Below are 144,179 nucleotides of genomic sequence, written 5' to 3'. Positions count from 1 at the left end.
TAAAATGCTGGAAGGGAAAAAAATGTTGCTAATAAAGTGACTTCTCTCTAACTGTTTGAGACGATGATAACACATACGGTAAATCATGTCTTTTTGTTTTGCTTCAATGCATTTTCCTGACAGGAAATTACAAGTCAAACAGTTTGAAAGCTGCTGTACAGCTGTTTGGAACAAAAAAGGCTCACAGATAATGATTATCCTGACACATTGCCCCCTTCTTACAGCTCAATAGAGTACTCACAAACAAAAACTCCAGCCATGGCTGTCATCCTGAACAGCCAATAACCAATTGCTAACACCTACTCTGTTCAAGCCACTCATTTAGTTGTCCTAATCATTTAATCCCTTTAAAAACACAGTTTTGTATAAATGTAATGTGATCATTATTCCAACCAGGAGTTGGCTAGTTTGGTGCATGTCTTAACTTGAAATGATTTATAATCTGAACACCATCTTGGCAGTTTGGTTTGTGCTGACACCGATTTGAAAGGCAACTACTTTTTAACGTAGAAAATGACTTCAGAATGTAAGGTTGCCAAATAGCTAAGATTAAACCGGGGGAAACTACAACTCATTCTTATTAAAATGTAACTTTTTAATGCACTTTGAATGCATAACAGTTGTTTCTCACTGCTGCTAAGTTTTCAATACAGAAACAGCACCTTGTACTTCAACTCTCTTTCAAGTTGCATGAGGATGTGTTGTGCTGAACTCTATTATTCAAGTACAGTAAAACTTTGTTTGGCTTGAGACATGTGCAAGCTCATTATTGATTAGCAAATGAAGATTAAAACCGCAAGCTGGCAACATAATCATAAGCTTTAGTTGGTCTCAAAGGGCTAATTTGCAGGAAAAAANGACAATGGGATTGTCTACTCTAGTAAAATGTGTAATTTGATGAGAAATATACAGGCGTATTTTCATAAGATAACTTAATGCTCTGGGTATTAATTGCATTTTTAAGGCAACTGCAGGAAACATTTTGTAGAAGCCACAATTATGCCAAAGGATATTGCTCAAGTTTGAGCTTCGATAATTATCACTGAATTACTTATTGGCTGGCCAGTTGGGAAAAAAATACCAATTGGACTATTCTGAATTGATGAAAATGACAAGCGGATGGTTCTTGAAACACTACAGCTTTAAACAAAGCAGCAATCTTAAGTATATTACATTAAGATTTTAATTTATAACCAAGCATTTTGGTTGATCATTACTACCTGATACAATGGGATACCAGAGGCCTGAAATTCTACTTGGTATTAGTCTATAAGAGCATTTTACCTACAACTGAAGATTGTTAAGAAATGTGGAAAACTTTGTAAGTTGAGTCATAACTTGGAATCTGTTTTCACACAGTTTTGGAAAAGAACCAAGTTGATTTGTTCAGTTTTCATCACTTTGGACTGTAGATCTTGTAGAGGACTGACAACCTGGACAACACTACCGAATGTTTGTAGTTAAAGAACTTTGTAATAGATTAATAGCTAACTGCATGTAGGCCACTGTAATTTTGGACTGTTTGGATTCAGATTGGAGGCATCTCATGTACCTATCGTGTCCATCAAGCCTACTGCACCATTGCGATAATTTCTAATCTAATTTTCCTCCCCTCCCCCGCCCCAACTGCCCGCCCCCCCAAGAAAAAATCCTTTGCTTCTCAAATACCATCTCCCTCCTAAACCCCCCCAATTGAATCTGCGTTTATACCCTGCTAGAGCAGTACATTTTATACATTCACAACACTCACAACTTTCTGTCCAATGATTCTGCCTGAGCTGAGCTGGATCTGGGCACAAAGTCTAGAGCTGAGATGATCATGTTAGATTTCCATCACTAGAGGAATCATACATATTGGAATCGACACTTGTTGGGAATTTGCAACTGATACGGTGTGGAGGTGGGAGCGTGTAATTGAGTTGGCGAGCTTTACTTTTGAGTTATGCATAACCTGGGAGTGCATGACCTGGGAGTGTCACTTGGTACTCAAAATGGAAACGTGTTACATTCCCCAATGCTGACATGCCTCGCCTTGGCGAGCAAACATCTCTGTATTAAAAAGAGAGAGAGATGCAGAGCTGCTTTCCCCAGTTTGGAGCTAAACCAGGACCTCCTGAAGTTGGTGTAAAAGTTACTGTATGATGGGGTACAACAAAATCGGGATATGAAACCCCTGTTATTTCTATGCGAAAACACAGAGCCTGTGTCAGGCTGATAATTTATACTGTATGAGGGCAGAGGTGAATGCATCTGTTCTAAGAATCCATTCAGCCTGGATCATTCTGACCTCGGTTTAGGAATGATCTCATGGTGCATGAATGAATTCATGTTAAACATTAGTTTTCTAATTTCCATTGCATTTAACTGCAAATCATAGAATTACAAAATTGACACTGTTTGCTTGCTGTCTCCTCCAGGCAGTGTTAGGAGTGGGGGCTCCAGCCCTGTCTGCATTGCGTCAAACCCTGTTCATGATGAACGCCCCGGCTAGAGTTGTCGCTAAAATCATAGCGATGTGTGGCATCTGAACACATCTGGGTCCGATTCATTGGGCAATTGGTGCAGAGCTATAAACCTTGCCCTAGAGATAGTCATAATGATTTAATTCCCAATTCTTCAAGAGAGTATCCAAATTGCAAATTAAAGATGAATAAAAAATGGTCAGAACAACTTGAAAGTGTACAAAACAGCCAAGCCTTCAGTAAATGTCGCCCACCCTTTTTATGCAGTCAAACTGTTCAGATCATTAATATTACAAAACTTATACAGATTCAGTTTTACTCTGAGGTTTCATTGGGTCAGATAATACAGGTAGTTAAGCATATGGGGAGGGCAAAGAGTAGAGAGAGAGAAAAACAAATTTGAACACTACAAACCTCTTCATCTGTGAGGGAATGGAGTTTTTCATGAGATTTACTAAAGGTGAAGACTTCCTTCTGTAAATCAAGAAGAAATTAAAAATGACATACCATATTACAAAATGTTTTCATTATTGAACTTACTCAGAGAGACGCAATAACGTTTGATATATAATAATCCTTGCATTTGAATATAGAGCCTTATCACGTTGTTGAGACATCTCAAAGCGCTTCACGGAATATACTGTAAAGTGAATTGACGGTATATTTGTTTAATTGATTTACATGTACCTTCTTGGACAATATTCCTTAGTATCTAGCCACAATCCAGGCAGGGCGAAACCTTGGGCAAGTTTCCTTACTCCACACGCCTAATAATAATCCCTCCAAAAAAACAAAACAATAATAAATTGATCATTTTCAATCTACAACTTTGTGGGACATTGCTGTGCGCAATTGGCTGCTGCGTTCGCCCACAAATATACAGTCAATTCACTTTACAGTGTGTTCTGTGAAGCGCTTTGGGACGTCCTCCCGACGTTTATTACATAAACTGCTGAAAGCAAATATTTAATGAATTAATAACCATTAATTATGCTCCTGTACTGTATAATAGCACTTAGATTTTAACAGAATAGTCTTTGCTCTCGCTTGCTTAGGAAAATAAAAATCAATTTCAGAACTGATAAGCAATAAAGTCAGGAAATTAAAATCTTGGGCTGGAGAACAAGAGTGATGACATTAAAAACCAAAGGCACCAGGGGGCTTTCTGAGAATGTGCAGCAATTATTTTGTTTGATTTAACAGTTGGATTTCAATGAATTCGATGAGGAGTTAGCGCAGTGTTACATGTTGGCAGGGATAGGGTGCTTAATGATCCACATCTTAATTCAGTTATTGGCAGGTTGACTATGCAAAGATTTTCAAGCAGGATCTAGATTGGTGATGCTCTTTTTAACCCAAACCTTCCATGTTTGTGACAAACGCAAGCAATTGCATCAAATGACCAGAAATGCTGTACTTCCTAGATATTGGGCATTATTTTACAGTAATTGTTGAATTCAAGAGTTTACATGTTCCCCAACTGGATTGAGGAAGGATAATTTGAACTGTATAATGCAGGAGAGAATCTGCTCGCATCCTAAATATTTTATCAAGCTAAATTTAGCACATGGTAGTGGCTTCCTGCTGCACTTCTCTTTAATGCTATTACTTCTTAAAAATCAGAATAAGTTTTCTTCGCTTGTTTTTTTGGTGCCTTACCACAGGTCCCTTTCAATGCAGGGGATTTGGAAAAGACAACACAAATCACAGGGCATTAGAAGAAAATGCAGAAGGGATGAAATCTTTAGCAAAGTATTCTAAAATGCTTCCCCTCTTCCTCCCCATAAACTAATGGGCAAAGTCACTTCCCAGTACAGTACAAAGCTGTGCAGAACACAAGGTTACAGGATCGATTCCTAGCCCGTGCTGAATTAGCTGATCTCAACTTTATTCCCCACTAAACTGAGGGTAATATCAATGAGCATTTTCCTTTCTGACAGCTATTCAGTGACTCCTGCTGGAGAGCCTAGGTTTATTGATGCTGTGCGAGAATAATTTCAGGCCTGGCTGCAATGTCCTCTATGGCCTATATTACTCTGTTGCTAATTAATGTCAGTCACAATGCTGAATTTATGACAGTGGAGAGGAACGGCAAAAATCACAGCAAACTGATGCAACCTGTGATACTATCATTAAGCTACTAAAAGAACAAATAAAGCCCCACAATTTAAAATAAACAAGTTATAAAACAATGCCACATCTGGGCAATCTGGTAAATGTGCTCTAGACTTAGCAAATGGAACAGCATACCCCCTCCCTTTCGCTTCAGATGGAGGGAGTTCAATGTACTTTAGAAGAAATTAGGACAGCAGGCCTGTTAGGTTGACATCTATAGTAGGAAAAATGCCAGAGGCTCTTGTAGAAAAGGCAGTTCAAGTAGATTTTGCAAGAGTAATAGCAATAAACTAATCCCATGCTATTATAAGTTTGTAAAAGGCAGGTAGAGCTGATACAGTTATCGAAAATTATTGACAAAACGGTTGCTTAATGCAGTTAATATAATGTGTTTCTCGACATTCAGAAGCACTTGTTAACATCCACACGTGAAAGCTCTATGCATGAAAAGGAAAGCTGTAACGTGGATAATAAATCACCCAGACAACAGCCGCCCGAGAGTAAGGAACCCAGGAGTGATCGTTCCAGTTAGAAGATTAATGGGTGAAAATTCCATTCAGTATTACATGCATTGCCAATGCCATACGTGGCTATAATGGGAAATCCCATTAAAGACCAACATCACCCAAAGGCAATGTGTTTAACACTGAACAGAATTTTTATACATCCACTCGTAAGGACGAGAACATAATGTGTTCAGTTCTAGTCACTGAGCCACACAAAGGACACACAGGACCAGATATATATATTAAAAAAGTGACAAGATTGCTGCCTCGTGTGAAGTGATGATGAGACAAACTCCTCTTTTATGGTTCTCAAAGTTCAAATTCATATTTGCACCAATAGAGACATAGGTTGTTTCAATCAAGAAAGGAAGACCAAGGATTTGGACAAACATGAATGGTTACACTCAAGAGCTGATAAATTATGGAATAGATTTCAACATGGGATAGTCAACGTTGACTCATTTTAAGTGTTCAAAATAAGGATTCTCACAGAGAATCGAGAGACATGGAGGTCAGTGGAAGTCCCAGAAATTGCTCTCATTGAGCTGAATGGGTATTTATAGTATTTACTCTTTTCTGAAATGCTGCAGTGTTTTAAGCGCCTATACAATCTATAGACAGAGCTGTTCTTACTGCTGTTGGCATGATTTGATTGACTACAGTTCATGCCCATTCAGTTGTCTGAATGTTCAATTTATTGGTAGCTATTGTCAATTACGGTAGCATGAATCATAAGTTGCAAGATGGAAAATGGGGGGACTAGGCAGATACTGACTCAATCAAGTAGTTTCATTGTCCTGCCCAACCTATGATTCACATTGAACTGTGTACCATTAAATCCACTGGACTTCCTCTAAAACAGGACAACGCAATCTGGGGATGATAACATCTCCCTGAACCTTCTCAACAACTGTAAAGTAGCATTTAATGTTTACAGGGGAAACACAAAGTAGGCTAAAGAAAATTAGAACATTTATACCTGCTCTAAAGTGAAGATGAATGCAAACCTAACAGTATGACAAATTATTTGCCTGCACTGAACTGCAATATTGTAGTCTACATGGCACCTACAGTGCTGGATTACTAGCGACAAAGCCTGAGTTTGAATCCTATTTTTGAATGAGTGTCATACTCTGTCTTAGGTGGTTTGTTTCATCAACATCAGTTGGGCTAAATGAGGGAGGGGGGAGGAGGAGGAAAGTGACATTCTTTTATAATAAGAAGAATAATCTTTGCATTTGATATAGAGCTTTGTCATGTCTTCCAGATGTCTCAAAGCGCTTCACAGAACATGCTGTAAAGTGAATTGACTGTGTATTTGCGGGAGAAACGTAGAAGCCAATTGCACACAGCAGCGTCCCCACAAACAGTCGTGGATTGAGCGACCAAATTATTATTGTTTTCCCAAACCGATCCACTGGACCTAAGGAGATCTCAACGCACTGAGACGTAAAGAGCAAAGATAAATAGGGAGCAACAGAGCAAAAATTAATAAACAGCAAGAGTTCATCTTAGCACCTTTAAATAGGCCTCATCCCTGATTAGAATACTGCAGTTGTTGTGAATGAGATCTGTAGTGGAGTACATCTGGAACTTGACCTTTGGCAGAAGTAATTTTAGTGCGGCCAACATTTTTTTTATTTTGTCTTGGTATGATTAATTGGTCTGTTTTTCCATTAGTTATTTTCTTACTCTTTATGAAGTTACTCCAGCTAAGCTTTGCACTTTGGTTTTGAAATTATTTGTTCAAGTACCAAACTCCAACACACCTCCTGCAGGGACAGTTTGTGAAAAGATAAATTCCTCTATTTTCTGCTTCAGTGTTCAGTGCACCAACAAGGACAAACCAAGGAAAATGTGAGTTTACATGAAGATTGCGGGAAGATTAAGAGTTAGCAACTAGGCTATAGGGAGAATGATTGGTACGCTGCAGAATGGCACAGCGCTTTGACGTTCAATGCACGTCATGGAATGTTTAGGTCCACCTGATCCGCAAAGGAGCCTGTGACTGGAGGCCATCTTCTCTGCGTGGCCATTGAGTCACTTTGTGTTGTTTCTGCACGTTTGATTTATACTCGAGATGTAGGTTATTCAAGGGCACTTTCTGTCATTCTGAGCTACACTGCTACCTTGTCGGAGACCGTTCAGTTGAGTGTGGTTGTAGTGCGTGGATAATGTGTGTGTAGAGTATTACCTTGTGGTTGACATTGGTAATAGGAATTGGCTCCATTCTTTCAGAAGTGGCTCAATCTCATCTGTGATATTGCCCCATGAGTGTCCAAAAACCCTGACTGTCCAGCGCCCTGGGACATCTTTCCAACGTGAAGTGTAATTTGTTGTGTTGTGAAAAGTGCTTGTGTGGCAGCGAGTTGATAACTCGGTGTTGAGTTTGTTCCCTGGCTCGACAACTGAATGCTAACCATGTAGGTTAAAATCTACTATACATTAACTGTAGTGTTGGCTCCAAATAACATACGCACTGCTAATAAACTGGGCGCAATACAACCTTTGCATCCACTGAATGTCCACTAATATCAAAATCTTCCACACATCATTTCTGAATGCTTAAAAATAGTCGTTCTGACCTAATTTTTGTCCTGTTTCTAAGTGAACAGTTTAGAAACTAACATAACACACATTTAAACATTTGTTTACAATCAGAAAGATTACAATAAATTTGGAACCTACCATCAATTTCAAAAGTTTGTTTTGGCAGATTTACAGAACTCACTTAAGTATTATTGGACAGGATTATTTTTCAGAGAATCTATTAACATTTTGATTGCCAGTGAAGACAGGGCGCATTCTTTTAAGTTGCCTCTTCACGGCCCTGGGGTAAAGAAAACTCACTGCAAAAATTATTGGGTGATTTTCCACCAATTTTTGTCAGTACAATGCCAACGTATGAGCGACAAGATACTTTAAAAGATTCCCAATGCGAAATGACAACTTTTGCACAGTGTTTTACTGTTGACATTCATAGAAAAAAAAGTTAGCAATACGAAGGATACGTTTATGACTTTGTTTTTTAGCAAGTGTATTCTCTTACTAAAGGTCTCTTTTCGGTTTCCCTCAACCCACAAGTTAATAACATGTTTCTGGTGTTTAGTACATTATCCAGTCAGAGGAATGTTTCCCTGAGGTAAGTAACTCTGCTGTAATAGCCCTGTTCTCTTGCGTAGACATTTACCAGGAGACAAGCTTAGAACAGCTGGAACTCATCCCTCATATGGTTCATGCCTTAGGGTCTTGACCTCTGTCAGAAGCCAAACCTACAGCCACGATAATGTGGAGGAGTGAGAATGGGGCGCCAAACCCAGTTTCTTAATCTGATACGAAACAATCCGGATAAAGTTCTGTCTAAAGGATTTTATGGGGCAGCAATTCATAAAATCTAAGGGTAGCGTTCTGTTTAAGGATCACAAATCTCGGAACCGAGACACTAAGGAGAGCAAAATTGTAAGTCTGACTGTTTGATAGAGACTCTTCCTTTACTTTGCTGTCGTCCTTGACAGTTTACTGCTTTTTCCATCAGAAACAACTTGTCAGCCCTATGACTTATCAAACTGTTCAACCACCAGACGCATTTCCTCTGTGGTTACAGCTTAGCCTCTTTTTTTCCAAAAGAAACTATTCATTAATGTAATGCTCCGTTTATCACTTCTTCCCCCACATTTCCGGATTTATCCCTACCAATTTGAGCTTTGTAAGTTTATCTTTAGTATAGTGTTATTGTTTTTGTTGTTGTTGTAGTTCTCTCTCATCTGTAGATTTCCCTTTTCACCTTGACTGTTCATACAGATAAGAATTCTCCAATATATAGACCTAAACTCACATACTCAGGATCACACTTGTATCAGTGCTGTACGATACAATACAAAATTACAATTTAAAGCGCCTTTCACGTCAGGAGGACGTCCCAAGGCGCTGAACAGTCAGGGATTAGGACATTGCATGAGGTTTAGAAACATAACATCATACAATAGAACCTATTTTAATTTGCATTGTCCTTGACTCACCCAACGGGGGGTTGAGGGAGGCCTCATGGAAGGAGATAACTGCAAATAAAATGTCCAAGAACACAAAACTCAATGAAACTTGTTCATGATCCCTCAAGGCAATCAAGCAGGAACTCTGTTACAGTGCACACTGCGTACCTACGTTGTGTGATCTGACCAGTTGCATTCCACAGAGTGCATTCCCATGGTCTCGAGAGGATTAGAGCCGCTGTGTTAGCAGAGCATTCAATCATCTGCATCTAAACCTACTTCCTGCAACTTTTAGTCCTTTTCTGAACTGGTTACGGAGCTAATTCCTTTTGAAATGAATCAATCAACTTGGCAATGCCTCGCTGTTTTTATTCAGTGTGGACACTTGTTTCTCCAGTCTCTAATCTCCTTTGAGACCTGATAATCTTGTACTCAAATTCTAAAACCACTCCAACAATTGCTTGGATCCAGCGGGTCACATTCCTCGTTCCCCACTCAAAACCTTTTTTCACTAATGATTTATATTGTACTCGTGTTTTGAATATCATTAACTATTCATTAGTCCTCCAGTTATTCATTCTCAGGTGGCTGTTGCTTGTCCTGCATTTATTCCTTCAGGATTCTAGGGTGTATTGCAGCTTGTTCATGTGCCTTGTAGACTTAAGGTGAGAACTTTCTTTTGGTGGAAAGTGCAACAAACTTTTGAGAATATGTATTTATAAACAACATTGCAAAACGTATAGCGTTATTTTATAGAGGTATGATGCACCTATCAGAATAGGGCTAGTCTTATACCGATACGATTTGTTTAGTAGATTTAATAGTTGATTTTGACCCATCTGTGGTACCACATGAAGCCATTGGAATTTATAAATAAAATAAATAATCCTTGCATTTGATATAGACGTCTCAAAGTGCTTCACAGAATATACTCTAAAGTGAATTAACTGTATATTTGTGGGCAAAACGCGGCAGCCAATTGCGCACAGCAGCGTCCCACAAACGGTCGTGGATTGAGTGACCAAATTCTTTTTTCTTGTTTTTTTCCTTGAGGGATTATTATCAGGGGTGTGGAGGTAAGGAAACTTGCCCAAGGTTTCGCCCTGCCGGGAATTGAACCCAGGTCTCTCGCTTGCGAAGCGAGTGCTCTCATCACTGAGCTACAGGACTCCACGACACCAAGGTATTTTTCTTAGTCTTTGACGCCAAGGTATTTTTTCTATGAGTGGATCTTCACTTCATAGCAGCGACTCAAACAGGAGTATGATTGATATCGGACGCTATGTAATTGGCTGTTCACAATGGGTAGAACAATGCTCCCCTTTCCTTTGTTCCTGTTTGTTTCACTCGAAATAAAGGCAAAGGGTCTCAGAGATCAGCACCTGCTCACTGTGTGGCTGCGACTTTAAAGTGAACTGGAGCTTGGCTTAGAGGTTATAATGTACTGTATTGATTTAGAGCCAGTTCAGCATTGCTGCCATCGGTTCTCGGGGCAAATGAAAATTTGAGAATTAAAACTGGCTGCATCCCTCACTCTGTTCACCTCAACTGGGGAGGTGGCAACCTATTCATCTGCGAGCCAGCTAGCTGCTGCTCAGCGAAGAGTAAAGGCAAAATGGAAAAAGATTGGAAAGCAAACGAAACGAGCTGTAATGTTGGCAGACCATAGTGTGGTCTGAATTGGACTTGCTTTCTCTTTCTGTGCATGTCACTCACAAAAATTCTGTTTGCGGGACGCTGCTGTGCGCAATTTGCCACCGCATTTTTGCCCACAAAATATACAGTCAATTCACTTTACAGTATATTCTGTGAAGCGCTGTGGGATGTCAAGAAGACGGGAAAAGGCGCTGTATTCAAATGCGAGAATTATTATTATTATTAAAGAAATTAGATACGATTCACCCCCAATTTGTTGCTACATTCTCGCTTTCCCGTACCCATCATTTTGCCAAGGGATGAATTTCGAGTAGCAAGGAAATCAAACTGAGAAGAAGCTGCAAAAAGCCTGTCCAGAATCGGAAAATAAAACAAAAGGATTGAATAATAAACAGAAAGGCCTTTGCTTTGTTTCTGTTCGTTCAAGAAAAAAAGGAAGTATATTTTAATAATAATTCATTTTACTTGGGTACGTACCTTAACCCAGGCAGTGCCGGAGTTTGTCTGACTGTCATTTAGACTAGCACATGTGATTCTCTCTGCCTCATGACGGTCTTTCAGTGGTTTTGTTGCTTTATTCTCTGCAATACTCTTCATGTCTTCTTTCCCAGGACTGTATTTCTGGAATGTAAAACAGAGATTAAAGAATGCGCCCCGAATTACCAACATCTGATTACTATTTTGGTAATTACATCAAATGGTCTTTTTTTTTAAGCAAAAAAAAGTGAAATGATTAAACGTAAGAGGGTAAAACACAGGAACTAAAACTATTAGAAATGTACTGTTCAATTGACATTTTTTTAAAAGGAGATTTTGATTGCCTTGTGTTTACTCAGGCAGTCTTGAAACCGATTTAGAACCAAGCTATAATTATAAAATGTTAAATGGAAGAACAAATGTGCACTTTTATGTTCCTAATTCTGTGTGGGAGCAAAGTAAATATTCCTGTTGGAGCAGATCTCTAGGCTTTAGTTCAAAGTAATGCATATTTGTGCCCAGAGCAAGAAATGTGTGGATTATCCAGAATTTGCAATAATTTGTCTTTGGGCATTTTGATTTTTTACAGAATTGTCCCAAAGTTTAAGTTGCCCTCTAAATAATATATGTTCGGTTTTGTAAAATCTACATAGAATTGCCAGCAGACGCCTCTATTGTTATAGAACCTAAGGGAAGAAAAGCTTTTCTATTCAATGAACTTTGGTGAACAGGATATCAACCAAACTGGAACAGGCTAATGGCAATAAGGACAAATAATAAAGATGTGACAGGAATTATTCTACTCGAGGGAGACTAAGTCTAATGCAAAGGGGAAGCTGTGGGTGATGTGAATTCCTGTGACAGGTCTTGTCACTTTCTGAATTAAGCAGCGACACTGAAAATGACAAGACAGCCTCTGGTGAGTTTCGTATCATTTTGGATGATGAGATCAAGTTTGGGTTTCACAGGCCCTTAATATTCTTTATCAGTCAAGATAAGTCTACATCAAGAGTATTACACATTAAAATCATGGCTAAGGATAGGGACGTAAAGGTTTCGTTGATAAGTCAATAACATTTCACCTTTTATTTGTTAAATGTCATGCACCTTTCACAAATCCCCAAGGAATAATTCCCAAGAATATGTTATTTTATGACATTTATTTTGTTCAAGCTGTGCGTGTATGCATTATAGTTTCCTAAGAATTCTGTTACCTGCCCAACAATCTCAATCACTCAGACACTGACACCGTAGTTTGGTATAATCACCCACAGGATAATTATAATAATCCCTACAATTGATAAATCATCGTTCGACTTTAAGCTTTCATTATTCTTTTTCCCTTGCACGAAGGAATTAAAACACAAACAAATTATGCACCGCACACTCACACCAACGTTAGGAGTTTCGGCAACTTTCCCAGTAAATATAGGAAACGGAGATACCTCGGGCTTGGAAAACACAGCAGGCTTTTCTCCCACTTTTCGTTCCTCGTTATGGATGGGCGCCCTTAAGCCCGCACGGTCCATATTTCCGTTTCTCCATGGTGACGCTCCCAACTCATCCTCCAAACTCGGGTCTTCCCTTTCTTTTTGACCTTCCGAATTGAGGCATATTCAGCTGTGCTTCCAGTATCAGCTGATTCCTTTATACCCCTTGAGACCTCCTCTTGAGGCATTGATGTCCTGTCACGTTCACTGGCAGGCTTTGATTGCTGATTAGGTCTCATTTTAACAGGTTCAGGTTCACATTTGGTTCCAACGCTCTCATACAGTGAGTCCTCAACACAGTTTTCCCGTTGAGGGTATTTGTTGGCTTGGGTATAAAAGCATTCTGTGTCATTCGTTTTTCTGGCAGCGGGCTTCTTTCCATCAACATAATTATTCCCAGGAATTCCAGGCAGCTCTCTGTTATGTAAGCATCTCGAATTCCTTGACTCATCTCCATCGTCCTCCAAGTCATCTGCGCCAGAAAGGTATTGAAAATCGGTGCTCTCTGGCCGGCTTCTGAACCCATCTACATACAAAAGATACAAAACAGTGTCTGGGAACCAAATTCATCAACATGACAATACATGCTGTAAATCTCTTCTACACCTTTCATTCCATCTTTTTGTTTGTTTTAACAAATTACTTGTTCTATACACAGCGCAGATTTAACCGTGGTGTTCTTTGAGGACCTTCGGTTATTAATGCCATCTTGCTTGCACTTTTATTGGTAAAATAGTTGTATTGCAATTAACTGTTTCACCAACATAATGTACAATCAATTCACTTTACAGTATATTCTGATGAAGCACTTTGAGACGTCGCGAAGACATGATAAGGCGCTGTATCAAATGCAAGGATTATTATTTCCAATGCTGCACCTCAAGCTCAAGATTTAGAATTGTGTCAGCAAATGCTAAATATTCCCTAAAATTAAAATAAAACTCTCTAAAACTGAAAATCTATAGTAAAACTATGTCTGAACATGAGCTGATCCAAATGGCAATAATTCAGTTTTCAGTTTAGCTTCCAAATTAGATTAATCACATCCCACAGCCAAACAGCCTGTCAGATTTTGAAGCCATTCATTCCAATAGAGTAGGTCTGCGCTGTGAGATACAACCTGGAACTGTCCTATGAAGCCAATATGTTGACTCTTTTGGTTACTGACTTTCCAAAGGTGACATTGGCATCCCAGTAGCTTTAACTCCTTTCCAGAGATCCAAGTTAAAAATATACAATCTCAAACCAGCACACATCTAACTTGTTTTGTTATTAGAAGAACCCTTAAGATGAATAGTAACCCAAACTCTGTGAAGCAGTATGCTTTCTAGCTCACGACTATATTGTGTTTGTACATTGTTGGCAAAAGCACAGCTGGTAAAGTACATTTCTGTGTGTGTGTGTGTGTGTGTGGTTTACTTACTCTCACCATCGCAAAGCACCCTGCTTGGTTCATGCGTTGTCGGTTCAGGTGTGTTAGTGGGGCGAAGTTGAGGCGGGTTAAGTGTACCCTGAAACAACATTAGAGTGAACTATAATAACAGACGCCACCACATCAAAGCATTTTTAAAAGAATTCAAGTAACACCCTGTCATTTTACTAACCAGGCTTGAGAAATAAGAAAGGACAGTAAGCATGGATGTTGCTCACTTTGCAAGTTTCTTGTAAAAAAGGCAAGTACCATTCTGACCATATTTGTTCCCAGTCTGTGTGGAATTCTCTCAGTCAGGGACATTATATGGGCAATACAATTGGTCTCAGTGTATCTAGGGAAGGTGGGGAGGGGAGAAATCAGGCAATGTTCTGATCATGATTTCTGCCAAATGACCCTAACTGGAAAGCTCACAAATTTATATATTCAGGATGAGGATCGGGTATGAGTACCTTCCCACAGTCAATCAAACCGTCCAGTGGACAAGCTGAGACTAACTTTCCAGTTGGGCCTCTAGGTTGAAGGAGACTTAACCAGGACCTAAATTTAAACTTGGATAAATAAACACAAATTGCAATTTAATGTATTACTTTTAGCCAGAGGTAGCAATTTAAATACTCACCATGCCAGGCAACCTCACACCATCCACCTTGATCTTCTTATCTTTACTTTTTCTGGTGAGAAAATATAAAACACATAAGTACAATAACAAACATACGCGTATAACGAATGAAGGCTGTTGAGTTGTAAGTTCAAGGTTGAAGTCATCTGGCTTAATGATGAAGACTTACAAAGTTTGTATCCCTCCTGTGTCCTCAATAATAAGAGTGGAATATTCCTAGTGAAAGAAGAGTGGGCACTTAAACTGCGGTGCTAACGCCACTCTCTCGCGGAGGAGTGCAAGAGTACAAAAAAGTGAAATAAGTTCTTTCGTGAAGTTGTCTTCGTTCGTTACCTCTGTTTGCCATCTCCCCCGATGGAGGTTGAGACTCACTCTGTGGTCAGTTTTTGGGGAACTATGTCATGTATTACCACTAGGTGGTGCCCCACATCAGCACTCCAGCACCAGGGTTGAGGAAATTGCTGATAATAATAATAATAATAATAATAATAATAATAATAATAATAATAATAATAACAATAATCCTTGCATTTGATACAGCACCTTATCAGGTCTTCCAGACGTCTCAAAGCGCTTCACAGAATATACTGTAAATTGAATTGACTGTATATTTTGTGGGCCTAAATATTTTGATGGAACACTCGTTTGGCTTGTGGATCTCTTCCCATAGTTGTTGTTTCTCTAAAGCCAATTAATGCTTTGTTCAGTTTTGCCCAGTAGGAAACATCCAGCTTGAGCCAATCAACCAGAAACTACAGCTGTTAGGATCCGTGTTTGTTGTTTCATGTGCACTGTAAGTACTGGCAATGCTCCCCATCCCGAGGCACTAATTTGTATCTAAAATCTTTATTTTCTTTCAATTGGTTTGACTGGCACATCACTGACATACACCTGGCTGTCAACCATTGTCTAACCATCTGTTATTGCAACAAATAGAATCCTGCTGGAAGTCTAAATTGGTATAACATAGCTTCTGTTAATACTTAAATGGAGCTTGGCATCGTTCGAAAACTGTGCCTCTGTAAATTGTGGAGCTTGCTCTCCTGCAGGCAACACTGCCTCAACTATATCACAGGCGAGATTCTCCAACAATATTCCCCAAAACATGGCAGCCATCACTTTAAGCGCTCCTCTGCCGTCCCAGCACTCTCATATTCCAAATGTTGCTTCAACAACGGCAATACAAATATTATCTTCTTTGGCTTTGAGAACATAAAGATCTTATCTTTTTCAGAATTTGCAGGAAATAATCTTCCTTGTTTTATTTTCAGACTGAATTAAATAACTGTTGTACAGGACTTATTAGCTGAAGGATCATTAACTTTGATACCATAATTATTTTAGCATAGTCCCTGAAGGATTCTAGATCAATCCAACATGTCAGAGAAGTAACAAGAATTATTGCTGAACATCCAAATTAATTATAAAATGAAACTTTGGAGATCTGTGTCTGGTATTCAATCCCAGTTAAAAAACAAAACTAGAAATCATTCTTCAGATCATTAATGGGCTTCAAGGATGTACCTCTTCAAAGTACTTATCTTATTTCTTATTTTTTAAATATTGGAACATATTTAACCATATAGATATTGAACAGCAGAACGTTGAACCCTTGTTCTAAAAACTTTGACCTATTAGTTATAGAGATGTGTTTCAAAGGTCTTAGCAGAATGGGTGAATTTAGGGGGTAAAAGAAAGGTAGACTGGTTTGTGATTCTCATCTCACCTCATGCTTGTGTTGCAGCCCAACTATCATTCTGTATTATATACGACAATGACTATTATTGTAATTCCTTGGAGTTCCCCATGATAGTTTTCTGAAGTTGGTTATGAAAGCCCACCAGCCATTATGGTGAATGTCATTTGGATCGTATCATGCAATATGAAGGGACACATGTTTGATTACCATTGACATTGCTGTTGTAATATTATTCAATGAAATGGCAGTGTAATCATGCATTGGTTAGAGCACCCCTCAAAGCAGTAATATGTTGAGGTTTCAAATATCAGTGTAGTTTGTCATCTTCTTCTGAACTGCTGTTGAAAAACACTGTGCAGAACCTATAGATTATTTAAGATCAAACCTTCTTTTGAACTGTGCTCCGTGTTTGAACTGTGCTTCTCCTAAAATAGCAGACGTGTCCAATGTGATCACATTTGTAATTTATAATCTCCCATCTTTAATTTTACCTCCTTCCCCAAAGAGGATAAGGCTATTACCTGTTCCCCGGTCTAAGACTATTCAATTATTCATTCAGTAGTTAGATGGTGTGTGTTTGAGTGAACCATTTTGACTCGCTCAGATTTCCATCTAACCCTGTGGGATGCCGCTCTCCTCAGGTGTCCTGTCGAAGATCGGAAAGTCATCATATGAGTAGATGCAAGAGACAACCCAGACACTGCTGTTTTATGAAGCAGGAAAACACACTTAATGACTTTAAAAGCTTTCATTCGTCCTTGAGTGATGAGGTAAGTCAAACCTTTATGCTTTCTGTGCAGTCTTCACCAAGCAGAATAAAATTTACCAAATGGGAATTTTGGATACGCATCAAATAAATATGATTTAATATTACAACCAAGATTTTTGCTTACATTAAGGTTTTATCTTAAATAGTCTATGGGTTCTGCACAGTGTTCTTCAACAGCAGTTAGTAGTAGCAGTTAATTCTAATGGCTAATGTTCAAAAATCAGTTACTGGGGGTTGAAGATCTAGTACTCCAATATTTGCAACAAAACACACTCTGAGGACTTTGTTATTATGATTTCAGGGAATGGAATCTGCATGAGATCAAATAGTAAGAATCTGTTGTTGCCTAAAATCTCTTAAGAGGGTGAATTTTGTAAAATATTAAGCTTTCTTAATTGTTGGTTGATATTTCTTATTGACCCGATAGGTGTCGTTTGATAGAATTGTAGGCGTTTAACCTACAAAATACAGTCACTACACTTACAGTATGTCCTGTGAAACACTTCAAGACGTCCCTCCTGACGTGAAAGATGCCATGTCAAATGTAAGTAATATTATTATTATTAATTGAAGATTAGGCATGTCTTGAGCGACTTTTATTCAGTACTTGATCAGAAATCAAAACTTTTACACGCATTTTCTGGCTGTAGACCTTGCCCAAGGTTGTGTGTAGTTCTCACTGACCAGAAACCATAGTGGTCAGCGTATCTGATGGTCTCCTTTTAGCTGTGCTGGATGCCGTTCCTAGGATCAAAATAGACTTTGTGAGGTAGCGGACACTACCTCTGGAAAGCAACACCACTACATCGGAGAGTTACAGTGCTGAGCTGAGCCTAAAGTTAGGGCATCCCCTGGTGGTGGTGTTGCCAGCGACATTGGGTTTAATATTCATGGCAACACATGAATGACAAAAAAAATTGTTTTGTGGAATAAAACTATGCTCGGAATCATTTTGAGAAGTTAAATTGTAGGGTTCACCTTCGCCTACAAAACACACAGTGAATTCACTTCACAGTAATTCCTGTGAAGCGCATTGAGACGTCTCAAAGACGTGATAAGGCGCTATATCAAATGCAAGGATTATTTTTATTACGATGGTCTTTGGGTTTCACCTGAAAACACTGACATAGAGGCATCTGCGAGTCCTTTACTTGTTGGTACTGACAACCAGGCCTCTCTGCCTGGCATCTGGTAATTACTTTAAGCACAATATTTTTCTTTTTAAAGTTAATTAAGGAGACATCGGAGATGCATAATTCAATTATTTCCCCTGGGTCCTGAAAGCCATGATAATGTTGGAAGAAATATAACTTAATCGGTTGCTGCTGGACAAAATACTAATGATGTCTCCTTATCCCATTATAAATTATGTTTCAAGTGTTCTGTTTTGAAAGAAAGTAGGTATTTTGGGTCATCCGTCCGACACGAAAGGCGCTCTATAGATGTAATTTGTTGTTGTTGTTGTTGGTAGAATTTGACAAGCTGTAGGTGAAAGTGGGGAATGCATGAAATGAGTTATGGAGATGCCACAATGTCAGTTAGTGGAATGCAACAGGTAACTAGTTTAGACAAAATTCTCAGTTATCTGAATAACCTGTTTAGCTGGATATTGGAAGATCCAGGAGCTGGAGCAGGTGACCAGACAGAGTGAGAGAGAGAGAGAGAGAGACTTGAGGCCATTGAAATGAATTGGATCTTTCAGCCTCACAAGAGATTAAGGAACAAGAAGCCAGGTAGAGAGAGCTGAGAGGCATCTTGTGTCTCTCAGTTGAACGGGAAATCAAAGGAGGAGAGTTCGAGTCAAGCAATGTCTAGAGAATGCCCATTTATCTCAAATTGTTGTCAATTGGAAATGCCTTCACTCCCAAGTGTTTGCCATTGGCTTCAGCACTTTAGTCGGTAATGTAGTCACTCCCTTAGCTCCAATAATCAGCAAATTGTTTCTTTGTAAAACATAAAAGTGGCCTTCGTGTTAGTTGTTCTCCCCTCCTTTACCCAGCAAGAGTAAACGGAGAAGAGAATAAACACATAACGAAACTCACTCTTTTCACCCAGCTTACCTCTGGCAGCTGCTACACAGGAATGTGAGAAGGAATAATAGCAGGAACGTCCCACCTGCCACCAGCAAACCACAGAGCAGGAGCTGAGGCTGGCTCTCGGTGTTGAGTCTGTGTAGAGGGTGTGGAGCCATAATCTTCTTTGAGTCGGTCAATCTTACACACTCTGTGAAATAATAGTGGAAGGAAAGCAATGGATTAAGTAGGAGTTGCCGGTTAAGCATTGCCCAGTAACAGTTGCATTTCTCCCACAAAATACACAGTCAATTAAGTTTACAGCATATTCTGCGAAGCGCTTTGAGACGTCTCAACGACATGATAAGACGCTACATCAAATGCAAGGATTGTTATTATTTATTATTATTAATGGGGTTTCAGGGCAAGTCCGTGCAATCAGTACAGTGTTTGAGTACGGTCCTGTAGTTAGATCCAGTGAAGGAGCAAGCAATTAATGGATCCATTATCTTTCTGTGCTGTAATTTCTATGGTTCTATTTTCTATGGCCCCTAGTTCTGTCGTTAATTTATTAATTCTTGATCGACGTGGTTCTTGCTCCATGTTTGTACGGTCCTTTTCCTCTCCTCTCTTTCTTTTGACGTGCTGTTATCACCGCTGCTGCTCCTCTGATATTTTTTTTCATATACAAGTGTTCTGAGCGTACGTATTTCGCTTGGGCCTCCCGGGACTGTGCAGCATCTGCAGCTGAAAGGGTGGGTGACCTGCTCTCAACGGCTGCTCAGAATATGTGCAAGTGACCTGGGAAAACTCTACTCTCTAATTCTCTTCGCCCCAGGGGTGCCTGACCTCTGCTCAGCCAGGATTGGGAACAACCCCCCCCCCCCTTCCCCTTCCCCCAACTTACCTCCCCCCAACCCCCCCCAATTTACCACCCCCTCCCCTGCTGGAAGGCTTGGTACTCAACTGTGCTTCTGGATCACAGGTTTATCTCCATGATTCTTTATTGCCTCACTTCTTTTTCATGATTTTGCCAGCTCTGATTTTTTCTGTCTGTTCTGATCTTTTCTTTCTGCTTCTATCAAGCCTGTTTGGTTGCCTGTCTGCTCAGGTGGACGCTGTAACAATAATTATTGTTAATAATAATAAATGGTATACATCAATAATTATAGCTCACATGGCACACTCGAAAAGGGAAGGGAGTTTCTCTCTCCTGGTGTCCTGGCCAACAATCCTTTAAATAAAATTGGTCATTCACTCCATGCCTGGTTGTGGGACATTGTTGTGCCCAATTTGGCTTCTGGGTTCATCTACACAACACAGTCACTACAGTTTTTTTTTACAAAGTGCATTTTCATTAACTGATGCAAAAGCTATTTGAGGATATGGTGGACACAATGACACACAGACAGGCTCAGCACTAAATCATTTCCGACCTGCTTGGAAATCAAACATCATTACTCGATTGACAATCCTTTTAATGTAATACAATGCAGCTTCTGGATCAAGGCCCATCACCAGCAAAGATTTCTTCATCTCACAGAGGGCTATGCAAGTCGCAGATTATAAAATCGTCTGTCTGCAGTTTCAGTGTGATTTATTTATCATTTATTTATTTGCAGACACGTGCATTCTATGTAGCTTTTTAATTTTTAAAATTGAATGTACGCCAGCTAGATTAGATTGTGAAGCTGCTGTCACTGTGCACGTCTGTGCTCATCTGTGCTCGTGGGCGAAAATAAACAAGGGTGGCTGTGCTCCCTGCTATCGTCTGCGTGGAATGGGGCGGTGGGGTTGGGTAATGGAAGAGGGGAAAATGGGAGAGTTCCGTGCTGTGCACTCAAGCATCTGTTGATACGATGCTCACCAGCCTTGACCTCAGCTTCTTCCGGCTGAGAAGAGTTGATGGGGACAAGATTGGTGTTGTGTGGTTTAACCAGGAAAAGGCAGCTTAAAACTACTGGGCTTCAGAAAATATTTTTAAGGAATGTTCAACTAAACATTCGGTTTCAAGCTGGTGGTATTTATACATCCTCCGCTGTACTGGTCTGTTAGCAGCAGCTTCATACTGAACCAGTAGTAATAATAACAATAATCCATACACTTGATGTAGCGCCTTTCATGTCGGGAGGATGTCTCAAAGCGCTTCACGGATTATACTGTAAAGTGAATTGGCTGTATATTTTGTGGACGATTTATTTACTTACAGCTCGACCTAAATATGAAATATTTTGACTAGTGTGGTCTGCATTTAGCAAATTTGATACCACTCTTTGAACACTCTTCTCCTTATCTAAGAACTTAGCTACAATAGCTGCCACTGAAATAAAACAACTCCATACTGTAAGTAGGAGCTTCCCACATCCTGTCACACGCTAATTACTTGCCATCACTAATGAAAGGCACAAATAGCTGGAGAATTTCTCAAGAGTTAAAAAAAAATCAATTGAATAAAATAGTTATGCCTAACCTTGTTACATCATGACGTCTGAAAGCAGCCTTTATTAAAAGTTTATCTAAGAGGGTAGTATTTTGGTCACAGCCGAAATGTACTATATTTTGAGTGTGGAAATGCTGACATCTTCAGTCTGAGAGAAGAAATGCAACTTTAATTTTTCAAGCCTTATAAATTCCCACTGCTTCACATTACGCTTGCTTCAAGGAGCAATAAGGCACTAATCTTTATGCGGGCAGTGACATGACCTGACAAGAAATGAGAGCAAATTAGATAATGCAACTTCCTGCTTTATCACAACTCCTGCAAATAAGTGCAGATGTACCACTGAGTTTAATCAGCTCACATAGTGTTCACTGACTGAAAGCAATTTCGAGAAGGAATGGGCAAGGACTCTTTTCTGATCAGGTAATAATAATAATAATCCTTGCATTTGATATAGCGCTTTTCACGTCGGGAGGACGTCCCAAAGCGCTTCACAGAACACTGTAAAGTGAATTGACTGTATATCTGTGGGCGAACCCGGCAGCCAATTGCGCACAGCAATGTCCCATATAGAGTCGTAGATTGAAAATGACCAATTTTTTTTTATTATTGTTTTTGGTTGTGGAGGGATTATTATTAGGCTCTGTGTGGAGTAAGGAAACTTGCCCAAGGTTTCGCCCTCTGCCTGGAATTGAACTCAGGTCTCTCACTTGCAAAGCGAGTGCTCTAACCACTGAGCTACAGGACTCCACAGGTACCGTTGCACATCAGGATTTAACATGTCGATGTTAGAAAGAGGCACGATTTAAAACACGCCATGAATTATTTGAAGCTTCCCCACTGAAATAACTGCAGTTTGACGCTTACCGAACATGACTTGGAATAAAAAAAGCCTCTTCATCTGTAAGATTTAGTAACTTTAAGAAAATGTATTCTCGACCCTTCGGGAGCCAAGACGTAAAAGAACAATGAATTGATTCATTGATTCTTTAATTCGCCTCACGATCGTGGTGCTGCATACAAGGGAGGTCATAAGCAACATATATTCTGTTGTTTTAATGAAAATGTCCAGTTTGACTTAAAAGATTTAAGTTTTCCAACGATCATTTTTTGCCACCTTATCATCAGGGCTATGGTTTCCAATGAGATCTGACACTAATTGGGTTAACTGAACCACACGTGGGTCAGGGTGAATTATTTATGACTGCGAGTGAGTGCTGTGCAGGGCTTGCAGTTCCAACACCACTAGTCCCCCTGGATCGCGAGATGGCATCTGTGGTTGGAAATGGACAGGTTACTTTCGAGACGAGTCAGCTGCTAAAAATAAGGCTGTCACGTCAACTCCCACGGGGGCGGGGGGGGGGGGGGGGAAGTGTGGACCAACCACACTTCACAACAGGCATTCACAATGAAGAGAGGAGTGAAAGCTGATGGCTTGCCTTACTTGTGACACAGATGTTATTCAGAATCAGTACAAAAACGAGAACACACTCTCATTTAGTTTTGTACCTGAGTTAGAGATTCAACACACAGCCGTGTTGGAGAGAAAAGGAGTTTATTGAAAATTCAGATTGGATTAGAGCTTTATTTCTTCCAGTAATGGTTCTAGATTGTTTTTAACTTGCCTTTACAGGAAGCTACACAAGTTCAGAGTAATTATTTTCAAGTTATATTCAAAATACAATCAAATGTTCGAATAGTCCAGCACTGGAAGCTATATTAAACTTTTATTGAACTTTTATTTACAAAATGGGCCTAACTGACACATTTGACTCATAGATTTGGAAGATAATATTTACTCACCACAATGTTTGTGCTCCACTAAAGAGTTAGTAATATGGTTAGATGTTACCAACATACATTCACATAGCCAACACCCTTTATGAGCTTTTTTTATGTATATTTTTTGTAGTCTCCTGTGGTCATCTCCCCTCCTTGCTTGGTATCTGAAGGCTTCTTATGTGAAGGATACTATATAAATGACATATAAAAGTTATCACCTCTTCATTCATTAGTAAGGATAAAGAAGCTAAGGTTTGGAGCATAATTTAAGGTCATATTCCTCTTGTAAGAAAGTCACAAATGGTGTCTGCCATAAGACCCTGTTTCTTTTGTTCCTGATTTTGTTCCTGTGCAGTCCTGTAGCTCAGTGGTGAGAGCACTCGCTTTGCAAGTGAGACGCCTGGGTTCATTTCCAGGCAGGGCGAAACCTTGGGCAAGTTTCCTTACTCCACACCCTAATAATAATCTCTCCAAAAAACCAAAACAATAATAAATTGGTCATTTTCAATCCATGACTGTTTGTGGGACACTGCTGTGCGCAATTGGCTGCTGCGTTCGCCCACAAATATACAGTCAATTCACTTTACAGTATATTCTGTGAAGCGCTTTGGGACGTCGAGAAGACGTGAAAAACGCTATATCAAAATGCAAGGATTATTATTATTACTATATTAATGTCCAACGCAGTGTGGTTGGTACAGGGCGGTCACTTCAATATTCTAAATACCATCACTGATGCAAACATGTTTATAGAGCACATCTGTGCATATTTAAAATATACTTTCAAGAATAGTGTGGTTTTTGCTTTGTGCGATTTAGTAAAAAAAGCAATAGAAGTCTGGGACACAACAAGATATTCATATTGATAAAGATGGTACAAGAGCTTCTGCAAAAAAAATAGAAAAAAAATGGTATGCATCAATGTGGTCTAATTTCTGTGCAGGTTGTGCAATCTCATAAAATGTTGGAGCTTTATATGTTCATTTCAGAGTAATCAGACTATAACCACTTCCTCTGTCACGCAGAAACCTTTGCTAGATACATTGATCAGAATGGAACTACCATTCGTGTTCAGTTTCCTTTTTGCAACAAACCTATTCCTTGTTCTTGAACTATTTTCTTGCAACACAAATAATGGTTAATTTCAGCACATTGCAAATATTAATAACGAGGTTTAAAATATACCCTTAATAAGATTAATACAGCGGTCGATGTGACAAATCGTCATATCATCAGAAAACCAAATGTTTAAGCATCTGCAGATTTTGCATTTTGTTTTAAATGTTTAAGGAGTTGTATTATACCGTTATGGTTAACACTTTGATCAACACATTCTTGCACTCCAAAGGTTATAAAAAACTGAGCGCTGCCATCGTTGTGTGAAGAAAAGTCACTTGCAAGTGTATTTGTTGTTATTAAAAAGGCTTGAAGGTGGATTGGTTTTAATGGTAAACCTCTGAAAGAGAAAACACCCAGTACAAAATTTGTTCCTGATCAGTTCAGGCCCAATATTGGGTCTCATTATTTGTACCTTATAGCAGAGTGTGAAATAAATGTTATCTTATGTTTCAGTAGATATTGTGTCCTGAATGTTAAGGAGAGGGGAGGGGGGAATGTCTACATTGAGCTCCAATTTCAGCGACCCTCACCAAGCCATTTGACATTTAATTTATAGTAAATGCCATTGTATCTGGGCAGAGGCATAAACTGTACCTTTGCAAACACATGAGCACTTTCCTTAAACCGCTGTACACTTCCATACTGTTTTAACTCAGGTAAAAGGTAAATGGCTGTAGTCAGGCTGTGCCATTGTTAAGCGCTCGGAGACACTGCCCCGTGTGAAGGGTGCTATACAAACGCAAGTTGTCGTTGTTGCAGCAAGTTAAGCTTTTTTAAAATTTTCTGATCCGTGGCAGGCTGGTGTGTATCCATTCTCCTTGGTAACAGGACGTGTTCACTATTTCTGGCACACTTGTACTCTGGATAATTGTGCTGCAAGTGTTGAGCTGAGCCCCAGAGATGCACTGGAGATCGCTATTGGGGCAACATTTTTTTTTGCCCTTGTTCTCTGAACTCTCTAAATTCTGCATTTCCACTTTGAATATTTTAAAAGAAACTTGAATTCACAGTCTTAGTAAATACCTCACCATGCCTGAATTAACAGTTAAATAACAGTCGTTAAAAGAAAAAGTTACATTTCTCAAAGACTCACATTGTTGTGAAAATGAATGAATAGAGAAAATAAAGCCTGCTTTGTGTGACCTGTGCAATTTTTGTTATGCATTCAGATCAAATGTATGGCCTAGATTTTACTCTGAACAGGAGTTGGCTTCTGATCTGTAATTCCATCAGTTTGCGGGGCATGTGATAATCTGCTATTTTCAGCTTTCATGAAATAGAAATGTCACAGTCAGGAAGTGAGCCATTAGGCAAACTTACGTGTTTGCAATGATATAAAACAGTTACTTTAATCACCAGAAAATTAGCTACTTTTAATAATAATAATAATGCAAGTATTATTAGTATTACTTGGCCTTGATAAATCAGTTAGGTCATACTGTACATCATGACAATGTCAGGACTGTAAACCCACACTTCAAAGAAATGAGGTGGAGGATGCTTTAAGGAGAAGGGGGTGAAACCAAATCTGGAGCCAAGCTAAATCACCAAGAGAGAGAGCGAGCGAGAGAGATTTAATGATACGAAGACAAACTAAGAAGAACCAAGTTATTAACTAAAAATGAAGAGGAAGCAGGTCAGAGTCTTAACAGCCCCTTGTTGGTAAAACATTAATAATAATAATAATAATCCTTGCATTTGATATAGCGCTTTCCACGTCTTCGCGACATCTCAAAGCGCTTCACTGAATATGCTGTAAAGTGAATTGACTGTATATTTGTGGGTGAAACACGGCAACCAATTGCACACAGCAGTGTCCCACAAAAAGTCGTTGATTGAAAATGACCAATTTATTATTGTTTTTTGTTTTGGAGGGATTATTATTAGGCTCTGTGTGGAGTAAGGAAACTTGCCCAAGGTTTCGCCCTCTGCCTGGAATCGAACCCAGGTGCTCGCTTGCAAGGCGAGTGCTCTAACCACTGAGTTACAGGACTCCAACGTTGGGTTTAATGCGTCTCACAGAGAGCAAGATAAGTATCTCCTAGCTGGTAAGCTCTACTGTGGGGATAAAGCTTTTCCTGCTGTGTTCTGCTACATCTACAGAACTTCAGCAGGAATTGCCAGGAACAAGAATTGCCAACCTGTTCTGATGTCTGGCACTGCTGGCACAATAGAATCATAGAATATTACAGCACAGAAGGAGGCCATTCGGCCCAATGTACTTGCCGGCTCTTTGGAAGAGCAACCCAATCAACAATCGCAGAGTCAATAGCAACTTCCACTTATCTATCACCCTCTCAAGTAGGCTAACCTCTCGAAATGCTTCACTGAGATGGTGTGGACAAGGCATAGCTCAAGCCATGTAACAGTCACAAAAAAAAACGCCAAAGCGTAGAAATAGTTCACAGTGCAAAGGAAACAAGACGTTGTGGAATTTGATGAAGAGCAAGGCCGAAACGTTAACCTATTTATTTTCTCTTAAAATGGCCATTGACCTTTTCTGGATTTCCAGCATTCGCTCTTTTTTGTGTTGCTTTTCTAGTTAGCAAACGTGTGTGTTCACCTGCCTCTGTGAATGTAGGGCATGTGAGCTGTACATTTTCCAATGCAGATTAGCATTGTTTGTTCGACTGACATACAGCAGGTTTGGGGTGGTGGGCTGCCAAGCATTTGTTCTGGTTTTTGGTGTGCCTGTGGTAAATGTAACAAAGCACCTGCTCAACTGTCTTTCCTGTTATTTTATGCAAATAAATTGTTGCTCTCGGCACTGACCCATTGTTTAAGTCTTTGTTTTATCCTTTCGGGTTCATGTAGTGTCTTCGTTAATGATTAGCTTTTTTTTGTTTGCGTACCAAATTTCTGCTGCTTACTGTTTGGAATATTTAAATGATGGAAGCTGGGAGTATCTGGGCCATTTTCACATTCAACTGAAACAAATGGGGTGGTGCAGGTTCATTCAAACAATGAACTGTAGCTGAAGAGAATGACAGAAACGATTAGCAGTATCGGAAGGCATTGAATTTACAATTGTATACACAAGTCAAACACATAATAATTTGGTCACTTCAATCCACGACTGTTTGTGGGACGCTGCTGTGCGCAATTGGCTGCCATGTTTCGCCCACAAAACATACAGTCAATTCACTTTACAGTATATTTCTGTGAAGCGCTTTGAGATGACTAGAAGACGTGAAAAGCTCTAGACCAAATGCAAGGATTATTATTATTATCATTATATTTCTGAAAACGAAACTCAGGAGAAACCATCACATGGAAGGTACCTCTATAAAAAAGAATTGCTGAAGAGGTAAAAGATGAGACCTCTTCACTCACAGGCAAGAGTGACTACAATATATTGTTTAACATTGAAGAGCACAAGTTGCTGGGGATGAATAATGAATCAGACTTCACTTTGCTGTTAAGGCATATAAAAAATGCACTCAATGTGGATACCTAAATTACACTTGATGCTAAACCATATTCTGGGTACATAATTTACTCAATTACTTACCGATTATCTTTCTTCACAAAAATAAGTTGCAGTAATCGCTTTGCAGCTTTTCATCCTTTTGTGTGAAGTTATTAACTACTTAAGGCAATGCCCCATTTAATGACTGGTGTCTGTGCTACTAGCTGGTTAGCAGTATACATGTCGCAGAAAGGGCCCTTCCCCCAATAAGGAATATATTTTAAATAGAAGTGCTAATGTGACTTCAGGTCTATTTTGCCATTCAGTTTATGATTATAAAGCACGCTTCTTTCATTCTTGTCCAATAAATTATTTCCAAGATGCTGTTATTTTATGCATTCACTCATAAGAATTGTCAAATGCATTTAATGTAATTTATCTTTTTTTATCGGTGAAACTCTGTTTTTCACACTGTACCATATTAAATTAATTTATAGACAATTGCGTATTCCCACATCCATTTGAGAAAACTGTATGAATGTTTTTATCCTCAAACCCAGCTCTAAATAAAACCTTAATTAAATGTATGTACAAATTGAATTTCTGCAGCATATATTTAAATGCTAACTGTTATATTTGACCCTTCCCAACATTTAAAATGTTAATTTGTATTTCAAATTCCATTAGGATCATTCTGTTCCTGACACAAAATGACTTTGGATTTATTGATTTGGTTAAATTTCTGAGGATTTCTTAACTAAAATTAGCATGACGTTACCTCAAGGTAAGTCATATAATCTTTTCTGCTTTTGTGCAGGTAGCATGCATACCTATTACGCAATATAGAATTCTTTACACTTAAATATGATTTCAAAATAATAATAATCCTTGCATTTGATATAGCGCTTTTCACGTCGGGAGGACGTCCCAAAGCGCTTCACAGAACACACTGTAAGTGAATTGACTGTATATTTGTGGACGAACGCGGCAGCCAATTGCGCACAGCAATGTCCCACAAACAGTCGTAGATTGAAAATGACCAATTTATTATTGTTTTTTGTTTTGGAGGGATTATTATTAGGCTCTGTGTGGAGTAAGGAAACTTGCCCAAGGTTTCGCCCTCTGCCTGGAATTGAACTCAGGTCTCTCGCTTGCAAAGCGAGTGCTCTAACCACTGAGCTACAGGACTCCACTATACTAATGTTGGATAAATTCATTGGCTTTTTGGACTATAAATAATTTGTTTGTTTTCTTTCTATGCTCTATTATCCAGCTTTTGAATCCCCAAGGCTGACTGCAGCTCATAGGAATATATTTAATTTTACTAAAGCGTCTGAAGTGATTAAACTCTCATGATCAGCTAAAGCCACATTCACTTTTTGTAGTATATATTCATGAGTTATTATTAATACAGCGCATTAATTGCTATCTTAAACATTTTCATGGCTGGAATTGGAATTGCTAAAATTGTTATTTTTTCAACATAATACAGTACATCTTTATAATGAGTGACTCAATTATAGAAACATAAAGATCACTAATTTTAGAGATAGGCACTTGATAGAGCCATCTCTAAAATTAATGATCCATATATTTCTATATATCTATTTGAACCATTCATAAAGTTTCATCACAGAATTTGAAAAACAATCATTTCAACCTTGGTCTCTTCTGTGAGACTTGTTCCTTTTATAATATAACAATAATAAAATGGATTGATTGTGTATTTTGTGGGGGAAACGCGGCACGGCAGGCAATTGCGCAGAGCAGTGTCCAAATTTTTGTAATTCCCTCTTTTCCTTCCTATAATGTTGTCAACCTCCCAGTGTACAGCTATGTTTGCATTTTGTCTTTGTAGTTCTTCATTGACAATCCTGAGGGGTGCAGTTGAGCATTGCATGAAATTATTTCCCTTTCCAGTTATGTTTCATTCAAACTAACTCTAACTAGGACTGAACAACCATTCTCCTCATTAAAAGAACAACATTCTGCCACTGTTCTTTCTGTCCCAGTGCAGTTGGATTGTCAGTATTGTGCTGCTACAGTCATCTTCATTTAAAGAAATAGAGGCTTCGTTGCTGGTTTCACTGGTAGAGATGATAGACTGACATAATGTATGAAGGTATAGTTGTTGAAGGTTTATATGGAATGACAACGAGCCATTCATTTTCAATAACAATCACGCCATCCATGTGTGTCTATAGGAGGGAAGGAAAGCTTATATACTGTTGGCAACATACAAGCCGTAAACGGTGGAAGAAAGTCAGCATTGACCTTTTTGCCCCAGGATACATTTTGTGGTCTTTGTGCTCACCAAGGTGACAGACATCATTGATGGGAAAGTATACTTTCCATAGTCACTCATTATCACAAACTCTTAGAGACCCCGATATTTCTCCTCTTGACCCCAAATAAAGAGCTCCCCATACTACAAAATTGTACGTACTATCAAAGACATGAAGTCAGGTATTTTGTTAAATTATGGAGCCTGCAAAATCTTGACTAAAACAATATTTTGTAGGTTTATCTGAATTAATTACACCAGCATCACGCTGGCCTTGTGTACACATCTTTTGGTTATTTGTGCCTTGTGTGCTAATGGGAAGGAATTGAAATTGACACCTTCTCACGTACTTTAAGTTCTTCTGTTAACTGGGGACTGTTGAGGAAGGACTGCTTCAAACTGTCATTATCTCATCAGCCACTGTTGTGTTCAACATGCCACACACTCTGTCACCTTAACATAACAGCTTCTATTCCTATTTAGGATCACTCTCCCCTTTAGGATTTGGCTTGCAGGATTAACAGGAGCCAAATGGGAAAAGATTCCTCTCCTTTGTATGCTGCTGACAAGCGAGGTTGGCTCGCCTGTCAATAACAGTGCTTTGGATGAGAATAGGGTTGACTATTTTGAGGTTGAATATTTTGGAGCCAGCCCAACCCCCAAAAGACTTTGCTTACCAAACATCTGATTGCTTTACCCTCACCCCAAAACCAATGGCTGGCATGAAGTATGATAGATCATATCTCTGAGGAGTGAGCAGTGGATAGTTTCAGCCAGTTTAGGTGCAGAATGGTTAACTTAGGTCTCATCATAATCCAGCTCAGTGAATATTTTAACACTCACTCTGCCACTGTCCCTGGAGTTTATTCTTCTGATGGAGATGAGCACTGAAAAAAAAAACCATCCTCTCTCTTGCCATCTTAAAATATCAACACTCTGCAGTTTCTTTGTTTGGCAAAGGGGTTAAAACAGACAGTTTCACTTATGAGAAAGGATCTGAAAAACTTGTAATACTTTCGCCCTGGTCCAGTGCTCACACAACACTAGCCACACTACAAAAAGTCGTGAAAACTACCCAATTCTCCAAAACAAACACAAAAATACCACCATTTCCTTTAAGACTGATTGAGACATTGTAATGGGAACTCGTATCACGATTTTGTTTTTTGGTCACCCTTACAACCAGAGTGAGAGAGAGAGAGAGAGAGATGGCAAGAATAGGAAGGGACCAAAGCAACTGAAACCATGTGGTGCGCTGTGTGTTTGGATGTCTCTGTTACTGATGGAATTTGTACAAACAGTTGGTGGTTGTCACCAGCCAACAAATAAAAAACACACACACAACACACAATTTTTGAGTGAAAGATCTAAAAACTTCTTGCACTGTCTCTCTAACCCTAACCCAAACTCCTGATCCACATTATCTGCATTCAAAAGAGAGGGTTTTGCACTTTTTAACCCCCCCCCCCCCCCCCCCCCACACACACACAGGGAGTCCCAGACAGTGAGATACTTACTCAGAAAATGAAGCCTTGATTCACTGTCATGTGGCCACTCGGATCTTGTCGCTCAAAGCGAATAATCTCCTTTTTTTGCTGTTGCAACACAACGGCATAACCCTCTCTGTTTGCCACACGTTCGATCACATTGCAATTCTGTTGATTTCAGGCAGCAATGATGCTTTTTTTTGGGGGGGGGACGAAGAGGGAGGCAAAGGGAAAGGGATGGAGGGAGGGGAAAGAAAATTAAAAGGAAGGCAGCTTGGAAAGGGGCTAATCGTATTCCATCCCTGGTGGAGATGCTCAGCTCAAGAGTGTGACAATTCACTGAGCTTCACTGGAGGCTTTGACACAGTGGCTGGTAACCACAAGGGTGGCTTCCCCTTTAGCTGTGAGATGTGATGGGAGCCCTTACACAGAGGCACACAGTAGGGCAGCGCCATCTGTAGACCCTGCACTTGCTCTACAGCCCAGGATGGTGATGTCCTCTCACACCCCCAAGACAGACAGAGACAAGAGCAGACACCTGGCTCCGGTCACAACGTCAACGACTTGCATTTGGATAGCGCCCTTCACCTTGGGGCAGCGTCTCGGAGCGCTTAACGGCGGAGGAACCTGACACCAAGGCGGAGGGTGGGGCGGGGGGGGGAAATGTGTGGGGAGATATGGGGAGGAGGTGACCGTAGAGGAACGTCTTCAGCTGAGGAAGAGGGGATGGAGGAAGTGGGGGGCAAGGCGGAGGGACTGGGGGAGAGAGTTCCAAAGCTCTGAGGTGCAGTGGCTGAAAGCGTGGCCGCCGATGGGGGAGCGGAGGGGATAAGGGACAAGCAGGAGCCAGTCGAGCGAATCACAGGTACTGCACTAATTTTTATTTCCACCCAGCGGCCTACCTCAACTGGTGTGAAGATATTTTCAGTGAGATAGTTGGTTAAACTAGCGAAGTATGGTGTTATTTTTGTATCTTAAAAAAAAAGCGAAACTGTTGCAACTCACACCACTTGTTAACACTCACGCACTGCTTTGGCCTCTCACCTTGTCCTCTCCAACCAAGCTCCCGCTATCACACATCCTGACCCCAAAACCCAGAGCCCCACCACAGTACAAATGGGCCACTGTTCACACTGCCCAATGGCTTCGATATCAGTGAGACACTGTGGTAAATCTAAACGTTGGGATGCGGTTGGTAGCCAATTTGTGCTCAGGTGATCACACAAACAGCCCTGAAGTGAATGAATGACCCATATATATGGAGGAAATATATATATATTATATACAGAGGAATTAATTAATTGGGGGGTGGGGGGAGGGGGGGAGGGGGGTGATGACCATACGCACGATCAATAGATCTTTAACTCTGTAGAAAATATGAATCTCGACGGTCTGGAACACATTCTGACCTCACGTGTAGATACACACCACTGAGAGACTCAACGGTGGTTGAAGAAACCTAATTTCACTTCGGTAATTACAGTCATTCAATCAACAAGTTATTCAATTCAATTACTTACAGACTAGGTATGGTGGATCACGATTCAGGTCACACGATAAGATTGACATTCTAACGACAGAAAGAGCTGCTTGCTGAACCACAGACACTGTTATGTTAGTTGATGCAGTGAATAACATGTCTTGTGTTGAACTGAAGTAGCGGAGTGAGCTCTCTGACAACGGATTGGGCCACATAATAATTTGGTCACTCAATCCACGACTGTTTGTGGGACACCGCTGTGTGTAATTGGCTGCCACGAAAGCCCACAAAAATATACAGTCAATTCACTTTACAGTATATTCTGTGAAATGCTTTGAGACATCTCGAATATGTGATAAGGCACGAGATGAAATAGAAGGATTATTGTTATATACTATCTCTCATCTTCAGTGCAGTATTGTTCCCCTCAATGCCAGAGACCCGTTTCATAGGAAATTGCGAAAAATTCTGGCATTGCTTCTATTAAAAAAAAGGATATCCATTGAAAGAAATGAAAGAAACATCACCACAATTGCAAACTTGGACTGTGATTACAAAGCCAGGGAGACATGAGCTTCAAATTAAGAAAGGCTGCCGATGCTATGGTGATATATCACTTGATAAATGAACTATATAAATATCTGAATAGGAAATGAGATGAGATGAACACAGATAATGTACAGTATGGGACATTATCTACTGCTGGGACCATGGATAATTATACAATAATAATAATCCTTGCATTGTGGCTCACCTATGAAAAACAACTGGTCAATGATGTAAATGTAGGTTTTATGGTTGGATTAATACATTGCTTGCTCACCAGTAGAGGTTGGAAAAAGGTTTCCCATAATTCTTCTTCATGAAGGTTGTCTATAGCTGGCTACTTCAGGAGATAGAGTTAATCAGGCAGGGTCTATAGAATTGGTGAGACAAGCTTTCCTTCAGTGTTCTTATTTCCCTATTGTGCCTTTACTACTGTGAACCTAACTATGTAGGTGGTTTAACAGCAGTGGTTTTATAATTAAGTCTCTCACCGAAACAGAAGCCTTTTGTTTTCTCACAGGGACTGATGATGAACTGGATGAGATGGTTTCAAGTTTTATCCTTGCATTCAGTCAGTCACAAAGCTAAACATTCACACCAGTTTCTTGGCTTGCTCATGAAATAAAGCAGCCCTGAGTCGAGATGGCCCAGGAATAGTACTTTTTGTCCGTAACAAAGGGAGCTTTCAGTATGGAGACCAATCACATTTGGGAAAGAGGCAAAAGGCATTGACACATGACCTAAAGGAATTATTATTGTGTCTTGAGCTAAAATGGAATGAAATGTAGGTTTCTTGTTTTGTTTAAAACAGAATTATCTCTGCAGCTGTTACATAAAAAGGATTCACTTCGAAGGACAGTGGAATGTTATTTGTTCCAATTTTGTACGTTTAAAATAGTATGAAAAACCTTGAGGACTTTTGCTCTTGACATTATCACTTGTGTATTAATTCATCCACGCTTGAGAATAAATGATGTGTGTTATATTCTGTTTAATCACCAAAGTATGTTTTAATGGCATTGTCGTGTCACCAGGTGGCTACCATTTTGACTTTTTTTCAATTTTATAATGTTAGTTATTTTGCTGTTAGGTGAAGGAAAGGTTAAAGAAACAATTTAACACAGAAAGTTATTAGACGATGTAATGGTTTGCCACAAGTGGCTATTGAGGTGAAGACCAAAACAGAATTTAAAGGGAACTGGATAAACAATTTAAAGTGGAACAAATAAAATGGCACAGAAAAAAACAGGGAATCAGGATTAGCTCCAGTGAAGGAGTTAGCACTGGCATAGACAAGATAATAATAATAATCCGTGTATTTTATATAGCGCCTTATCACGTCTTCGAGACGTCTCAAAGAATTTTACAGAATATACTGTAAAGTGAATTGACTGTATATTTGTGGGCAACACTTTATCCTAATGGGCCTATCCGGGCCCTCTTACACAGCTATTTCTATAGTTCTAAAAAAGGTTTATAGGTTAATGCCACATTAGGGTTAGTATCCCAAATAGTACCATCTGTTTTTTTGTGTGTGTGTGAGGTGTTCTACTGAGGAGGGGTTCTAGTGTAGCATGAACCCAAATGAATAGCAATGGAGAGGCAGGATTTGGGGTATGGGATGGTGGGGCTGAGAGGTGAATAGGCCAGACGAAAGACAGTGAGCAACAAGGAAGGATGTGAGCAACTGCCAACCCATAGGTGAGTGGGAGGGGATTGGAAATGTGTAGCAATGCTGCTAAATACATTCACCAGTAGCATGCAACATTGTAAACCACGCATCAAGAGCCACTGCTATAAACCTCATGGGTGTGGGACTATTGCCAGTCTACCACAAACATACTCAGATTCCGCTATTTTAAACGTACAATGAGACAAAACTCTCAGTTGACTCTTTCTACCCCAATTCCAGGACCATCGTACAATCTGCTGGAATGTTGATTATAATGTCAATAATTCATACAAACCTATTATGCTTCTTTTTCTCAGATACTGGATTTGCAGTTACCTTTTCAGACTCAAATTCCTGAATAACGATTTGAGTGAAATGTATTATTTTTAGAGCAACTGTGAGTACAGAGGTTGTGACCTGCCCGTTATTTGATAGAATTGTTTAAATGCTAACCCTTCACTTCGGTAAATATTTTCAAAATTTGCTTTTAAACGTTTATTCTTTTTCTACTCGCTCCAGACATTTGTAGGTTATTTCTTCTGCCTCTTGTTGCAGTCAGCCACCTAGATCTTTGCGTATCGCGTGTTTAATTATGAATGAATTGCACATTCACTTTGGGTTCTTGGTAACAAGCAAATAGCCAAAGGCAGTGGTGCTGAAATAACACAATGTTATCTATGTAATGGCATCGTCGCGTCACCAGGTGGCTACCATTCCTCAATCCATTGGAAATGGGTGTGAGTTGCTCAAAATAACTGACGGAGTAGGTTGAGCACCTATCATGCCTAATCGTGGGTTTGAGAGAAACGTGATTTTTTTAAAAATTGTAGCCGCAATGAAGAGGCACTCACAACAATCTGATTTACTTGCTCGTAATGATCCAACTGTTTATTGATCACTGTATACTGTTGCTTCAATATGTTGTCACAGATAAAACGTTCCCATATTCCAAATAATATCAGAACGCTCCTTAATATTCAATAGCTTTCATGCCACACTATTAGCAAAAGTGCAATGAATGTTATCATATCATATGATACTTCCAGTAAACAACACAAAAGGACTATTTGGTCTTATTCATTCGTCACTGACTTGCTGAGATGCAAAGCTTCTTTCTAGGAATTAACAAATCCTATTTCTCCCTACCCTGCTGTCACTGTTTGTGGAACAGAAGGTTGTTGCTTGAATTCTTTTCCATGCACGTACTCAACATACTGGATGTGGAAGAACAGCTGCCAACCTAAAGAGCCAGCATTCTTAAAGAGCCAAAAAAACTGTTATTTTGTCACTTCGCTCATAAGTTAAAGTATGGTTCACACTTTACACTGACAGGATGACCATAACACACCTGGCATATATGCAGGGAACAAAGATAGTTGTTTCAGCTGGATATCATACCATCTGTTCTGTTCCTTAATTGTTTAACATCAAGGTCAAAAAGATTGCGGAACAGGTATAAGATAATAATAAAAATAATAATCCTTGCATTTGACATAGCGCCTTATCACATCTTCAAGACATATCAAAGCACTTCACAGAATATACTGCAAAGTGAGTTGACTGTAGATTTTGTGGGTGAAACGTGGCAGCCAATTGTACACAGTGGTGACCCACAAAGATGCATGTTAATTGGGCAAAGCCAGCCAAACCATTGCACCTATATTCCATTTTGCAATCAGGTCATATACACTGTATTTAACAGTAGACGCACGTTCAATGTTTAATTTTATCAACTATAGTTTCCAGAAGTTATTCGTTTCGAGCATTTGTGCACAGGTTGTGAACAGGAGTTCAGTTTTTGTCGTTGGAGGAAGTCAATTCATCAAATGAACGACAGCAGTAGTTTTCCTAAGTATAACAGCTCGCTGGTATGCAGGAAATGGTTATGGCAGATAACAAAATGTTGTTATTCTACTGCAGAAATAGCAACACCCATAAATCTATTTTAGTGTTTGGGAAAACAAAATTCATACAGTATTTTATCTGAAAAAAAATCTGACGTTGATTGAAAGTAGACGCGATATGATTACCATCTGCCATAGTTCCACTTGCTCGTTGCAACAATCAAGTCGTACTACAGGAACCTTGCCTTCTCGCAGCTGGTAAATAAATCTTTTGCCTCTAACAATCTCGTCAGAAGTCAAAAGCCAGAATAGATAACAAAAGAGTGATTATGTTTGCTTATTATGAAAGGAAACGTTTACGGTGATATTACTGTAGATGAAAGCGATGAAAAAGATGAAAGTTTAACAATCTCATTATGTTTACAATCATTGTATGCAAAAGGAATTTGAATGAAGTTGGTGTTTAACTGCTATATTGGCATGTTTCAGTGGCAAAAATAGAGTTGGATATAAATAGATAAACTCTTGGTGCATTGCTGCCAATTAATGCCACAGAAATGTAAAGAATATACCTCCAGTGACATAAATAAGAGAGTAGAGGTCAAAGTTGAGCATCAATAGACTATTTATAAACACAACATAAGAGCGTAAGAATTTGCTGGCGAAACAAGATCAAGGTCCATCCAGTTCACCTTCCACTATCCTGGCAGCCACTTGAAATGTTGTGTCCCAAACTATATACAGTATCCCGAGGTATTATTTTCTAAAACTGACTGAAAAAAAACCAATGGTTCATCAAGTCACAAGTGGTCTAAGGACAAAACATAACTGGAGTATGTATGCTGTCTGTGCTGCTTATATTCCTGCTCCACTATTTTATTTTTAGAACTCCCTAACTTTTGCTGATTCATTTCGTGATCTACATGTTTTAGTCTAGTCGCTAGTGTGTGTTGTCTGGCAAATGTGAACTCTCCAGCAAGGGGTGGGGAGGGGGTCAAAAGATAATTTCTCCCTCTCTGTAACCCAATTATAGTTTTTCTGTTCCAGCCCCGGTTAGATCAGCCATAATCTTATGTTACATCAAGTTGCTGAACCTCCTCTATGATACAATCTACATGTTGGGTTCTGGTCCACTGGAACCTCCAGGGAGAGAGCATCCAGGGAGTGTGTGGGTGTATAAAGGGTAGGATTCATTGACCAAATGACTTTTCTTGATTTCCTTGTTTTTGGCATCCTGTGAGTAAAATAAAACTCTCTGAAATATATCATGCAATGATGATTGAATGAATGAAAAACCATACTTATCTTACATTTTCTCTGAAAAGCATTGCGTTATTTTAAGTGTAAAGATGTCGTTAGTTTCCTTGTTTTAAGATGGAGCTGTGTGGGGTTGCTGCTATTTGTCTTCAAGGGAGAAGATCCAAGGGTATCTGTAGAAATCTCTGTAAACCACTATTATTGTTACTCCGACTGTCCAACAAACTGTGAACTGGAAAGGTCATACTTGGTCCTGAGACAGTATGCTCAGTGCTGATCATGTACTGATTAAATACCAGTTTATTAGATTAGACAACATTTAAATGTCAGCGGAGTTTGGGATTTGAGCATGTTTCTCCTTGCCGGTCTGTCATGTGTTAATTAACTTTAATATATATATAACTATGAAAAGTGCATGTATGTCTGCACACATGTGAAAGAAACATCCAAACATTTCTAAGCAATTACCCACAAAGAAACAAAACTTTAGTCTGTACAAAGTATGCAACTGTTGGAAAATTAGAATTGCCCACAGCCCTTAAAGCAATTTCATTGAATTACATTGAACAGAACTGTCTCGATGAGTTTATTCATAAAATAGCTGAGCCATGTAGATAGGAAAGGTTCCAGTTTCCATTTGCTGGTATGTGATAAATCAGCTGATTTTAGCCTTGTGACCCAGCACAGAGTGAGAAGGGAGATTTATTTCAAGTTCAATTCAGGTCTAAATTGTACCAATATCCAACCTAAAACTGTCTGATTTTTTTTTAAAAAAGGCAAAAGTGTTTTTGTTCACTTGGAAAGCAGAAGATGTCAACAGTTTAAGAAAAAAAAAGAAACATTCACATAACTTACAGTCTCTGTGTATATCAATACATTTGCATATGGTAAAATAATGTCTCGATGCACTTATCCAGTCTTTACCCATTACCCAAGCCGTGGCACATTATTAGTTGAAGGAACATGAGAACATGACACAGTCATTGACATAGAATAGATTATCCGCCAAGTTAAGTGAAGCACCAAAATAGATGAAGCAGAACTATATATTGTCCTCACACCAACTCAGAGACGCGTAGAGCTCGGTAACTTCATCCTGTGCTGGCTGCAAAGATATATTTTTAAAAGGGTTTACAAACAGAGAGCTATGTGAGCAAACTAAAGGGCATTTCTTCAGTGCGCTCACACACGCACACGTTTTACTTTTCATTTCCTCTGGATCACTTAATGACGAATGCCACTAGAGGGCCTCGTTGGTGCATAAGTTTAGACGCAACAAAAAGCATTTATTGTTAAGGTCAATTAGCAAACGTTTTCTTGAAGGGGGAGGGAATGGGCGGACGTTTAATTCAGGACGTCTCCAAAGTTAGTTTGTACCATGGCAGCCAAAAACTGTTAGCGGTAGTTGTGCTGTAATTATTGGTAATCTTATATATAGTTCAGATTCCCTGACCTTCCAAGCTGTGGTTACTGTGGTGACCATTGTCACAATTGAACGAATTTACGCACAATACTTGGAACTTGAGAGCGTTTCCATTTGCTGCTTCCTGAGATTATTAAAGTGGTGCAAAATATGGGCAGATCTTTAAAGGGGTTATGAATATTTAGAGCCCAGGCGTAATTTGCATTCAATCACTGGATCTTGATAACACAGCGAAATTAATGGGACTCTGTTTAGTTTGATGTCAATTGTCAATTTCAGACAGACTGCTTTGCACCAAATGATTACTGCCTCTCTCCAGAGGAATCTCAACTGCGGCTTTTACAATCATAATAATAATAATAATAACAACAATAATAATAATCCTTCCATTTGATATGACGCCTTGGGACGTCTTCCAGATGTGAATGCGCTATGCAAATATTATTTTGTTGTTGCTGTTGTTGATGTAGCGCCTTATCACGTCTTTGAGACGTCTCAAAGCGCTTCACAGCATATACTGTAAAGTGAATTGACTGTATATTTTGTGGGCAAAACGCAGCAGCCAATTGCGCACAGCAGCGTCCCACAAACAGCCGTGGATTGAGTGCCCCCCAATTATTATTATTATTATTTGGGTTATGGTCAAGTAAACTTCTCTGGAGTAAATAACTGTTGAGTTGTTTCGAGTTAGTTAGTTAGTTAGTTAGTTGGTTGTTGGGAAACATTATTTGTTCCCCGACGTGGGAAGGTTTGAGACTGATTTGAGAGGAAAAACACACACATTCCTAATAAGGTTAAACCTAAAGGCGTTTTAGCAGGAAAAAAAAATCTGCCAACTGAGTGATGTGCTAATACAAGTTAGGTCTCTTTTTTCCCCTACCCACCCCTAAGGTGTGTAACATTAGTCAATGAGTGATGAGTGAGTGAGTCAGTGAATGAATGAATTAATAAGACCCTCTCCTCTCTCCCCTCCCATCAACGCGTCAGCAACACACACACACAACAACACAGACACACACAACATCATGACACAGACGCACTGAAGGACAACTTTCTGCCAGGATCCAAAGCTGCTGCTCTTATCGCCACCGCCTCATCCAACCCAACTCCCAGCCCATCATCTCATGTCATAAGGAAACACCTTGCAACCTCCCTGCTGGTCTTTGCTCTGGCTGCTTCCTCTGCTCCTGTACTACCAGACACAGCAGCCTCCACTCATGGCACAAGGAAAGCCCCAGTGAAGCCGACTGCAGCAACATTACATTGTAAACTGTAGTGCTGGGGTGGGTGGGTTTGGGTTGTTAATTGCCCTGCAATTGCTTCCCAGTTGCTGTGAGGATGGGCTGTTGCACTGGGAGGTGCACCTTCATCTTTCTCTGTACTCTTCAGCTGGTGAGTGAGTTTTCCCTCTTCGAAAGCATTTCTGTTTAAACACAAGGCATCAAAGTTGCCTTTGCGATAGATCCGTTTGCATGTGGAATACTGTGGTTTGGGGGATTGTCCTGTATATGACTGCGTTCACCAACTTGGGGTTAATATGTCGAGGCGTGTCGACTTCATACTCTTTTTATATGTATATATATATATATTAAAAAATAACTTTAAACAGCGATAAACTTATGTGCAATTCCGTGCAAAGAGCCACAGAGGCAATGCATTGACGACTGTAAATGAGTGGTTAAAGTCTTGGTTTCAAAGGCAGTGCAGTAATGTGTTGGGAGACAATGCACGAACCAGACCCACTGTGTGCAGTGCAATGGAAAGCTCGTGTTTTTATTGCATTGTATTGTCCCTCTCAGTCCTTCCCAGGTCAGTCCTGGGAACCTCTCCCCCTCCCACACACACACACACACATTGGGAGCTCCTGCTGGCGATATAGTCTCTTTTGTTCAAGCCAAGGGGGAGGCAAGGGATCTCTTTCTTTCACATGAGAAAACCCTCGGGAGGGCACAGCATCCGACTTTTGTCGTACAGAATTTCACATGGACACAGTCTGCTCGATTCATACCACAGCGAGGGAAGGGCACTGTGTGGTACTTCTTTTTTTTAAGACTGAGAAGCCAAAGCCTTTTATTTCGACTGTAACCACTCTTCTTGTTGTTGTGCACTGAAATGATCCTACTGAGATTGGGACAGCTGGGCATAGAGCAGACCAGGTATTTGTACCATCAACAGTGGTGAATAACTTTCTGAGGCACCCAATGCTCAAAACAGATCTATGGAAATACCACTCCAGTGAGTGAGCAGTCAATGGATGGGAACTGGGTTCCCCCCACCCCCAGGGAGATACACGGTGGAAGCAGAAAGTGGTGATTTTTTTTTGTTTCAAGAACGAATTAGATAGATTTCTGTTAGGAAATAATATCTCAGGGTACAGTCTGTAGTTTGGAGCATGATGTGTGCTGGGGTGGCGGAAGGCAAACAGGATGGATCTGGGTCTTCTTTTGTGTAGCAACACTTGTGTTCTCATGTTCCAACCAATGTGAGACCTTATGCAAAAAGTTCACTGTTTGCAACTGAGTGAAATTTCTTCAAGCACCGAACCTTATTACACAGTTGCACCTGTACTTTTTTTTAAATCAAAAGAACATAACTATAGTAAAATAATGTAAATCTTTGCCATTTAATATAGCACCTAGAATATCAAAACATCTCAAAGTACTTTATGGGTCAAGTGTATTGATTGTATTTGTAGGCAGAGAATTTGCCCACAGCTTGTTCCTGCAAACAGCCATGAAATGAACGACCAATTAATCTGGAGGACTGTTGATCAGGACACTGGAGAAAGCTGCCATTGCAATCTTTAACATCCACCTGAGCAGGCAAACAGGACCTTAGTTTTAATATTCTCCAACAATACAGTGTTCCTCTAGTACTGCAGTGGAGTGTTACCTGGACTGTGAGCTCAAAGTCCTGACGTGGGGTTTTAACCCAAAATCTTCTGACCCAGGTAAATGGTAAAAGTGAGCCAGGCACAGTGTCTTTTTTTTAGGGAAAAAGGAACTAACTGGCCATTTCAGACCAATATCACAAATTCAAGAATTTCTCTGCCTCTGGCAGATTGAGAGGAGAAATGCAGTACGTAAGATTCAATTCAAATAGATTTTAGAATAAAAATAATGGGAAAGTAATTGTCTTAATTGTGTAAGGACTGACAGCAAATTGACACTGCAGATTTGATGACAGTATCTGTTTAGGAGGAGGTAGAGAAAGCTGAATGAGATCTTATCTGATAACTGTTGTCCATTCGCTAATTGTGTATGGTTCACGAGATACAGTTCAAAGGAGTCTGACTTAGTAAAAGAGATAAAAAGATTTAATCAAAGTCACTTTCTTGAAACGTGTTGGACTATCTTAAAGCACTAACCCTTCAGATGTCTTTAATCTAATCCACAATGACAGGATCAAAGTCTCTTTATTTCTTGAAATAGCTGTCCGGTCTTAAGTGATATTCGTTTGAAATGTTGCAATGCAGTTTCCAGTGTTTGTAAAATAATAGGTTGATGTTATAATTCAGCATTAAGTTTATAATCTCAGCCAGAAGGACCCATTATTACAGTGTGACTTTGCTGAAGGTGCTCATGAGAGCTTGGGGTTAAAGCCATACAGAATGATATTCGCTCCCACTTTTAGAAAAAATCTTTGTTCATCATCTTAGCAAGGTGACTGATATTCAGACATTAACAGCATTTAATACCCTCCTTGTGAAAGGGAGGGGGACTAAACTAGGTCTTCCTGCAGCTGATGTGCTCTGAGGAGACATCCCGGCTAAAACCAGGTAGCAATGCAGTAATAATTAGCATTGTTGATGATTAATGAGCTTCTCTGGCTTATCAATGAGATGCAGGTGTAGACATCATCTCAACCCTGCAAATAAAAGCCTTTATGGTGAAGTCTGTCCTATGGGAGATGATTTTGATGGAGATGAATATAATGCTGGCCAGTTTACATTTGGAATACAATTTTGACCACTCCACAATAAAATAATGCATTGAAGAGCAATGAGGATGTTTGCAAGACTTAACATACTTATCAATAAAAAAAGTCTGCAGAGCTTTCACCAAATTCAGAGACTCGCCTATCCTGGTTTATCAATGAGATGTGAAGCTCGGCAGGATTGAAAACTCCACAAGGCATAGATGATGCAGATGTGAGTGCTGGGTGACATGCAGTGAGAGTCAGGAACTGGAGGTGATGGGTTCAAAACGAACAAAAGTCAAGCAAGACTAGAGATCAGAAGACAGTAGTATTCCCTGTAAAGTAGCGAACTCCCAGCATAAGCAATTGATGCCACTTCGATTGAACTTCAAGTTAAGTGTTTGCTTGGAAGCAGTATGAGAGGTTTATAAGGTTAGATATGGTCTGAGACAGCTAATAATAATCCTTATCACGTCATCAAGATGTCTCAAAGCGCTGCACAGGATATACTGTAAAGTGGTTTTGACTTTGTATTTTGTGGGCGAAACGCAGCAGCCATTTTGCGCACAGCAATGGCTCACAAACAACCATGGAGTGAGGGACCAATTTTATTTGACTACAGACAGTGGTTTCTGTGGTGGTGGAGGGGAGAACAATGTTGTCTGTAGCAGAAAGGAGATCATTGGTGAACATGTGTGGTGGGGGATGGATGAATATACTTGGTTGTCTCTAATGTTAGCTGTGCAGGATCCCAATTGTGTTGGCCATAATAGAATAGGTTCTGTGTTCTGTGGGGTAAATGAGCTTGATGGGCCGAATGGCCTACTTAATTCAGTATACTTTTACGTTTCTTAACAACTTGATTCAGGAATTGAGACGTTCCAGCACATTAAACACTTGGTTCGAGGGAAGAGAAAGGAAACGGCAAGTGCTCATCAATCACAACTCCCCAGATGATGGATGTGGGTATTTGCTCCAAATATGAGGGGAATGAATAACTCATGAACGGGTTGTGTAGGTGACCTTCACCAACTGGGAGACGCATCACATTCAGTACCTAAATAGCGAGAATTCTATTCATATTACTGTTGTGGTATTACATGCATCTTTTAACTTTCAGAGTGCCGGCAGATTTTTTGCCTTTGTTCATTGATATCTATCAAGTAGCTTGTCGTTGAAGCTCCTAGTTTTAAAACTCGGCTTTTTATTTGCAATGTACGTTTGGAACCGCTTGCAATGAGAAATGATTTGATTGAAATTTCAGGAGATGAGACGTAACTTGCGACAGAATGTCAATACCTGGAGAAGCAACTTTACTTTAAAGCTGACGTATTCTTAATGTGGAGCTGTCAAGATGAGACCACTTGATGCAGCCATACAACCCCTGACAGTCTTCACAATTGTCTGAAGGAACTCTGCAAATGCTATAAAAGTATAACTTACCTGCATTTCTGCCATCCAGGCAGAGTTAAATGTTATTAGGGTGCATTCATATAAATATTCATTCATAGATATTTGGATTAAGCCACTGTAGACCATTTAATCAAGAAACAATGTGTTTCAATGTGTGTCACTCCACGTCCACTGAAACCAAATATTCTGTGAAAATTTGCATTAACGTGTATTTTCTTTGTATGCATTTTACTGGCATTGTTTTATTTTAATGCCAGTAAATAGGTTGAACAACATGAAGGCCATTGAACAAATATTTGGATTAAGCCACTTTTGGAATAGGGCTTCAGTTGTGATTGAAATAAAATACTGTGGGTTTTGATTAAATGGCTTACTTTGTCTCGTGTGAGATTAGACTAAGAATGTTTTCTTTCTCTAATGTATTAGTGGTGGCATGTGAACAGTACAGACAGGGGACTGTGATTTTTAAACACTAAGGGAATAGAATCAATCCACGACGCTGCTATGCGCAATTGGCTGCCGACTTTCGCCCACAAAATATACAGTCAATTCACTTTACAGTATATTCTGTGAAGCGCTTTGAGACGTCTTGAAGACCTGATAAGGAATATTATTATTAATATTATTATAATTGTGATTATTTAGTAACAGTACAATATGTGAAGTTACTACCAATGTATCTCAATAGAAATTCTGTAAATCAATGTGGGTGTAATGTTTTCACGAGGTTCTTAATAGTATGTAATATTTACATAATGCAAACAGAAATAACAAATTAGCATATAGTTGGATTTACTTGATTTAGGGTGACACATACACTGTATATTGTGTTCCTTCTATAAGAAATGCTTTATTACAAGTGAGCTAGCCCTTTAATTATTGTTCTCTCGGGGCTATGTTCCATTACATTTATAACAAAAATAAAATCTATTTAACCAAGATGTTATCAGATCCTGTTTCAATGATGGCCTTATTTGAAACATTCCCTTGAATAATCTTCAAGGAGTCCTGTAGCTCAGTGGTTAGAGCACCCGCTTTGCAAGTGAGAGACCTGAGTTCAATTCCAGGCAGGGCGAAACCTTGGGCAAGTTTCCTTACTCCACACGCCTAATAATAATCCCTCAAAAAAAAAACAATAATTAAATTGGTCATTTTCAATCTACGACTGTTTGTGGGACATTGCTGTGCGCAATTGGCTGCCGCGTTCGCCCACAAATATACAGTCAATTCACTTTACAGTATGTTCTGTGAAGCGCTTTGGGACGTCCTCCCGACGTGAAAAGCGCTATATCAAATGCAAGGATTATTATTATTATTATTATTATTATTATTCTGCGAAGAAGAGTCTTTTCCAGAAAGACTCAAATCCCTTTTGTTGCTTTTTTTTGTTCTGTTTGACTCATGTGGTCATGCTGGGAAATCAACTCGAGCTAAGATTAGATGTTTGGAAGTGGGCCCCTCTCATGCCTCGCCTAATAATAATAATAATAGTAATCCTTGCATTTGATATAATACATTTCACATCTGGAGGATGTGTCAAAGTGCTTCAGGGCTTTAACGTAAAGTGAGGTGACTGTATATCTTTTAGGTGTAGCCTGGCAGCCAGTTTGCACACAGCAAGGCTTTCTTTGACTAGTACCATGGAATCTTTAAGCTCAACAACAAGTTGCATTTACATAGCGTCCTTCACGTGGGGTAGGGTGCCAGAGCATTCATCTGAACAGGCAGACTGGGCTTTGGTTTAATGTTTCAACTGAAGATCAGCACCTCCGACAATGCAGTGTAACCCCAGATATTGGCCGACACTCCACTACGTTAGACATTCCACCACTTTGATCCATCAGTTGTTCCTCCAGCCAGGGTTCAGTTCTCAACATTGTTTTTTTTTTTAAATTAGACAGGCAAGCGGTCAAACTTTTTTGTTCCATATTGCCAATCGGGAATAATCAAAAATCCGTTACGTATCTTTGTCGCTGAACTTAGAAAGGAACAATTTGTGATGGAAAGATGTCATGGGAATCCGCAAAAAGGGAGTCACTTGAAAAATCTCCATGAAATAATTTACACTATTCACAACCACAATTTCAGTTTATGCACAGACTGGGATTAATGAGCAGTCTAAGTCATTTTGTTCAGTTTAGTTTAGAATCTGAAATGATCTTTTGTATTCCCCTTCAGTATTGGTACACCAACATGAGGAACCTCTAATTCCATTATATTTCATCAAAATATAATTATTTTGGTTTCGCCCACCAAATATACAGTCAATTCACTTTACAATGCATTCTGTGACGCACTTTGAGACGTCTGAAAGCAATGATAAGGCACTATATCAAATGCAAGGATTATTATTATTATAAAATAAGCAGTAGTGAACTGTCTATTCACAGTGTAAAAAGGGTCTTAAATTTATTCTTTAATGCTTTTATGAAATTATGATGGCGATATTAAAGAGATTTGATCTAGAATAATTCTGCGGCTGCGATTAAGAGCATGTAGTACAGTAGCTTGTGGATATTTGTATTCAATGCATTTAGTTTGCGGAAAAATAATACATTGTTGTATAGTTTTTGTTTATCCGAGTAGCTATGAATGGGAGGAAACCTGGCTACTTTGTGAGTGAAGCAGGATTAAATCAAAATCGCATTGTTGTTAACAATATATTGGAAAGCTCCAGAGAAAAGTTTTGGAAAGAATAAAGGTTGTGTTTGTTTGAAAGTGTCCTGTTTTGCTCTTGTTATTGGAAGATGTTGCCAGTTTAGCTTGTTTTGATTTTTGTTTTCAGGAAAGGGTGAAATTCAAGTACAATATTTTTAAATGCTTTGTTTAGAGGGGAAAATATTATCAAGCTGTAAATTATTCATGATAATTTAATATCACAGCTGCATTATTACAACGTTTCGTTGATAGCTTAATAGAACATGAAACAGATTTTGCAAAGACATGTTTAAACTTCAGTTTAATTGATTTGTACGGCATTACTGATAGCTATTTTATCGCTGTTAAGTGGTTTAGTACCGTTCTTGGATTAAGATGATGTGAACTGTATTTTAAAGTTAAACCCTTTGACTGGTAATAATGTAAACAAATGGATTAAATTTAAAAATGTGTAATAAGAATGCAGAGTACACAATACAATTCAATTTCAAACACATTTTGTGTTAAAGTGTGGTATAAGGTGTATGTCACAAACATTTAAAGGGTAGCAGGTTAAACGTTTAAAGGGTAGCAGGTTAACGTTGCATTAATTTGTGCTCTTTCCTTGGCATTCACCATCAATAAATTGTATTACATATCTGCAGAAATCCAGTAATCATGACTTACCTATTTATTGTGAGGCAGGCTTTGGTGCCTTGTAAATGTCTTCTATTATTAGAGTTTCTCATTTACAGTGCACAAAAACAAGCAGATTTAAGAGTTCCCACTGTCATGTACAATGAGAATTCCTGGTGTAAATGGTGGCACATATTGCTCGCATTTTATTGAGTTTCACACTGTAGACTAGAGAAATGTATTAAGAGTAGTTACTTTTTCAGTAGCGAAAGTAGACAGTAAAATATTTTTACCTTTTTAATGAAACTCTTGATATTATCAGAGACCTGCACTGACATTTTGTTGAAACTGCATAAAAATTAGCTGTGTGCCTCTGACAACACCTTAGGGGGATGATTACTTTGTTCATTAAACTTCTCTGTTGATGAGAAAATTGTCACTCTGATACTGCAGGACAGAATCAAGCAGATAGAAAATCATGCTCTCATATTAATCACAAAACATTCAGACGGACATTAAAGAGTTTACCACAGTGCTACTTTATAGGCAACTCTGAATGTTTGGGAAGGTTAGCCTATAAAATAGTAGGATTTGCTCTTTAGTTTGAAGTCGATATATGGGGGAAAAAGCTAAGAAAGAATATAGGGTTAGGTAACAGAATTGGATGCTGCAAAATCCACGACAGTCCTGGAGTTTATTCAGAAAAGTTGCATTTGACAGTAACAACAACTTGCATTTATGTAGCGCCTTTCATATAGGGACAACATCTTCACAAAGAGAGGGGTAGTTTGCTCAGCAAGGGAGAGACTGGGTGGGGGGGGAGTGGGGGCCATAGTGTGAGGAAGTGAACAGAAGGGTAGGAGAATATCATCAAGATAGAGAGGTACTAGGGCATGAAGGGACAGCAACATCCAATACAGATTTTACCAGCTTCTTGTACAGTAATTCATGTTTAGTTAAATATGAAGCTGATAATCCGGTATGTTCTGTGAAGCGCTTTGAGACGTCTCGAAGACGTGATAAGGCGCTATATCAAATGCAAGGATTAAAAGAAAGACAGCAAATAGATTCATAGTCACTTTCAATTTGTGGTGTGGCATTTTGAGTGCATGTTCTTCATGATGAATCATTAAACCTAGTGGGATGCCTAGATTGGGTAGAATCAACTGTCCAAAGATACTTCTCGATCGATGAATGTATTGTCAAATCATGTTAGTATCTTTTCCCAGCTTGGAATAGACAGTGAAAAGATGTTAATCGGATATTGCTTAACTTTATTTGTGGCTTCATGATTTGGCTGTGAAATGGCCTCTCCAACTGGAAGCCTGACATCTAGGGCTCCCAGTTCAATAAAAGGCACAGCTGTACGGTGCACATATTGATTTTTGTCACAATTGAATCGTTGCCTCTCTTACACGCAGTTTAATTTCCAGTTTGAATTTACACATTGGCCTTTGAAAACCTTTGTGCATCTATAAATACTGGAATAAGATTCACTTGGAACAAAGCCACACTGAATGCAGCATTCGCCACAGATGCACAAAAAATTCCCTCTGCGCTGTACGTGTGTGTGTGTGTGGTGTGTATTTACTTTCTAGTTAAGTGTCTTGCCGTAAGACCCTCCTAAACAACAACTTGCATTCGTATAGTGCGCTTCACGCTGGACAGCGTCTCAGGCACTTACTAGCTAAACTTAGTAGTTTGTGCTGTGTTGGGTTATGCTAAACACAGAACACTGGACACCTGGTATTGCTATAATTCGTTAAGTGTCCCAAACTATATGGCTTAAAAACCAAAATGCTGGGAATCGCTTCAAGTCTATCAGCATCTGAAGGAGAAGAAAACACTCATCAGAATGATGCCTGAGTGTTTTGTGGTTGTGATCCAGCGTGCTGAGATCAATTTACTACCTTTGACTTATTCGCAGGAAAAGCCCTAACTTTGATAATTACTTAGTGGAGGAGTGGAGCTGAGTTTGTGAGGTTCAAGCACTGTGATGGTGCTGGAGGACCTGAGGGTACACAGCATCACTGCGAAGGGGCTGCTATGTTTACAAGATTTATTTATACATTTACGAATGATATTGATGATATTCCTTATCGATCGTGCCTTCGGTCGCCCTCCCACCTCTCTGCCTTCCCACCCCCCTACCCCATGCTCGGGTCCTGACCCCTGACTGTCCAGTGCCTTGGAACGTCCTCCTTACGAAAAAGGCGTTCTATATATGTAATTTTGTTGTTGTTGGACTTACTCTGTCGAGACATTTGTAAGAGTACAAAATGTATAATATCGTCCATCAGCCTTGTGATGCATGCCCTACACTCACTATTGATTTATTTTAGGATTGTCTCTATTCTGTATCAAAATTTAATTGTTTGAAGCCCCTTCCTGCCCATTGGGAATAGCTTTCCCATATCCAGTGATTGTGTAAATTCAGGGATGTGCTGCTGATAGCAACGCTCATTTAAAGGGAACCTTTGCTCATTGGATTTCTCATTTGAAACTATTAACTAGTAAAGGGTAAAGGCAGGTGTTTTAAACAGGACTGATGCCTTCCATTTTATCTAAAATTCTTGGTGGTGGGGTGGGGGGGTAGTTCATTCGAACTCCATTTTCTAAGGCTGCACCTCAGTGAATTATGTAGAACACATACTTTTGTTGAAGACTTCAGACATCTACCAACAAGTAGGTGAATAGGAGCAGGGTTTCTTTGCTTGAGTGCATATTCTGCAAGCAAAATGTGTTCAACTGTTGAGCTCAATGCTCTGAGCTGAAGAACTGATGGGTAGGGTAGTCCAATATTTACACATGAGAAAATAATAGTCGTGAATCCAGACTGATGCACTGGCAAGTGAAGCTCATTACAATACTGCACACAGGAATTAAAATAGGAGGCATATGTATTCCATGGATGAGATAGAAAAGGAAGAGTACCAATCTAGCAGTAAAGATTGGTGGGTTATTTTGGATGATGGAGATTTTAGGGACGTAATCTACGTGGGGTGGTGGGGGGGGGGAGCGTGGGTAGGGAAAGTTTCAGCAAAGGTTAGTTGGACATTAGCTACATGATGTAAGTACAGTAAACTTACTATATCCAAGGAAGAATATACATGTCTATCCCCTGTGTGTCAGACAGGTGGCCGACCTCAAAAATGTATCACTTAGTCAGTGCTGCGTAACATAATAATAATCCTTGCATTTCATATAGCGCCTTATCACATTTTTCCAACGTCTCAAAGCGCTTCACAGAATGTACTGTATAGTGAATTGTCTGTATATTTTGTGGGCGAAACACGGCAGCCAATTTCGCCCAGCGATGTCCCACAAACAGCCGTGGATTGAAGTGACCGATTTTTAAATTAATTTTTGAAGGCATTTCATATCTTCTAAGCTAAACAGCCTTTGAAAACTGAGGCAGACTATTTAAATGTAACATTGATTGTCTATAAATGTGTGATGGTTTCCGACGGGACCCAGAGTCACTCATTCGTTGAATCTGGCCTTTTCTTGCTTGTCGGATTAGAAAAAACTACTCCGAGTGCTAGCCATTGCTCACTAATGGTTTCCATGGAGACGGTTGCTGCCACTCCAAGGAATTGGGAATTCACTGCTTCCTTTTATGGACATGCTTTCTCTATCTCTCTGATACCTCTCCCACATATGTGATGTACGTTGTTGCATTCCCCTAATAAGCAGCATCTGGTAACAGTGTTGACAAAGCCAAAGTTCGGTAAAGTGTTTTGGCTGTCAAATTAGTTCTTCCTCGCTTGTTTATGATCCTTGCATTTGGTATAGCGCCTTCACATCAGGAGGAAGTCTCGAAGCGATTCACAGGATGTACTGTAACGTGGAGTGACTGTGTATGTGTGGGCAAAGGCAATACTGAGGGTGGGCTGCATTGTTGGAGGTGCTATGATTTGGCTGATATTTTGTCCATCTGTTCTGTTGCTGCAAGGTGGATATTAATGACAATATCTTAAAGAAAAGAAAGTAGGAATTTCTTCAGGTATCATTGCCAATATTCCTCTCTCATCCAAATTTACTGAAAACCAATCCATGTGTCATTGTTCCTTGTGTGAAGCGCTTTGAAACTTCTCAATGTGATAAGTGCAATATCAATTATTATTCACTCATTGTGATGAGCGGTGTCTGAAAATGGAGCTTCAAATCTTGTAAATGCTCCTTTTTGCTTTACCTGACTCTGTCTTCTTTATGTAATAAGCTCAGGCTTTGCATGCTTCAGTGTTTAATCCAAATCTGTACGCCACACAAGTAATAATGGCAGAATTATCAGTTGCCCAGACTTATGCTCTCCCAAGCACTCTGGGATGCTACCCTGTGTGAAGGGTGTTATATAATGCATAAAGTTATATTAATTTTTTTTTAACATTGTCAATCTGAAGCTATATGTCACTGACATTTTCAATAACTGGAAGGTAGATTGGTATGAGAATCAGTCTGTGTCGCTCTTATACATGTTAAATATATTTCCTGTGTAATTAAAAAAATAACTTCTCATCTGATTTACTCAAAGGAATAAGGAAAGCCTTATTTGTGTTACCCACTGTGAATTTCCATTTGTTATAACATTCCATCTATAATCCTCATGGTGTATTGTATTGGTGAAATCAGCATGAACCTTTATTATATTGCAGTGTGTGATCATTGATAACAATGATGCTGTAAATTTGCCAGAATGGCCTCCAGTGCATAGCTCAGTATACCTCTGCTGTTCTGGAATCAAATCTGAGGTCCTGGTTCAATATAATGGAATCTTTGAATACATCTTTGCAATTTTAATGTCTGCAGACTGAAATATAGTTCATAAACAATACAAATGGGAATGTGATTGAAAAGATGTCAGGACGTGTTTCTTTTGGTGGGGACAGGGGTGTGGGTGGGGTGATGCAGGAGAGGGGAGGGAAGGAGACTTGCTCTACTAGCTTTCTTTCAAATACAAACGTGGACCTGAAAACATAGAGACTTGCTTGGGGATTGCATAATGCATCACCCTCGAGGTGTAGTGTAATATTAAAGTCTTAAAGCTACCTTTAGGACTGTCAAATTCAATAGGATTGGCTTCAAAAATGGCAAGATCAGACAAAGGCAGAGAATTCGAATTCTAATCACCCAAAGGGTTTTGGACCTTAGAAATGCTAATAGCACCTTAAAAGGCAAATAATGTAGGTCCTTGCCTTTTATTGCTGGGATGGAACTGTTTTATTATTAGTGTCAATTCAATACAAAACCCAAACAAGATATTTATTGCAGCTGAACCCAGACACACCACATCCTTTCTTAAAAAAAGTGCAGTAAAGTTAAGAGGTTGAAGGTTTAATTTTTCTTGCAGCTATGCCCTGTCAAACTGTCAAATCTTTGACATGTGCAAATGAAATGCAGATAATTACATGGAATTGATTTGTGCTGTGGTAGGAACAGTACCATGTACAGAGTATAACTCAGTCATCTCTTAAACCCAATATATAATCCATGGCCCCTATCGCCAATACTTTCAGGCTCTATGAGAATCTGAGTTCAATCAATAGAATCATTGAGATTTCCGCAGTTTATTTTTCTAATACCCTGAATTTTGGTATAATATGCTAATTGGAATAGGCATTTTTGTGTTCATTATTTGCAAGTGCTGTTCAACAAAATAGCTTTATGGTATTATTGCCCTGTTCTCCCTCCTTTACTTCCACATTCCAGCCCTCCACATCCCCGTCCCCATCTCCCCCAAAATGGATTTGGTCAGTCGGGTGTCTGACACACATGGAAATAAATTACCATGATTAAGAGGATCCAAACCAGATTGAGTGTTCCACATATATATTCCACCGACACGTGAAAATGTCTCTGTGTCTGTCATGGAAAGGCACACATTCCCTGGGCTGGATGTGAACATTTAGTCAGTAACAACTCCATCAATGCTCTTAGTCTTCCTGTCTTCGAGTGGCGAGTACATGGGAATTTAATGTTGTATTAATAATCCTTGAATTCCAACTAAATTACACATTTTTCAAAAAACATTAATTTTAAAAAGCCTGGAAGATTTTTTTTTAAATGAGATTTGTTCCAAAAGTTTTGGTTTCTGATGGCTTGGAACCAGATCCAAGATATGTCAACAGAAAAGGAAATAATCTCTTTAGTTTTCACTGAAGTCCACCATTAGCACCTTAACCATTTCTAATGATTTAAGCATCTGAATATAACAATTGCTTTCACATACTTAATGTCCTAGTGCACTAACATGTATATATTGCAATTAACCTTCGTTTCAGATTCAATCAGTACTCCGATTATCTATTATTATTGATTATTAATTAACTAATAAATCAAATATGGAGTGTGTGAGCATGTAAATTTATATGTTACACATAAGTTCTTTAAGACATAAATTCTTTGGGTTAAACAAAACAGGGTTAAATTAAACAGTCAGGTGTCAGAATCCAGCACCCTCAACATGATGAGGTCTGTTGTGAAGTGGTGGAATCAGGAAAAAAAAATGCCTTCCACATTATTAATACCCGAGTCTGTAGCCTGAGGTAATGCAGGTGATATTGTTCAGGAGACTAACTGCAATCTGTGGAATCGCAGACCTTTAGGTTACTTCGGTCCCCACGTTCTCTTGGCTTTGTATTTCTGTTGCAGTTTGGCTTCAATCAGTGATACAGTGCCTCTGGTGCTAGTAATCCTGTACATGGATTGCTTTTATTTTTGCAAACAGTTGCTGCAGTTGTTTTGAGTACTGCACTGATATGGTACCAGTGGTTTCACAGGGATGTGGGGACATAGCGGAGTATTGTACTGTACTCTGCTCGCACTATTTGAGGGGGGTTAGCGATCTCGGGTCCAAACAGCCCATTATACAAGTTGTCTTTGATGCAAGCATTGCATAACAATGTACTAAATCACTTCCTTACAATTTTTACCGTGAAATTTTTTTTAAAAGATGCAACGTAAAGGTGGCAGCCACCCTAAATGTTTTACATAACTAAAAAAATAAATAAAATAAAACATAAATTCCTTCTGAATGGTTTCCCAAAATATATACCATACGGAGTTCTGTAGTGTAGTGGTTAAAGCACTCGCCTCGCAAATGAGAGGACCCAGATTCAATTTCTGGGCAGGGCGAAACCTTAGGCAAGTTTCCTTACTACGCACACGCCTCTGTTTACCTAGAAATAATTAGGAACATAGTTGTTAGTCGATTGGCAGATTGCTTTCCAGGGGTAATAATCCCTTCATTCATAAATAAATAGTAATAATAATAATTGGATCATTCAATTCACAACTGTTTGTGTGACACTGCTGTGCTCAATTGGCTGCCACTTTTCGTGCACAAAATACAATCGATTCAATTTACTGTATATCAAACGCAAGGATTCTTATTTGCCTTTTCATCTTGTGTGGCCCATCATCAATACCCTGCCATGTCTGGGATTGAAGAGCTGCTGATAGAAAGCTGAACAGTAAATCAACGTCGATGCCACTTACAAACATTGCAATGAGAGCGAAAGAAACAATGTAATTAAAGCTCTCAAAGGTTTCTCCTTGTGTCTTAAGGTGAGAATGTTGGTGATTTATGGAACAGTATTCTTAAAAAGAATTGCATTACCTGAGTTTTTAAAATGTATTGCAACAAAATAAAGTGCAATAATGTTTATCATGAGCTTTTTAAAAAAAATGTTTTAGTGTAGGTGAAGGTTTACTTGCAAAGTACCTGCTGATTTAACAAGTTTATGGACTGCATCATCCACAGGAGACACTTTGAGCCTGTCCATTTGAAAACCCAGAGCTGACAGCAAAGATAGCTATATTTGGAAGTATCTAAAATGAGCGTTTTCCCATCTAAAGCCGTCAATGTGGATATTTGAATCTGTGTTAGTTGCTCTATCCGGTGATAACAATTACTCATGCATACAATTTATTTTAATGAAGGTCCTAGGAAGCCAGGCTGTAGCACTGAAACCAGGCGTGACAGATGCCCATAGTGCTTCCCTTCTATGAATAATCTCTGATATTACAAGAGTACAAGATCGGTTTGGATCATTAAGGCCCTTTGCCCATTCTTGTGGAACACCCACCTACCCTACTGTCTTCCCATCGCAGTTGTTCTTTTTTAAAATGAGTCATGAGTCCAGTGAGGCCTCAACCGCCCTTTGTGGCAATGGGTTCCAATCATCAATTACCCTCTGGGTAAAGAAAAATGTGTGTCTGTCTTGAAAATGTGCTTTGCAACTCTCAAAACCTATGTTCTCTTGTTCCATTTCCCGACTGCATCTGAAAGCAATTGTTTTGGGTTTACTTTTTCAATCCCATTCAGGAATGTGTATACCTCTAGAAGAATAAAACAAAAGGCCACTAAACCAAACAAGAACTCTCCTTTGACTACTGTCACTATTCAACCCTTTATCCAAAATCCAACATTTGATTGTCTCGCGCTGTACCAACGTTTAAATAACTCATTCAGATCATTTAGGTATTTTGTTCATTCATTGCTTTTGTTTAATAATTATTCTTATTTCTGAGACACTTTATGATGTTATTTTACATTGAGCTGCACAATGTAAATGTATTAAAATGTTAATCCTATTTTCACCCTTCTTTCATATCCCTAAATAACCGTATTTCCCAATTATCTATTTCTGTCAATTTTAAACAATTGATTCTGCACTGATGGCCTTCTGGGGCAGTGCATTCCACATCCTCCACAATCCTTTATACAAAGAAACATTTTCAGTTTCATTTTTAACCGTCTTCGCTGCAAATTACTGTTCTGTGGGAAAAAGTTTCTTTTGATCTTTTAGCCTTGCTTGAGGCTTGTTTATTTTAAATGCGTGGCCTCTAGTTCTTCAACTGCATAAAACTCCAAACTCCTTGATTTTTACATCGATCCTCTAGCAATGTGCTACACAATATTTAGTAAGTAATTGGGTAACTTGCATTACGTCTGCATATTGTTGTCAAACATTTTTAGAACAAGACTCCGTGACATTATGGAAAGCAAGGCCATGAATCTGTTCTGCTTGTCTTCCTCTTGTTACCGTGAAGGTCACAGCCATGTGCGTTTTGACAGGGAGGACAGTCGGGAACAATAACTCAAGATTTAGCATTATCTTCTGTTTTGCTCTGTTAAAATCAAAATGAGGCGTTTCGCCCATCAGTGGGATACAAATGCATTTAATGGAAGTGAAATCACATTTTTATCTTCTGGTTTGAACCGATTTCATTAAAACCCGTTGGGTGCATAATAGCCTTGTGTGACTGAACTGCAGAAGTAAAATGGAAACTTAACTTAGCTTCAGGAAAACCCTGTTAAAAGTTTTAGAATTGTGTTTTTCTTATTTTTCAAAATGATTACTACTAAGATTAATCCTTGTATTTGATGTAGTGCCTTATCGCGTCATTGAGACGTATCAAAGTGCTTTATAGAATACACCAGAAAGTAGATTGACTGTATTTTGTGGGCGAAATGTGGCAGCAAGTTGCACACAGGAGTGTACCACAAACAGCTGTGGAGTGAGTGACCAATTTTATTTGGGGGAATTTGTTGGCCAGGGCACAAATTGGAATAGGGCCATGGGATCTTTAACTACCACCTGGACAGGCAGACGGGAACCTGGTTTAACGTCTGTCTCTCTTTGAATGCCACAGAAATATCTACATTTATGCATCGTGAAGAATAACCTAAAAAGCTGCCAACACCAATGAATATTTTTATATTTTCTAAAAGAAACATTTTTTTCATGGAAGAGATTTAAGTCACACTTGATGAAATGGAGAAGATTTTCATGATTCATTGAGTCTATTCATCGAGACGAGAGATGTTAAAGGATCCTACTTTATGATCCACCTTCTTGAAATGAAAAGTATTTGAATGAATTCAGCCAGTTGTTATTAAGAAAAGTCAATCGAATAAAAAAGAGTCTACAGAGACCAAAATTAATCTTTTTCTGGTGGGTAGTCCTGTCTTTCCTAAATTATAGAATGTGATAATATTCACATGTGGTTTTCTTAGTTTATTGTGTGTGAACTTACCTGAGCTAATACTTACTTGCATTATTCTGCATAAAACAACTATAGAAATTTATGATAGCATTAGTTAGAAGTTCTAAAGGCTCTTAGAAGTGAAGGTTATATTTAGTGCTGGTAGCTGTAGCATTTCCACTGGCAAGATTCCAGAGTTAATTACAGTATACAGTAAGAAAATCCCAGAGTAATTTAACTGGCAGAGTTTAATCGATGATTCGATACCAAATCGGATTAGATGGACAGCTAAGAATTTTAGCGTTTCCACGAGTCAATCAAAAATACATTTGAATGTGTCCCATCAGATTTGTGGTGGTGTTGATTTTTATTTTAATTTGTTATTTTAATCCCTGTAATATTTGGTGGTAAAAGGATCAGAACGGCACAATATCTGAGACGCTGTCTTTAGAGCAACCAACGGTAATGGCACAAGTGAGAGGCAGCACCAAATGGAATGGCATTTCTGTTTGCTGCCTTATCTTTAAACGTTTCTAAACCGTCACAAATCTCATTTAGGCTGCAACAATTTGTTGTTGTCTAGAATTAGAGGATTACAATAACTTTGTGTAAGGTACCTGCTCAATGCCAATGAAATGTCGAGTGTCAATGAGAATTTATAGTCTGCCTCTTTATCAAGGTCTGCAACAAATTCATTGCTACACTGATCACGCTTGATTCTCCGTGCATCGATACATCCACTAATGGCAAATACACCAGAAAATGAATTGGAGAGAAACTTTTTAGTTAATGAGATAATTACAAATGTTGAATTACTATTGATTTTCTGATCTTTTTCAATCACTGGGATGTACGAATGCAAGGCTTCAAAAAAAGCTAGTTTGTATTAAGGAGTAACATTGGATTGGGTGAGATGATATGTTGTCATTGTAATGGATCTACAAAGCATTCCAGGTCCAAAACTTACCTGGATAAAATAATAATCCTAGCGTGTGATATAGCGCCTTTCATGTGAGGAGGGCAGTGCAAAGCACTGAATTCGAGAGCCAGAAAAGATAATGTGAGTTCAAAGTCCTGATGTGCGTCTTTAACGCATAAACTTCACACTCAGAGGCGAGAACTTCCAACTGAGTCAGTTTGCTGTCACCTTAACCTTAAGAGGCTGGGGTGGGGGGAGGGGGGCGGAGAGGGGTAACGGGAAGAAAGGGAGTGTAACTATGAGAAAAAGTAAAAAGAGAACAAGTGAGGGAGTGATTATACTGTATAATAGTAATCCTTGCAAATGATACAGCACCTTCCCACACTTTTGAACAATCTCAAAACACTTCACAGGATTCACTTGGAGCAGTGGAGTGACTGTATGCCGAATTGATGTGCATTGTCCCACACACAGCCATGAAATGAATAACCAATTTCATTGGGCAAACAGTGTCATAAGATATCTACTATCATTGTTGCATCTGTGACCTTGTTATTGTTATTAATGAAATTCAGTTGAAACAGTGTGCCACGTTTCTAAGAAAGTTTCTGTGTGATTTCTTAATTTTACAACTGGCATTTTCGCAGCTCGAGGCAATGTTCCAGATCACACCTGCTAATCTCTCTGCAAGTCATTGATGGAGATTAATTTTATTTGGTATGGTTTTGAAAGGCTGGGCCCAAGTTGCACTGAGTTCACCAAGAAAGCTAATTTAGTTGAACTTTGTTTTGCTTTTCGCAACTTCAAGGTGCGAGTAAAAAAAAAAAAGTTTCAATGGAAATATTTTTAGAAAATCCTTCCCGAAAAAATATTTGCGTCCTGATATTCAAGCAATAAGAGATACCTACGGGCTCCACACTGGGGAATTGAATTGGAGATGAGTATCAGAATGTGTGTTGATGCTACTTGATCGCACTTTTCTGAGTTCAATCACATTTCTAACCATAGCTATTCTCCCAATTTATTTCTGCTGCTCTCACATCTGGAGTTGTTGCTGCAACCCCTTAGTTCGTGTGTAACTTTCAATAAGGCCCTCTCGCATGATGGATAGATGCTCTGTCACTTTCGGACACATTTAATCAGAACCCAGTTTTTTTTTGCTTGCATGGGAGAAATTATAAATCTCTGACAATTTTTATTTGCTGTAACATGCAATTTGTTGATATTGATTTTCCTGGACTCCATGTTGACTTGCAATCATATTTACTTTTCATAATAATCCAACACTCAATCCACGACTATTTGTCGCAATTGTCTGCCGAGTTTCGCCCACAAAATACACAGTCAATTCACTCGACAGTATATTCTGTGAAGTGCTTTGAGATGTCTCGCTGATGTGGTGATGCGCTATATCAAATGTAAGAATTATATATATATACTTTTTGATAGTAACTTGATTTGGGTTATATCTGGTTAGAATCTGAAACCATATTGTTTTGCTATGTATTCAGGCCATTTGAGGAATAAAATTCCTGGCTTTGGTAGTGGTTTTGCCAATAACAATTATCTCAACAGCATTTGGATATGAAACCTAATTAGCATTGCAAGCATTTTGTACACTGGGCACCCATGGATTGTTGTTCTTCCACCTGGCACCACATAGACTTATCATCTCACTAGGATTCGTTCTTGGAAGTCACTGATGTGGATGCAAAGAATACAGATATGCTTGCACAAATAAGTCTAGCACACAATCTGCAGAAATATATTTTTAGGGATTTAATGTCAATTCTTTCATTCACTTCCTGATCTCAGTTGGTCTCTCTGGAAAGTGAAAAACGTGGCTGGGTGGAAATATGCACTGAGAGGAAAATGCACACCCTGATCTTTTAACATTAGTTTGTCAAGTTTTTTTTGCTATCTATTTTCTTCCCTCATTCAATCATTGAATGTTATCTTTTCCGGGGGTCTCTCTGTCAGGCGAAATGCAGGAGAGTGGGACAGAACAGATCGATCTTTCAGATAGCCTGTGTTGGCATGGTGAGCTGAATGGTCTCTGTGCTGTGAATTCCTATGGTTTATTATTCTTTTTGAACCCCCCAGAGAGATATACACGAATGACACAAGTGTCCCCTCATCCATTTTCTTTTCCTGGTTTACGTTGCTTAATGACCTTCTGCTCGGTTTTTCCTGCAGTGCTGCACTTTCTCCATACATGTAGAGGATCATGTTCAATGTTTGTACTTGCTTTGAACGTTACGTGCATATTAATCATGTTTTATCAACTGTATTTGTGCCACATGGTCACTGGGACTTTGTGTCAGCTTCCGTGTACCTGTATTAAATTGTCCTTCGTTTCTTCTTATCAGACTGTAATAGCTCAATGTGTGTGGAGATTCTCCTCTGGGCTATCAATCACCATGGCATGCTGAATGGCAGCTCTTGTGCAATGAACGTACTGGTAAAACCTCAATGGATTCTTCCAGGGTCTTACTGAAGAGAGCTCATGATATATTGAGACGTAAAGAGGGCATCATCGACAGGACCAAGTTGTGTTCAACAATCGTACAAGTTAGATGGTTGATTTAATATCTATACTTTGAAGGATTCTGCAGGTTAAGTGAATTATTCATTCCCTCACCAGCCAAACACCTTTTGATCTGCTTTCAAACAATTGTGACATGAAGAACCCATGCACTGAACCGAGATTCACTATACGCAAGTGTAATAATACTTCTGGCTTTACACTTATGAATATAAATCTCTTGGATGTTCCTGAAGTTAAATAGGTTTCCTAAGGTTTGTGGACACACATCTTAATATGTGTACCTTTGATATTCTCGGTAGCTCAGCAATGATATTAAAGTGTTAGTGACTTTGTAATTGCTGCGTTTGGGTTCCAGGTCACTAATGGATAATAACTGCTTAAGAAAGACCGTTACGAGCTGCAATATTCAAAGCAGAATCCCTGCATAATACCCAGAAGGAGCATGTAGAATCCAAGTTAATAGTTGCTGTCACCTCTGTGACTACTGAAAAACCAGGGAAAATTACTGACTGAGATAACAGCTCACTCTGCTCTTCTTCATGTAGGTCATTCGCAACTTGTCTGCTTACCTTAAATCTTCACAGGTTCTGCCTTTTTAGAGTCGGATAATTGATTGGAAGCAGGTAAATTCTGCCGGGAGGTAAATACCTCCTCCATCTTCTGAGATACTCTGCAGCAAAAGCTGCCTCAACAATTAGAATCAATCTTTCTCCGACGAGCTATTCTCACAGAATGGAGTGAAAGCAGCGAGGCTCAGACCACATTCTCTGTGTTATTGGATTCTTCTTTACCTCGGACTAAATACTGATAGTCTTCAGTGCTGCAATTTGAGTTGAAAGAACGTCACTACAACAACTTGCATTTCACTGTGTATGGTGCCCTTCAGGGGGATTGATCCTGGATTGATCTATTGTTGTTCTGCCAATCCTCGTTTTGACTATAAACCCACGGCGATCAGTTTGTTGATCACCTTCGCAGAATCATAATTTTTGATTTTATATCTTTGCAGCAGCAACAACTTGCATTTCTTTAGTGCCTTTCACATGGGATAGCGTCCCAGAGTGCTTAAACCCTGCTCAACAAAAATACCACAATGTATTTTTCACTTTCCCCAAACTAGATCAGCAAAGTATTAAATCCAATATAACACGAAGGCTGTGTTTAATTCTGCATTTTTCTCAGCAATGCTGAGACCTCCTCGAGGTGACTTCAGCTGCACTTTATTTCATACTGCTGCAGAATGAACACAGCTGCACAAATCGAGTCTGGCTCCAATCCACAATGGTGCTTTGCTTGTTCTTGGTCGGTCCAATAGACGGGAGCCTTCAAGGGACCAGTTGTCATTGTTATTAAATGTTTCTCAACATTTTCTCTAATCTGTGAAGGAAATATACAATACTACAGTTACAAAGTACAATTAAAACTAATGTCCTATCTTACTCTTCTTGCATGGGTATGAAGTCAGTGAGATTGATTTGTTTTCCATTAACAGTGGGCGTACAATGTAACAGTGTTGGTGCTGTACTCACCAGCTTTTCAGTGGTCTGCAAAAATGTGCATGGTTTCGACTTACATCTGCTGGGAATACAGAACTTCACAATGACAAAGGAATTAAACAAGTTGGGAAAAACACAGAATTCAGTAAATTCCAACTTCTAATTCATCTTGTTCATTTGAGATTTGATTTGCCGCGCCTTATTTATTTGAAAGAAAACTCGGGTTGTGCTTTTGCGTGACATCTGTTGTGGTTAATTGATTTCAGGACTAACCTTCAGTCACAGCAAAGTCTGTATTTCAAACTGTGGCTTAGGGAAATAAGCCACAGAATCAGGAGAGAAGGTGGCAATGATCATCAGTGATTAACAACTAATGAAAGCCTTTCTTGCATGCACCATATATTTGGTGGCCTTTTCATAAGCAATGGAAAGCATACGAAAAGGATTTTTTTCTTCATCCAGTATTGTGTATATATTATATATATACGCATTTCAGATAAATTGTAGTTAGAAATAACCTCTGAACAATGTACTGAACCTCAATTGTTGTACAGCAATACTGTTTAACAAACTTTCTTTTGATAATAAAAGTCATTTTAGTTCTGGTCATGGAGATCATCAAACAAGAGCCCCACCCATGATGTTTGCTGCTGGAGCAACTGTTTTACTTTGTCATTGCTTAAATTCCATTAGCCCTCCCTCTATATACACACACACCTCTTGCTAGAGGAGAATATATATAGCCATGAGGTTTCATGGGGAGAATTTCACCACTTGTTTTAATGAAACGGTGTCAAAAATGTTCTGAAATTGGAGTCCTTTATTCCTTGTCTGAAAAAAATGTGCACAGCAGATGCATACTAATATAATTTGACTCTTGAGATATTTGGGCAAAAAGTTCTGGGAAAACTGGGTCAACTGTGGCGTGTTTCTGGCTACCTAACTAACCACATTGCACATGGGTATGAAATAGCATCTTCAGTTGTGAGTATAAGCCCTTAAATGTAGAGGTGCACAGATAAAAATAATGTGCATTGAGGATAAATACAGATTTTACTTTTCAAGACCAAAAATGCAACTGAAATGCAGCCTTGTTTTTCATGTTATTCCCCTTTACCTTGTTTTAGTTGCTGTGTATTTTTCAAGTTTCTTCTTACAACTAATCTCAGATCATTTGTGGACACTGACTTTAGGCAACTGCTTCACTGCAAAGCTTTTTGTCGGCTGAGAATTAATAATAATAATCCTTGCATTTGATATAGCGCCTTATCACGTCTTTGAGCTGTCTCAAAGCGCTTCACACAATACGCTGTAAAGTGTAGGGACTGTCTATTTTTAGGGCAAAATAATAAATAATGGGAGACTAGACGCATGAGATCTTAAACGAAAGAATACATGGCAGCACAGATAGACTCAATAGGTAATTTACAAAGTGGCTTGTCCAGATGAAATAATTAGGACAAAAAACTAACAACAATTACACAGAGAGAAAATTAATAATGCAATGAGAAATCCTTCAGCAAGGAATTCTTGCTTTGTTTAATGATTCAAACATGGGTCATGTGTCAGGACGCAAGTTTAATTACAGCATTAACAAATGACAAGTTACACGGATAAGAAACAACTTTTTTTTTAATAAGTTTGTTCTAACCTTCATGCATCCCCTTCTGTGAAACCGTCTCAATTTGGTTCCCGATTAATAGTGAGCTCAGGTGATTGACACCTCCATCTGTCGAGTGATTGATGTACAAAAAAAATCCGGTACTGGCTTGTACGATACAAATAATTTGGGTGATTGATTTGCATTTCCACACAAAAAATGTACCCGTCTTGTGGTCACAACAAATTGTCTGGGGCAATTAGAACAACATTAATTTTCTGTTTCAATATATGATGCCGTGGCAAGAAAGTGAAATGATGTGCAGGGGAAAATATGCTATTTATAGCTAAAATGTAATTATCTCAAGCATTCATACCAACATTAATCTCAAGAGCTTGATATGTGGTGATATATTTGCATGCGGCAGGATAATGTCCTCGCTGTGTTGTGTTCAGGCTGATTTGTGATTGATGTTAGCTACTATTTCAATGCTGGTGATAGAATGATATGTAGTGATCTGTGCTGGCTGCACTACATTAGTTTCTCCTTTCGGTCCAGTAATCATTACGATGAAGGTAATGAGGGAGCAGCTTAATTGGAACCATTACATTCACGAACATACTGGTCACGTGTTTCATTGTATCACATTGTATTATAACTAAATAAAAGTCTTCATCCCACAGTTTATATTTTTAAAATTATCTATGGGATCAGGAATTCCAAATCCATCTCCTGCAGCAGATCGAAAACTTTATATTAGTTTAAGGGTGAGGTCTCATTTCCCAAACTTGTGCAAACCATTGTAACAGCAGAGAAAACACCTGCAACTGACAGAATGGCTGACAAACTGTGACTGTTTCTGCTATCTATCTACCAGCCTCTCTCATTGCCCTAAGCGCACCGCGCTATTAGCATAATTGCCAACACTATGTTGTTGTTGCAGTAGAATATAAGTATCGATAGACAGAAATATGCAGTCACTACACTTTCTGGTAAACCCTGTGAAGTGCTCTGAGACACTCTCCTGACGGTAAAGGCTGTATCAATCCTAAGGACTATTATTGTTGTTTTTACATTTTGTATGATGTAGGTGTCCTTTTAATTATTGGTTGTTAACAAAAACAAAATTCCTTTGCTTTCCAGAAACACAAAGTGCCTCTAATTTCACTCGAATAGAATGCTTTCTTATTGAAAAACAGCATGGAGCATTTTCAAATAAATTTAGTGCGAAATAAGAAAGCTACTTTAAGGCGTGGTCGAAGAGGAGGGTCTTGAGACGTGTCTTGAAGTAGTCGAGGGATTACTGCAGCAAACGCACTTGACTTTTTAACACAGTGAAATGGATGTGTTTAAAGCTGCAAAGATAAAGACCCTTTAAGATTCAACTTTCCCCCAAGAGCTAATTTTCATATTGTAAATGATTGCATTATTTAACATTCAAAATACTTACCCCCCCAGAGTAACCTCTCACTTTAATATGCCAGTCACGACTTTGCTAACTCGTGTGTTGTAAGGTTTTCTTCCCTGATGGAAAATACACTTCATTGTGCATGTTCCACTCCTCTCCACAAAGTCAGAGCAAAATTATAATCAAGTCTTGAGATAGCTGCATTCAAGGCCTGCCAAGAATGCCCCGAGCTATAATTTTGCTATGAATCAATCTATGATCAAACGGTTTATGAACAATTGCAACTGTTCTTTTCATTGACCGACCCTCCATCTGAACTGTACAAAGGTGCAGGTAGACGCTTATGAGAGTACATAGAATGCCATCCTATTAAATAGTGACGTAATATTGCTTTACTATCAAAACACATTGCACTTTAAGAAGATTGCATTACTCTCTGCATTATAATTAAAAAAAAGCAAGGTTGAGTAAAATGTTTACACATTTATGTGTCATAGGAACGATATGAGGTCACTTGTAACGAATTGTTATGCGATTGTGGCCAATTTATCTGTATTTGCTTATGTTCCATCTGCGAAGTAGGTGCCTGTTTCTCTTGGGTTTGGGGATTGACATTGACAATTTCTTCTTAGCTCCAGTTTATTAGCAAAGTATGAGTAAAGCTACCAGATGGAGTAGCAGAAAAATGAAGTGCAAATTTTTAATTCACTCGAGACTAGAATGAAACAGTCATGTGCTTTTCTCTTGTTGCTTTGTTGATACAAAAATATTGTTGCTAACAGAGTTTAACAAAATATTGATATGATATTGCTTTCATGGGTTACAAAGCATCCTGAAAAAGTAGTGGTCACATTTCAGTGGTAAGAATTACATTAATAATATTCTTGCATTTGATACAATGTCTTATCACATTGTTGAGATGTCTCAAATTGCTTCACAGAATATACTGTAAATTGAATTGACTGTATATTTTGTGGGCGAAACAATACAACTGCAAGTGATATTTGTGCACTGTCAAATTAACAAATTTCTTCAGAAAGAAATGCAATCTATTCCAGGAGGTGAAGTGCATTCCTTGGTGAATTGTGCATGAAAAGAAATTCTTGTCTTCCACACAGATGTCACTTCAGAAGGATTAGGTAGAGAAAGAGTCACAGATGTCTTTGATCGTCCTCATTAACCAGATGAATATATTTCTTGAAATGAAAATGTATCCACCTGATTGTCCCGCAGATATATTCTGGAGTCCTCAGAGGGAAAGAATTGGATAACTCACCCACTTTGTTCTATCGTAATAACTGATTTTTAATACAGCATGTGAAACACGCGACAAGTAACGGATATTGTCTTCCGAGAACATTTATTATTTTTAAAACATTCCTTTCATTCATTTTAATTCATTGATAAATCAATTCAATTTTCAGTGTTAGTCGGTCTGAAGGAGTAAAATGTCGTGGATTCAAAATGCATTTAAAAGCCAGTTAAGTACTAACTTCACATACTATTTACCAATATGTTTGATGGATTCACATTGGCCTAGAAAGGTGTAGTAACTGCGATATATCTACTAAACTAGCAATTTACTATCTATATCGATTTAGATTTCATCCATTTTGTCTGTAGCAATGATAAATGATATATATTGCAATGTATCACCCCATTTATTATTTTTTAAGCATTCATTATGAACGATCAAATTTATTGCATAGGTTTTTTAAACAAAATTCTAACTGAAATGCTCTAAAATCTCTTTGTGGTTTATTTGCAAGTAAAGCAGAGAGTCACAGTTTTGGCCTGCACTGTTACCAGGCTCCCGTTCAAGCTGAAGTCATTATAAGATGATTCTTTAGATTATATCATGCTGTTCATTTGTGTGAGCCCACTGGAGTTCATTATCTTCCCTAGTTTGGCAAACAGACCAATCTATGACACTCACATTGTGATGTGGCTTTGCTGATAGACAGCGCCTGAATGCTCCAGAGCACTCGTATTCATATTAACCTACATTACCAGCCACAGGCCCATCGTGGATTGTTTGGATGCTGGATTCACTCAGTCATTAGTGTCATTTGATTCTGACACAGACTGCATGTTTTAGTCACGCAACCGATTTAGTTACCGTTTAATTCAGTGTGCATCGTGGTCAGAAAACATTGAACTGACCTGCAGTGTGTGCAAACGGATGGGGATGGGGCAGGGTGGGGGCTGGGGAAGCATTTTGCAATGGTGATGAGAGATGGATGCGGTAAATGTTTTTAAGTATTACGGTATTTTCGTTACATTTTGTGTTTGTTTGGGATGTGCCAATTCTAGAAAAGTTCAGCGTTCCACGCCCAAATTGCCTGCAAAATACACAGTCAGTTTCACTTGTGAAGTGCTTTGAGACGTCTCGAAGACGTGGTAAGGTTCTGTATCAAATGCAAGGATTATTATTATCGTTATTAAAATTGGAAAAAAGGGGCAATTCTCCCCATGCTGATCAGGTTATCGGATTGGTTGCAAAAGTATATTCTCGGGTTCGGAGTCATTTTGTTGACCTGCGTTGATGTGTGGTTTCCCCATTCTAAACTCATACAGGCAGAATTTGGTAAAGTTACCAACGAGGGGAAGCAAACTCCTGGCACTGACATTTTTAGTCTCCAATTTCTCCTCTCTGGAGCAAGCACGGACTTGGGCACAAATTCTTTGTACTGAGAACCAGTCTTTGCTTGAGTACGACTCATTGTCAATTGTTTCAGTGGGCTCTGGTAGTGTACATTATTGGTTACAAATGGACATATTTAAAGTCGCTGAACTTCTATTTGACATCCCTGTTTAGTCTTTTGTTTCCTGCTGAAAAGCTTTTGTTTCGTTTGCTGCACTACAACTGACCTTTCCCTTCAGACACTGGTAAAGAATGACGCACTTCAAGATATTTTGGAATAAAAATCATTCGACTGAATTTGATGACAATTGATGACAGGGCGGCCAGACTGGTTTGTCAGTGGGAGTTGGGGGGGTGGAGAGCAGTCACTGGGAGCAGAATTCTTCCTCCAAAGATGCTGATTATTATTATTATTAATATTATTAATATTAATCATGTAAACCAAAGCCCTAATGAATAGGGTGATCCTAGCTGGACAAGCAGCAGGAAGCTTGACAGATAATGCTCTCAATGCAAGCTATCCATTTTAGTTTAAGCACTACCCCAAAATACACTTTGAGGGTCTCCAAGCCTTGGCTCTTGGCAGGGAAATTTCCATGTGTAAGTGACATGTACGTGTGGAATCTCTGTCTGCTTTGGATACTCTTAAGCATGGTGATGAGATTCTACATGTATCAGAAACTCGGCTGACTCACGCCCCTCCCAAACAAAACTGTGCTGCATAACAAATGGATGTATTCAATGCTGTGTGGGTTAGGCTAGTTTGCAAACAATTGTCAACACTAAGAAATACAAATGATGTCCAAGTTAAAATAGTTCTTCATAATAATTTAACAGACTAACGCTTTCTTTCCCCTGTTTTTCCTTTCAAGCTTGCTGCTTTGGAGAGACAGATCTTCGATTTCCTGGGATATCAATGGGCCCCAATCTTAGCAAATTTCCTGCACATCATTATTGTTATTCTTGGCCTTTTTGGTACCATTCAATACAGACCTCGATACATTGTGGTGGTAAGTTGTAGCTTTTCAGTTTTTCGATAGTGCAAACGACACTAAGGTGAAACGCAAAATGCAACCCTCCTCCAAGCAATGAGTTCCAGTGTACAGAAATAGTTTCTCATTCACTTCAAATGCTATGAAATTTCTTATCTGGCTGTAACGTTTCGATGTACAATTGTCACACAAAGCTAAAAAGGTTTCTAATTCAGCGAACCTGGAATCAAGACGACAGCTATAGATAGGATTAGAAGGAGTGGAACGACTCCGACAGAGAGAGCACCCAGAGATTTCAATGCACTAGACCTGCAATGGCAATACTATTTATCACGCAATCCATTTCATTCTGTGATGATTCTTTTCACACCAAGGTTCACAGGCACACGTGATCCTTATGAGTGGGTGTGCTGGAGGATGCATTGGAATTCACAGAGCATTTTGCTGACTTGAAGAGGCTTATTGCAGATGCTGCCAATGCATGTCTCGACTTGCCTGAGCTTGAAGCAGTTATAATTTGCCTGTAAAAGAAAACTACCTCTGAAATATTCTCTTTCTTGAAGCTTGTATTCCAATTCAAACTAGCAACAGTTCCACAGGCTGCCGATATCAATAATGGGATTGGAACAATTTTATATCACTACTAACATTGCAAATATCACAATATTTTCCAATGATGTTTGCTGTCCAATACCAAATAAATTGATGGATTATTACAGCTGAATGTTGATTGATCAAAATTCACACCTGCAAATGTGGCTAAGAATTTATATTCTGCTTTGAATTCATTCTACAGATATATGAGTATTTAACTTCCCACATTTTTCTTTATAGTATGCTATCTGGACAGCACTCTGGGTCACTTGGAATGTATTTGTTATCTGCTTCTATTTGGAAGTTGGAGGTCTCTCAAAGGTAAGTTCTGCAATAATCTCTGGGTGTGAGAAATGTATTGTTTGAAGTTTGCAGATATCTATTTACTCATTTAAGCAGCTTCATGAAATGAAATAGTTTTTTTTGGAGTAACTGGATGGTGCAGTAATTAATGCACTAAACGCCCACAAAATAGTCCATTCACTTTACGGTGTATACTGCGAAATGCTTCGAGACGTCTCAATGATGTGATAAGGGGCTATATCAAATGCAAGGGTTATTATTATTTTTATCTGTTTTTTTAACCTCTAATTGCTGGGTTTGAATAAAATCCAAACTGATCAGATGAAAGGCCCCTTCGTTTGTCAGCTGTCAGGGCTGGTATACAGTATAATGAGTTGATTGCACAAAATGCCCCATAATTTAACACTAAATTGACAGCCTCACTCACTTGGTTTAGCTATAAGATTGGCTGGTCTGGAGAGTGGAACTGTCACAAATGGTAGTTTATGATAAATAATAAGTCAAAGCAATAAAACAGTGAAAGGAGCAAAATGGACAACTGAAGACACTAAATATGTATTATTAGAAAGTGTATTATTTAAGCATTCATTGTTCTTTTACTATGGATGACTTTAGTTTTGAATTAATATGGATCTATTTTCACTGAAAGTAATACAATCTTGTAGCATTCTACCTCTAGATCTTGTTTTCCATTGGTAAATTGGTCAATGACACTGAGAATGTTAAATGATTTTTTAAAAAAAAAAGCCATTTAATTTATGCCACAAAGTACAGATTTACTTTTGAGATTGAGCCTGGCACCCTTGTCTGAGAGAAACCAGCCATATACATCTTAAACGTACAAGGAGTAGGTGAAAAATGGTTCTACTGGTTTGCAAAAACCTACTGGTTCAAAAGGATTTGCACAGTGTTGTTTTTAAGTAGTCTACAGCAGCATCTGAAAACATTGATTAGACTAGAGCCATGTAACTCCCTCCTATGCACCATTATTGGAAATATCGATCCCATGTTGAGCATGAAATAGTATGAAGAGCTCATACGTTTACAAAGCAGATGAAGGAACGTTCCTGGCAATGCTTCTGATGATTAGAAAACCTTGGTTTGATTCAGAAGTTATTAATCACGATGAACGTAATCAATCATGATGAAATGTGAGACTCCGCCTTGATGTACATAGGGTTTGGCTGCAGCTTCTGCAGTTTGGCATCACTCATTTCCGTTACTGGAAGAAGTCGCTATTTGTGAATCTGAATCATTATTATTAACAACCACACAAATCGCCACAATCCAGACCCAATCAATAAACTCCGACTTTGAACGTCTACTTACTGGAAACTATTCATAAACTATAAACCCGCTCGTTTTAATGCAGCAGATTATTAACAGTGTCGGAAAATGAAGAGAAAATGCGTTTCCCGGGAATCCATTTGTTGCGGTTTGTGTGTTGTATCATTTCAAATCTTTTGTGTTCCAGCACTCGGTCATCCATCATGTTGCTGAGCATGCTCAAACTTTCCAATAATGTTTTGATAATTCTGTTCCAACATTCATTCAGCTGGTTGCGTTCGTCCCATCAATAACAATATGGAACTCCAACGAAATTCAATGCTGAAACGTAATCTGCTGCATTTTTATCACATGAGAATTTATAAGTCTTGTCGTTACTGATGAATTCTACTGAAGGACTTGTGATGCATGAGAGAAAGGCAGCTGCTCTTATTTTTCTATAAGGCGTGAAAAAACTGAATTCCACAGTGGATTTTCCTTTCTAACCACCGTGGGTTAGTCAAGTATCATGTCTATTTATCAGCTGAAAATGATATTATTCGAGTCCATGCAAATAAAAATAAGTTGTGGGTTCATTTTTTTTCTTTCGGATTGCAAATGTAACATTGTTTTTCTCAGTAATGTCAAGACTTTGCTTCAGTTCCTGTCGAGCAAAAGGTTTGAAATCTCGCCAATTAATCCCACAAAGTGTGGTAAATCTAAATGCACGAAGTAAACCCAAAACGAAGCATCTAATCCCCGATTTAAACTGCTGGAAGCAATGCCATATCACTTCTGCAGTAGAACGACTCAGAATAGAGAGCCGGAATTTGGATTTATACTTCCCGCTCTCCATTGCTAACATCTAAAACTGAGGACAGGACTGTTCATTTACAGGTCGTAAAGCTAACCTATTATCTAAAATATATATCATCATTCTTTAATACTTATTAAACATTGTAATGGTATCATGACATTTGGGTCACCCTCTACACTGCACACTGCAGAGTTCAGGATTAGAATTCTTTAATGAATCGAACATTCAGAAGATGACTATTTGTTAGGACTTCACTGTGTGAAAAATGGCTTTAATAGCATTAATGTTATTAGAGACATCGCCTCACGAGTAATTCCTTAAGTATTTATTATTTATCATTGTGTTGCGCACACTATTCGTTTACGTATTTTATTGTATATAAAATCCTGGAAGCTTTCCTTCAAAAATTCTTGGGATTTCTGCTTTTTATCTTGAAAGGAACACATTCATGGGCTCTTTTGGAGGATAAAATGCGAACGCCTGGGTCCAGATTGAAAATAAATGTAAGAATTATTACCTTGTAAAAACAGTACCTTATTAAAATGTAGCCTGTGAAAGAATGGAATGAAATGCCTTTTAGCCCCTCTGTGATATGGGCAATGTGGATGACTTGCAGGAAAATGGAAAATTGGCAACTTTATAGTGGCTGCTGTTTGCGAAATTCCCACAAAAGCTTCACACCAGAAGAATTTACATCTATTTCCAACATGGGAAACGTTCTTGAGAGTTGATAGTGAATGTCCTGTAGGATACTTTCTGGGTATCATGAAACTGTTGGCAGTTCATTGATGTTCCTTGAGCCCCTTTATGCTCCATTTATACTGATGGCAAAGGTATGATATTGCTTCCATTTTGAGATCAATGCCAACAAACAGTCCACTTGCACTCTGAACAACAGTGAATCATCTTGGTGGATCCCAGTTCAACACCAGGAGCATTAAACCCACCACCTCTTGTTTAAGGTCTAATGGCTATGAGTTTCTTCCTTTTCCAGGTTTCAGTTTCTCACTATCACTGCTTCATTTAACTTCAACTGAAGTTCCTGCTCACCCAGGTTAGGTAATCTTTTTTCTGATGAAATTGTTCATCTATCCCCAGCATTAAACTCTTCCAGTGAGAGGACATTTGTCTTTTCTGCTTATTTGCAAATATTTACAAGCAGCTTCCTCATGCAAATATTTTTGTTAATTTTGTGGAAAATTTATTGATTGTTTTGTGACTTACAATTCTCGAAGGCGGCCAATTGATTGGATTTTGTAAGCTGTGCACGTATTGAAAGAATATATATGTATATATATATATATAATAATAATAATAAGCCTTGCATTTGATATAGCGCTTTTCACGTCTTCTAGACGTCTCAATATATATCCACTCGGAGTGGCTGTTTTTTAATTATAACTCGTTTGTTCAAAAGATAAGGGAAAACCGAACAGCGTGCAAGTATGTTGCTTACTGTCAAAAGAGGTTGCGGTTGTCATCAGTCAATTTTCAAGAATCTACTGAGAAGACCTTGAGTCAAGTTTTCTCTATTAACCAAAGAAATAGCCATGAAGAAGTTCTGTTTGTATTTATTCATTACACAACACAAAGCAATCCTCTGCTAGACGTTGGTAGAATTGCAGGACATTTCTTGGACAAAATAATTTGTTCATTTCATGGATTTAGTCAGAAATAACTACTTTATTGCCTTATCGACAGCAGAAAAAATGTAGGCTTTCACAACTAGCAGAGAAAAAAGTTTTTGCTTTCTTTAAAAAAAAAGAGTTAGCAGAAGAGACAGGACCATCAAGTATTCAGCCGACGAGTCTGTCAACTGGTGCCATTCACTTCTGCGGGGACATTGCCTAATGCATACCTGTCATTCAGGCGACTTGTATCCAGGGGCTACATATTTAACGCTTGTCAGTCACATTGACAGAGTAAGAGCGGAACTTAACTACATTCCTGTTGAAAGGTATCTTTCTTTAATACCACATCAAACAGTTTGAATACAGGTAAGATGGATTTCAATTGAATTGTATCTTGTATCATAATTGACTTATCTTCAAATCTTTAACTTGTAGAATCTCCGAAATGAAGGAAGATGAGGTTGATGGAGTGTTACCACCATCTTACACCTTTCTTTTGCATTAGCAGTTTAGAGGTACACGGTTTGATAAAGCCACGGTTAGACAATGTTTGTATTTTAAAGCAATCAAATCCTGCTGCCAGAAAGAAATTCCAGTTGCAAAATTAAGAATCAGTTAAATTGGATGAATTCCAAAGTTGGTTGGAACTGCAGTGTGGTTGCAGGTATGCATCAAGAGTTTAGACAGACCCAAGTTAATCCATTTCTTTTTTAATTCAATAATTTGGTAAATCGAATATTTTAATGTGATTTTATCGTAATTGTATAGAAATGCAATTTGTTGTTGTTACTCTTCTCGAAAAATTACCTTTTTTCCATTGTTCCATAATCAGAGAAGTACTCTAGGAATCTTTGCTCCATTGAAATATGTCTCGAGATTTTATTGAGGGTTCGAAAGTACAATAATATCGATGTGCAGATGCGTAAAAAAGCACAATGTTTGTCCAAACGGAACACCATTTAAAGAGCTATGTAATGACGTGTAACTCGGCAGATGATTGGCAGGTGGCGATCAATGTAAAATAATGCATATTGATGCTAAAAATAGAAAATATGATTCCAGAACAGAAAGAGCATGATTGAATTAGGTGGTTCATGAATAAACGTCTGTGTGCAACAGTTGACCAGGCACTGAATGTGCCACCACAGTGATTTACATTGCAAACAAGTCTGAACTGCAAATAAAATCTTGGGCTTTATAGATAATTTTTTCATTGTTTATAAAAAAGATGCAACTTTGAAAATGTTTTAATCTTCAAAGTGCAAGTTAACGGCATATTTAATTATAAAAGACTAAATTGAATTGAACAAAAGTAATCTGCAACCCTTAAAATGTGAAGACTTCTGACAGGAAACAATCATTACTCAGACTCCAAAGCATTTTCTAATCTCTCGCAGAAGTTCACACTTTAATTAGCATAAAACGTGGAATAGATTTGAGCTTTGTATTTGGATACAAAATACATACTTAATTAACTTCTACCCCTCAAAAAAAGCTTTCAAATTAAATATTAGGAGCCTGAGCTGGATTGATAATCAAATGCTATCTAAACAACCGCTAGTGTAGAGGAAATTTTTTTTTGTCAGGTGCCTCATTTATTTTTCTTGAAAAAAGAAATTCGCTCACAAAATATTCAGTTAATTCACTTTACCGTATATCCTTTGTAGCTCCTTGAGACATCTCGAAGTCGTGATGAGCCACTATATCAAATGCAAGGATTAATATTATTAAACAATAAAGATAATGCAATATGACTTATTAAAATACTTGGCATTACAGAGAATTATTTCAATTTGCAACAGCCAGGCATCTATACTTGTAAAGGCCACTCTAACACTCTGCAGATAGAAGATAACTACCACAGCAATTCACTGCCCTCTTCAATGTCTGTATCCTCCTCATTGGTATTCAGCTCTCAGGTAAAATACACTGTGGGTTCCCAAAGAGTGTGTTGGGAATAGTAATGCATTCTCTGATAAATTACCGGCACTAGAAAGGTCAAAGCGAACTGAATGTTTAAAAAAAAGCTGTCGTCCTTTTTGCTGCTATTCTAATGTCTGTGTGGTTACAACCTTTCTTTTCTGAAAATGCTAAAATTTGATGTCTGCTCCTGTTTCATTGGTGAACTTTTAAAACCCACGAGGTTTTTATTCCCCGACACTTATTATAGACACTCACAGCTGGTGGTGTTATTTTTTTGTTGTTTCTAAATTTTTAAAATTCCTTATTTTCTCCCATCCTTCCGTCCCTGCTTCGTGGACTGGGTTATTTAACAAATATTTGATTTGCTCCCAAACCTCAGCTAATGGCACTGTCAATCTGGCTGCTATGAAGTGCCTGATGGTGAACCTCGGGTGCCTCGTCCTCACTTTGTTCTTCTGGCTTTCCTGTGTGGAAGTACTTAGTCTCTGCTTGGCATCTCCGTTGCACATCTCTGTAGGATCAAGCGATAGAAGGAAGGAGAGAGAGATAATGTGTGTCGCTGTGCCTGAAATGTATCCAAACTTATGTCCCATGTATAGGTAAGAAGGATGAAGAACTGATCTCTACTAGTTCATGAACTAGTCATTGTGAAAGACTAACACGGTTGGCCAATCTGCTTATAATAATCCTTACATTTGATACTGCGCCTTATCATGTTGGAAGGATGTCTCAAATTGCTTCCTGGGATATAGTGTGAAGTGTAGTGACTGTGTTTTATAGCACAATTGCACACAACAATGTCCCATGAGACAAATATTATTTTGGGGTATTGGTGGTCAGGACTCTGGGAGAGAAACTCCCTTCTCTTTTCGAATAGTTCTAGGGGAGCTTTAACATCCTGAACAGGGAGGTGGGGCCTCAATTTAATGTCTCATCTGAAGGATGGCACTCTGACAATGCAACCCCCCCACCCCAGCACTGCATTTGAGACTCACCTTAGACTATATAAGCTCAAGGCCTGATATGGGACTCAAACCCACAACCATTCTGACTCATTGTCAAGTGTGCTACTTGCCATTGAGCCAAACTGGCACACTGCAAAGATACATACACAGACTTTAGGAGAATGCTCTTGTCTTTTTTTCAGTTAGCAAATCAACACTGCAAGCCAAAATCCAAACAGATCAAGTAATCCGAGCTGGACAAGCATGGTGATTGATCATATTGATGCAGTCTGGATCCAATCAGTTCTTTGTACAAGCAAACCCAGGAGCGAGCTTGCAAAGAGATTTGGAGACCATGGAACGGTGCCCATACATGGTACAAGGATCTGGTGTTGCTTCTCAAAACAGCTTGGGACAGAACCAGTTCATGGAAGACAGAATTTGGGAATTAATGACAGAATTCTTCAAAGTACAGTCAGTGAATGTGATGTGCTTATTTTCTCCTTGCTGTTTTCACTCCATATGAAATTGCTAAGATATCAAAACTGCCCATCTGTTCAGTGATTATCCACAGACGCTGACAGATGCCCTTTTCTATCTAATTATTCATCATATTTCTTGCCAGCTGTTCAGTCTAAATGATTTGATTTTATAATTCAAGGACGCACCGTTTGCCGAGCATCAGTGGTACGGGGACCTCTTCATAGCATCGCCCTTTTTGCTTTTTACCACCGGAGCAGACAGAACACAGCAGTTCCTGTTAACAAAATCTGTTTATTTGAGGCCATCTTCATTTGTTGGTGGGAAGGGGGTGGTGGTGGTGGGGGGGGGGGGAGGAAACAGTTTAATTTACATATCATTCTGCATTGATTTAAAGCCCCAATGCGCAAAATTGAACAAGATGGGAATTTTTGGTTTTATGCCAGAAGATGAGGTGTTTCTAAAGATGCTGTTACCTGACCTGACAGTTACACTAATCACCTTTGAAAAGTGCCTCTCACTAATTTAATACATATTAAAATCCTTTCTTTGCTCCACTTCAATGATTATATGTGATGGATCTGCAGAATGGCTTTCACAGACAAATCTGAATGATCTGTAATGATTGCGTTGCCTGTCTATGCACAAAGAAACATTCGAGATGGGAGGGTCCCTAGTCTGACCCTCATCTTAAATAATTATCCCCATCACTATTCATTTTGTGTAAGCGCTCTGAGACGCTACCCTGCGTGGATGGCGCTATATAAGTGCAAGTTGTTGTTGTTGGTGTCTTCAATGCACTTATAAATCTTCATTTTTTTTACACTTTATGCATTTTGTTTTCTTGAAAGAAAAGAACAACAAATCCCACAAATAAAAATTGGTCACTCACTCCATGGTTGTTTGAGGGACATTGCTGTGCATAATTGGCTGCAGCATTTCGCCCACAAAATACAGACTCAGAACCACTTTACAGTATATCCCGTGACGCGCTTTGAGATATCTCGATGAGTTGATAAGGCGCTACATCAAAAGCAAGGACTATTCTATTATTATTATTGATATTATTTCTAGAGAGAGGGAGTTTCTCCAGTGTCCTGGTGGAAAAATATCTACTGACAAAATCTGGTCATTCGTTTCATGCTGTTTGTGGAACGTTGCTGTGCACAAATTGGTTGCTGCATTTTCCTACACAATACACAGTCACTGTATGTGACAATGAATCCTGTGAAGTGCTTTGAGACATCCTATCTATGTGAAGGGAGCTACATCAACTGGTTAGGGTTATTATTTTTTCAGCTTTTTTTTCTATTACCAGTTCTTTGCTGCATTAGATTCATTTTTATTCTCCATTTTGCTTTTTCTACATTTTTCCATCACTTTATTTTCCCAGGTGCATTTTTTTCTCATTGTTATTCCTTCATCTTTAAAATTTATACTTGTGTTTCTGTTCAATCCCCATTGTTCATTTTCTTAATGTCCTTTGACCACGTTTTCAATTTTTCTGTTTCTCTCGATACAAATTCATTCATCTTATTATGTTGCACTCGAGACTTGCTTCGTTCCATTTGTTTAGCATTAAATCAGGTGGTGCAACTAAACACCTAGAACAGAGTGGAATGTGTTTACTGGATTAATGAACTGACATGTGCTTTGCTACCAGAAGAGAGACATTTTGGAACCCGGCACTAGATTATGGACATTGAATTAGACAGACTGACATTCCCAACTCTTATATGCATTCTTCACTTACGTTCCTATGTATGAAAAGACTGCAGGAAGCATTGATTTTTTTTAGAGAAACCTTTTGATGTCAGACTGGCTCAGTAGGTAGCACTGTCTCATTCTAAATCAGAAGTTTGTAGGCTCAAGTTGAATTCATGTTGTCTCGGTTCATACTCCAGTGTGGGGCTGGGGGTATGCTGCATTGTTGGAGGTGCCGTCCTTCGGATGAGAGATTAAACCAGGGTCCCATCTGCCTGTTCAGGTGGAGGTTAAAGAGGTTGGAAAGAGAAGGGAACTTTTCCCGGTGTCTTGGCCAAAAATCCCCCGAATAAAATTGTTCAGCCATTCACTTCACAGCTGTTTGTGGGACATTGCTGTGTGCAAATTGGCTGCTGTGCTTTACCCTGCCAAAAATGGATTCACAACACTTTACAGTGGAACCTGTAAATACAGCTGATGTGTTGCCACAAGTCCTGATTTTTAAAGAATGACAGAAAATCAAGTTTAATCCAAATTGAAGAAGTAAACCTAGAGGTAGCAAAGCCAAATGGGTTCCTTTGAAACCGTTTATCCCGGGGTCTAATTCCTCCAAGCTCCTGTTCTAAAAATACATGTTGTTAGATTGGCAGCAGCACACGTTCTGTGCAGAATGTGATGGAGTCAATCGCCACAATCAGAATTTAATACTAGAGGCATCAAGAAAAGCTGCTGGTGTCAGAATCCACTGTGATTGCTATGGTGCTTACTATAAGAAGCAAAGAGAAACTATTTCCTCTGGTCGGGGAATCCATCTTAAAAGGGGGCATTAGAGCTTATAATTAGAGCTAGGCCATTTAGGAGGGAAATTGGGAGGCAGGTTTTTACCCAAAGATTAGTGGAAGTCTGTAACTCTCTCGCCCCCAAAAGGCAGTGGTCGCTGCATCCATTCGCATTTTCAGTTCCTCCCTCTCCCCTGGTTCGGAGTCAGACCACGTCACTGTCAAGCGCTCCAAAACACTACCCCGCATGAAGGGCAGAAGTTGTTGTTAATCTTAAAAGAGCCAGCACAGACACGATGAGCCGAATGGCCTTCTATGCAGTAATTTCTAATGGTTCGATGTGGAGAGTAGCCAGACTAGCTAGCCAGCACTGAGGCAGTAATTGAAATCAGTGATTCAAATCATGTCTGAACTGCAAAATCAAAAGTTTTGCCTCTAGTCATTAGAGAAATCCATTTTTGATTTAATTTGATTTTAGCATTCTTGTCGACCCAGTAGGACCCCCACTGTGGGAGCAGAATATGTACACTGGATTTCCCAAGAGTCAGCTTCATGTATTTTTGGTTCCTAAAAAGAAGTTCCCAATTGTGCAAATTGAGGAATCCTGAAAATTAATCCTCATAAATTTGTGGATTCCACAGAATATCTTTGAAATTGTAACATTATCACTGCAATCCTTTTTGAAAATCGCCTACCAGCGAATTCCGTCACGTAAATGTATGTATCCTGAAATGTTAATCTGCAGGCTTCAAACACATGAAATATTTTTCTTATCTCAATCCTCAATTTAGTAATATATTCCTATATTGTATTGGTTGACTCACCCTCATGAACAGTGTGTGACTTTGCTTCACAGATGTATTAAATATAATCTGCATTTTCTCTGTTTGGCTTTTTAGAAGAAATACAGTCTAAGTGAGGAGATTTGAGTTGATAAAAAAANTTAATCCTCTAGAAAACGCAGCTGATGAAGATTAGCTGGAAAATAGCTTCCCTATAAATAATGTGCTATCAGTACTACGCGTCAATCATTGTTGAGTAATTTGTGGACTATGGCTGATAATAACAAGTGGTTTCAGGGTAAACTATTGAATGAAAGACCTGATATCTGCTGCACAGCCTTGTGTTGCAGTCACATTCGACCACTCTTGATTTTCTTTAAGCTCCTGTTTGAGAGTTATCCCAATTGTAAGTCTAAGATTGGAAAACAGAATGAATTTGCTTCTCAAAGTTTAGGAAACAATGCAGGCTTCCCAGGACATGAGCACAGCTGTTGTGTATATGCGTGACTTGTATAGGGAGAGAAGTGTTGTTCTGTTTGTTTTAAGTTTGTTTTGTTTTTCTTTACACCGCACAGGGCAGCATTGCCCGTTGAAACGACTGGATGAGAGACAGAATATGAAGCAATGCATTTTTAGATACTTTAAATTTCAAGTTCTTTAAAAGCACAGCTGAAAAATCACACAGATTGCGAGTTCTTGATCAGTGAATTCTGCTGGTAAATGTTGTGAAAAACAGATTACTCACTCGGCAAGATTGTTATTTTTGAAAGTGAGTGAGTTCTGATCTGTGCTGGAGGGGGGGAAGGTGAGGTGGTGGGAAGGCACCATGGCTGACAAAAAAAGCTGGATCAGGGGCAAGAGGCATGTTTGAAAGTTCTGGTGGGTGTCCTGTGCACTCGGTCCAATGCAGATGAAATGTACCAGAGATGCTTTTAAGATTTCTGGTTGCAATTGTGAAACAGCGTGAAAGTGAAACCTGTCCACGTGTGGACCATTGGGTATAGTGCCGATTATTGGAAAGTTTATTTCGGTGACTCCAGTTTCAAGAACATGATGTGAGAAGAGGCTTGTTTAATGGTGGCTTGTTAGCATTAATATGAATTGCTTCACTTTAATTTCCTTGTTCAAAGAATAACATGTTCCATGTGTTTGACATTCCCTGAATATGTGTAAGACCTGATTGCAAATGATGAAGAGCATTCAGAAACTTAGAAAATAACAGTCGCCCCGAAAGGGAAGGGGTTGGGGGGCTGGGGGGGAGGAGAGGAATAACGTGAAATAACGTGATTATTTCAGGATTATATCAATTGCCTTGCTGAGGGAGCTACATTGTCTGAGCTGTGGTGAAAAGGTTGACTTTTCTTTTTCACGCTCTAGTGCTTGAAGGATCAAGACTTGGCAGAGGCTGATAATCCAGCCTGGTGACTGAGGAGTGTTGGAGCCATTTGTTTTTCACCTTCGAGGTGTCTCTGCTTGTCTCACCATGTAGACTGAACTTATTGCCAGCCAATGTGTCGGGTCTGTAGACATCGGAGGCTGGGGAGAATTACCCACAGTGATTCCTTCTGTCCTAGCTAAAGGGGGTTAGAACAGATTAAGTGATTATGGTATTTTAAGCCCAAAGTGATCAGATAAAGTCGTAACATGTGTCTGGCATTCGAAACTTAATAAAATATCCTAATATCCGCATGTATGTGTTTTGTTTCTCTGCAGGACAGTGACCTATTGACGTTTAATATATCCGTGCACCATTCGTGGTGGAGTGAACACGGTCCAGGGTGCGTGAGGAGAGAAGTGCCAACCGTCAGTGGCAAGAGTTTGGATGGTCATTCCTATATCTCTGTGATGGGCTGCATTATTGATTACCAGTATATCGAGGTCATGCACAGCTCTTTCCAAATACTGTTGGCGGTGAGTAGAGAACTTGCCAGCCTTGGAACAGCATGTGTTTCACACATTTCTTTCTTGATAATTAATGCTATAAAACCCTCATTCCCTGTAATCTTGATCGACAAGAAGCCTTAGCACCCGTCAATTGCCCGGACCACACCAGATAAATGCCTGGAGCCGTAAATAATGCTCACATTGTCATGTGCGCAGAAACTCTACAAAGAATAGTTCAAACAACGTACCACATCTATTTTTATATATGTCAGATTAATAGGTCATCACATTTATTGGAAGTCATCAAACATGGCGTGAAAGCAGTCATGGTTTCTTGCTCTCCCTTTGATGGTATAGACTGACTGACCTAATAAAAGTACTTGGTTCACTCTGATCACATTGTTTTCACGCATAGCTGCCTGCTTCCTGAGTGGACTTACGTTTATCTCAATAAATGGGCCCATCCCAGGAATAATTATCAATTGATTTCTCGTGGCTGAAACTTGTTTTATACTATGTTGCTATGTTTTCAGCAAATTGTTACGATAAGCGCAGTATAAAGTAGCTTATGGATTGGATCTATTTATGAACACTGGGCAAATACTGTAAAAATACACCATGAGTGGGAGATCAACCTGGAAGGTAAAGGTGAGGTAGTTGAGGAGAGGAAGGCAAATTCAAACAACAACAACAACAAATTGCATTGATATAGCGCCTTTCGTGTTGGGAGGACGTCCTAAGGCGCTGGTAACAAAAGGAATTAAATAAAAGATGAGATAGAAAAGGGTGGAAAAAAAACAAGTCTTCACAACTGGAGTGACCAGATAAGGACGGACACCTCGTCTACCGTTGTACGCATATAATCTAGGAAGGAGTCAAACAAAGATGGGAAGGGCAATGAACATAGGAAAGAGATACTGTACAAAGACTTGAGTAAGATTAACTGAGATTTTTGTGGTTGTGAATATTGCATTTTATTTTATCCAGGTTTATTTGTTTTCATAGTACATTCGTGTATTTCCTTAGGAAGTCGCTTTTATAAATACCTAGAATGAATAAATGTAAACATTTTGCTGAATATAAACATCGCACGATAAACAGCAAAAGTCTTAATTTATTTTTCCATTGAAAGACAAAGAACAAACGGCAAACTGCAAAAAAAATCTAAATCACTTTAAAGGCAGTGACAGAAATTGGAATATAACATTGTCACAATAAAAGAACACGATTTTCTCATTTGCAAAATGATTTTGTTAACGTATAATTTTGTTAATCAACTTGATCCCATCTTTCTATCTGCAGATACAGAAGGGCATGTGCTTGCAATTAAAGGCAAAGCTGTTACTAACCACTGCCTGGTATTAACTGGTACAGAGACAATAATGCACAGCTAATTTGCATTATGAACAAAGAACTGCCTGTGTTTGTTTGAAAGCTGAGTTGTTTAAGCTCAGCAGAAATTTTCAAAGGAGCTGTGTGCTTTAGTTGAAAGATTGTTTGCAGGATAGCTAATATTAAAATTGAAATTTTAAAAAATTACAGCAAAGACCAAGAAATTTGTGGACACACTGCAAATGCTACCCTTGTACCTTGCTCCACGGCTGTAACTGGCTCGCTAGTATTTATCCCCGTACTTACTCTGAAGAATAGAAAATGAAATTTACAGAATCTAATAGTGTTTCATTTGGAAAAGAAGTGTATTATTGTTACTGCATTTCCTCTTTATTAGCTCCTTTATCAAAAGGAAATACATTTTTGTGCATCTTCCCCATAAATATTTTGGTGGATATTATGGAATCAGGTTATTAATGTAACTAGTCCCAGTTTTTCAACGGTGAGTTTATGAAATGATAAAGCTCCCAGCAGTAGAGTGATTTGGAGAAGGAATGTTAACTTGTGCTAAAAAAAAACTGAACAGCTCAGCTGGAGTTCTGCGCATGTACAGAACACTGAAAGTGTTTTTTTCTAGCACACTATTAAGGAGCTAGTGACGCAGTGAATGTTTAATAAATGTTAAAGATGGTACATTAAAAGCTCTCTGACTGTCCCTCGGAGCACAGCTTCAGTATCTCAATATTTCAGATTTATTGTTCCTTGAAATATTATCCAAAATTTGCTCGTTACAACCCTGAACCCGGGCATTCTTGTCCCGTGCTTTGGTGTATCTGAAAGTATTGTTCATTCTCATTGAGATTGTACACCCTAAGGGCAGTATTCTTTTATGCCTGCGTCTTGGGTGTGTTTGAACCATGTTTTTAAAAGTGAAAATATTTCTGAAACACTAAATTGCCACCTTATTATCATGAATGAAGGAACAACGTTTCGCCCACAAAATACACAGTCAATTCACTTACTAGTATATTCTGTGAAGTGCTTTGAGACGTCTTGAAGGCACTATATCAAATGTAAGGAATACTATTATAGCATTCATTAGCTTGAAATAAATTTAAAAAGAAAATGGCAGAAATGTACTTTGGTAAGAATCTTAACCGTGTATTTCAAGCGTAAGTGTGAACCCATGTATTCTGAACCTTATGTTCCTAAGTGAGGACAGCCACTTCCAGCTGGTAGATTTACTATATGTTGACTGATTAGTTACTGTGAAGAATGGATTATAACTAGCAGATGTTTTGAAGAATGGATTATATTATAATTAATAGATGCTTGAACCATCACTCATTTCTAGGAAATGCCGCCATGTAACCAATACATTAGAGTACAAATCATTTATGTGCTCAAATGTATCGGGTAAAACCCACATACCTGAAAGTATTAAAAACTGAAGTGGCTGGGAGCGCTCAGCAGGTCAGGCAGCATCTATGGAGAGAGGTTTACTCAGCTGCACATGTGGAAAAGACTCAAAGGTGTTTGTTTTGTTTATGCTATTAAAGAGCCGGCCATTACAAGAGGTTTATTTAATCACACACTGGGCTTCTTTAACAATGTTTAAAATTATAGTTCCCTGAAAGTTTTCGTTTAGTTCATTCGATTAACCAAAGACTTTCAAGGGAAAATTGGAGAGTGCCCGATAACAGTTATTTGTTTCATCAGAAAATTTAAACAGTTGGTTAGAGAAGAGAGAGATAATGGGCAAAATTAAGAATTATTTGTAATCAGGATGTAGGCCCAGATTTGGTTAACAAGGGGTAAAATAAAAGCAAATTCAATGCCATTTGTGAGTTGCATGTATTGATTTTGCAGCTGTAGCTCTGTGTGATATCCATTCTCACTTTTTTTTACAAATACACAGTATTTGAAGTTGCTTGAATGCTCTCATTAATGCAGTCAATTCCTCTTAAAAGCCCATTGATGCATTCTTGGACATGTTTTTATGAAAGTCCAATTATTGGTACAAAAAAAAACATTCTCGTCCACAAAAAATGGTGGAGGTGGGTCAGGTCGGACGGGGGACATGAAGCAGGGTGTTGATACCTGAGCAGAGGGAGGGCTGGGTCGGAAGGATTGCAAATAACGTTAGCAGCTTCATTGAGGGAAGGAAATTGCCACTTGCAAAAAGGAACATTTTACCTCCCTTGTGATGCCACTAGTTTATTTATCAGCACTGGTGTGCCTGTCCTAAGCTGAAAATGTGACCCCCCCACCCCCCCCATGTGTAATGACAGCTACTAGCTTCAAGTGTATCAAAGATTTCTGTACATATTTTGGCATAAAGTGGGTTTCACAGACATTCACGTGTCGGATGGCCCTTTATAATACAATATTCTTAGAAATAATCTGTTCAGCAAATCCTGTCATATTTAGGATGACTTTGAATGAGGCAGAATACGAATCTGTGGCACCTATCAAAATGCATAAAGGGAGCGATTACAATTAGCATTATTAAGCAGAATGTGGTAAAGCAAAGTGTCTATGATTTCTCTGTTAAATAATGTTATCAGCGTTTCACATTTTGATGTTTTTCTCTCTGACAGCATTAGGAATGTGCAATTATACCTTTGTCTGTCACCACATTTTTTATCTTGAATTTGTGGCAATGCACAGTCCACATTGATAAAATGTAAATCAACCAGCAATGAGATATCGACTTTTTCGGGAAGGATGCGTTTGACTAATCGAGCTAGACAGCATGTTATAATCAACTGCACAGAAAACCCTGTGTTGTCAGTGCCGCCTTTGAGCTTTCGAAAAATTCATTCCCGTCACCTCTCAAACATGTTAAAACATATAGATATTCAATACCATCAACTCATAGCTTTAGACCGCACTCTAACAGATATAGAGGCCACTAACATGACGTGCTTCAGTGAGATGAGGAAGAAATGTTATATCAATCCAAGATTTCTATGTTCCTTTGAAACCCCAGTTATGAGCTTGCAATCATTTAATGTGCCTACAGAATAATAAAATGGTTGGGAAGTGCTCTGATTGCACAAGGTACTTTTCCTGTTTACGTTGGTTACTAAATCATTTGAAGAAGTTACTTAAATGTTTTAATCTTTCTAATTTGCATATATGAAGTAATTGATAAAGGATTCAAAGAAAATCCACCTAATGTAATCACTGCTGAATTAAACTGTTTAATTTTATGTTTGTAAAATTGCATTAACAATTCAAAAGATTAAAGAGAGGTAAGAGGCAAGACAATCCTTGGGGAATATTGGGATTTTATTTTCTCCCAGCAAGTTGAATTAAGCTTTAGATGTGATCAGCCGAATAATCCTTACATTTGATACAGTGACTTTCACACTGGGAGGACTTTGCAAAGTGCTTCACAGGATTTACTGTATAGTCTTGTGGCTGTGCATATTGTAGTGAAATATATGAGTTTCTGTCAGTTTGATTCCATTTAGATATTTCTCACCCCTGCGGCAACGTTGTTGGTTCAAGCACAGCTCAGGCTGAGTCTCCTGTGCAGTAATAGTGCAGTGTCAGGCCAGACTATGATGAGATATTGAACCAAGGTCTCATCTGTTCAGATAGACATTACAAATTCCACAATACTTATTTTTTAAGGGGAAAAAAAAGGTCAACAGTTAAATTGGTTACTCGTCTCATATCTCCAAGGTCCTTCGAAATAACATGCCTTTCGTTATAGCCACTGGAGAGAGAATGTGGTAGTGGGAATTATTGTGTTTGCTAAACTGGTATAAGGCAGGTTAGAAAAGTTCTATTGATGCCAGAAGTGCTTTGTCATGAGAAGATAACAATTTTAAGCTTTCTCTGTGTTTTTTTTTCTCTCTCCACACAGCTTGTTGGATTTGTCTACGCCTGTTACATTGTCAGTGTCTTTACAGAGGAAGAAGACAGCTGTAAGTAGCGGTGTGTGAAAATGTTAACTCTGCTTAATTGGACTGAGATAGGTTATGTGTGAAGTGGCCCAGCTGCAACAGCTTTCACTGAGAAAGTAAAGGAAACTGAATTTTCCTTTAGGAAGCCCACATGAATTATAGGTTTCAACTCCGTTGACTGCTGGTATTAAGATCGCAGGCAGAACCAGAAGCTACAAAACAGCTGCAATGAATACGTTAGTGAGTAGCCTTATGCTAAAATGTGGAGGAAAGTAAAAACATATGACCCTCCTCCTGTGTGAAACAGCAATCCAGCTCTGACAAGTCGGGCTGAATTTAAAAATCTGTACGCGTGGGAATAAACCCCGGGTCTGTGGCTCATCAATCAAGTAAACAAGATTGTTCATGACTTTGGATTGAAAGACATTTAATTCCTCTGATCAAATTACAATTCTCGCATTCAACATTGGTGCCTTATCATATCGGTGAAACGTCTCAAAGTGCTTCACAGGAATTACTGTGTGGTATAGTTACTGTATTTGTAGGCAAACGCGGCAGCCAATTTTCACACAGCAATGACGCACAAACAGCCATGAAACGAATGTCCAATTTTATCTGGGAGATTAAGGGTAAATCGGATTTTGCAACCCGAAACTTTGTTATTAAATGGCGTTTGGATTAAGCTTTATCCTGTAACCTACTTGTTACATTTTGTCTAAAATCCAACCCTCCTTCTCCTCTCCCATTTTAATAGCAAGAGTGGGTTTTCAGATTGATTCCTAATTATTCATCTACCTCTTTCTTCACAACTTTGCTTCCTGATGAAAACATTGTCCACTCAAAACGCCAATTATCTGATGGACAGAACAGCCAAATGTATTCTTGTATTAGTGGAAAAATTAGCCTAAAAAACTGAAATGTAAATATTTGTTCTAAGAGACATCTATACGAGTCTGAAATTTGAGATTTTATTCCCAGTTCAATTTACCTAATTGATTAAAAGACTACAGTTCTGTTATTATCTAATTAAGTGTCAAGCTTTGAAGTGTTGTCATTATTCCAATTGGTTGGGGGAATAATATGCTTTGGGTTATTTTGAGATGTTAAACTTATTTAGGTGGACATTATCCAAACCCTTGACTGACCAGTGCCTTAGGACATCCTCCCAATGTGAAAGGCGCTATACAAATGTAATATTGTATTGTATTACCAATCGCTGGACATTGATGAACCAGTTTGTGGAACCTTGCTGTTAAAAATGGCTGCTGTGTTGCCCGTATAAAACAAGTTCCCATACTTTACCCATTAAGTGGCTTTGAGATGTTTTGATCTGCTAACTTGCTTTAAAAATTCAAGGCCCTTAAACTCTTCTTGATGAGGCATTGCTAAACATGGCATGACTTTGTATGACATTCCAGACGAACATCTTGCAATAAGAGCACAGAAGTTGTTGTCACTGACTGGTTTTCAAATAAGTGGTGCAATTCAGTCATGCTTTATTAAATTTGTTAAATGGCGTAAAAAAAAATGCAGCTGTATTTGTATTCAATCTCAGTCAGCGCAAACAGAAGAAAAGTCGGTCTGGACCGTTTAGAATAAGTGTTGAAATAAAGCGTTACGTGAAAAAGGCTTCACAGGAAGACAGTTCTTTTGCATCACTTTCAGTCACTTGCATTTCAGCCTAAAGTGTTCTAAAGAATGGCTTTGTACAGTCTTTCCTATCCATGTTCAGGTTTATCATCTCGGTGCTGCTACAGCACTTCTCATATGTGTTTTACGATAGTTTTATACAGTATATAGTTTGTTTAAGATTCAAAAATATGGGTAGTAAATTGCAAGCAATTATATGGTTGAGTATGCCTGATATGAAACCCAGAAAAACTAAATTTTATTGTTATGTCTTACTGTTGTCAAATGATTCCGAGCACTTTACCACCAAGTGTAGTGACTGTTTTTGCAATCAAACATGGCCTGCAGACACTCATTGCCAAGGCTCACATGTGAACGATGGCCTCTATTCCCGATGGACAAGAGGAGGCAAGAACAGGAGCAGAGAAACATATGCCAGTGAGGAGAGAATCAGAAAAATATAATTAGACGCACAAAGAAAAGAGAGAAAAATCTGTGAATAAATGAACTGTTGGCTTTTTCTGACAGAAAGAGCTTTGCCTAATCTAATTCATTGTAAATGATTTGAAAAAGGTGTTCAGCGATCGCGGTGGGAATAATAATAATAATAATAATAATCCTTGCATTTGATATAGCGCTTTTCACGTCGGGAGGACGTCCCAAAGCGCTTCACAGAATAGACTGTAAAGTGAATTGACTGTATATTTGTGGGCGAACGCGGCAGCCAATTGCGCACAGCAATGTCCCACAAACAGTCGTAGATTGAAAATGACCAATTTTATTATTGTTTTTTGTTTTGGAGGGATTATTATTAGGCGTGTGGAGTAAGGAAACTTGCCCAAGGTTTCGCCCTGCCTGGAATTGAACTCAGGTCTCTCACTTGCAAAGCGATGCTCTAACCACTGAGCTACAGGACTCCACATGTGGTTTCCAGAGGAAACCAGTGATTTTTCAAAAGCTCTAAATAAGTTAGAGATAACTCTAACCATTTAACGGTGTCTACAGACAGATTGCTACAGATTCTTAAATAAATGTTGGGAATGATTTAGATGTATCTGACAGACAAATGTAGATTGAACTTCCTTTTCCCCCTTCCTCCATTTTAAGTGAAGCGGATTGTTGGTGAAGACTGAGAACAAAGAAGGAAAGGGATTTGTGTGTGTGTGTGTATGAGGGGGGAGAAGGAGGATTTTAGAGCTCAGGTGAAAGGAATAATGAACAGGGAAAAGCGAGCCTGTTTTGACTGATTATATCACAATGAACTAAATTGTAGGATTTATAACCTCCTCAAGAGACCTTCAGCATGTACTCAATCAAACTGAGACTCTAATTCTCATCAGGACAATAGCCTTTTCCACAGGAATCGCCAATGTGTGTTAATATAAAGATAGTTCCTGTGACAACAATTCCTTATAGAGCATTTTAAATCTAGGCTCTATTATCGGAGCATGTCTCTATTATCCCTAGGTCATGTGTCTTTAATCTTCCCTACAAGTATATAAACAAAATCTACAATACCTTTTTCGACCCAAATTTACACACGGAACAAGAACAATGAATTGTCTGCCAATTCTCCGTCTCAAAAAAAAGTCAACGAGCTTTATGATAAAATAGGCACAGCAAATGTAAATGACATAATTGTATAATACTGTAAAAGGGACTTTAAAAGAAATCTCATGTGAAGGAACATTAACTTTTTAATAGATATGCCATTGTAGATTTTTGGTATAATTTGTACGTATTATTTATGTGGTGATTCTGCCCTGTTCATACCCAGTTTATTCTTAAATTATCTTATTTTTCAGTGTGCACTACAGCTGTTAATTGTCCAATGTTTTAATACCCAGGAGGCATATTTTAGTCTCTCGTTCGCATCTGCTGTGCCATTTTAAATAATTAACTGTGGCAGGACGTCAATATTTAATGCTGTCAGCAGCCAAAAAAGCCAGTGACCCAGATTATTTGCATTGCAGCCTAATTTTCTTAATCATTTTTACTATTTTTTTTAAAAAAGGTGTTAGATTATAATTGCAGATAGCTTTTTAAAAAAAAGCTTCAACTTTTCAAGCGAAGATTTTTAAGGTAGGTTTTGAAGATTTTACTTCTGTTAATGGGCGAAGTGGATATTAAATCGTGGAGAAGAAAGGGCCATTTGTAACTCGAACAATGCCTTTATCACCAGCGTTGTCAATAAACAGCTACTGCCAAAGGTTTGACAATCTAAGGGAAATAATAATAATAATCCTTGCATTTGATATAGCGCTTTTCACGTCTTCCAGACGTCTCAAAGCACTTCACAGAATATACTGTAAAATGATTTGACTATTTTTTGTAGGTGAAACGTGGCAGCCAATTGCACACAGCAGTGTCTCCACAAACAGTTGTGGATTGAAGTGACCAATTTTTCTTGATATTGATTTTTTTTTCTTGAGGGATTATTATCAGGCGTGTGGAGTAAGAAAACTTGAGAAAGATTTGGATTTTCATTGGAAAGCACCTCAGAGACTATTGCATTAACAGATTCTCGTGATGGACAAGATTTGTATTGCAGCACTTAGAGCAACTTCTGCAGCCTCTCTCTGCTTTGCATAGATTTTGTTTCGAATCAAAGAGCTGAACTCTTCTTTGATTAATCGCGATGTTGTATAAGACGACAAAGTGCTTAACGTAGACTAGCTGGTATCAGTAACTGCAGCAACATTGGAAGTGAGTGTGTTTGGAATTGAAAGGATTAGTTGAGGTAAAGATCAGCCATGATCTAATTAAATGGCGGAACAGACTTGAAGGGCTGAACAGCCTCCTCCTATTCCTACGTTGTCACCAGGCTAACCGTGATCAGCCAGAAGTGCCACTTTTACCAATGTGAACGTCTAATAAAAATGTAATTCCAAATGAAAACTATCACTGTGAAGCATTACGTTTAAAACCCACAGCTGTCACTCACCGCTATATTTCTGAAGAAGGCCACATTCCCGGTGGATTTGCTTGCCATTCTTTGTGCTTAATCAATTTTATGCAAGTGTGTATGAGTGGCAGGCTTGACAGTTGTTATCTGTAAAACCTTCAAACTTTCTGTGATATCCTTCTTAGAAAAAATATATACATTTCCTGGAAAAAGCTGAGGTATACGGATTTGGATTCACAGAACTTATTTTTCTAAATTGTCCCATCTTTGTTAACAGATGAGATGTTGCTGAGGATATTGCAAGACAACCTTGAAACCTATAGAGATGCAGTAGCATGTACAGGTAGTCATAATAAACATACTTGAGACGAGAGCGAGAAAGAGAAAAATTACAGTGGGTGGAAATAAAATCCAATTCCAAGCTAACCATTGAATAAAAGACAGGACCAACATCAGAACTGTTGAGTTAGCTGGGTAGCTTGTTGTTTGGAGTTTTATGTGTTCAGTTTCTGCTAGAAACTTGACTAATTTTGATCATAGATCCATTGCCAGAACAAAAATCATCAATTATTTTGGCAATGAAATATCACATCTGTTTTACCAATAAAAATATGCAGCATGAATTGCCCATGTTTATGCAGTAACAGTAATCAATTGGCAATCGATATTGAGAACAATTCGGAGGCTTTTGCATTTTGCCCTCGCTCCCTGGAACTCCATCCCTTTCCCTCCCTCGCTACCTTTAAAGCTCTAACTGAGCATTTGGTCACACTGCCATCTCCCCCCACCACCCCTCATCTCCCCCAGCCCCTAGCTAGTGCTCCCAGATGATTCTGTGACGCATTTTGAGACATCCTCCTGTCATGAAAGGTGCTATAGAAATGTACCACTGCTGTTCTTGTTTTCAACTCTGACTTGCACCATCGGCTGATTGATACACCCTTATTATTGAGATGTTAACAAAGGAAGCCAGAGATTGTATAGTCTTCAAACTTTATAATGTTATACGTTGCAAGGCTATTTGTACATCACCCAAGTAATAATTTAATGATGATCTCTTTTATTTTTATCTTTTGTGAATTAATGGGTGAAAAATTAAATAACGTACCGCCTCATGTAAAACGTACACACAAATCTAATCTGATCCCTCAGTTAGGATACAGTTATCATAGTGTTTTTCCTTAGTGCAATGACCTGAAATGCATTGGAAATCACACTGTAACTCAGAAACCAAATACAATGGTGGCCCCACAGAGAAATAGAAAATATGGAAATTAAATAAATTTGTTTTGCACATTTACCTCACCAGACTGTTTCTATCCCAATACCATGTTTGATTATTTGTGTATGTAGTTCACAATATAATATAGCTGCTGAGTTACACAGTTTAAAGTGTGATTACGGTGTTCAGAATTCCTTTATCTGATGCATATGTCTCCAGATATTAAATTATAAATGTCCCCAGTGATTGCATAAATAATTTATGCTTCTTGCATAAATTTCCTACTAGTTATTGTTTGGGGGGAGAGCAAGTCAAGAGATATCGGAACTAAGACATAGGTAACCTGGAAAATTGGTATAGCCAGATGCCAACACTAGTTTTTCGTGCTTTAAAAAAGATTTCTGGGTTGTCTGGTCACTTCCTCCGCATTATAATAATCCTTGCATTTGATATAGCGCTTTTCACGTCGGGAGGACGTCCCAAAGCGCTTCACAGAACACACTGTAAAGTGAATTGACTGTATATTTGTGGGCGAACGCGGCAGCCAATTGCGCACAGCAATGTCCCACAAACAGTCGTAGATTGAAAATGACCAATTTATTATTGTTTTGTTTTGGAGGGATTATTATCAGGCTCTGTGTGGAGTAAGGAAACTTGCCCAAGGTTTCGCCCTCTGCCTGGAATTGAACTCAGGTCTCTCGCTTGCAAAGCGAGTGCTTAACCACTGAGCTACAGGACTCCACATTATGCACAGTAAACGTTTCTAATGCACTTTGCAAAGGAATAAGCAGTTAATTCACTTTACGGATTATTCTGTGAAGCGCTTTGAGATGTCTCGAAGACGTGATCAGGCTCTGTATCAAATAATGTCAGTGGGGCTTCCTATGCACAGCAGGCCTGAGTGTAATGAACAGGAAGTGACATCAGCATGATCTAATGATCTGGAAGTCTGCTATTATTTCGTGGTTTGCTTATAAATTGGCCGCTGAGATATTGGTCCCAGGCGACCACACCAATAATGTAAATGTCCGCATCTAGAGTTTATTAATAAAACGAATAAAATGCAAACCTCTGCAAAATATTTCACCTCTGCAACAGTATGTTTCTGGTGCGTTTCTAGTTTCTAGATCAATACACCGATTTCATTTACTCAGTTATTAAAGTGCTGTTCACAGCTTAATATTTTAATGATCATCAACCCATTCAGTAATTTCAAGGCGCAATTGTGTACTTGTGTATACCACAGTTAAATTAATTTCCGTCTTCTCCCATGCTTTTCTCTCAGGACCGTTGCTCATTTAGACAAAGACCACTGGCTTTTCTTATTTGTTGTTAATCTGTTCGATGATCGGCCAACTGGAGACAGAATTTCAGGCACTGAAGCACGATGACTTTCTCGCATGTGGCACTCAGTCTAATGGTCTGGCTCAGAGCTGATGAAATTCACTTAATCGAGAGGCTTTTGTTGGCAGGCAGGCAGGGAATCGACCCACTACATTCTGGTTGAAAGTCACATGTCGAATAGCTTGATCCGAGGCCTGCCAAAAAATTATCTTAAAATGAATTTGATACAGGTACCACATTCCATGTTGGTTTGGATTTGAATTGAAAATAAAATTGAACTCATTACAGACCAAGGAAGCAAATCATTTGTAAAGTAATGCCGTTTGTGTTCATTTAAGCCTCCAAATGTTTCATTCCCTTTCCAGCAGGTATATATTTTATAGTAAACCTCGGGTTTATATGTTGTGTGTCTGCACAGTAATTTCCATTACTGTGTGATGCTGCATTTTTTTATACATCAGATTTGGCAGCGATTCACCACAATTTCCTATAGTGGCACTCAACTGTGATTCATTCTAATGAATAAAATAAGCTTTTGTTTTATATTGTACGGTGCTTTGAATTGGCCTTTAGATTTTGTGTAATCGCATCAAAAGGGATTACAAAAAGAAAACCTGAAGCTTGGGTTGAAGAGTGGATAGAGAAGAGTAGAGTATATAATATACATCATTAAACTGCAAAAGATAAGTTGATTTATGAAACTCTGAAATCCCTGCTATAAATTGACACTCAAGCGTTTTCTTGCAAATATTGTAACAAACGTTATTAATTTCTTCTTTTCATTTACTCCTTTTGCATGTCTGATTTGCTATTGCTATTTGTCATCTATGTCATAGTGATGTTCTGATGGATAGTCACAGGATCTATTATGTTGGGTTTAAATTGTTAAATTGGGACAAATTTTCTGAATTCAAAAATAATTTCTCAGTTCTGGTGGTTTCTATTTTGAAGCAACAACACTTTCTCAAATTCATTGTTGAATGTGCCATTCTCTATCCCAACTCAATATTCAGAACCAGAGCATTCTGAAGTCTGCATTGCCCAATGTGATTCCAGCTCAATGTTTTGCTTTCGTTTGAACTTTATTTTGAGTGTTTGTCTTTATTTGATGTTCTGGTTTGCTTGAGCCATGAAGCGTTCTTCCTGAGTCTTATTTATTTACGTTTATGTTGTGATTCCAGTTGATTTCATAGGTGGATTTGATTCATTCTCCGTCTACCATGCGCCTCAGAAACCCTCTCATGTTCTGTTAAAGCCAATTTATCTGTAAGTAATTTGCATCGTGTCACAGTAATTCCTACTGTCCTAGCAAGAAAACATGCCACCAACCTTTTAGTTTGTTTGAATTGCCGATGATGAACAATCATATTTGATTTTTGATTTATTTGAATGAAACTAGATGCTTTTTTATGTTTTTGTATGTTTTTATTGTGTGTGTGGGGTGGAGAGTGAGGGGCAGAGGGAAATAATGTTATATTGGTTGTATAGAAGAGAGGTTTTACAAAACTCACTATATAATGTGCAACTTCTGACCAAGAGACTAGTCTTATGAGTTAAAAATGATAAATATTTTGAAAAACACATTAAAGCAAAATGTCAAATAGTAATACTTAAGGATGTCAGTCGATAACCGCTCATCTATCCTCAAAATTGTACCACAAATTCCCCGAGACTTGTGTAATTTGATCATTTTGATGGCTTCAGTCCTTTTATGGAAGGGCAATATTTAGGTCAAGACCTAGAAACCTCACAAAAGAGAGTGAAAATGTTGATGAAAGCATGCACTCTGCACTTTAAAGAATCCGTGGCTTAATGTACAACAAAGGAGAAGTCACGGTGCAATCTGATGATTCTTCGGAGAATAAAAATGTTACTTGCAAAAGAGCTGGGTTTGTGTATATGCTTTTAACCCTGAAATTAACTAGAATTTCATTGTGGGTCTGCCTGAGTAACACAAGCATGCCTTCCAGTGTTAAAAACTACAGTGTTACTTCCATTTCAAGTGGATTTTCCACCTCCCCACTCCATCTCCATCAATCCTGTCTAAATAAGTCAGACATCACAGGTGTACTGTGGTGTGAATTCATGGTACAAGCAGTTACTAGTTCATCTGATCAAGTTGTACCTTTAATGTTACACTTGGATTACTCTAGAGGCAATGTTTTGCCAATTCCATCGTTATTGAGTTTGCTTCCCAATCACCTGTGAATCCCAGGATCGTCTTCTACAGTTACAATAGAGGACAAAGTATATTGTTGTTCATGATCGAAGAGAATAGTAGTCTTCCAGAGAAAGAGTCACGGGTTCAACTTCTGATGCTGTCTCTTGCTGATGTTGGCCCAATTTTACCGAGCAATGAATTTTGTTTTGCTATAAGCAAGATGACTGGATCTTGGAATACTTCAACATAGGATGCTTCATCTTAGGGACAGGAAAAGTCTGGAACTCTCTCCGCCAAAAGGCTGTGGATTCTGGAGCCATTCACATCTTCAAGACTGAGGTGGATAGATATTTGTTAGGTTAGGTATTAAGGAATGCAGAGCAGGGGTGGGTAATTGGACTTAAGGTACAGAACAGGCTCGAGGGGCTGAATGGCCTACTCCTGTCTCTATGTTTCTATGAAAACTAAGAGAGTTACATCACCCCTTTAAATTACAGTTTGCAAGAGGTTGTCCAATGGCAAGTCCAATGAAAGAGTCCCCACACCCTTCAATGACCTAATGAGTTGAGGCACCACGATAAGCGGACTATGCCATGCAGAGGCAGCTGTGGGCGGTTAGAATTGGCCTCAAAACATGAGGTTGCTGCTTCTAGTTATTTTTCAGAGAATGCTTCTGGAATGTGAATGTGTTTGGACGTCAAGTTAGGGCAGGTTTGTACTTGACTGTGAGGCCTACGGTGTTTGGCTGACATTCTGTCAAGGTTCATAGATGAATAATGGTGATTTGGGTGAGGTTCTGGAGATTGTTGATGGAAAGATATTTCAGTAGAAAGCAATAGGAGTTGATGCTTTCAGAAGAAAGGGAAGGGGGGGGCGGGCACGTTTTTCTTTTTTTGAAAAAGTGGTTTAAGAACAATATTGGAAATATCTTCCATTTATAGGCTTGTCTTATCTTCCCACAGGTCTACGTAAATGAAGAACACTTTCCTCCACCAGTTCTTCAGCTGAAGAGTATGATCACGGCAATGATTAGGAGAAATGACAGATACCTGCACGTACCACTCCAGTCCCCACATTGCGGAGTAGTGAACCGTGAAATATTCAATTATTTACAGCGGTTCCTAACCAAACCACCCAATGTGTGTTATTTTAGATCGTCATTGTTACTGCTGCAGGTATAGGAAAGAGTCGTTCATTTGAAGGCTAAATTTGGGCTGCTTTGTAAAGTTGACTGTGCGATGCCTTTGTACAGATGCACAAGGAAAAGAAAAATGCTCGTTTTAGCTCATTCAGCCGATCTGGAAATGCGGAAAGTAGACTTTGAGTTCTGAAGCTGACATCTTGCTACCAGGTAAGGTCGCTTTCAACCGGAGGAGCTGTTGACTTTGTGGCTCAATACAATAGCAGCATCTTCATTTTAAATCTACGTATTAATCTGCCATATGGAATAATGTATTAATATTTAGATGGAACATTATTTCCAAGGATCACAGCTGTTTTCCAGATGTTCTCGGTTTTTTTCTTGCTCATCCTATGATGGGGCCTGTGTTTCTTATGCTTTATTGTGGACTGGTTTGATCTGTGATGTTACACATCCCTAATTTTCAATCACCTGTGTTCACCTGCATGCACCTGTCATTCTTGATGAAGACACAGTTGACCTGTCTTCGTGCTCTCCATTTTCTGATGTTCCATTTGTCCCATTATATTTTCTTTTGGACTGATTATTGTAAGGTTACCTTTTTTGTCTTAGACTTTCTGTACCAGTAGCCATGTGTTTCTGGTTAGGAAATGCAGGATCTGCAACCTACGCATGTTCAGATGATTATCAAGACCAGATGAAGCTTGGATCTTAAAACATCTCTCTGCTGTGGAACAGATGGGGAGGAATAATAGTTCTATGCATTTACTTAATGAGCAGGAGTTAGTGCTTTTATTGATTCTTAGTATCTGGATATCTGTGTGCTGTAATAATTATCTACCTGCACGCAGTTATTACCGAACTGTCAGTACTCTGATCTTGGTCTAACATTGCTGGTAGAAACACCATGCCCTTTAGACCTTCATTTTAAATACTGAAAAAGGTATGAAACATTGAATCGACTATGGAAATGCAAAAAGGGGCAATGGACTACAAGCACAGCACTGTGTCCTAAGATATGAGGGAAAATATTTTGTTTTCAGAGTACAGTATTACAGCATTATCATGTAGGCAGAAACTTGGGTAGTAATTCTGTACAGGCAGAATTTTATTTATGTACTGTATACAACGGCTGTAAGAAATATAAGTTATAGTACAGTTATCTTACTATGTAGTGTTAAATATCGGAGAGACATCACTTCTCCCCCCACCCCCACACTCATCAGATTTGTCCAGTTGGAATCCAGGACATTTTTCAAGTTGCTTTTCTTGATGTACATGTCACTGTAAGGAACATCAGATTTAGCATCATATTCAATTATATATTGCACTATAGGTAGTGGCAGGTAGATACCCAGGTTTCATTCATAATTCATTTATTCATCACAAAATTGAAGCCAGCTCTTGATGGTCCAGTTATTTCCACGTTGGAATGAAAGATCTTGTCGGACTGAGCAGTTTAATTATTACATGGTCTGTTTTCCAACAAGTAAGTAAGATTGTAGGTGTCTTAAAGACCAAGCAAAAGCTAACTGAGTGCAGCTGTTTAAAACAGGCTGGCGCTTGGAATACTTTTTGTAGAATACTGCCCTCTACTGTCCAACACAAAATATTTACAATGAGGGTCTGTTACACTTGAATGAAAAGACTTTGCATAGAATATTTGCTCCACAAACACTGTCCACACTTATCAGTTGCTATGACACGAACAAATGGCTGCCTACAAATAACCCAGACGGTAATGATTTTTTGTCAGAGATGGGTCAATAACAGAGTCGTAAACTGTGAGGCTCAACACTGCTACCAAGGACAAATCCAAAATACCTGAAGCATAAATAACTGCAACCCTGACCCAGACTCTGATAAATAATGTAATATGCAGCACACACAGAATAAACATAAAAATCAACATTCTTAGCAATTGAACACACTTAGCGTGAATGCTTCTGATGGTCGAGTAGTATAGGGACTACCCAGTGTGGAACCAAACCACACAGACCAGAGTTCTAGGTGTGATTCTCAGACTGTGTGGTGGAAGACCTCAGTACTTTTCAGTGTTGGAAAGTAGAAAATGAATCATGGTTCCGAAAGCCCAAACTTCCACCAAGTCTTAATAATAATCCTTGCATATGATATAGCGCCTTATCACGTCGTCGAGACTTTAGACGATAAGATCATATTGTCATAAAATTTAAAACTGCACAGTGTTGCATAAAATTCTTAAGTCGTGATTTGGAAGCATTTTTTGCATGTGAAAAAGATCTGGTTTCCAAATTGAGGCTAAATTTTGAGAATTTTCCACAAATCTGTATCATGATAAATTTTAAGATGATAATTTCTTACAGGCGACGTAAAATGAGGTAGAATTGTGAACTTCTGATTGTTAAACAGTGACCTCTGGTGGAAGTCAAGTGAGAACAGAATAAGGCTGCTGTGATTTATATTCACTATCAAGCCACACATGAAGATTTAGCCACTTGGGTCAATTGATATCCCAGCAAAATCTCAATATTGATTTAGTCAATGGACACAACCATGCAAACTCTGTTTTATGTATAACTAAAAAGGACTATTGGTTAGAGTACCCGTCTTGCAAGCAAGAGGACCTGGATTCGATTCCCAGGCGGGGTGAAACATTAGGCAAGTTTCCTTACTTCAGTCTATTAACCTAGCAGTCACTTTTCCAGGGGTAATAATCCCTTCAAAAAATAAAAATAAAATAATAATATGTCACTCAATCCACGATTGTGGGACACTGCTGTGTGCAATTTGCTGCTGTGTTTCGCCCACAAAATATACAGTTTATTCACTTTACAGTTTATTCTGTGAAGCGCTTTGAGATGTTTCGAAGACGTGATAAGGCACTATATCAAATGCAAGGATTATTAGTATGGTGCCTTTCATGTGAATGAATGTGTCAGAACATCTGATCAACAATAACAAACTAACATTGATATAGATCAGATGAGAGATGATGCTTTGTCATTCAGATATTTGGCAACTGCCCAGTTGCTTTAGTTCCTAGTTATGAGAATGAAAGTTAGAAATGGGCCAGAATGTTTATTAACAATAATAATCACATAATACAGTTTTTAACCTCAAGATTGTAGGGGAGATTTAAATTGCATTCAAGTAGCTGTGCCTAGCTGAGACATTAACCTAAACATAAATGTATTATTCAACCTTTTTTTTATATGATGCAGGATAAAGTAGAAATAACGACATTTGGAATTGCATTTAAAATAGTTTGGTGACGAAGTTTCACCAAACTCACTTGCAGCCCAGTGCCTGAAATCGTACATTATAGTTACTGTATTTCAAGCCCATTGCGAACAAAACATAATCCACTTATCTGTGACTGAGTAAAAGGAGGCATATGAGATTTAGAGTCCATTGGCTTTCCCCACCCCATACTGTTCATTTTGAAATGTAGTTTCAGGATCAGAAATTCTTAGTCATTTTTGTGTATTCATTCCACTGACCTGTGCTCTCTCCCCTGGGGGGGATCCTGCAATCTCAAAGCCAATATCCGAGGGGAAAGACAGAGGTCAGCGCATAAATCAAGGATGTTGGTCATATTGACTTCTGCTACAAAATTGTAAACCATTCCATTACCATCCATTTCGAAATGGATGTCGTCAAGTACAGTGTTTGCCAAAGTGGTCTTTAAATTTTACCCATTGAAGTTTCTCTATAGAATAAGGAAACTTTGTAAGAATATACATTTTTTTAAAAAACAAGTTTAAAACCGCCGTGATGGTGATTATTCGCTGGATACTATAATCCTGTGTTTTTTAAAAAACATTAGAAAGCACCATTTAACTAATGACAATATACAATCTGCACTCAGCCGTCCCAGGTCTGACTGCAATATTGATGCATGAGGAAAACTGTGCAATCATATGATAATGCCATGGTGTCATGTGATAGTAAGGTCTCATTTTATCTAGAAATGATGTCCACAACATACCAGCTAGGGCAAATATAGGTTTTACGTTGACATGGTGCTATTCTCATATAATACACTACTTAGCGGATGTGAATCATTCAGTTGTCTAGCTTCACAAATGTTTTCTGTGCTTCCATCCGACCAGTGAGAGCATTCCCTCAAATCCCCTACACACCTTTTGTTCATTAGTTAAACATCGCTGATCTTCATCATTCCCATTTGTACTTGCATATTTTAACGTGGTGAATAATATCCAAATACATCTTCTGTATAGGAAGACTTTTAACTAAACATAGGTTGTGAGTGAATGAAAGGAGATGTGAATATGTTCAGGAAATGCTCTTCACATTACTTTTACAAGTAAAATTCAGTTTTTCTCTCCTGGATGATATATAATGAACTGTGTAAGACTTGTTTTGTCAATATTCACAATTTTTAAATGTGTACTTACCATTGTACAGTATTTGTAATATCCTTCTCATATATTAAACTTTTGAAGTTGTTTTATATTCAAATATATTTTATCTTTATTCACTCTCTATGGGCAAGATTCCCAAGGATAATATTCCTATCTGTAAAATATTCTATTTTGATCTTATCTAGCAAAACCAATTAGGCGCCTATAGATAAATGTTGCATTGATTACTGTGTAAATTACATGTATAGAATCAGTAATGCTTCACTTGAAACAAGATACTTTTTCCCCCTGCAGAATAGACTTGACTGGACTCCCAATTAAAAGCGAGTTAATTAACTCCTATATAATGGACGAATAAACGGATAAGATAGGTTATGAGGAAGGGTGACGTAATAATAATCCTTGCATTTGATATAGTGCCTTATCACATCTTTGAGACGTCTCAAAGCGCTTCACAGAATATACTGTAAAGTGAATTGATTGTATATTTTGTGGGCGAAACGTAGATCAAGATAGGGGAGTGCTAAAGGATGAAGGCGTGTATGGGTGATGGTAAAGACCTTTAAATTGATCTTTTGGTGAGGACTGGGGTGATGAGCATATGGAATTTGGTGTGGGCGAGGTAACAGCTAATGGAGTTTTGAAGCAGTTGGAGCTTGTGGATAGTGGAATTTGGGATGTGGATGAATATAGACATGAATGATAAAATATTATTAAAAGGTGATGCCAGGCACTCACTTCTCAGAAGGGGGGAAAAACGTTTTCTTTGGTAATAGATACATTGCCATTTAATCAAGGCTACCAAAATTAAGTACAAAGGAGCTTTTATATGAAAATTCAGTTTTCCAGACATTCTTTCCTCTTCAGATCTCACAGGGGAAATTCTGGGTAGTTCAGCTCTAAAAACATTCAGGGCCAGGCTGTTCATAAAACTCGGTTTAGCTTTTGAGTACCAACTTTTACCAAGATTAGTAGTGGGCAAGTAAGCCTTGTATTCCTTCTAGTATTTTTCCACCTTTTACTGCCACTCATGACTGGACAAAAACAAAGACGTGCCTTTTGGCACAAACCACACAGAGCGTATATCATGGGCAAGAAACAATGGAGGCAATGCATTGGGCCTGGCTGATGCCCAACACATTCTTTGTTGTTTTTCCAGGAGTTCGCTGTTCCTAAAATTTCCACAATATGAATATGGACTTGTTTTTGTGATTCATTCTAAAACCGTGTAAGACTGTATTGAAAAAGGGAGAAGACTATAATTGGGCATCCATCTGCCAATGTCTGGCTTCTACAAATTAAAAATGGACCATGTAAATAATTTAGAAATGCTATTTAGGCCACTAATGCTCGCTTAGATCGCAGACCATGCTTTTCAAGGAAAACAACAATGAAAATTCCTAGGCTCCAATTTATTCTTCGCAAGTTATTGCCTCGTTTCTCAATGTTTGAGGACGGATAAATCTGAAAGCGCTCATGATCAATTCATCCGTTATCGACTGGATACAGAACAAGATGCTATGGCAAGGATTCACTCTAACTACCCTTCTGCAGCAAAGGAGCTGTGACAAAAGAAATTCATAGTTGTAGTTACCTTCACAGATCGTGGATAGTGCAGATGGTGTCTGTGAAGGATACAAAGTTGTTTTGTGCCTTCAAATGTGCTGGATAATACAATTAGTTCTCCATATTTTTTTCAAACTATTTTGTTTAAAGTTGGAAAACAAATGCAATAATTTCCTCAAAGAGGTGAACACATGTAAGTAAAACTTCCATTAAGTTATGAATCCACCACACCTGCAGTGAGGGGCTTCTGGGTGGTGAGAGAGAGAGAATAAAGTAGGATATACTCTGTTATTTGAAGTATTCAAAACCTCTGGGGATTTATAGTGTTATACAATGATATTCATTATATGAGGCGAACCTTCTAATGCACAAAAGGGAAGCAATCAATTTAACTTTCTAAATTGACCTTTATTCAGAGTCATGCACGTCATATGGTAGATGGGTATCAGATGTGTAGGCAGTGTTATACGTGAGCAGTTACACCTGTTTCGCCAAATTCAAACACCCTGTTTTAATGCTACATTGACCACTAAGTTTCTATTCCACTCATTGTGGAAATAACATTTGTTGTGGTTAATGGAAACAGACTGGCCTCTGATTTAAACAAGAGTTTGTATTGCTTGACCCACAAGTGGTTTCCCTTCCATGTGATCCAAGCTTGAAAAGCTTGAACACTGTAAGTGCTGGGCTTCGATGCACTTCCTACTCCAGTGGTGGGAACATTTTATTCAATAATCTGAATTATTAAAACAAATAACTAAGAGGATATGCAATATTTTGAAATAAAGGGACATATTTTCTGATGCAGGAACGAGTGAGTCACTGAAGCTTGTAAACAATAACAGATGAGAGAAACTGAACATGCAGTAAAATACAGTATCACTAGTTTTAACCACGTGCAAATGGTAGATTACACCAAAGAAAGTTGGTCTCCAAGCCACTGACAAATCCTCCACTTCTAAAACAAATCTATAGCACAGCGAAAGTGCTTTATTACATGGTACAGTATTTGGAAGAAAGATGAATTTATGCTACAGTATATAGTATATATAATGGAGCGGTGAGTTAAGTAACATTTTCTTCTTTCATCAAGTATCCAATGGATGAATTTAATTTAATTTAATTGCTGATGTTGTATTTCAGGTCATTAAATAATGTTAAAATATTTATGAAAGGGATTTTTCATTTATTATTTACTAAGACCAGAAGTAAAATATAAATACACTTAGTAAAGAAGAATACATGTCCACTAAAATATAGTGCTATAGTTCACAGCACACAGACATTTGATACACCAGAGACCTGTATCACCATCTACTTTTCAGGAATATATCTGAAAATGTTTTATTTATCACAAGGGAGATTTGGATAATGTAACAGCATATATGAAAAGCCTGCATTATTGCAATGTTCTGAATTTTGCTCCTAAGCAATAATTTATTTTCACATGTTTTCCATTTCTAGTTTCTCCATGTCACTATACTTGACAATTCAGCCTGTCTGCCCCTACCCCATGGAACTCCATCCCACATTCCCTTCGCCTTGCTGCCTCCCTTGTCTCCTTCAAGGCACGTCGCAAAACCCTCCTCTTCGACCGAGCCTTTCACCCTCCCTGCCCTCCCTGATCCCGACCCCCAGCTCAGGTCCAAATCCTTGCACCTTGAGACTATACAAATGTAATTTTGTATTGTAATCATTACTGTAAAACACTTTGAGGCATTTGGAGGTGATAATGTCATATCAGATATAACTTTTCAGTGCATAGTTTTCCACCTCACCTAACAGATCTCCAACAAACCCCCCCACCAAAAAAAAAAGCATTAGAATAAAGGTATTGTCACATTTAAAACAGATCTTAGGTTTCATTTTTCAAAGTTGGAGGGCACATCAATGTCGATGGCTGTATACTCCCCAGCAGTGGGGATAGGGTTGTCCAGTAACAGTCGCTGAAAAAAAACACAACTATTATTTATATATACACACACACATTCAACTAGTCTTCAATCTCTCTGGGGACAGTTGCAAAGTGGCCTTTACATAAGGATAAGGGTTCGCTGATGTGTGATTGCACTCTGAAGGGCCTGTTCCAGGGGTGGCTGTTTAACATGGAGGTGATTGCTTAAATAGGTTTGACTGTAATATACAGCATATATAGATCGAAAAAAAAATGCTAAAATCCAAATAAGAAGCAACGAACGGGAACAAGGCATCCACCAGGCTCTGGAGGCTCCGTGACAACCGCTGGTCAGACTAAAGCGATGGCAGGTGGGTCGGTAACCAGGGCACATAGATTCAAAATAACTGACAAAAGAACCAAAGGGGAGATGAGAATTATTTTTTACGCTCCGAGAATTGTTGCAGCCTGGAACGCACTGCCTCCTTGAAAGGGTGGTGGGGAAACAGATTCAATAACGACTTTCAAAAGGATAGGAATTGGATATGTACTTGAAAATTCATTTCACAATATATTCTGTGAAGCGCTTTGAGACATGATAAGGCACTAAATGAATTGCAGGGATAATTATTAATGAAAAAAATTGCAAGAGTATGGGAAAAGAGCAGGGCGGGTGGGGGGTGGGTGGGTAGGGGATTGATTGGGTAGCTTTCTTCCAAAGAACCGCCACAGGCACGATGGGCCGAAAGGACTCCTTTGTACTGTAATATTCTATGAAAGGGGGCACCGAGCATTTGAGATGCCGGATGATTCCTCGAGACCAACAGTCAAGCTATGGGTTGGGCTGTGTGTGTATGTGTGTGTATATATATATATGCGGATGTATATATATGTGTATATATGTGTGTATAATGTGTGTGATATATGTGTGTATGTGTATATATATACATGCAGATGTATATATATATGTGTATATGTGTGTGTATATTGTATATACATGTGTATAATGTGTGTGTATATATGTGTGTATAATGTGTGTATGTGTGTATATATGTGTATGTATATGTATATATGTGTGTACAACGTGTATATATGTATGTGTGTGTATATATGTGTATGTATATGTGTGTGTATAACGTGTATATATGTATAACATATATGTATAACATATGTATAACGTGTGTGTATATATGTATGTATATGTATATATGTGTATAATATATATGTGTGTGCATAATGTGTGTATATATGTGTGTATATATGTGTGTGGGGGGGGGCGAGGAATGAGAGACGACGCTTTCGACGGGAGGAAACTAAAGACACTGAGGAGCGAGCGCAGTCTCTCTCTCTCTCTCCCTTCTCCCGCCTCACACACGGAGACCTCCCCCCCCCCACCCTTTGGCTCAGCTCTTCCACGTACCTTCGCCCGCCGCCATTTTGTCGTCCGTCCAACGGCCGTCGCCGTCATCGTCATCTCCCCCCACCCCTCTCTCTCCCCCCCCCTCTTCCCCCCACGCTAATGCGTGCTACGTCACGGGTTTGCGGGTTTCCCCCATGGCCCCTTGCGCGGAGGAGTGTGCACTACGTCACCGGATCCTGAGTATGGCCGCCATTGGATTAATAAACGTCTGAGGAATCCGTCCGAAGGAGCTGGTTTCAAAGAAGGGGGAGGGGGGCGGGGGAGAGCGCGCGAGAGAGAGAGAGAGAAAAAGAAAAGAGAGAGAAAAAAGCCTCGAGATTCTCGGCCTTTGCAAACCGACTCGTCTCCTCAGTCAAGAACCTAACGTAACCCCCTCCCCCCCCCCTCCCATCCTCCTCCTCCCTCGCCCCGGACCCCTCCACACACACATAAACCTCCCCCCCCCCTCTCTCTCTCTCTCCCTCCTCCTCCTCCTCCTCCTCTCCCCTCTCCTTCACACACACACACACAACCCCCACCCCCGGGACACGCGGACTGTGACTGACTGTGAGGCGAAGTGGGTTTTGGGAAGAGGCCATTGATGAATGATGTCTGCGACAAGCGTTGACCCCCAGGTAGGTAGGGGTGGGGGAGGGGGTAGGAGTGGGGTGGAGGGGGGGCGGGGGGGGCTGGGATAGTAGCCATTCTTTGTTGTTTTTCCCTTCTTCATCTTCATCTTGTCCATCATCCTTCTTGGGTTTCTTTCACCCCCCCCACCTCCTCCCCCCGTCCCTAATCCCTCTCCCCCCACCACCTCCTCCCTCTCCCCCCCACCCCCTAATCCCTCTCCCCCCAACCCCCTAATCCCTCTCCCCCACCACCTCCCTCTCCCCCTCTCCCCCCACCCCCTAATCCCTCTCCCCCCCACCCCCTAATCCCTCTCCCCCACCCCTAATCCCTCTCCCCACCACCTCCCTCTCCCCCTGCCCCCCACCCCCTAATCCCTCTCCCCCCCACCCCCTAATCCTTCTCCCCCTGCCCCCCCCACCTCTTAATCCCTCTCTCCCCCCCCCCACCACCTCCTCTTCCATACACAAACAGAAAAGGCAGACACAGTGTGTTAGAAATCCGCCTCGTAATTTTGTTTGATTTTATTGTGCTGTGTGTGTGTGTGTGTGTGTGTGTAGAAAAGGAAACCCCTGCACTAATGTCTTTTTTTCTTCCTTCCACCTCCACCACCGCCACCCTTTCGCATCCATGTCTGGCGACGCTACAGAGACCAAAGGGACAGGAGAATAAAGGTAGGTAAAAGCTCAGCTCGTCTGGCCTGGCCTGGCCTTGGCCTGGACCGGACCGACCTGGTCTGTCGTGGTTGTGGGGGAGGGAGGTGATAGATAACATGCAAAGTTGGCCATGAGTCGGGGTTTTATTTTATTTCTCTCTGTGTGTCTCTCTCCTCTCCCCCCCCCCTTCCACCCTTTCCCCAGTCAAGGATCCAAGTAAGAAAGAGATCAGTATCTCTCTCTCTTTCTTTCTTTCTCCTCCTTCCCTCCCTCCTCCCGTTTGCTGGTGATCCGTTGTTGGAATAAAATTGGCAGGGAGGTAGATGCTCGGTAAAGTTAAGGGAGTTAAGGCCAAGTTGATGCCCAGATTGAGGAGGGATCGGCCTTCCAGCTTTAGGAATGATTTGTACTGAAGGGGAGGACGTCATTGCTGCGCTCCCTCGGTTTCTTCCTGTGTCGAGAAAACCAGTTCCGAGGAGTTTTTATATGTTTATACACACAAACACGCATTCGAACTATTGAATGAAACTTAGGATATACTGTATTTTTTTTTCTTGTTATTGTAACGATTTGCACTAAACGCCTTTTTTTGGGAGGGGGGTGGGGGGAGAGGGAGGGGAGGGATGTAACATTACATCAACATTTAATGTGATCTTTTATTTTTTTCCTTTTCCCCCCCCTCCCCCAGTGCAAAATGGTTCATTGCATCCAAAGGACACGGTTCATGACAACGATTTTGAGCCATACCTAAGTAGCCAGTCTAATCAGGTGAGTTTAAAATGCCTATTTTCCGTTGGATTTTCTAATGAACACAATCCTTTATTTTTCTGATTCGATTGTAATGAATTATAAAAAGTGGAAAGTGCACAAAGTTTTTAACCTGTGATTCTCTGGGAGGTAAGCAAATGAGCAATGTAAAGAATCTTGTAATCTGTGCATTTTATTGTAAACTTGTTTTAATGTTACAAATTGCAAGCAGTGTCTTAATTTGTTTGGATGCAGATTTACTCTAAGGAATGAAACATTACTGTTACAGGTATTATTTGATTATGGGCCCGGTTACGGTAGATCTGGAAAGGTAATGTTTATGCTAGTAACTTTTCTAACCTTATTTCAATATGTTCACTATGTGGATGCAAAGTTATTAACCAGCACTAAATGTGTGGTGATGTAAATGGCACTTACTAATCTCTATTGCCTTAATTTCTGTTATATATTCATAATTAAGAGCGTTTTAATATAGCCCTAACTTTTAATTGTGCTTTCTACTTCTAAGCAAAATTATAACATATTTTGATTGTGGGCCTTGTCATGCAAATGTACTTTAAACCAGGTTAGTTTGACTCTATTGATGATGAGTTGCAATAGTAATTCTGCAGTTATAAAATATTATGCAGCAATAAAATTATCTTCCTATTGAAAGATGTTACTTTCACTTACTAACTGCAGGTGCTTTGCTGCACTACTAATAGATCACGTTGTTGATACAAAATCTAATTATAATTATCACATGACATTATCTTGAAATCTTATTATCAATATTTGGAAAGATAGGTGGGGTGGGAGAAATTAAATCAGTAGATTATTTTAGAAATTCATTACACAGTATAGATGTTATTGTTGAGTACTAGTTATTTCAGATGTTAAAAAAATAGTTTTAAAGTCTTAACAGGAATAAAAATAATTACAGTATAGCTCTTTGAAATGGATCAAAATGATTGGCTGCTCAGAAAGATCTGCTGAAATGTTTTTGAACTGGAACCAGTGCCCCCAACTGTAAGGTCCTTGCATTCAATTACTACTTTTGGAGAGTGTTGATTGTGGTTTGGAATACAGGACTTTAACTCTAATAAGCTATTCTTTACAAACGCATTAGTTTTCTCATAGCCTTTTCATTATTCCAGTTAATGCATTGTATCTGCAGTATGAAAATTGAATATTGCTGAACTTGGGACAGGATATGCATCCTGTGTACTGAAATCTTGCTATCTAAAAGCCTAATACAGTAGTTGGTATGCTTTTTCTGAGCATCTATACAAAAATGACTAATTCATTCATCAACTGTTGAAATCCGGTTGCTTTTAACGAATGTCTACACATAAGTCCCTCTATAGTTACTTTCCATTATTTTTCTCACCAATAAATTGAATACTTGAATTGGATAGGGGACCACCTATCCTACTAACAAAATTGCACCTGGATTTGCTCCCCAAGGTGTTGCGTTGTAGGTAAATTATAATCGGGTCTGCAGCTATTTCAATAACATTTTCAAGGAACAAATGTATTTCTGTACTTTAGATCATGCCGGTAAAAAAAAGTATTAAAAAAACACTTTTGGAACAAATTTAAATTTCAAAACAAATGTGTGCAATTTGGTCAATTTTAATTGCTGTGTACAAAGAAAGAATTCACTTGATTCCACAGCCTTTGCCTGATCACAGATCCTTGTTTAAAAAATTTCAAACTTTTAAAATAAAATATTTTTGGCCCTCAAAGTGTAACATAATACAGCAATGCCATCACCCTTCTTTGTTTGGGAAACTAAGTAGGTGATTTCAAAACTCTATGCAACATTTGTTTAGTGTGAATAGAGCAATGGTATGGCTGGCTGTTAGTTAACATTTGCAATGAAGCTTGTATCTGTTAGTCACTCATTAAAATAGGTAATTATAATAACTGCACTTTGGCATTTTGTTGAAAATCAATGTACACAACACATCCTCTTTTTGAACTTCTTATTTTTCAAACCAGAATTTAATTGTATTAGTAAAATGACTCCATAACATTATGAGTTTGTTTATTGTGAACAACTAATTGGTGCGAAATATAAAGCAACTCTTGCTATATGCTCTGATTTTGAATAAGTTCCCGTATAGCAAGGATTTACTGTGGACCAATGCAAAACCAGAAACGCGGTACACTTTTGGCACTGGTTGTCCATCTTCCTGCGTTTCTGCGGGAAAGTGCTAGTGATATCACTTCCTGCAGCTGGACTACGCGCTCAAAGTGTTGCTGAAGTCACTTTGGGTATCACAGAGCACTTCTGTGCTATCGAGTAGTCCCCCTAAATTTACTTAAATCCTATCTAATTGTGGCAGGAAAGCAAGTGTTTGAGTAATAAGCCATAAATGTTAATATCTAAACATTTAATTAATACATTTGGATGCTGTGGAGTCCTGTAGCTCAGTGGTTAGAACACTCGCTTTGCAAGTGAGAGACCTGAGTTCAATTCCAGGCAGAGGGCGAAACCTTGGGCAAGTTTCCTTACTCCACACAGAGCCTAATAATAATCCCTCCAAACCCAAAACAATAATAAATTGGTCATTTTCAATCTACGACTGTTTGTGGGACATTGCTGTGCGCAATTGGCTGCCGCGTTCGCCCACAAATATACAGTCAATTCACTTTACAGTATATTCTGTGAAGCGCTTTGGGACGTCCTCCCGACGTGAAAAGCGCTATATCAAATGCAAGGATTATTATTATTATAATATAATCGCGGTGGCGGTAGTTGTGAGCCATAACCACTTAATTGAAAAGGGCAGATAGTTTTGGTTTTCAAAAAATTTGACTTAGACTTAATAAGTGAAATTCTAACTAAATTGTGCAAAATAACTCAGATATTCCAAAGGTACTTATTCATAATTATCGTGGATATGTTTTTTTAAAAAATCAACAATTCACTTGGAAACTAAATTTGTAGCTGTGTTAATTTGTATAATAGAGAATAAAACTCCAGACCCTCCTCTTCAACCGTGCTTTCGATCACCCTGCTAACCCCCTCCTCTCCACCCTCCCCAATCCCAACCCGCAGCTCGAGTCCGTAACACTGACTGTCCAGCGCCTTGGGTCCTCCCGACGTGAAGAGCGCTATTCAAATGTAATTTTGTTGTTGCGAAACTGACTATAATGTGTCTTTGGATACATAAAATCTTAATTGGTATGATAGATACAGTTTGTAAAATAACTGCTGGTGTTTGACATTTAATTTCACGAAAATTACTTTTAGTTAGGTAACCATTTAGTTACATAAATGCATTAAATATATTTGTTTTCCTGTTAATCTGATTGGGTATGAATTTAAAATTGGAAAATGTACATAATCCCCAATTGTGTGTGCTCTGTGAAATTAATGTCTCACTCCCCCTCGATTTTTTTTTAATGAAGCCAGAAAGGTTTTAATATGGTGGTTGGGTGGGGTGGGGGGGGGGGGGGTGGCAAACTTGAGTGCAATTTTGTTTTTGTTGTATGGAATTAATTTTCCATTCTGTACTTTGATCAAGCAGAAAATACCGAGTATCGAGTCAGTGAATTTAGTATTTATGTTTTTAAAACAAGACTGAATTGTATGAAGGAAGTTAGGCTTTTAAAAAATGAGTTTTTCAAAGAATAGAGAAGATTTGAAAATGCCATTGTTTAATTGCAGTCCTATTTTCTAAATACCTCTAATTCTTTCTTTACCGTTCCTTTGTCTTCGCCTCCCATCTCACTTTGACTGCTTCCCTCGCTCGGCAAACTGTTCCAGGATGCCATGTTCTTAATGATGTAGTTAAAACTAACCTGCTTCAACACCATTGCTCTTCTGAGCTGATGACCTTCTTCTTTGTTCTAGATGAACTGATTATAATGTATTGCTTGATTCTAACTTATCTATTTCTGTACAAGTTCCGCATGGCTTTATTTCCAAGCGATTCACTTTGTCAGCCAAAAGTCACTCTTCAATAAGAGCCAAATACCTAACTTTCTCTTCTCGTTCTCTATCTCTCTTCTTCTCTTCGCCCTCGCCCCCTCCCCCAAGAAAACCCCCTGATTCTTTCAGCCAATGGTTTAAACCATGCAATTGAATGACTTTGTTTGGAATGCCCTTTTTTAGAAAACATATTTTAATCATTAGGTTCAGATGTGGTGTCGGCTGCTACATCAAATGTCACTTGATCAGTTGACCTTTTAGTTGGTCTTAAAGGGCTCATTACTAAAATAACTTGTACATGCATAACTGAGATCATTAATATAACCTCATCTTCCTCACACATATGATGTCTGGACTGGATTTAATAAGGCTAACTTTTTTTTAAAAAATGTGATTAACCACTGCAGATGTAATGTTTGTGGCTAACGAGCACAGTTTTATGCTCCAGCTTTGTCCAACGCAGAAAGCCATGTCATTGTCAAATTATCTTCACTGGGTTAGTGATGGTCTTACAGAATAATAAAAACTTTGGGAAAGAAAATATCTGTTGATATCCTGAAGCTTTCCAGTTGCCAGGCCTTAAGATTTTGTCAATTTCTTACTATTTTAATGGATGCTTTTTTTCCCAGAAAGCTTAGGAATTAAACTGTTAATGTGAACAAGGGCATTAACAGAGTCCGATAAATATCCAAACCACAAGGTATAGCTGAAGTGTTTATTAAGCTTGTGTAAACTCCACAGTGTGCTAAGTTTATCCTCTACTGGAAAAATTTTTTTTTTCAGAATTTGTATGCAACTTTATTAAAATTGTGGAATGTTTACTGTAAGAGCACCATCTGATACTGATTATACAAATCAGGAAAGTCCCACGTTCACCTTGTGGACTGCAGGTTTCAGCGAGGCAGGTGGTGAGCACATTACAAGTGGCCTTAATGTCCCTGACTAGGAATTCTTCTTACAATTGAATAATTTGCTTGACACTTATTGTCTTGGTTCTCGTACGAAAAATGTCCATTTCGGTGAGCTACTGAAAGGGCGCCAGCATTTGAATATTTGCCTTTATAATGTATCAATGGTAAAGGAGGAGGTTGAACATATGTTGAATGATAAAGTACAGATACACCTTGAGGTGAGACATGAATCTCTGATCACTGAACAAGGCATTGTAACATACAATAGGTATACGCAGCCTTGGCGCCAGTGTGTTCTGTTGCTTATCAGCTTGAAAACATTGTTTCAGCGTCTGTTTGTTTAAAATAGGTCCTGTTATTTGTTTTTCTTTTAATCTGGACTGATTAAAATTGTAATAATTGCCATGGGGGAGGGCTACAAAGTGTCTCAGCACAAGCAGGAGTAGCCAAAGGTCTGTTTGTTTTAAGTTAATTTGAGAATAGTAATTCAGTTCCGTGCTGTGAAACTTCTGTAAAAGCAGAGATCTCCCGATTCTACAGTATGTCACAAAGCCTGTTTTTCAAGTACATTTACAGGGTAATCTGTTGCTATTCTGGATTTCTATTCTATCCTTTACTGTCTAGTCATAGTGTAATATCATACCATACTTTCATCACAGAGCTTGTTTATTATTTGCAATCTTGTTGCATCACTAGGTTGAATTCCACAAATAAGGGAAGGGAATTTCTTCATTTTATTTTAAAACTGCACATCTATGATGAGACAGGATCTGTTTTTGGCCAATTTCTCCTCTCCTGAAACCACTTAAGCTTCCTAGACGATGACTCTGCTACAGATCCAGGGCCACCCCCACATTTTTCCCAAGTGGTCAAGGTTTTATCTGTGAACTCAGACAGTTGGGATTGTTAACACGTTGTTTGAATATTGGAGGCAGTGGGGGGGGAGGACAAGGGGAGGAGACATCAAAGTTGAGCTTCGACCTGTCCTTGGTGCCCATATACAACAGGGCATTAGATAATGTTTAGAAGGGGGGATTTCTGGCTGAATTATATAAACGTTGGGTTTCGGAGACTCATTGTCTTCTTTTTCAGGGCAAGAACCATAATTGTTCAGTTACGTTGGCTTTTTAGAATCCCAAATGATGCATAATGCCTTGCGTGGGAAATATGTCTTTAAACAACTATGTGAGCACTTCCTGTTTGGTTGTTTATTTAGGTCAAAACAAAATGTGGTGACTTCAGTTGTATTATCACCGACAAAGTATGTTGTCATAATAATAATACTGTATACTTTACAGTATATCCTGTTCACAAAGCTGTTACTGCCAGCAAAGGCACCAAAGATGCTATGCTTAATATCAACTGGAATTTCAGACCAGATGCACTAAACAATCTGGAGATTGTCATTACATCTGGTAGCTGATACTGTATATGATATTAGAGATGCATGTTAAAATGGCACCTCCTTGCCTAATTTGCACTCATCAGTGCCATTGCTAACATTACAACTAGGGAAAAAATAGTCTGTATATGCATCATCACTTTATAAGGTCAGCATACCATTTCTTCTCATTTCACATCTGGAATAAGATTAAGGTACTACAGTACATTTAGTTTTGCAAGGAACATTGCAATCACTGGATGCAACATTTTAAACTGAGATTTTAAAATACTATATTTCCAGAAATTACTGATTTGTTCTGATTTCTGATGAAGGACTGGATCTGTTGCTTGGTAAATTTGTGAAAAGAAAGTTTAAGCTCCTCCCCACACACAATTTTTATTTGCTTCCCCCCCCCACCCCTTTCCCATAGGAAGATGTCTGCCCTTCTCAGAAACTTAATGGAGGAGGGTTTGAATCTTTGTCTCTAATCAATAGTAACCTGAGTGATTTTGATCTCCTGAAACATTACTGCTTAGTGACAATAACATTGCAACATTTTCAGACTTAAGAATTTTGATTGATGTTGGATAACTATACACAAAAATACGAAATATTGTTGAAATTTGATTTTCTTTTCCTGTTAATGCTCAATTTTATTGAATTCGGGTAAACAATATGTATGTGTTTTGGCAAACTGGTTGCAGTTTAACAGGTCATCCTTGTCTCTTCTCTCACCCTGATATAGTACTTTAGCAAACCTACCAATCAATATGTAATCCACATCTCTATATTGTATTGTGAACCCTCATTGAAATTCATTGTCCCTTTTTCGGACAGGAAATTATATATGCAGTCCCAAAGCAAAATGATGGTGCTGGTAGAGTTTGTAATAGTTTTTTTTAAAAAAATCGGTTTTAAAATTCACTGAATTGGTGATTTTACTATTAATAATTATTAAAAGGTCTTTAAAAGAGACAAGGTACTACATGGGAGAGAGAATTGAAATATTATGAATGTGTTACTCCAAATAATATACTGTGGCTCTTTAATCTTAGTTTTTTTAATCAACAGAACAACAGCTATCCTTCAATGACTGACCCATATCTGTCAAGTTATTATGCCCCGTCCATTGGATTTTCATATTCTCTTAGTGAAGCAGCGCCCTGGTCCACCGGTGGAGACCCTCCGATTCCATATTTAACGACCTATGGACAGCTGAGCAATGGAGATCATCATTTCATGCACGATGCTGTATTTGGCCAGCCTGGGGGATTGGGTAATACCCCTTATTTGAACCAACATAGATTCAACTTTTTTCCTGAAAACCCAAGCTTCTCTGCTTGGGGAACAAGCGGATCTCAGGGACAGCAAACACAGAGCTCAGCATATGGCAGTAGCTATAGTTACCCACCTAGTTCTTTGGGTGGAACAATTGTAGATGGACAGGCAGGATTTCCCAATGATACTTTGAATAAGGCACCAGGCATGAATAGCATTGAACAGGGCATGGTTGGACTAAAGATTGGTGGAAGTGTGACATCCTCTGGCGTGAAGACTGTAGGATCTGTTGTAAACAGTCCAGGGATGACCAACACCGCACCTGGGGATGGTGGCTCAACAGTTGGTGTATCAGCTCCCAAGCCAACATCCTGGGCTGCCATTGCGAGTAAACCAGCTAAGCCTCAACCAAAACTAAAACCAAAGACTGGAGCAGCAGTAGGAGGTTCCACATTACCTCCACCCCCTATAAAACACAATATGGACATTGGTACCTGGGACAACAAAGGACCTGTGCCTAAAGCTGCTCCCGCGCAGCAGGCCCCGAATACTCAGGCAGTTCCTCAGCAGCAGGTAACCCAGCCCCCTCCAGTTCAGCAACTGCAACTGGCACAGCAACCGTATCCCAATCCTCAGCAACCACCGCAAAACCGCTGGGTAGCCCCTCGCAATAGAGGTGCAGCATTCGGTCAGAATAGTGGAACTGGTAATGAAAACAACACAGCAGGTAACGCACCCATTAGCTCTCCACCGAGCAACGAAACTCATCCCGTCCTCGAGAAACTGAAGGCTGCCTACAGCTACAACCCAAAAGACTTTGACTGGAATCTTAAAAATGGCCGGGTGTTTATCATCAAGAGCTATTCTGAGGATGACATCCATCGCTCCATCAAGTACTCCATCTGGTGCAGCACCGAGCACGGCAACAAACGCTTGGACAGTGCTTATCGATCGATGGCTGGGAAAGGTCCGGTTTACTTGTTGTTCAGTGTAAATGGCAGTGGACATTTTTGTGGAGTGGCAGAAATGAAATCGGCAGTGGACTACGGTACATGTGCCGGAGTTTGGTCACAGGACAAGTGGAAGGGCAAATTTGACGTAAAGTGGATCTTTGTAAAGGACGTGCCCAATAACCAACTGAGGCACATTCGTTTGGAAAACAATGATAACAAACCAGTCACTAACTCTCGGGACACGCAGGAGGTTCCTTTAGAGAAAGCCAAGCAAGTGCTCAAAATTATTGCTACTTACAAGCATACCACCTCAATTTTTGATGACTTTTCACATTATGAAAAGCGTCAGGAAGAGGAGGAAGTTGTGCGTAAGGTAAGTCAAGTTGCGCCAATTGTACGTTTCTGATTCAGCCGTTAGATGATGCTGACATTTTGGTGTAGAGTTTGCTTTCTGTGAAGTAGTTGCACTTATTAGGCTTAAATTTCACTAACCAATTTAACTTTGGATTGTTGCGTAAGAAAGAGACTATAACAGTTTTTTTCTAAAATTATCTATAGCTGTTGCAATTTGCATTGCATGTGGGATTGTAAAACATGTCGCTTTTCAGGATCATTTGCAGAATAAAAATGAGGCAAATAGTCTTTAGAACTCTTCAGAATAGGAGTATTCTACAATAATTGAAAAAGTTCTGGCAGTGTACTCCTTCCCACCCATCACACTTAAGTTTTTAATGTTTTACGGTTTGAATTTTCGATTCCTGGGAAGTGAGAAATGAGAGAAAACATTTAGAAATTATTTAGCTGAATAGTTGTCATAGGTTTTTGATAGAATAGTGATGATCATTTGACTGAATAATTGGCATCTCCTTTGAAACACTATTTCAAATATGGCAAGTTTCAGAAGATTCTTATTGTATTCACCTGCTTTACAAAATAATATACTTATTTTCTTGAAGTTTGTATGTAATGCATTGTGTTCATGATCTATGAAATTAAAATTACAGTTGTTGAAAATGTTTGAAGTTCTGGTTAAATTACCCACAACATATGCTCGGGAATGCAATCAAAACTCCACCGTAAATTTCAATCCTAGATTTGAATTACAAACATAATGTACTTGGAAACATTTTTAGCAGTGTTTAACTATAAACTTCTCATCTTTATTCACTTATATGTAATAATCTGCAGGTAATTTCACAAACTTGAAAGTAGGTATGAACAAAATCATTTAATCCAAATTACTTCAGACTATGCAAAAATCCCATGCACAACATGTAACTGAAAATGCTGTTAAGTGTATTTAAAGATATGTATTGAAATGTGTCTAAATTCCTAAACGTGGTGCATTGAAAATCATAGTAAATAAATATTACTATGGGGGGAAGTGTTACCAATATAAATCCTTGTTGATAAATTTCACAGGATTTTATTTAAAGCAAAGCTCATCTTCTCCCTCTCCACATCTTTGAAAAAACAAATCATAATTGAAGGGATACATGGAATGCAGAAGACTAGTGTTCCCTATATTCGAATACTTTTTAGAAATTGTCAGGCAGAGGGCATGTCTGTTACCAAATGAGTGCCTATGGCCCACGCTATCTATCAGTAGACGACTAAATGGCACTGTATTGGTGGTGGAGGATTCTCCCACGCTGATGTTCCTACTTCTGTAGCAGGAGTCATCATTTCAAGGTATTTCTGCAAAATGACAGTCTACTGGTCCCGAGAAGGACACTTCAATTAATAACTGTTCCTCACATGGTGGGGGGATCTTCCATATAAAATGCTAAGTGATTTTTTTATGGTGCCCCTCATCGACTCTCCAGTAGTAATGTTTCTCTTATGTGATGTGTTTGTAGTTTAACTCGTTTTGATAACGTTACATAACTGGTGCACATTTGTAGATGCTCGGTCTGCTGTGAACATTTCCTTGTACTTTGAAATAGTCGTTGATAATTTCAAGTGCAGGCAGTTGATAATTCAAGCACTAAAATCCGTTAGTTTTTCTTAACCATCAAAGTGACAATTTAGGTGTGATACAATGCGGTGTACTGCCACTTTTAAACTTAAGCCACATGGCAGGCATATAGTTATGCTGTTGTTTTGGCGGGACTGACAGTTCAAGTAATTAAAACAGTGCAAGTTTCATTTGCAAAACAGTGGCTACAAATTCAGTTAAAAGCGCATTGTTTTGGGCTAGTGGCCAAATTTTAGTATTGGTGGTGGAGGATTCCTTTCTGATATTCATTCACGGGAACCAAACTCCTCATGTCCAGCAGTAACATTCACTATATTTTGATACATGTATATTTAGTGATTCAATTGTGTTTGAAGAAGTTTAAATCTTTATAGTCAAATACATATTTACAGTGTACTTATTTTGGTTCGTTGCTTGTAAAGCAAAAATATTGCTGCTACCTTGGTTCATCCTGTAGCAGAGGCAGCAAATCAGTAATGAGCAATGTTAATTTAGAGGATTTTCCATAATCTTTACAGTAGAATATTAGACTGTTACATTTCGGTCATTTCGATTTAATTTAGCAATTTTTTTTATGGAACCTGAGACTTAACAAACACAAAAGTTTGTGATCATTCAAATTTCCAATGATATTCCCTTTCGTTTGCCCATAACATCTGCATAGAAACAGGACCAAAAGAAAAATATATATATATACAATATTAAGATACTACAGTCTGGCTTGAATAGGATAGGCCTGTTTCTTTTTAGTTCAGTGGACAACTATTGCTGAATATTTTTGTAACATTCTTGAATAACTTCAAATCCTTGGGCTATTTTAAAGTCTTGATATTTTAGTTAAATTAATTTAATTAATTGAATAACTCCATTCCATTTTTTTAATCATGGAATTTCTTTAATGGAAAGATAAACTAAAATTCACTGGGTCATCAGCATTAGAATATATTGGTTTTTTAAAATATATATTTGATTTCACACTGTCTTTAATTTGTAATTCTATGGTACTTTATAGATTTTTAGGTTAATTTTTCTCATTCGATATAAATGTTTGGTCCATGTTTCAACCTAGCAAGCTAGAAAAGGTATTCATATATTTGCTGAGCTTTTAAGTTTAATCATAGGGAACAAAACTTTAATTATTGTTGCCATTGTAATTACTTCCTTCAGAATTTGTTCCAAAATCTGACCATTTCCTAGCAGTAAATTGATGTAGCTCAGTGTCACTCAGCTAGTGAGCTCAGGCCAGCCAATTGTTGGCCATATTTATAACTGGGTTTGTTTCTTTGCTGTACTGATATTTTTCAGGACTTTAAGCATGTCCCTACCTTTTAAGAACAAAATCCCAAATCTATCATACAGTAGTAGGCCATTCCATCCTTTTTTTTAGTTTTTGCTTTCATCTGCATGACTGTTTATCTACTGGCAATCACACTGGTTTGTCCTGTTAGTTGGTAAATTGTCAGCTCTGGCTGGGTTTAAAAGACGGGACATTAACATGACTTGTGAAAATATCTATGCCGTGGATTGTTCTGACTGAGGAGAAAAACCTTGACAAGGGTTCCTAAATTTGTGGGTGGGGAAAGGAGAGCAAGTGAGACATACGCTAAAAGAAATGGTTTAAAGATATTAAATGTATTGAATGTCAGAGCTCCCCACAATAATAGTTAATTATAAATCACATTGGTCTTGTATAATATTGCTTTCTTAAAACCAATAACCACAAATACATGGCACATCTGATTCAGCCTTTATTTGACAAAGATTTTTTTTTCAAAGCATTGTAATGGGTATATACAGAAAATGTATTAAAGTAAAGTATTTGTGAAAGTATAGTTCAGTTACTTGCACAATGGCGATTGCTGATTTATAGATACGAGGGAGATATTTTCGTTGAATAGTCCTTTTGGTGTATGGGATTTAAGTTACTTATCATAATACACATTGTGAAAAATCAATTGGACATGCCTTTTTGTTTTAACTTTCTAGGACAAAGTTTCTCTGCCAGTGGCTACTCATTATTTACAAGGTAAATATGATGAAAAAAATAATTAAAAGTCGTTCTGGACTTCAGAAGCTTACCTTCTTAGGATTTGTAATCCAGAATTAGAATAATAGAAGCCGATCCTACTCAGACCAGACTGGTATCTTGTGGCAGATGTCTGTCTGTCTGTCTGTCTGTCGGTCGGTTGGTTAGCTTGGCCTCTCTAACCTTTCTCTATTAGTATTCTGCAATTGTTAACATTTCCCTTTACTGCTAATCTTACTTTTTAAAAAAATTAAAGAGTGATTGACAGTTTTTTTTAGTCGAGGATAGAAAACCGCATAAACGTTGGAAGAGGCCGCAAAGACTGAAGTATTTCAGGAATGGTTCATAACCTATTCTTAGACCCAGAGATCAAATCAACCACGAGGACATGAGAAGGAAGTCCTCGTGTTGAACAGCTGCCATAGAAAAATAGTATAATTATAAAATCCATCACAAAGTTTGGTAAATGTATCCACCTTTTTTTTAAAAAAAATCAATTAAGTGCCACACTTTAATGTGAGTAAACACTTGCACGTGGACTAAGAGGAGCTCTCAACATGACACTGAGTGTGAGGCAGATCTTAGCTTTCTCTCCTTTATGGTGTCTTTGTCTTCCTGATGCATGTTAGATAGTTTGGGAAAGGAGAAATATCACCATGATTTAGAGTGGGATTGATGGAGATCAAGTAGCACATTACCAGACACATCATTCTTGTTAATCAATGTTGCATAATGTAAGGGAAAAATTGAGGGGGAAGTAAATGTCTTCTAAAATGGAGATGGAAGTTAAAAGGTTCCTATTTATTTTAATGCAGTAACTTGTTTTCATGAAAATCTGTATATCCCCATTTAATCTTTTTAAAATCAAAAATGAAATTTTCTATTTTGTTTCCTCCATAAAATTGGTATCCACCTGAAGCCAGCTTGCCCTGTTTTGAGTATATTATTCCATTAAGAATGCATTGCACACCTTGCCTCTTTTCTGTGTCTTATATTGTACCTTATATGGTCTGTCCAGTTCTTTCTCCTGTTCTTGGTATCGCTTGTTTGTGGTGCACTCGGTACTGTCCATTTTCAGCCTTTAAAGCACAATTTTCCCTGCCCATACGTGTATTTTGAAATTCTAGCATTAAAAATTGGGTTAATTACAGGAAGGCTTTCCTTTCTGCTGACTTCACGAGCACCTCCCATTTTGTCAAAAAAATTCCAAAGAATTTTAAACCTGTGGGACAAATTACTGTCACTGATCAAAAAATCCAAAGTACCTGAACCAAATCACATGATAAATTCAGATGAAGAAGAAGGTGAATCAGCCCATTTTATCTTCTATTTCAAGAATACTAACCCTATCATCTTCCCATGTAGACATCAAACTGTTTCTTAAATGAGCCAGTATTCTGATCTCTGCCACTCTTTCTGGTAACTCATTTCAATGTTGATTACCCTTTGTGTAAAGAATAACTTCCTGGCGTCTGTTTTAGAATTACTCATAATAATCTTGTCTTGGTGCCTTGATGTATCTGATGGTATAACTGATTCTCTGAACTGTCTTATGCATGCGTTTCATCATCTCGCTTCTCTTTGGCTTTGAGCCATGTGGGTCCCGTCAGCCAAACATCAGCTCTTGTCCTGTTTGTTTGCTTGGGTAAGCTTTAATATGAAGCTTAAAATCTCTACGTGTTGGTCCTTTTGTTGATCTGGATCACCTCTTTAGCCAGGTATAGTGGTGCCAAGACAGACATTAAAAATGGTTCATAGTTTGTGTTTTAGTGTCAGTGTAAATGCCAGCATTAGCTGCTTAGGATGCTCCCATAGGAGGTGGTTTAGAAATGAATGAATCATTAACCAATCTCAGAAACCATTGATCTTGTGTGAGAGCAAAGTACAAACTGCTTCCATTTTCTCTGTGTCCTATTGTGTGACCTCCCATTCTAAATCTGCAGATAAGGTTTTTGCCTTATCTGCAGTTTTTAAAAAAAAATCTTTTGGCCATTGTCTATTCTCACTTGATTTCTCTGGGATTTCTGCTGAATATGGGGTCACTGCTTCTTGAAGTGATCATCACATGCCAACTTTTGTTCATTGTCCAATCGCCCTTCGATGCAGATAGAGGAAGGGATTTGTGTGTGTACAGGGATTTGGCCTTAAAAAAAACTTTGTAAAAACTTTTGAAATTGTTTTTGCTAGGCAAAGTTAATGGCAATTGATTATTACTGTAGTGTGTAACATGTAAAAAAAAAAAGGAAGGTCTCCTGGTGAGGTGGATGACTTACTATTTCCTTAAAAGGTCCAACATGCTGGAACCATCACAGTAAGACAATGACTCACGGTGTCTCATTTCTCATAATTTATACTTTTAAATTGGTCGATTTAAAGTCACTCTAGGGCATACAGTTGTTTCCAGATGCTTCACTAGTCACTGACAGCCCAACTCAAAACTAATGAGAATCTTTTTGAAATGAAAACACGAGTGGTATTACTTGTGTCTGTAAGTCAGATGCTCTGCGTGTTCAGATGAAGCGTTTGGTCTGAGGACTGGGATTTAGTTCTAAGTACACCACAGCACTCGTGCGGATTTTAAAAAAGAAAAGTGGTTTAACCATATGTCATGTTTTCTAAAACTTTCACATTGACACTTATGATCATAAATAACGGTTTGATGTTTTTAATAGCCATTTGTCAAATTAAAACCATGAGAATTTTTTTTAAAAAAGAAAATTGTTTGAGAATCTGAAAAGGATGATTGATAGTTATTTTATGCACAATTGCTTTGATTTTTTGATAATTTACATGTTTTAATCTTTCTCTTTCTCCGCAGGAGCGCCTGAATCGAAACAAATGATAAGAAAACATTTGACTTGATGAACTAACAAAACTGATAACCTGATGTTGTGATCCAGCATCAGAACAAAAAAAATCAAAGCTTTCTGCTCCAGTGATATCTTTATGTGCAGGGGAATTAAGCTACATCACGTTTTTAATACATTTCTTTTTTTCTCCTTTTTTTGCCCAGACTGGTCTGCATTTTGTTTGTAATTTTGCACCTAAATGCTGTAGCAGTCACTGGTAACTTCTGTTACACTGAAGCTTTAGCCTGCATTTGTTTAGCAATCCTGAGAAGATGAGCTCTTCGTGCTCCTTTTATGGGAAATATTACTGCATCAGCCTTATGTAGTTTTGGATGATGTGATGCTTTCAACGTTACTAGTTTTTGGTGATATGTGTGTTAACTTTGAGCTTTCTGGTGTTCTTTTTGAGTCGCTGTTAATTTACATTCTTTCATGAAAATCCCAAGGCCATTTTTTTCCTTCTGTAAAGCTGAGCTTTAATGTAGGGGCAAATAGTGGAAACGATGGTTCATGTCTCAAATATAAAAATTGATGCAAACGTCTCTTGATTCTTCTGGGATGAAATATTTTGATTGTTTTTTCTGTCTGAAAGCTGTACTTTGCTGTACTGTATGTTCTGTGGAATGAGGGAACCATTGAAATTGCTACCGACTGGATAAAGCATGAAACGGTGCTCATGCCTGTTGCTTTAGTACACAGAAACTTGCACGTGTTTATTGTAGAGGAACTTTACTATCGTTAGAAAGCAAACAATTAACTCTTCTGAACCTAGTTACAAAAATGGACCTCAACTTTAAAAAAATAAACTATCATTTAGACTTATATTTAGACAATTTTAGTTATGTCTATGAAATATTGCCTGTAAGGTAAATGAACATCATTGGGTTGATTTTCTTTCCTCTAGGAGAATACAAGCCTTAATAAACAATATCTATTTAGCAAGCACAAGTGATCTGTTTTTCAATGGTTATATTCATTTTGTCTTCACATTCATGTGGCAATAAACAAAAAACTATCATGCAAACTTTGCTATGGAAAGATAATTATTTGGAATGCTGGCGCCATGTATGAATTGTATTGAGCTTTTAGCGCATCCAACTTTTCATTTAAAAGCCGTTCAGAGTTGTAAGCCTTAGAATTCTTTCATTGGACAGTGCTTTGTCTGGTGGAATTCTTAATCCTGATTTTGATGATTGACAGTAGCATCAGACCACTTGTGTGCGGTAAAGTGTCCATCAGAGAAAAATCCATTGCTAACCCAGGGATAAAGCTTAGAGATGTTTCTTTATTTGATTCATGTTTGAGATTTTTTCAAATCTATTAATTCAGAACTGCTCCAGATCCAAGAATCGATGTGCTATTATTCAATTGTTTCTGTCCTCTGCTTAAACTTTTGTGATTTTGTGAAAACAAACCCAAATACTACAGTCATCCTTCCAATAATAAATAAAGATGATGGGGGGAATCCTGTGGTACTATTATTTTCAGTGCCTCTATTTAACCAAGTTGCTGTTACTATTTTGAAGGGGTGAAATGTTCTTTTCGAGTTGGGCATCCAAATGCATTTGTGATGTTTAAATCTTTTTTTAAAAAAAAATACAGAATGGAATTTCAGATTTGCAAGCCAACAACAATAACAAACTGCATTTTAGATCGTGAGGATGCCCCAAGGGGAGGGTGTGTGTCCAAGCTGCAGATTGGCTTTGGATTTGGGAAGTGTGGGGGCAAGGCGGTGTGGGGGGCGGGGGGCTTGACCGAAGGCATGGTCAAAGAGGAAGGTGTTAAGATGGACTTTGAAGGAGATGAGCTAAAGGAACTCTAGGATAAAGTTCCAGAGAACGGGGGCAGATAGACTGAAAGCTCAAACACCACTGTGGGACGGGCAGGGTGGGGGACATGAAGCAATGTCAGCCGAGCAGAGGAAGCTGCCAGGTTGGTAAGGTGAACCCCCAATTGCTGTACTATTGGGGCCTCCATCACAATGTAGAATGTTTTTAAAAAAAAATTCCCAAATAGGTAATGGACAGTAGCGACTTACTATGAACTCTAGACAATGCCACCACTGATTTCAAAATATAATGTCATGTGTTTAACTTCTGCTTTTATATTTGCTGTCTCTTCCATATTCATTTTATTTGCTCTAAGTACCAAATTTCCCTGGTTTTCCACTATCGGGGAGCTGGGTTTCATGTTTAGAAAATTGGGTTTTGAGCTGAAAACTGACTCCAGAGTCTTTAAATCTGTGGCTTCATTGTGGTTACCACATTCAGTTCATAAAGTTTTTAGAACTGTATTAGGCACTCCAACTGCTCAGTTAAATAACAGTCCAGGAAGTGAATCTGTTGTGGCATTGGATAGACCCCATCATCTTTATTTATGTGGCACTTATTTCTACATAACTGTCTCAATGTAGAAATAAAAATGATGTGGCATTCAGTACTGCTAGCAATCCCTACTTCCCCATTTTTGGGTGGGGAAGTTTTTGGGACCCAATTGAAGTAAAGGCGCATGGAATTGATGACAGTACGGTTGTGTCTAAAACTTCCCCTTTATTGTTTCCAAATTGAAAATGGACTGGAGAAATAGTAATTGTAAAGATTGAAAGATGACTATCTGTCTCTATAAGTGATATGAAATTTGGAGAATTTGGGAACAAATTCTTGTAAACCAACTCTCAAGTGAAATAGTTGGCAAATAGCATCAGCTTAAAAAAAAGTGATCTATCCTGGTTCTCATTTACTGCTTTTTTTTTGCTGGTGAAGATATTGCCAATTTATTTGGCTTTTCATCTGTGTCATCTTAATCAGGACAAATATTAAAAATTCCAGTGTGAGCAATACTTAACCACAGTGTATTTTTATCAGATTCCCTGGGTAATAAATTTGTAATGCATACCATTAATGTGGTCTCCTCTCCCTGTTATCCTGGCTTGTGTTACCCTCCAGATCCAAATGAATTGGCTGCTCACCTCTTTATTAATAATGGGTTATTGCTGGTGCAGTGTGTGGTTGCCTACGTAATATTCAATTCATGTCTAATCAATTATAATTCTAAAGACCTGAAAAGCACTATACAAATAGTTATTAATTAATAAGTTCTGATCCAGGAAATCTACTTAAAGTTCGCACCAATATTTAAAAAAAGATTGAATATTCTTTCATTATAGACTTGTATGGCATGTAATTTTGAAAATTGAAAGTGTTTCTAAATATGAAATTAAGACTTAAAGCAATTCTATGGTGGTAAGGCATCAAATGTTATAACCTTAGTAAATTTGAAATTGCTACTGTGGTTTGAAGATTCTGATGCCCTTTTCTTTCTGTGTGTGATCTATTGCTTTCTGGTATTGTAAAATTTGAACAATGACGGGAAAGGAAATGAGAAAATCAGATTGACTCAGTGTGATATCATCCCAAGATACACCCACTGCACTTCAGCAGAAAATGAACCACAGTATATGCTGCTAAAAATTTACACGTGGGCTTTTAATTCAAAGTGACTTGGTTAAGGTTTCTTTTAAATATGCAAACTGAATAATATTGTCTCCTAGCAGGATTTGTAACTTTAAGAGTATCGTTTTATATCAAATTCTACTTCAAAGATGAGAGCTGCATTAAAATTTTCCATCAGCAGTGTCCCAGGCATATCGGCATCTGGTAAATGTAAAAATTCTTCTGCTTGACTTTTAACATGCCCTTGATTTCTGATATATTTTGCTTTCTGTGCCTCTTTGGGAATGGGAAAGGCTGATGCTTAAGCTGACCTGCTGGAAATGAGGGTTTTGAAGACTAAGGATTCTCAGTGGAGTCTTGCTCTTGCAGCTTCCTTAATTTGTTCTTTGACAGGGTATTGGTTTAAAAGATGTGCTCTACACTGGGTTTAGATTATTTCAAAATGGAACAAAACAAGGTCATTCAACCTCTGGAGGCATTAAAGCATCTATGCAGTGTTCTGTATTGTAATTACTTGATACAGTGATAGCATCTATTCTCTCCATTTTGCAGTCGCTGCGCAACAAATCTAATCAAATATGGTGTGATAATGTGGTCAGCATGAGAACAGCATGATCATAATCATGCCAAAATAAACATTAGCTCAGCCATTTAGTTCTGTCTAAGAGGGAATGTAAGCAGTGAAATGTGCATCCTATAAGAGGTGGGGGGTGGGGGGAGGTGTTTGTGATGAAAGCGGAAATACCTTCTGAACCAGGTGAAACATTTTCTTTTAACATTTAAAACATTTACTGTTAAAAGAGTGGCTTGAATTCATTTAAAACAATTTTGGGTGGAAAACGAGAATGCAGTTTATTTTTAACTGCATTTCACTGGTGCAATTTACTGCACTTTTGAAATGTGCCGTCCAATGAACCAATATCGTTCCTCAAATCAATATAAAATACTCTGCATTTGGATCATTCAGTTTGCAAATGATACAAATCATGTAAAATGACCACAGCTTCTGCCTATGTTTGTCTCTATGCCTGTGAGTTTGGGGGATAATGTACACGGTGTGCTGAGAGCCCCATAAAATTTGAATGCTGGTGTAACCATATCTCAGTTTGTAATTTATTTTCTCAAGCACAAGCCCAGGTGCTGATATGCAGTACTAAAGTGCAAAGGGCAGCGAAATGGGAAGGGTGAGAGAGAAACTGAATTGGTGGAGATCTGCATTAAAAGGCTATCTATACAGCACCATTGATTGTCACTTTTGGGTGTCTGAACCGTATCTAGAATGGTATATTTTTATTCATATTTTGAACATGTGTTTTGAATGAAAAGTAATCAATTCTACCAAATGTCATTTATGATAAGAAATATGCTGGATTAAAATTGTGTTGCTCATCTTGCATTGACATATTTTTAAAAAAAAACGACACAAACACAAGGCCGAGTAAATGCTCTCAGAAATGTTGACTTGCAGACTTGGAAAGGTGTTCTATGCGGGATGTCTATTCAGAGTAAAGATGCTATGGTTACACCACATAACGTCACAGATTATTTCTAATTTGACTCACCTCCTTGATTCTTGACAAATGCCTTATTTTAATTATTTGTTTTCCCAATTTCAACAATAATCTAAACTAGGTGTTGGAATACTGAGGGCTGGGGCTTCTCAACCATGATAGAATTGCTCAGGAAGCAGAGTTGTTCCTTGGGCTGGAAGATCTTGAAGTGTCGGTTGCTGAATTGAAGACAGTTCTCCCAACTTCATATTTCGGCTTCTAGCGGCGTGGAGTTGGCACTTGACTGTTGCCTTTGTGTGATAACCCGTTTTTATTTAATGTTCATGTGAAATAAACTTACCATCTTCTGAAACATACATGAGGGAGAAGGGAATAGAGGTGTGTGGAGGAGGGATTGGGAGGGATAGAGTACAAACACTGATGTGGATGAGTTGGACTGAATGGTCTGTTTTGGTATTGCAGTGTTTTATACAATTCTGTTTTCAGCAATGATAAGGGATTTCATATTTGCTGCACTTACACACTTAAACTTGCTGCCTTCCTGGTGATCAAAGACAGAAACACTGGTAAACTTAATGATATGAATTACTTTATTGGTTGCCACTGATGAATCAACATTACACATTCCATTATAATGAAGCCAACATGTTGGCAGCTGTATATTGGGAGGAGAGAAAGATGAAATCTTTTTTAATGAAATGTTATACGGATACCAATTGGCACAGTATAATTGCAACATTCAAAATGGACTGAGCAAACTTAAAGTAAAAGTGAAGTTTAAAAATAAACTGTTGGAGAAAAACCAAATGAACAAACGGGACAATTTTGAAGAATATTTATTGATACTTCATGAAAAATCTGATGTATTAATGCATCACTTGAGATTCGTGTTCCATAAGTATTATTTTGGTTACATCTTTGTAGGAAATTTAATTAATTCCTTAAATAAGTCCTTAATTTCTTGCGATAACTTGCCTACAGACAAAAAGGAGTCTTGAAAATAAAGTGAGAATTATTATCTACTGTGATCTTTTGCTCAGAAATAAATTGCTGTGATACTAAACTCATTATCAAAGTAAAGGTATATGCTATGTATTCACACTGTATGGATGATGGTATACTGTTAGATCATTGCTTTTTGGAAGTTGGTTCAAATGCAGACAGACGGGATGAAAATCTCTTATTCTCTGACAGCTGTGAAAGGTCCGACAGAACTTCTTGCTGATCTCAATCTGATTCCCCCATGGAATTAAGTCCAGAACATAAAATTACCCTTATAGTTTACTACTAGCATAAAACACGATAAATACAGATTTGAGGGAAACAATTTTACTTTCAGAGACTTGATGTTGTTTTCACTGGATCCCAGGGGGGCAACTGAAACCCAAATCCAGAATATATATATTTCCCATCTTGTATTCATGTGACACAAATAATAGCAAAACTGGCATTCCAAACTTGACTCGAACTGATGCATTGCATTCACTTAGGTTTCGCCCACAAAATATGCAGTCAATTCACTTTACAACATATTCTGCGAAGCGCTTTGAGACGTCTGGATGAGGTGCTGTATCAAACGCAAGGATTATTATTGTTATTACACTGATTGACAGGAAAAACTGAAAAATAAGGTAGATCTCTTCACTGGGTGTGGCAAGTGAAAAGTTGGAGCTGTTGCACCTGTTCGCGAACGATTTCAACAAACATTTAGTTTGTGTCGGACATCCCAGTACGACTGACAATTCCATGAGCGCAATACAAATTTATATGGATGTAGTAGAGCGCCTTTCAGCGTGGGAGGAGATTGCTCACAATTAACGATTGAATGCCCCCCCCCACACACACATACCAAAAGTTTTACAGTAAAGGAACATTTGGCTTGGTGCTCTTCCTGACAATAATAGCACAGGATTAGGTGGTCATGATTGAGTGATAGGCAGCAGCGGATGATGATGATGATGATGAAATGCCTGACCAATGCGCAACAGCTTTCAGACGCGTTATAATCACCAGAGGATTTCTGTGGTTGAAATGGACAGGAGAGGATGTCTCTTTATTCCAATGCCAATGATTTCAAAACGCCATCTAGTGTCTGCACACCTCACCCGCTTTCCATTCAGACCTTGGGTGCAAAAGCCGCAACGCTTCCTTTTGGTGAAGGAAAGGAACAATAATGCGTAAATTGCCATTGGTGTGTTAAACACATTTTTTTTTTTGCACAGGACCGACTCTGGTGCTGAGATTCCACGGGCAAACATTAAAATAGTTTAGACGCGAGCGTGCAGTATATTTCCCATTAGCAACCCACTGAAACAGACCCTTTTTTTGTGTGTGGCTCAGTTGTGTCACATCATCTCCACAAACAACAGCGTGTTCCTCGTGTTACTGACACTCACTGTATGTTTTTTTTAAAACAAATCAACAGCTGGACGAACTTGTGGTCACACATACAACGAAAAATGTTTGTGAGGCTAGACGATGCAGTATGAGGTTGAGTAGCTATTCCACCAATCAATGAAAAAAAAAGGCACTCAGGTATTTATGACAAATGTCTGCGAAGAAGCTGCCATCAAGGGAGATTTGACCAGCGCCCCCTCCAAACCAACCTGATGGAGGCTTTGCAACAAACGCAAGGATTATTGTGTGGGGGTAAATCCTGGGAAAGAATTAACATAGGTGTCCTCGGCCCATTATTAACACACACACACATATATATATATATATATATAAGTTGCATTGATTAGAATAGACGATCCCCCCCACACACACACATCCATCAGGGATTAATTTAGAAGACAAATGATAGCAGCTGTCTCTCTGATTGAAAAAAAATTGTAAATTTAATTCCAATCACATCGTGATCAAGAGAGCGACTTCGACACACCTGAAATGTGCAACGCGTCGGGGATGGGAAAGAGCTGGAAACGTGCCCTGCATTTTATTAGTCAATTAGCATTTCGTTCGAACATTTCAGCTGAATCACGTTCCCACGACTGCAGCCCAGTTTGGATCAGCAAAACTCAGCACAAGTTGGGAATCTGAACTTGGAAAGCTCCGGCTCTGCGTGGCTCTCAGCTGCAAACGGGATGAAGCATTTATCAGGCAAGTCACTGGGGGGAGAGATTGCTTTGAGGATCTGGTCTGAGCCTAACAGCTTGTGAATGAGGAAAGACAGTAACATTTGATGAATCGTTGAAGCCAGTATCTGACTTGTGGGCAATGTCGTGTCACCTCGTGTTGAGTGAAACCCGGTGCGTCTACTTGAGATGAGATGGAAAGGGCAAACTGTAAGGATGTTCCAAGTGCTTTGGTGTTTCTCGGTGTGTGCACATAACGTTGACCATCAGCCGTCAGGGACGGTGGTTACAATGCTGTGGTTGGTACTGTTTGGGCTTCGTGAGATTAGGGCAGCGATTACAGAAAGGCAACATGGAGCTGGGGTGGGAGAGGTCATCTCCTCGAACGGTTTGTGGCGACATTGGAGAGAAGGGATATATTTTTTTATTTTTTTAACAAAAAAAAAACACGATTTTGCCTTTTGGTTTCAACAGGGGCTTCTGGTCCCCTCGAGGGTCTGAGCACTAACGAGCTCAGTGCCATTGCCCTGAACCGCATTTTTTAAAAAATATTAAACACGGCGCGGGTCCCCGGTTGCAGATGGAAAACATATGCATGAAGACACCAGAGAATCACACGGCCCAAATAAACCCGAGTGGCCGATTGGATCCTGAGCATCTTCTCAAGCTGTGGCGCACTTGCCAATTACATCACTGCACCAGCTGCACCCAATGCGCTGAAGGGTTTGCAGACATCCGCCTGACATAAGGCTGTGGATAGAGATACTCGACGGTGGAAATCAAAATGTGCTGAAATTCAGTTTAAAACAAAAACACAAAGAAGAAAAAAAAAATAAAAATCTAGGGCTGGAAACCCGTCGCCAGAATCTCAAGAGCACCGACTTCATATTTGGAATAATATCGTCCTCCGTATAATCTCAAATTATTGTATCACGACTGGTCCCACATTTAAAATGCGTTTGCGCGTTGTTAAGTGGCAAAACACACTTAGATATAACCTTCAAATGCGTGGAATATTGCACCCGAGAGTGTGCGCTTATAGAAAGTAGATACTTCCATCGTGCAACAGACCACCCTATCGCATATGGCTTAAAACACTCGTAATTGAAGCCTTTCATATTCGAGGAACATTTTTCTGAACGCACTTACTGTTAGGTCTGATTTGTATTGTTATCTGAATGTTAATTCGGTGTGTGTGTGTGTGTGTGTGTGTGTGGACCTCCAGGAAATGGTGTACTAGAAATGTTTTTTTTTAAAAAAAACTTCTCAAGTGCTTTGGTTCGGGACTCTGCACGAAAGTAATACACTTAATCAGTTTTTATGCTTTTATCTATCAGAGCATTTTTAAAACATGTCAACAGTGGAATGATTTGATGGTCACGTAGTAAGCTATTTGACAATATCCATTATATATTTCGACTTGTATGCAAGAAATTGGGTAAGGCACATAGAGAATATATTGTGAAGACTGTTGGGATATGATTTATATCATCTCAAGTGATCGGTCTACATAGATAATCCACTGACTATCATTCCTGAGGTTTGAGGGACACCCCCGATATGAAATAAATCTTCTCTCGTGGGTCTTCATAATATATTCTGTTTACATTCCGCATTAAATATTAATCTGATAGAAAATTGGATAAAGTTAATTAGGTAAATTTTAGTTTTAGTGGTTCACCATATTCCTCTGTGCTTTGGCAAGTGCCTCTGGAGGGAGCGCCTGTGCTAATTAGGCTTTTGGTTGTTGGGGTTGAGGCTATTTATCCTTTGAACATTCTCTTTACATTAATTAATTAACAGCCCCCCCCCCCACACACACACACACACGCACACACACACACACTTCGACTCAGTGGCTAATTGCACAGACTGCTGTGGCGCTGACCTATACAGATTAAGATCAATCCTGATTAATCTATATGGCAGTAATTATTCTCGGACACCGTTCTTGCACGCGTGATGGAAATCCGTCTTAAAAGGAGAATGGTCAACATATGGTTCGCGCTTGTAACTGCAATGCCTATAGATGGTGAAACAAAGGATCTGCTGCATTCGCTGTCCAAAGTCACATATGAAGGGTTAATTGGGTGAGGTACTTGATGTGAACCGTTCAACTTCAGACAGCGCTCTCCAGGGACAATTTTTGGGGGTTTCTTTTTTTTTAAAAAAAAAGTTCTTCGTAATGAATCAAACGTTTTATGGTGGGGGTGTGATGCGCAATCGATGGTAAAGTTCACACACGGAAGAAAAACAATGCTGGAAAAACGAACAGCTATTATGCTCTGGTTATGGAAATAGTTTTTTTTTAAAAAAATCTCAGAATGATATTGGGTTGTGTTTTTTTTTTGGAAATGGTCAAATCTAACCACCCCAGCCATGAGCTGATAGATTGATAGCATGACCGAACGGGCTCGAGGGGCTGAAATGGCCTCCTCCTGTCCAAAAACAGGCGACAGGGCTACGTGGGCATATAGATAGCATGACGACAAATACAAAGACAGGGATGGAAAGCGACTTAAATAGTCACAGGCGTTTTAGATATTCCAGGATGAATAACTGGAACTGTAAAATATTCGATTTACTTTATTATTAGCAATAGCAATCCTTGCACTGACAGGGAAAAGCAGCGGTGGTAAATATGTCCATGTGTAATTCACGATTTGCAATTGAAATTTTTTTTTTTTAAAAAAGCAACCAATCTGAAGGACCCTGAAATACAAACAGTTCTGCAAAACCCGCTGTGCTCATTCACATGATGCAGATTGAACTGTCAGAGGGGTTTGGAAGGACACAGCTGGACGCAGCCCTAAAAAAAAGAATCGGGTGGAGAAATATTCCGACCCAAATGAAGTCCTTATTGCGCACAATGGAACTGATGGCTCTGCCCTTTCACAAGAGGCCGCGAAACGTGTGCGCAATTTAGTCCTGGAGCCCAAAGCGCAAAGATACGTAGCTAAAAAGTTGTCCGGTTAGTGCTTTGAAATAAATGTTAGTGTAGACCATCCAAGAGGTCGGGAGGGTGTTCACACAGTCCTGATAGACCACCAGCTGTCGAGGCAAAAGTTCCATATTCCAGTTTCAAGGAGGATTAGACACCAATTACTTTGAGTCGGGATGTCTGGACCCTGCAACTGTTGAGAGTTTTTTTTTTGTTGAAAATCGATGTATATTCCCACTCCCAGAGGAATCCCATCGTGAGGCCATTCCATGGGAAGCATCTCCAAGAATGCACCCGGAAATAACCAACGGGGGGGAGGGGGGGAGGACCACAAATAATAGATACAAACACAAGTCAAAGCAAACACAAAAGGAATAGGAATTGGGTGGTGGGAGTGGGGGATTCTTGGAGAGTTCTTTTTTCTCCCCCCCCCCCCCCACCCCGCCAAAAAAACAAACAAAGAAGCAACGAACAAAACTTCCCCTTTAGTCGACCTTCTGGGTGAGGTCACTCGGTACAGTGAAATTGTTTGATGAGAAATATCGAACACGTTATGTTAATACGCATTGACTCTCGAGGGTAATCCGTTAGTTTGTTAAATTCCCTGAATCTGTTTCTACAGTTTACGCAATAACGCGGCACAAACTGTTAACTTGGAGATGGGGTATCTGGAAGGCACAGAGCACCTCTGTTTCCTGAGATGGTTAGTGCTGCCACACATTTTGGTTGTTAAAGTGCGCATTAAAAAGAGTAACAGCCCAGCCGCAATCTTAACAGTGTGAGATGATGGCGAGGAGAAGCAATTATAGTGTTGCAAATAAAGCAAGCTTTCATTTGCCTCGCCATTAACGCGGAGGACAACAACCCAAATTAGTTTAACATTAGGTTAATATTGAATCTAAAGCCTTGTCTCATTCATATGATTAATGGTATTGGAAATCGCACTGTCCTTGTTGGAAGCGAATCGAAAACCACGCTTTGAATACAAACTTAAAAAGCGTACAATTCACTGTACACTGTCCATAGTTTCCCTTTCTTTATTACCTGAACAGAGCAGATTTTCTTCATGTCAGGTTAACCTTGCCAGTGCAATTGTTATTAATTTTTTTATGTATAAAATAAAATGTTTGCGATGAAAATATGCAACCACAGTAGCTGGATTTCCGCCATTGGTGGTGTTTGGGGGGGGTGGGGGGGGGAATAAGATTCCGGATGGAAACATTTGTTAGAAGCAGAAATTGCAAAGTCATTCAAGTAATTCGAGCCCCTTGGATTATCTATTGCACCAAGGGCGGTGGGGGAGGGAGAGGGCAGAGGAAAGTGATGATAATGGCTTCTTGGAGCATTAAGGTGCTAAAAATACACCAGAATGCAGCTAACCTTAAACTCGTCTTCAAGGACGACTACTGTAATCGTTTTAGGTCATTTACACACCTCTAGACTCAGATACAATCGGGTGCATTTCTCGTTTGAATTTTTTTTTGTTGACCAGCACAGCATTTTATACCAATCGATCTCATTTACTGGTGGATTTCAAACTGATATCCCCGACAGCACAAAGGTAGATTGGGATTGCATCAAACTGAACTGGTCTTGATTTGCAAACGGAACTACTTGAAATCAGATGCAATATCACTTTTATATATTTTTTTAAAAAATCCACTGTTCGATGTGCAAGGCAATGACGGGATCTTTCGAATATCGATCCATTTCCTCGCTGTTTTCATTTATCTGCGTTTCAAGTGGATACGATCAACTTACTGAAACACTTCTTTTAAAAAAAACAAACACAGGCATTCCAGGGTTAAGTCAGAAAATTGAAATAATAATAACAACCCTTGCATTTGATACAGCGCCTTATCGCGTCTTCGAGACGTCTCAAAGCCCTTCACAGGATATTTTGTAAATTGAATTTGTTTCAAGAACAAATTAGATGGATTTTTGCGAGAAAATAATATCTCGGGATTACAGAATATAGTTTGGGACAAGACATGTCAAGCGACTGAACGCCAGGATGGTGGAAGGTAAACTGGATGGACCTTGGTCTTCTTACGCCTGGCAAATTCATACCTTCTTAAATTCTTGTAAATATCCTATTTTATACAGAGCAAAGTTTTTTTTTCTGGTTTTTTTTTAAGATTTTACCTCGCGAGGCAGAGTTCCCTAAGGCATCAAAAGCTTTTTTTTTAAGCAGTTGCCTATTTAAAAAAAAAGAAAATATTTACTGGTACTAATAGAAAGGAACATCCTTCTAAGGCTGTTATGCCTAATTGGTGTAGTGTAGGGTTTCAACCGGTAGGGGGCGCTCTGCTGACACAGGACACTGCAGTCAGACTCACTACTTAATAATGCTGTTTTATTTTCTGTTCTTAACAATAATTGAAGACAATATATCGTATAATTCTAGAACAATTAACGCCCTTCCATCCCCCACTCCTCCCCCTCCCCCCCAACAAAAAAATAAATCTATCCAGCTTTGTTTTCCCCGGATCAAACTAAACTACGAATTGTACCAAGATCAAATGGAAATATCTTTTCGAAATAAGTACAGAAAACTATAGTTTTGTTAACCGATGCGAGAAATAATTTTAAAAGGAATGAAAAGATTAAGCAACACCCCCCCCCCCCCCCCCCCCCACCCCATAGGGCTATGGGTGAGGTTGGCATGATCATGGTCATGTATCCTATTTTGGCGGAACTGAGAACGAGAAACCAATACAGTAAGTGATAAAATGGGGGGTGGGGGGGGAAATCTCACATATAAAATTGTGCTTTAAATCTGAATATTTCCATTATTTATGTTCTAAAGGCGGTTTCTCGATTCTTTTCATCCTTTGACCATTCAGGAGCCCTCTGTGCTATTCTCTTGGTTGTTGGCTCCATCTGTATATATATATACACACACACAAAACAAAACCATTAAAAGGTGGATTGGAATAGATTTTTTTTTGTTTTCCCCCTTTGCAGAATGCGATTATATTCATCCCTCAGCACAAAGTAAGAGGACACCAAACCTCACCAGATCAGATGCCAAACAACTAAATCAATCCCTTCCTATTGTATCCTCTATTGTATGTAGTCCTGTAAAGTTAAAAACATATTAGAGACGAGACAGAAGCCTTTCCAGTCAAAAAGATATATCAGCCCTGGTACCTGTCTGATTGGAAAGTTAAAGCCTAAAATTGAAACGGAATGACTGTCTTAAAAATAGAAAAAAAACATAAAAGCCGATGGTAATTCGACTTCATCCGCCCGATTTGCTAAAATTAGTTAAATAAGCGCTCTATCGCACTTATCTCAACAGATAGAGGTTAAACGTGAGTTAGACCCCCCGCCCCATCGTTTGGTTGATCGCAGTTAATCGGTTTAGCCGCTTTCTTTTAAGTTGCAGATGTTCTCTGAGCAATTTCAAGTAGCAGAGGTAAAATCAGGACAAGATAAAGCGCTTTATTTGCTTATGTGTGGCAGAGTGAGTTGAATGGAGAGTTTAATGGAACCAGTGCAGAACTGAGCGTCCAATGAGAGTGTTGTTCAAGCTATTACAGACTGTAGGGCATTATGCTGAACACCAGTTTGTGGTAATATGTTCTCTAAACCAAAATTGTAAGTCAATCTTGGCCTTGGTGTGTTTCAAACACACAAGGACTTATTGCTGCAAAATGGGTCATGTCCTCCCACCCACCCATTTTATTTAATAGATAAACTCGTTGCAGAAAATCCTCATGAAATAAAAATGAGCATTAAGCCACCCAAACAATACCTCTCTCAATAAGACTGATCAGAGACTTACACATGATAACGAATTAAGAACATATTCTGTCCAAACAGAATTAGATACCAGGATTGGAAACCAATGCACAGAGAATGAGAATAATCTTCCCTGTATCTGATATAGCGCCTTATCGCGTCTTCGAGACGTCTCAAAGTGTTTCGCAGACACCCAAAGCTGTCTTTCCGATTCGATGTCGTTTGTTTTCTTTCATCCAATACTATATTTTCTGGAAGGTTTTTCTTTTTTTTGAGAAAAAACGAAACGACTTGATATTTCCTCCCCTCCCCAACGCCTCACAACACTCCTGGAGTGTGGGTGTTCCTCTGGCCCCACCTAAATCCAATGACTTAGTGTTCTGCCCCCTTTTATGAAGTTCTTGTGTTACCCACATGACATTGAGCAGTGAACTGCTTATTGTCATTAACCTCTGGGTTTCCATTCAGAGAACATTAGCTTCCGTTCTCTCGCTCTAGCGACCCTTTGCATTCAGAATGGCACCAACACGAAATCATTTCAACTGAGGGAAACCAGAACACTTTTTTTTTGCTGCTGCTGATGTTGTTGGGGGAAAAAAAACACTCCTATTTAATGATGGGGGGGGGGGGGGGGGGGATGGAATAAATACAAAAGGGAGAGAATCTACATTTGAACTACACTTAAAATCAGAGGCGATATAACGAACAAAATCGATTTACAAATCGATATTTCACATTATCAATCAATAAAACGCGAGGCGCTATATATCTATATATCTATATTTAAAACAAATCTATCATCGCAATCACACTCTATATATACAAAACTCGTTTGCGCCTTATAATTTCTAACCACCTCGAATTCCCATTTGCCAACCCCAGGATGTTGTTGGGCTGTTATCCTGTTTGCTGCTCACACAAAACTCAAAATCGCATTTAAACATTCAACTGTCTTGGAGCAGAGTGCACCCGCAACATTGGTTGGGCATCCAAACCCCCCCACTACCCCCCCACCACCCCCCAAAAAAAAAAAATGTGTCTTTGTTGAAGACTCCGGAGCACTCAATCATTAAAAGGATAGCCCTGCCCTGCCTTGCCCCCCACCCCGTTGATGAAATAGGCTTAGCTATGTGGTCCAGCATTGCCTACAAGGCTCTGGCGTGTACAGTGGTCCTGTCTGCAGCGGGTTTGAAGTTTGACGGCACTTCTCTTGGCATTCACCGCGTGCCTTAATTGTATAAACATTAAATCAAGGTCCGCTGTGAACACGGAGAGCAGGAGTCAGCTTTCCCAAGTAGTTGGAACTATCCGACCGGCTATAAATCCCCTTTAAAGCGGTGCAGATTGTCTATTTCTCTCCCTCCCCCTTCCAATCCCCCCACCCCCCACTCCTCTCTCTCTCTGTACACATAATATACAGGGTGACCAAAAAGTCGTGATATCCACCCTATTATCTCAAAACAAAAATATCATTTCTTTAAGACTTATTAGACATTGTAATGGTATCACGACTTTATGATCACACTCTCTCTCTATCTTTATATATATATACACACAAACATACACACACACACATATATACAGTTATACTTGATATAAAAAAGCTGCATTACTAACTGGAACATTGGATAAAAGTACCCGAAAGCGAACCTCCAAATGAAGCGGTTTACCAGGACCCGACAATCAAACCCACAATCAAGAATTTAGAAGAGAAAAAACAAATTTTTTACCCCAAAAGAAAAAAAAACTCTGCACATTTTTTTTCTTAAAAAAAATTGAAGCGACCCCTGCGTTTTACATGAGAGAAAAAAAACAAACTCGTGTTTTTTTTCTCTTCTTCTTCCTCCCGACCCAGTCAGTTATTCGCCACGTTTCAAGATAAGACCAGACGAGCCCATTAGAATCAGTCGAAATATTCCATCTCTCTCTCTCTTTCTCTCTCTCGTTTTTTTTTTGTTCCCAAATTACAATGCAGAAAGGACACTGTGCATCATTAGTCCATCCTTAAACCCCGTAATTAACACTGTGTAACACCACTATAAGCTTTATAAGCTTTGAGCACATTTACCGATTCCAAACTGCCGGCTGGTCTCTGCGTCAGAAGACTTTGTCCCTGACAGATCCATTGTTAACGAAATCCATCCCAATGCGCCTTTGCTTTTCTTTCTCTCATTCTCTCTTTCTCTCTCTCTCTCTCTCTCTCATTCTCTCCCCTTCTCTCTCTCTCTCTCTCTCTCTCTCTCTCCCCCTCTCGCATTTCACTTGAATAGAGCTGAGGGAAGAAGAAGAAGAAGAAGCAGAAAAAAAAAACGATTGATCTCTCTCGGTATTGAGTCTTTTCATGCCCACCCATCTCATCCTACAATGCCGAAGAAGAAGAAGAAGAAGACGACGACGAGGAGGAGGAGGAGGACATCAGCAATTCTTCGCAGGCTTCCAATGGCATTGGTTGGTGGTGTGTATATATATATATAGAGAGAGAGAGAGAGAGAGAGAAAGAGAGAGAGTGAGAGAGAGAGAGAGGAGAGAGAGAGAGAGAGAGCTTGCGAGCGATCGATCGATCGATCGGGCTGAATTGAAGAACGTTGGTCTTCCTCTCTCCATCCATCCCAGACTGTTAAAGAGGCGAGAAAGCTGCTTCAATTTATCCGGTCTCTTTATCGGACTAGGAGGCAGTTTGGTCCAGTCCTCGTGTGCAGCTGATCTGATCCAGTCTAACGGATTAATCGTTCTCCGTCCAGACAAGCAACACAACATCTGCTGATTGGGTTCAGCGCAAGAGGATTACATTGGACCCCTGACGTCATTTGCTGGGACAGAAGTTCTCCCACATTAACCAAATCCTGATCAGCAAGATGTTCTCACAGCAGACTGGAGGAACTAGGCTTCTGAATGCATCTGACTAGCTGCTATTTATTATTTTTTTCTTTTTTTTTTGTAAAAAAAAAAGAGAGAGAGAAAAGAGAGGCTTCTGCGTTTTTTTTTTCCCTTAACAATTTTTTAAAAAAAATCGAATCAAATATAAAAATTATACATTATTATAATAATAAAAACATACACACACACACACACACACCCATCCACACGCCAATGATTGATGGCCAAATCATACCAAGGTATTTCTTCATCCCGACAGAATTCTCCAAAGATTAGGAGATCTCACTCCAGCGTTGTGAAATAGTCCACAATCTGATAAGGATTTAGATAAAATCAGGCTGATTCTAATTTTAGAAGTAAAGTACTGTATCTGCAGCGCCAGTTTCGTCCTGAAACGCAATCTCCTCTCTGTATATACTTTGTTAAATATATATCTATATATATATATATACACACACACATTTTCAACCCCATAAACCACCTTATCCTATGGCGCAGACCAGCCTGGAGTTACATAATGATGACATGCTAGCACGCAGCTACTATTTTAAAATAAATAGGACCCAGTAAATATCTCTGCTTGCTGGAAGAACATGGGAAGAAATCCTAACGCGAATGAACTTAGTTGGACGGTACGTTATTAACAATAGGCAAAAAAAGATGCTCATCGGTGAGAGTGCATCCGTGACAATGTGAGCACTAATAAACCGCTGTCCATGGTATTGAAGAGAATCAGCACTTTTTTTTAACCTTTCAGGGTGACCTCACTGTTACTTAATCCGGCCAGATCTCTGACAGTGCTGAATTTCTGCTGGCTAAGAAATCAGCCAGGACTTCAACACCTTCGCTCTTGCACTTAGCAAATGCTTGTGTTCGCAATTCTACTGTTTTCGGTACATTACATCCGAATGGATAGAAACGTAAATCCATCCACACAGCGAAACAGCGAATAAATGAATAGGAACATTTATTTAATTGAAACAATACATACACGCAAATGATGCAACCAGCCTGGTTTAGCACTTGTAGTGATATATATATATACAGTTGAATTTTTTTTTTAAA

At 38.8% G+C, this 144,179-nt stretch overlaps 3 protein-coding genes across 4 annotated transcripts in view; 2 read left to right on the top strand and 1 right to left on the bottom strand.

Moving 5' to 3' along the window:
* Positions 1 to 12,798, bottom strand: part of LOC103190345 — a 15,553-nt gene extending 2,755 nt beyond the window's left edge. Inside the window, exons 1-3 of the mRNA XM_042341979.1 lie at positions 12,651 to 12,798; positions 11,206 to 11,349; positions 2,877 to 2,936 (exon numbers count right to left, since the gene is read on the bottom strand). Of these exons, the coding sequence (XP_042197913.1) occupies positions 2,877 to 2,936; positions 11,206 to 11,349; positions 12,651 to 12,734 (288 nt within the window). The 5' untranslated portion in view covers positions 12,735 to 12,798. The remainder of the gene's footprint in view (positions 1 to 2,876; positions 2,937 to 11,205; positions 11,350 to 12,650) is intronic.
* A 28,465-nt stretch (positions 12,799 to 41,263) lies between these two features.
* Positions 41,264 to 99,411, top strand: LOC103190353 (sodium/potassium transporting ATPase interacting 4). The gene is made up of 7 exons (XM_007911102.2): positions 41,264 to 41,364; positions 70,054 to 70,191; positions 71,008 to 71,088; positions 83,110 to 83,307; positions 88,490 to 88,550; positions 96,811 to 96,895; positions 98,753 to 99,411. The coding sequence occupies exons 1-7, from the start codon at positions 41,311 to 41,313 to the stop codon at positions 98,760 to 98,762; spliced, it is 627 nt and encodes a 208-aa protein (XP_007909293.1). The 5' UTR covers positions 41,264 to 41,310; the 3' UTR covers positions 98,763 to 99,411.
* Positions 99,412 to 108,319: 8,908 nt separating this feature from the next.
* Positions 108,320 to 126,457, top strand: ythdf1 (YTH N(6)-methyladenosine RNA binding protein 1). Of its 2 annotated transcripts, XM_007911109.2 has the most exons (7): positions 108,320 to 108,792; positions 109,434 to 109,458; positions 110,129 to 110,208; positions 110,477 to 110,518; positions 117,497 to 119,029; positions 122,621 to 122,660; positions 125,479 to 126,457. In XM_007911109.2, exons 1-7 carry the CDS (start codon positions 108,763 to 108,765, stop codon positions 125,520 to 125,522), a joined length of 1,794 nt encoding a protein of 597 aa, XP_007909300.1. In that variant the 5' UTR covers positions 108,320 to 108,762; the 3' UTR covers positions 125,523 to 126,457. The 2 variants fall into 2 exon arrangements, with proteins under 2 accessions (XP_007909300.1, XP_042197689.1); XM_042341755.1 differs by lacking the exon at positions 122,621 to 122,660 and having other exon boundaries at positions 108,321 to 108,792.
* Positions 126,458 to 144,179: the final 17,722 nt, after the last annotated feature.

This window comes from Callorhinchus milii, unplaced genomic scaffold, assembly GCF_018977255.1.
Source record: "Callorhinchus milii isolate IMCB2004 unplaced genomic scaffold, IMCB_Cmil_1.0 Scaffold18, whole genome shotgun sequence".
NCBI classification, from domain to species: domain Eukaryota; kingdom Metazoa; phylum Chordata; class Chondrichthyes; order Chimaeriformes; family Callorhinchidae; genus Callorhinchus; species Callorhinchus milii.
Note: the sequence above shows the minus strand (reverse complement) of the source record. Positions and strands in the feature narration are given on the sequence as shown.

Excerpts from the sequence above, each read along its gene's own strand:
- ythdf1 (XM_007911109.2), top strand. The coding sequence starts at position 108,763 with ATGATGTCTGCGACAAGCGTTGACCCCCAG. Across the intron at positions 110,209-110,476 it reads TAAGTAGCCAGTCTAATCAG|GTATTATTTGATTATGGGCC; the intron begins GTGAGTTTAAAA and ends TTACTGTTACAG. Across the intron at positions 110,519-117,496 it reads GTTACGGTAGATCTGGAAAG|AACAACAGCTATCCTTCAAT; the intron begins GTAATGTTTATG and ends TTTAATCAACAG.
- LOC103190353 (XM_007911102.2), top strand. The coding sequence starts at position 41,311 with ATGGGCTGTTGCACTGGGAGGTGCACCTTCATCTTTCTCTGTACTCTT. Across the intron at positions 41,365-70,053 it reads TTCTCTGTACTCTTCAGCTG|CTTGCTGCTTTGGAGAGACA; the intron begins GTGAGTGAGTTT and ends TTTCCTTTCAAG. Across the intron at positions 88,551-96,810 it reads TACAGAGGAAGAAGACAGCT|TTGATTTCATAGGTGGATTT; the intron begins GTAAGTAGCGGT and ends TTGTGATTCCAG.